Source organism: Pan troglodytes, chromosome 6 (assembly GCF_028858775.2).
Source record: "Pan troglodytes isolate AG18354 chromosome 6, NHGRI_mPanTro3-v2.0_pri, whole genome shotgun sequence".
Lineage (NCBI taxonomy): Eukaryota > Metazoa > Chordata > Mammalia > Primates > Hominidae > Pan > Pan troglodytes.
Window position 1 is genome coordinate 82,895,713 of NC_072404.2, and position 142,136 is coordinate 83,037,848.

The window sequence follows — 142,136 nt, forward strand, 5'->3', positions numbered from 1 at the left end:
AATGGAGTCTCACTATGTTGCCCAGGCTGGTCTTGAACTCCTGGGCTTCAAGTGATCCTCCCACCTCAGCCTCCAGAGTAGCTGGGATTATAGGTGTGAGCCACCATGCCCGACCCAGGTTTCTTGTTATAATATGGATATATAGATGTGTCTTAGGCCCTTGTTACCTTCTCCTGTGCTGTGACCTGTTAACAGCCAACTACAAAATGGAACTTGTTTCTCCATGGGAAATGCCAATTGTAGTTAATATTTATTGTGTTCTTACTATTTGGCATGTGCTGTTCTTAGCTCCTGTGTTTTATTACTTCATCTAGTCCTCATAGCAACTCTCAGAAAACTGGGAGATTGGGTTAGAGTTGTGATGTTTGGGCTAGAGGATGACAAGATGAGCTGCTTTGTCGGTTCCAGATATCTCCAGCCCAGCAGAGATGGCCCTCTGCAGTCTAGCCGTATTTTGCCCTTCCACCATTCTTGGCTGTGACCTGGTCCAGCTGGGCCCTGAATGAATGTTTGCTTCTCAGGCCAGTATTCTCCCCTCCTCACCAAGCCACCTCCACACAGCTCTAAGGAAGCTCCCCCAGGTCCAGGCCTCAGGGGAGCCCTGCCCTCAGGCCGACCCTGCTGCCTTTTCAGAGCCCTCCCTGCCCTCCTCGGAAGTTGCTGATGAACCTCCTACCCTCACCAAGGAAGAACCAGTTCCACTAGAGACACAGGTAAGCAATCACTTTGAGTTTTCCAGTTTTTTGTTTTTTTGGTTTAAGGCAGGGTCTCGCTGTTGCCCAGACTAGAGTGCAGTGGTGCGATCCTGGCTCACTGCAACCTCCACTGCCTCCTGGGTTCAAGCGATTCTCCTGTTTCAGCCTCCTGAGTAGCTGGGATTACAGGCGCCCACTACCACACCTGGCTAATTTTTGTATTTTTAGTAGAGATGGGGTTTCACTATGTTGGCCAGGCTAGTCTCGAACTCCTGAGCCCAAGTGATCCACCCATCTCAGCCTCCCAATGTGCTGGGATTATAGGCGTGAGCCACTGTGCCCGGCCAGGCTTCCCAGTTTCTAAGTCAAAAAACCAGGAAAGACTGTGGATGTGGGGTTGGATCTGCAGCGCCGGAAATGAGTCCCAGGGTTGTAGGCAGGGGAGGATGTTTGATCATCTGCTGGAAGGAGCAGAGTGGACATCCCATTATAATTCGGGTGGGTGGGAAGGTTCTGGTTGGGAGGGGTGGCCCTGTCATTCCATGCTCTGCCTGCTCCTAGGTCGTTGAGGAAGAGGAAGACTCAGGTGCCCCGCCCCTGAAGCGCTTCTGTGTGGACCAACCCACAGTGCCGCAGACGGCGTCAGAAAGCTAGCACCGTCCCGGCCCTCCGCCTCCTGGCCCTGCCTCTATTTATTGCATTCTGGTTCTGGCCGCGCTGCGTTGCTGGGGTAAGGGCAAGCACTGGGGTCAAGAGCCTGCACACATGAGCCTTCCGGGCTGGAAGGCTGGCGTAGGACTTGGGGCTGTAGCATCATCTTCCCGACCCTGGCACCTGTGTCTACTTGCTCCCGAGAAGAGGAGCGCTCATGTCTTTTTTGCACCCCAAGTTGGCTGGAGCATCGGCCACCCCAAGATTCATCTGTGACCTCCAGGCAGCAGTCTCTGCTCCAGAACCTCTGGACGGAGCTGCTGGCAGCTTCTGCGAGAAGAGAGAGATGTGGAAGGCACCCTCTAGAAGAGAGTGTGCCTCAGGTTACTTGAACTTGAATGGAGACTGTAGACTCCCGGACTTTCCCCTAGGACTGGGGGCCCTGTAGGCTGCTGTTGGAGAAGGACTGGGTAGAGACATTGGAGGGAAGGGAAGGGCTTTTCTCCACACAAGGGCAGAGAGTCCGTCTAGATTTCTTGCTGTCCTGCCAGTTCTGCCCATGCCTGAGGTGGTCCTACCTCTCACGGGCACCCTAGCTGCTGACAGCCCTTTGTGGCCGCCGTCCCCATCCCCTGCCCTCAGCACACACGTCCGCACACACGCAGCTTTCTTTGTTCTCACCTCTACCTGTCATTCCAGCATCCCTGCCTCCTGTCACAAACTGCCCCAGCAAGAATTTGAGGTTCTGACAACAGTACCCATCCCCCACAGTACCCCTTCAGCTCAGTTTCTAGAAAGCTCCCTTTTCTTTGAAATCTGCATGTTGAATTGAACTTTGTGATTTTATTTTTTGTTTCAAAAAAGTTTAAGAAAATGGAAATGGGCAACAGTGAGTGAAGACATATTTTAGCACTGAATAGAATATTTTTAAAATTAAACTATTTGAAATATGTCCTGTTGGTATCTGAGTGCTTCCTTCTTGAAGGTTGCGGGCCGGGGTGGGGGTGGTGGCTGAGTGCTTTTGGGGTCACTGTGGGCTGGGCCTGCCCATCCTTTCACTCCCACAGTGTGGACTTCATGACAGTGATTTCTAGCCTCCCTTTGAAGCTGTCACGTAGTTCAAATTATGCTTCTCGCTGGGCGCGGTGGCTCATACTTCTTATCCCAGCACTTTGGGAGGCCGAGGCAGGAGGATCACTTGAGGCTAGGAGTTTGAGACCAGCCTGGGCAACACAGCAAGACCCTATCTCTATCTAAACAATATTTTTAAATTAAAACATAAAAACCAGGCCAGGCGCGGTGGCTCCCGCCTGTAATCTTAGCACTTTGGGAGGCCGAGGTGGGTGGATCACCTGAGCTCAGGAGTTCGAGACCAGCCTGACCAGCAAAATGAGACCCCGTCTCTACTAAAAATACAAAAATTAGCCAGGCATGGTGGCAGGCGCCTTTAGTCCCAGCTACTTCGGAGGCTGAGACGAGCATTGCTCGAACCTGGGAGGTGGAGGTTGCAGTGAGCCAAGACTGCGCCACTGCGCTCCAGCCTGGGTGACGGAGCGAGACTCCATCTCAAAAAACAAAACCAAATTCCATCCCTGTGTACACCAAATGCAGCCCATGGATGTGTTTTCCACAGGTCCATGTAGTTCGGAGGGATTCATGAGTTCTTTTTTTTCCCCCCTTGTGGTAAAATACACGTAACATAAAAGGTCTCTGTTTGTTTGTTTTTTGAGACAGAGTCTCGCTCTGTCACCCAGCAGGCTAGAGTGCAGTGGTGTGTTCTCAACTCACTGCAACCTCTGCCTCCCAAGTAGCTGGGATTACAGACATGCACCACCACGTCTGACTAATTTTTGTAATTTTAGTAGAGGCAGGGTTTCACCATGTTGGCCAGGCTGGTTTCGAACCCCTTAGGCTCCCAAAGTGCTGGGATTACATGTGTGAGCCACTGCACCTGGCCAAGAGTTACTTCTGTCACCATTGTCAAGTGTGCATTTCAGTGGTACTGAGTACTGAGTACATTCACAGTGCTGGGCAGTCCTCACAGTCCAGCTCCGAACTTTTTTATTGTCCCAAATGGAAACCTCATGTCCAGTTAGCATCATTCACCATCTCTTCCCCTCCCCTCGGGCCCTGGCAGCCACAGATCTGTTTATTTCCCAGAGTGATTCCCCTCATTTCTCACAGGGGCTCCAGGTGTCATGGATGAGACTATAATACAAGTTCTACTGTTCTATGTTTTGTTTTGTTTTTTTTTTTGAGACGGAGTCTCACTCTGTCACCCAGGCTGGCAGTGGCGGGATCTCGGCTCACCACAAGCTCCGCCTCCCGGGTTCACACCATTCTCCTGCCTCAGCCTCCCGAGTAGCTGGGACTACAGGCGCCCGCCACCACGCCCAGCTAATTTTTTGTATTTTTAGTAGAGACGGGGTTTCACTGTGTTAGCCAGGATGGTCTCGATCTCCTGACCTCATGATCTGCCCGCCTCGGCCTCCCAAAGTGCTGTGATTACAGGCATGAGCCACCGCACCTGGCCCCTGTTTTATCTTTTCTTACAAAATATAAATAGGGCTGGGGCTGGGCACGGTGGCTCATGCCTGTAATCCCAGCTACTCGGGAGGCTGAGGCAAGAGAATGGTGTGAACCCGGGAGACGGAGCTTGCGGTGAGCTGAGATCGCGCCACTGCACTCCAGCCTGGGCGACAGAGCAAGACTCCATCTCAAAATATATACATATATATAAATATTTTTATATATATAGGGCTGGGCGCAGTGGCCTGTAATCCCAGCACTTTGGAAGGCTAAGGCAGGAAGATTGCCTGAGCCTGGGAGTTAAGACAAGCCTGGGCAACATGGCAAGACCCTGTCTCATTAACAAATACAAAAATGTAGGCCGGGCGTGGTGGCTCACACCTGTAATCCCAGCACTTTGGGAGGCTGAGGCGGGCAGATCACGAGGTCAGGAGTTCGAGATCAGCCTGACCAGCGTGGTGAAACCCCCATCTCTACCAAAGATACAAAAAATTAGCCGGGCGTTCTGGCACATGTCTGTAATCCCAGCTACTTGGGAGGCTGAGGTACAAGAATCACTTGAACCTGGGAGGCAGAGGTTGCAGGGAGCCGAGACTGCGCCATTACACTCCAGCCCGGGCGACAGGGTGAAACTCTGTCTCTAAAAAAATAAGTAATAATCTTTTAAAAATGTAACAGCCAGGTACAGTGGCTCATGCCTGTAATCCCAGCACTTTGGGAGGATCGCTTGAGCCCAGAAGTTCGAGACCAGCCTGGGCAACATGGTGAAACCTCATCTCTAAAACAAAAACAAAAATTAGCTGGGCATGTTGGTGCATGCCTGTAGCATCCCCTGCTTGACGGCTGAGGTGGGCGGATCTCTTGAGCCCAGGAGGTCAAGGCTGTAGTGAGCCGTGATCATGACACTGCACTCTAGCCTGGGTGACAGAGGGAGTCTCAAAAAAAGAGACATATAAAATCAAATTGTCAAATGAATTTTACAGATAATGTAATTGTATGTGGTACACAAAATATGTATTTTTTTTCTGAGACAGAGTGTTCTCTGTCACCCAGGCTAGAGTGCAGTGGCGTGATCTTGGCTCACTGCAACCTCCGCCTCCCAGATTCAAGCAATTCTCCTGCCTCGGCCTCCTGAGTAGCTGGGATAACAGGCGCCTGCCACTGTGCCTGGCTAATTTTTGTATTTTTAGTACAGACGACGTTTCACCACCTTAGCCAGGCTGTTCTCGAACTCCCAATCTCGTGATCCACCCACCTCAGCCTCCCAAAGTGCTGGGATGACAGTCGTGAGCCACTGCGCTTGACCCTTTTTTTTTGTAAAGACAAGGTCTCACTATGTTGCCCAGGCTGGACCCACCTCGGTTTCCATTTCCCAAAGTGCTGGGATTACAGCCGTGAGCCATCATGCCTGGCCAACATAACTGTTTTAATGTGTTTAAACAAAGGAAAGTATAATGGGCTGGGTGCAGTAGCTCATGCCTGTAATCCCAACACTTTGGGAGGCTGAGGAGGAGGACTGCTTGAGTTCAGGAGTTTGAGACCAGCCTCAGCAACAAAGGGAGACTCCATCTCTACAAATAATTTTTTTTTTTTTTTTAGTTAGCTGAGTGTGGTGGTGCACACCTCTGGACCCATGTACTCTGGAGGCTGAAGCAGGAGGATTGCCTGAGCCCTGGAGGTCGAGGCTGCAGTGAGCCATGATTGCACCACTGCGCTCCGGCCTGGGCAACAGAAAGAGACCTTGTCTTATTAAAAAATAAAAATATTGGCCAGGCGTGGTGGCTCATGTCTGTAATCCCAGCACTTTGGGAGACTGAAGCAGATGGATCACTTGAGGCCTGGAGTTCGAGACCAGCCTGGCCAACATGGTGAAACCCCATCTACTAAAAATACAAAAATCAGCTGGGTGTGGTGGCACACACCTGTAATCCCAGCTTGAGCCCCGGAGGTGGAGGTTGCAGTGAGCCGAGATCTTGCCACTGCACTCCAGCCTGGCCTGGGTGACAGAGCAACACTATGTCTCAAAAAAATAAATAAATAAAAATATTTTACAAATACAGTTGTCCCTTGGTATCTGGAGGGGTTGGTTCCAGGACCCTGGTGGATACCAAAACCTGCAGATGCTCAAGTCCCACAGTAGGCCATGTTCTGCATCTCTTGAATCCGGTATTTTTGATCCACTACCAGTTGAATTTGTGGATACTGAGGGACAACTGTATTTGTTGCAAACATAATCTTGGTAGGTTCTTTGTAAAGTATAACTGGTAAACACATGGTCACTGCCTTTAAGGAGCTTATGGTCTGATGCAGCAGAGAAGGTGGAGAAGTAGGAGCCATGAGGGGTCGTGAAGGTGGAATACCATTAGGGTCTGGAGAAGAATCTTGGAGGCTTTGAGATCATAGAAAGTTTATAGAGCTGGGCATGGTGGCTCACGCCTGTAATCCCAACACTTTGGGAGGTCAAGGCACGCAGATCACCTGAGGTGAGGAATTTGAGACCAGCCTGGCAAACATGGCGAAACCCCATCTCTACTAGAAACACAAAAATTAGCCGGGCATGGTGGGCACCTGTAGTCCCAGCTACTCCAGAGGCTGAGGCAGGAGAATCACTTGAACCTGAGATGTGGAGGTTGCAGTGAGCTGAGATCATGCCACTGCACTCCAGCCTGGACGACAGAGTGAGACATCTTAAAAAAAAAAGTTTATAAAATAGGTGGTGTTTGAGTCGGGCCTTGAGAAATTTGGATATGAGATCTTTTTTTTCTTTTTTCCTTTGAGATGGAGTTTCGCTCTTGTCCAGGCTGGAGTACAATGGTGAAATCTTGGCTCACTGCAACCTCCGACTCCCGGGTTCAAGTGATTCTCCTGCCTCAGCCTCCCGTAGCTGGGATTACAGGCATGCGCCACCATGCCTAGCTAATTTGGTATTTTTAGTGGAGACAGGGATTTGCCATGTTGTTCAGCCTGGTCTCGAACTCCTGACCTTAGGTGATTCACCTGCCTCGGCCTCCCAAAGTGCTGGGATTACAGGCGTACACCACCACGTCAGGCCAAAAAAATTTTTCTTTGTAGAGATGAGATCTCACTATTTTGCCCAAGCTGGTCTCAAACTCCTGGGTTCAAGCAATCCTCCCACCTCTGCCTCCCAAAGTGCTGGGATTACAGGCATGAGCCATCGTGCTCGGCCTACAGATATTTCCCCCCACTCCCAGCTTTTTGGCTGAATTACTTGAAAATAGGTTGCAACATTATGACACTGCTATGGTTTGAATGTGTCCTCTCCAAAATTCAGGTGTTGCCACTGTGATCATATTAAGAGGTGGGGCTTTTTTTTTTTTTTTTGAGACGGGTCTCGTTCTGTCGCCCAGGCTGGAGTGCAGTGGCACAATCTTGGCTCACTGCAAGCTCCGCCTCCCAGGTTCACGCCATTCTCTTGCCTCAGCCTCTGGAGTAGCTGGGACTACAGGCGCCCGCCACCATGCCTGGCTAATTTTTCATATTTTTAGTAGGGACAAGGTTTCACCATGTTAGCCAGGATGGTCCTGATCTCCTGACCTCGTGATCCGCCTGCCTCAGCCTCCCAAAGTGCTGAGATTACAGGCGTGAGCCACTGCGCCTGGCCAAAAGGTGGGGCTTTTAAGAGGTGATTAGGCCATGGGGCTTCTCCATCATGAATGGGAGTAAGGCCCTTATAAAAGGTTTCAGCAGTGTTCGGCTCTCTAGCCCTTCTGCCTTCTGCCACGTGAAGATACACGTTCCTCCCCACAAGGAGATTGCAACATCAAGGCACCGTGTTGGAAGCAGAGAGCAGCCCTCACCAGATAATGAAACCAGCACCTTGATCTTGGACTACCCAGTTTCCAGAACTGTGGCCACATAAATTTGTGTTCCTTGTACATTACCCAGTCTCAGGGATTTAGGTAGAGCTGCACAAATGGACTAAGACATTTTACCCCTAAATACTTGAGCTTCTATCTCCCAAGAACAAAGACGTTCCCTAACACAACTAGACTACCAAATCACACCCAAGAAATTTAACGGCCATGCACGGTGTCTCATGCCTGTAATCCCAACACTTTAGGAGACCGAGGTGGGTGGATTGCTTGAGTTCAGGAGTTCGAGACCAGCCTAGACAACATGGCAAAACCCCATCTCTACAAAAAATACAAAAATTAGTCGGGCATGGTGGCACATGCCCGTAATCCCAGCTACTTGGGAGGCTGAGGCAAGAGAATAGCTTGAACCCAGGAGGTGGAGGTTGCAGTGAACCGAGATCATGCCACTGCACTCCAGCCTTGGTGACACGGTGAGACTCTGTCTCTAAATAGATAAATAAAATAAAATAAAATAAAATAAAATAAAATAAATGTCCAAATTGTTCCAGATTGGGCCAGTTAGCGCCTGTGCCCTTTGACATTTCTGCATCATGATTTCAGCAGTGCCTTACTATCAGGTACGAAATGTTCCAGACTCACTTTTTTTTTTTTTTTTGAGACGGAGTCTCACTTTGCCACCCAGGCTCGGCTCACTTCAACCTCCACCTACCGGCTTCAAGCAATTCTCCCGCCTCAGCCTCCCAAGTAGCTGGGATTACAGGCATGCACCACCACACCCAGCTAATTTTTGTATTTTTAGTAGAGACGGGTTTTCACCATGTTGACCAGGCTGGTCTTGAACTCCTGACCTCAGGTGATCCACCCACCTTGGCCTCCCAAAGTGCTGGGATTACACACGTGAGCCACTGCGCCCGGCCCCGGACTTGTCCAGCCCCAGCCCTTTTTCAAGGAGCCCTGGATCTTTTTAGGGGGGAATCTTTTTAATTTTTTTATATTTTGAGACAGGGTCCCACTCTGTCGTCCAGGCTAGAGGGCAGGGGGGCAATCACAGCTCACTGCAGCCTTGACCTCCCAGGCTCAAGTGATCTTCCCACCTCAGCCTCCTGAGTAGCTGGAGCTACAGGTACATGCCACCATGCCTGGGTAAATTTTAAAAATTATTTGTAGAGACAGGATGTTACTATATTGCCCAGGCTGGTATCAAACTTCTGGGCTCATGCAATCCTCCTGCTTCAGCATCCCAAGGTGCTGGGATTACATGCAACAGCCACCATACCTGGCTGGCGTAGTATTTTAAAACCTAGATAGGCCAGTGCAGTGGCTCACAACTGTAATCCCAGCACTTTGGGAGGCCGAGGCGGGCATACTGCCTGAGGTCAGGAGTTGGAGACCATCCTGGCCAACATCGTGAAACCCTGTCTCTACTAAAAAAAAAAAAATACAAAAAATTAGCCGGACATGGTGGCAGGCACCATTAATCCCAGCTACTTGGGAGGCTGAGGCAGGAGAATTGCTTGAACCTGGGAGGCGGAGGTTGCGGTGAGCTGAGATTGGGCCATTGCGCTCCAGCCTCGGCAACAATATGGAAACTCCATCTCAAAAAAAAAGAAAAACAAAAAACAAAAGAAAACAAAAAAACTGGCCAGGCATAGTGGCTCACGCCTGTAATCCCAGCATTTTGGGAGGCCGAGGCAGGCGGATCACCTGAGGTTGGGAGTTCGAGACCAGCCTGACCAACATGGAGGAACCCCATGTCTACTAAAAATACAAAATTAGCTGAGCATAGTGGCGCATGCCTGTAATCCCAGCTACTCTGGAGGCTGAGGCAGGAGAATTGCTTGAACCCAGGAGGCGGAGGTCGTGGTGAGCAGAGGTCGCGCCATTGCACTCCAGCCTGGGCAACAAGAGCGAAACTCCATCTCAAAAAAAAGAAAGAAACAAAAAAACCAGCTGGGTGCAGTGGCTCACGCCTGTAATCCCAGCACTTTGGGAGGCTGAGGTGGGTGGATCACGAGGTCAGGAGTTCAAGACCAGCCTGGCCAAGATGGTGAAACCCCGTCTCTACTAAAAATACAAAAGTAGCTTGGCGTGGTGGCAGGCACCTGCAATCCCAGCTACTTGGGAGGGTGAGGCAGGAGAATCGGTTGAACCTGGGCGGCAGAGGTTGCAAGGTTGCAGTGAGGCAATATTGCGCCACCGCACTCCAGCCTGGGTAATACAGTGAGACTCTGTCGCAAAAAAAAAAAAAAAAAAAAAAAAAAAAAAAAACCTAGATAAATCTAGGTTTTGATAGCATAAGGAGTTTGAGGGAAGAAGTACCAAGATGGTGGATGGATTGTGGAGGGCCTCGAAGGTTAGGCCACAGTTTGGTTTAATTCTGTTTGCTTTAAGGAGCCATCCATTGGAAGCTGTAAACATTAGAGTGCCACGGTGTGCTGGATACCATGGAGAGGAAAGAGAGGGGAGGCAGGGAGACAGATGGGAAGGACAGTGCCTGCCGGATGTGTTTGCATATATTGAGAGAAGAGTTACAGTTCTGTCAGTCTGGGGACAGAGCAGAGATAGGTCCAGAGAAAACGAAGTAAAAACAGACTGAAGTCATCCAGAGACAACAAAAGAAAGGAAATGTAATGAGTTTACCACATGAATAATCTGTGAATAATGCATAATCATAAGTTATACGCTGCATGCTGATTTAGCCAATTGCAATATAATTCTTTTGGGAATATGTTTGCATATGTGCATGGTGTTTGTGGGGCTAAGTTCTCATCTTCCACTGAAGAAAGTCAATAGCTAATATTTATAACTGAAAAACTAGGCCAGGCGCGGTGGCTCACGCCTGTAATCCCAGCACTTTGGAAGGCTGAGGTGGGTGGATTGTTTGAGCTCAGGAGTTCAGGACCAGCCTGGGCAACACAGCGAGCAAGACCCTGTCTCTACAAAAGATACAAAAATTAGGCTGGGTGCGGTGGCTCATGCCTGTAATCCCAGCACTTTGGGAGGCCGAGGCAGGTGGATCACTTGAGGTCAAGAGTTCGAGACCAGCCTGGCCAACATGGTGCAATACTGTCTCTACTAAAAATACAAAAATTAGCCAGGGGTGGCGGCAGGAGCCTGTAATCCCAGCTACTTGGGATGCTGAGGCAGGAGAATCGCTTGAGCCCAGGAGGTGGAGGTTGCAGTGAGCCAAGATTGCACCACTGCACTCCAGTCTGGGCAACAAGAGCAAGACTCCGTCTCAAAAAAAAAAAAAAAAAAAAGATACAAAAATCAACTGGGTGGCACATGCCTGTGGTCCCAGCTACTCTAGAGGCTGAGGCGGGAGGACTGCTTGAGAAAGGGACTTTGAGGCTGCAGTGAGCTTTGATCACACCACTGCACTCCAGCCTGGGTGACACAGCGAGACCCTGTCTCAAAAAAAAAAAAAAAAAGGAAAAAAAAACTGAAACTGAAAATAGCAGTATATGAATTATTAAAAATATAGAGCTAAAGACTAGAGGAAACGTTTAAGGAGTTGGAAATGGATGCCCAAGGGGAGCAGGAAGTGGTTAGAGGAGTGTGGCTGGGCTGCTTTTTGTAGGAGTATTTGATTTTCTTTGGAACTATGTTTTTATGTTTTTTAAAAATCCATCCATCTGCACACTGATATATGTTTCTTTTTGGAACTGTTTTCATTTTACCATGATAATACATAATTTGAATGCAACTGAAAACATTTTTTTAAGCAACAAGTCAGTATCATAGCAATTTTGGGCAGAAATAATAAAGGCCTGAAGCAGGTGCTGTGGAAAGACAGGAAGGGGAAACAGTTCAAGATTTTAGGCTGCTAGAATGGATGTTATCTAGTTGCCCCTGAGGCTGCGGAGCTCAAGAGAGAGGTCAGAGGCTGAGCCTGTGGGCTAAACAGGAAGGCGAAGCCATTAAGAGAAATAAAACCAGGGCCAGGTGCGGTGGCTCATGACTGTAATTCCAGCACTTTGGGAGGCCAGAGTGAGAGGATCATTTGAGCCCAGGAGGCAGGAGTTTGAGAATAGCCCAGGCAATATATAGTGAGACGTGTCTTTATTAAAAAAAAAAAAATATATATATATATATATTTTTAGATGGAGTCTCACTCTATCGCCCAGGCTGGAGTGCAGTGGCGCGATCTCGGCTCATTGCAACCTCCGCCTTCTGGGTTCAAGCGATTCTCCTGCCTCAGTCTCCCGAGTAGCTGGGACTACAGGCACACACCACCACACCCAGCTAAATTTTTATATTTTTAGTAGAGCCAGACAGGGTTTCACCATATTGGCCGGGCTGGTCTCCAACTCCTGACCTCGTGATTTGCCCGCCTCGGCCTCCCAAAGTGCTAGGATTACAGGCATGAGCCACCCCTGCCCGGCCTAAAATAGTTTTTAAAATGTATTTAAAAAAAGAAAGAAAGAAAAAGAGCCAGGAGTGGTGGCTCACGCTTGTAATCCTGGCAGTTTGGGAGGCTTAGGTGGGTGGATCATTTGAGCTCAGGAATTTGAGACCATCCTGGGCAACATGGTGAGACCCTGTCTCTGCCAAAAACACAAAAAAAGAGCTGGGCATGGTGTTGTGTGCCTGTGGTCCCAGCTATTTGGGAGGCTGAGGTGGGAGGATCACTTGAGCCTGGGAGGCGGACGTTGCAGTGAGTTGAGATTGTGCAACTGCACTCCAGCCTGGGCAACAGAGTGAGACCCTATCTCAAAAACAAACTAATAATGTAGTCATTATAAAAACATAATCATAAAATATAGAAAAATATAAAGAAGAAAATCACATCAATTGTAATTCCAGTGAAAAAGGAGGGGTGAAAAAAAAGAAAAGAAAAAAAATTGTAATTCCAGGCCTGGTGCGGTGGCTTATGCCTGTAATTCCAGCACTTTGACAGGCTGAGGAGGGAGGAAACCTTGAGGCCAGGGGCTTGAGGCCAGCCTGGGCAACACAGTGAGACCCCATCCCCGTCACCGTCTCTACAAAAAAGAAAATACTTAGCAGGACATGGTGGTGTGTGCCTGTAGTCCCAGCTACTCTGGAGGCTGAGGATCTTGAGTCCAGGAGGTCGAGGTTGCAGTGAGCTATGATCCCCCACTGCACTCACTCCAGCCTGGGCGACAGTGCAAGATCTTGTCTCAAAATGAGACAAAATGCAAAAACCATAAATCCATTTCCCCGAGGTGAGCACTGTTATTTGGGGTCTCTTCATAAGCTCTATATGGTTCCTGAAGCTCAAGTTTCTGTACTGTGACCACCAAGCCCCACCTCCAGCTCCCACTTCCTCCCTCAGAATTTCCGGCTGTGTTCTGGATGGCTCTTCAGGGTACCTGGAGTTCACATGGCTGAAACCAAGCCCATTACCGATTTTCCCATCTCAGATCCCATCTTCACCAATCCCAGCAATGGATTCTAGCCCACAGCGGACCCAAGCGCTGAAATGATTATGGTGCCCAGTTCACATGTGCAAAGTGAGATGCCGCTCTGAAATATCAAATTGTTTTCTTTTGCTTTTTTTTTTTTTTTTTGAGATGGAATTTCGCTTTATCGCCCAGACTGGGCACCATCTCGGCTCACTGCAACCTCTGCCTCCCGGGTTCAAGCAATTCTCCTGCCTCAGCCTCCCAAGTAGCTGGGATTACAGGTATGCGCCACCACGCCCGGCTGATTTTTGTATTTTTAGCAGAGACGGGGTTTTGCCATGTTGCCTAGACTTGTCTCAAACTCTTGGCCGCAAAGTATCCTCTCACCTCAGCCTCCCAAAGTGCTGAGATTACAGGTGTGAGCCACCATGCCTGGCCCTGTAATTCCCTTCTAAGTAGTCACTCCGATTCAGCCATTACAGACTATATCAGGATGGTCACTTCCTTTACCATTCTCATCTGATATATTCTGCCTCAAATCCTCACATTTTGGGCACACGATCTTGAACTTCCAGCCTTCACTCTGCTGTTCTGTCTAGAATGTTCGTCCCTCCTTTCTCTGTCTAGAGAACTGTTTTCTTTTCGCAATTAACTCAAACGCTATGTGCTCTGGGAAGGCTTCTCCTGCTGTTCTTGGGAGAAAAGTCTACTGCCTCAAGGAAAAGGAACCGAGATCTTTTCTGCTAGGTGATCAGAGGAAACTTCACAGAGGTAGCTTTTGACCTAGATCTCCTAGTGGGGATAGGATATCCTTGAGGTGAGAAGAAAAGGAGATAGAGGTCTGACATTAGGAGGCTGCATTTAGAGACACCTCGCAGTCTAGCCCCGTTGAAGGACAGGCTGGGAAGGTACAGCTGGGAAGGTACAGGCTGGGAAACTTTAAAGTGAAGTTCTTTAAACTAAGGGAGACAGTTTAATAGGGAGATAACTTAATGAGTGTGTTTTTGATTGTACTGGAAAGCCAAACAAATTCTGGATGTGGGTGTTGTCTGCTTGGAGAAGCAACTGAAATGCTCCCCATTTAATAGCATTAAAATAGTTGATGCTATTTTCTTATTCTGCACTTTGTATAGAACTGTGATTATTATTATAATTTTTGAGACGGAGTTTTGCTCTTGTTGCCCAGGCTGGAGCGCAATGGCACAAACTCGGCTCACCGCAACCACCCCCTCTCGGATTCAAGCGATTCTCCTGCCTCAGCCTCCCGAATAGCTGGGATTACAGGCATGCGCCACCACGCCCGGCTAATTTTGTATTTTTAGTAGAGACAGGGTTTCTCCATGGTGCTCAGGCTGGTTTCGAACTCCCGAGCTCAGGTGATGCGCCCGCCTCAGCCTCCCAAAATGCTGGGATTACAGGCGTGAGCCATCGTGCCCGACCAAACGTACCTATTTTTTTCCCCCCACCCCGAGACGGAGTCTCGCTCTGTCGCCCAGGCTGGAGTGCAGTGGCACGATCTCCGCTCACTCCAAGCTCCGCCTCCCGGGTTCACGCCATTCTGCCTCAGCTTCCCAGTAGCTGGGACTACAAGCACCCGCCACCACGCCTGGCTAATTTTTTGTATTTTTAGTAGAGACGGGGTTTCACCGTGTTAGCCAGGATGGTCTCAATCTCCTGACCCCGTGATCCGCCCGCCTCGGCCTCCCAAAATGCTGGGATTACAGGGGTGAGCCACTGCGCCCGGCCCAGACGTACCTATTAAAGAGACATCCTGGCTGGGCACAGTGGGTCACGCCTAATCTCAGCACTTTGGGAGGCAGAGGCGGGACAATTGCTTGAGGCCAAGAGTTCGAGACCAGTCTGGGCAACAAAGTAAGACCCCGTCTCTACAAAAAAAATAAAAAATAAAAGGTAGATCCAATTCATTCAAATAGTATTCACTAGCACCTACAATGTTCCGAGCCAGGTGCTGAGTATCATGGGAGAAAAAAAAAAAAAAGCCAGAGTCACAGTTCTGGCAGGGCGTGGTGGCTCACGCCTGTAATCCCAACACTTTGGGAGGCCGAGGCCGGTGGATCACCTGAGATCAGGAGTCCGAGACCAGCCTGACCAACATGGTGAAACCCTGTCTCTACAAAATACAAAAAATAGCCGGGTGTGGTGGCGCGCACCTGTAGTCCCAGCTACTCGGGAGGCCGAGGCAAGAGAATAGCTTGAACCCGGGAGGGAGAGGTTGCAGTGGGCAGAGACTGCACCACTGCACTCCAGCCTGGGCAACAAGAGTGAAACTCCGTCTCAAAAAAAAAATAGTAATAATTTTGGGAGGCCTAGGCGGTCGGATCACCTGAAGTCGGGAGTTTGAGACCAGCCTGACCAACATGGAGAAGCCCCGTCTCTACTAATAATACAAAATTGGCCGGGCGTGGTGGTGCACGCCAGTAATTCCAGCTACTCGGGAGGCTGAGGCAGGAGAATCTCTTGAACCTAGGAGGCGGAGGTTGCGGTGAGCCGATATCGCGCCATTGCCCTCCAGCCTGGGCGACAGAGCGAGACTCCGTCTCAAAAAAAACAAAAACCAAAAAACAAAAAACTAAGTACGTCTTTTAATCTATTTCTCCAAAGAAGCTTCTATATTCTACTTTCCAGCCAGCCCCTAGAAACAAGCAGTATACTTCTACCCAGATCTCAACCACACTCTCGCCCAGAAGTTAACTCTGGGGTGAGCAAAGCTGGCCCCCACGTTGTCCTTCCGCAGAACCTTTGCTAGGGTAAACTCCCGGGGCCACTTCCCGCCAACCCCTCCCTGCAGCCCAGCCCCACCCGCGCATCCCCGGGCGTGGCCGAGCACGGCGCCTTTAAGAAGGGGGAGGCGCCCAAGAGGAAAGACAAAGCCCCTGGCCGCGCGCTCACCCTCCCCCTCCGGCGCACCACACGGACAGTGGTGCCCGGATGTCGGTGTCGCCGTCGGTGACAGATGGCGCAGTATCTGTATATGCGAGGGGCTTCTCCGGCTTGACCTCTTTGAGTTCTCGTCCTCTCCATCCCCCGCTGTCCCCCACTTTTAACTCTGCCGTCGGAGGCCCGCACGCCTATCACGGGCGCTTACATAACGTGACCTTTCACCTCTTCAGACTGCCCTCTAGTGCGCTGCAACCCAACTACGCGACAGGGGCAGGGGGGCGGGACCCAGGCGCGGAGCGGCAGCTCCTCCGAGCCAATAGGCTGTGAGCGCTGACCAGCTCTCCGCCTATTGGAGCATTCGCCACCGGCGCCACGGGGGAGCAAGTTAGTGTGTGCGTTGGCCGGGCCGGGGGGAGGAGGGGAATCTCCCGCCATTTTTCAATAATTTCCTCCGGTGCTGCTGAGGAGGAGTCGTGACTGCTGGCCGCGGGGACCCGAAGCGGAGGTCGGCGGGGGGCTGCTGGGAGGCGCGGCGGTGTGCGCGGGAGCTCTGCGCCGTGGCGTTCCGCTCCATGACTGTCGCGCGGCCGCGCCGGCGGTGAGGGAGCCGGAGTTCGCGCCGCCCTCTCACCCCTCCCTTCCCCCACCCCACCCCCGGGCGCCTGGCGCTCGCTCCGGGCCGCGGGGCCTAGTGCTGCGCCGCGGGGCCGGCCCCAGCGGCCGCCAGTCCCCACCGCCGCCGCCGCGATGGCGCCGCTCCTGGGCCGCAAGCCCTTCCCGCTGGTGAAGCCGTTGCCCGGAGAGGAGCCGCTCTTCACCATCCCGCACACTCAGGAGGCCTTCCGCACCCGGGAGTATCCTTTTCAAGCCGCGCGAGCCGGGCTGGGCCGGGCTGGGCCGGGGTAGGGCCTGGGGCTCGCGAGACCAGGTCAGCCGCGCATCCCCCGCCCGGGGCAACTGTCAGCGCGCCCCGGCCGCTCGCGGGCCTGGAGGCTGAGTCTCAGCCTGCGCCCGCCGATCCTTCCCGGGGATCCGGCGGGGGGCGCGCACCGGCCCTGGAAGGAGAAGGGCCCGCTTCGGCCGCCCCCGGGGCCCCGCACTTTGTCCCGGGGCCTCGCCGGCGAGGAGCGCATCCCCCATACCCATTACCTCCCCCGGGTTGGCTTTAGGCCTTGAGGACCCGAGAGGGAGGAGGAGGCGTGGGGAGGAGGAGCTAGGTTTTCTCCTTTAATTTTTACAAAATTTTTAAAAAAATTTAAATGAAACCTGCAGCTTAAGTTTTGAAATTGTACTCGAGCGGCCTCGAGTACAATTTTAACAAACGCGGCCTCGTGATGCGGCGTGTGCAAGACTCAACTGCGTCTTACCCCGATCTCTGCGGGGATACTTGGCGTTTTTTTCGTCTCCCGAGGGGACTTTAGGCCGGGGTGAACTGACAGGACCCTGGGGCAGAAAACTAGGAATGAGATTCCCTGCTTAGAGGAAAGGGAGGGAAGGAAACTGCCCGTGGAGGAGCTGATGCCTGCCTTCCCTGGGCAGACACAGGTTTGAAATTTTGAAGGTTTAGAAGGAGATTGGTATTTGTTAAAATTAAACAAACAAAAAAAACCAAGACGTGAAGTTTTTATGTTGTATTTTAGGAACATGAAATTGGATGTTTTACAAAGGAAGCATCCTCTCGTCATGACTAAGATTTCTTGCATAAGCATTATCTTTTAGTGAAAAGTTGTGCAGCTTTTATTTGCCTTTTTTTTTATGGGTGCCAGAAGAATCGTTTTTGAGGCTTATCTGTAAAAAAGACAAAAACGATTTCGGAATCAAGCATTTCTTTGGTGACTGAAAGCTTTAAGAGTGAAGGCTAATGTGTTATGAGTTTTCTCAGCCCCTTCTGTTCGGAAGGACTTCATTTCTCAGTTTCTTGCTTGCTTCTGTATAGGAGGAAGTGTCTCTGAGAGTTATTTCATTTCTCCCTGATCCTCACTTTAACGCAGTACTTTAGAGGATAATCTCATTCTTGTTGGAGTGCAATTTGTGAGTGTCCCTTTGTGGGGAGTATACACACAAAGGGGCCTGGAAAATCAGTCCATGCTGGAGGAAGGCTCTTGGAGAAATAGAGCTGTAGCATCTTGGAGCTGAAGTGGATCTTGGAGGCGGTCGGGTCCTCGGGCTTGGTTTGCTGAGTTGGCCCAGAGAGTGGAGGTTGACTTGTTGAAGGTCAAATGATGAAAGAGGAGTAGAATCCACCGCTCTTCCTACCTCATCCCTGTAAGTCAATCAACAGAAGAAGGTGGAATGTTACTCCTTCACTTTCAATTAATTTAAATATTACCTCACTTTTTTGTCATTATGGTATAAGGTAAGGCACTTTAAAGTGGAGGGGTGGTAATCTGGTTTTTTTCTTGTCCTGTGAAGACTTGGAATGTTTTGGAGAAGTTCCACTAGCTCTACCAAATACTGCATTATGCCGAAGTACCCCACTTTTTTTTTTTTTTTTTGAGACGGAGTTTCCCTCTTGTTAACCCAGGCGGCAGTGCAGTGGCACGATCTGGGCTCACTGCCATCTCCGCCTCCAGGGTTCAGGTGATTCTCCTGCCTCAGCCTCCTGAGTAGCTGGGATTACAGGCGCGTGCCACCACGCCCGGCTAACTTTTTGTGTTTTTAGTAGAGATGGGGTTTTACCATGTTGGCCAGGCTGGTCTCAAACTCCTGACCTCAGGTGATCCGCCCATCTCGGCCTCCCAAAGTACTGGGATTACAGGCGTGAGCCACCGCGCCTGGCCAGTACCCTACTTTTTAATACATTCGAATCGGCAGTGGAGTAGCAACTTGTGAGAATCCGACATGTACTTTTCCAATGTCATTAATGTTTTGAGCCGTTGATGGATGCTCACACTTTCAGATGATACTTTCTCAGGTCTGGTTCTAGCAGAGTATAAGAAACATGCCATAGAGAAAGAGACCATTTCTAAGTATATTTCAGGTACTGAGCTATGTAAAAAATGGTTGTAGGGAGTTAATTTAGGACTGGCAACGCAGGCTTTTTCATATTATTGAATGAATGAAATTGAAATATATATATGAAGAGTTTTGATGGTAACAATTTAAAACTGAAACCGGAAACATTTTAAGTGGTATGTATTTAATAAACATTCTTCATTTTTTAATTTCCCATAACAGCATTTAGAACTGTTTTAACAAAAGAAGTCTTAAAACATATTATATATTGGGGGGAAATTGCTCTTTCGGGAATTTCTGCAAGTGGAAGCACTTTGAGGATGGCTTTTAAACAATTGTACTGTATGGTTGGCGGATTGGCATATTTCTTTATTAGGCTATTAGTGGTTTCATAGAGGAGAACAAATATGTGGTTGGGTAACAACTGCCTTTGAAGTAGTATTCCCAGTTCTCAACTTATATTTACAATTATGTTTTTAATGGGACTTGATATTTTAATTTTCTTTTAATACCTACCTTTTGATTGCATGTATCACATAACTTTGTGTGATATTTTACTGACTTAAAGCTGTATGTTGGTATGTTCTTGGAGTATATTGTGAATCTTCATTAAACTTAGTGGAAGTTGTGAGTAATGCACACATTTAATGACTAGGTGTTATATATTGGTGATTATGTTGATTGTACTGTAGCTTTGTATGGTACTTTACTTCCTAAGGTATTCTCACAGGGAGGACACTAGATCTTGGAAAACATTAACTTTATCAGAATCAGTTCTTGATGTGACACTGACTGTATTTAAGTCAAGATAGGTTTTAGGCAGGAATTGGAGCTACAAGCAGCCTGTTGTAGATGAGTATTTTTGTTGTGTTACTTCAACTGTCATAGTTTCTAAAGCTTAGAAATAACTAGTTCATGACCTTTGTAGCATCATTATGTGAGAATTTATTGAGGGTATGATAATGAGGGGCTTATTCATACTGTTAATCTGGCTCTACACAAGTGTGACTAGAGCATGTTTTTGTTTTGTTTTAAGAGATGGAATCTTGCTGTGTTGCCCAGGCTGGAGTGCAGCAGCTGTTCACAGACGAGGTGGTAGCACAGGGAAGCCTTGAACTGGACTCAAGAGATCCTCCTGCCTCAGCCTCCAGAGTAGCTGGGACTACAGGCACGCACTACTGCGTCTGCCTTAGAGCATGTGTTAAGAGTTGAGTAGCTATAGATGGAGTTAAGTTGTAGTTGTAAGATAGAGTTTTACTGGACATTTGGAATACTGAGCTCTTAACGTTGATTTTTATTTTTATTTTTATTTATTTATTTATTTATTTATTTATTTATTTATTTTTTGAGATGGAGTCTCGCTCTGTCGCCCAGGCTGGAGTGCAGTGGCGCGATCTAGGCTCACTGCAAGCTCCGCCTCCCGGGTTCCCGCCATTTTCCTGCCTCAGCCTCTTGAGTAGCTGGGACTACAGGCGCCCGCCACCACGCCTGGCTAATTTTTTTTTTTTTTTTTTTTTTTTTGGTATTTTTAGTAGAGATGGGGTTTCATTGTGTTCGCCAGGATGGTCTTGATCTCCTGACCTTATGATCCGCCCGCCTCGTCCTCCCATAGTGCTGGGATTACAGACGTGAGCCACCGCGCCCAGCCTGATTTTTATACATTCTTTAAAGTAATACGTTATGCCATATTAGACTTGTTTTTAACTTAAAGACAGTCTGGAGTCTTTAAGAGAAAAAATCGAGTAAGAGAGAAAATCGAGTAAAAAGCACATCTTGAGTTGGCTCACTCTTTGCCATCTTCTGACTTAGAGCACTTAGGTTAGTTACAGTTATGCTTGTTTGACTCTATACTTTTCTGGGCCACGTCTTTTCAGGATATCAAGTACTTAATTGAAAGAAACAATCCCTGCAAGACTGAAGAGAACAAAGCAGCAGCATATTGTGATAAGGAGGTAGCTGATGGCAAAGTAGATGCATAATGAGATAGTCTAGGATTCGAAAATATCTTATCTTTTATAGCTTACACAACCTTTGGAGAATTGCTTTGACATTTTGTCTGCAATTATATGTGCAGCAGTTGCTGGAACATAAAAACCTCAATTGGCATTTGCTCTGAGAGGTTATTTGAGAGTGAGTGACTTATTTTGGTAACCTAAAATCTGAAATAGGATTTAGAGGCAGCTGACTCAATATCCTTCTGATGGGCCTTTTTGCCTTTTCATTTTCATTTTTTTTCTTGCTTTCCCTTTTTTTCTTATTTATTTATTTATTGAGACAGGGTCTCACTCTGTTGCCCAGGCTGGAGTGCAGTAATGTGTGATCATGGCTTACTGCAGCCTCCAACTCCCCAGGCTCAAGTGATTTCTTCCCACTCAGCCTGCTGAGTAGCTATAACCATAGGTGCACACCACCACGCCTAATTTTTGTATGTTTTGTAGAGACGAGACGAGGTCTTGCATAGTTGCCCCGGCTGGTCTTGGATTTCTAGCCTCAAGTGATCCTCCCGCTTCAGCCTCCCAAAGTGCTGGAATTACAGGTATGAGCCGCTGTGTGTGGCCTTACTTTCTCTTTTTTTTTTTTTTGAGCTGGGTTATTGCTGTGTCGCCCAGACTGGAGTGCAGTGGTGCGATCTTGGTTCACTACAACCTCCACCTCCTGGGTTCAAGCAATTCTCCTGCCTCAGACTCCCGAGCAACTGGGATTACAGGCGCCCACTACCATGCCTGGCTAATTTTTTGTATTTTTAGTAGAGATGGGGTTTTACCACGTTGGCCAGGCTGGTCTCGAACTCCTGACCTCAAGTTGATCCACCGGCCTCAGCCTCCCAAAGTGCTGGGATTACAGGCGTGAGCCACCATGCCCAGCCTTGCTTTCTCTTAATATAATTACCAGAACAGTTACACAAACTTAAAATAGCCGTTGTTAGGGGTTGTAGGAAATTCTTTTACAGTTTTTTTTTTTTTTTTGAGACAGTCACAGTCTGTTGCCCAGGCTGGAGTGCAATGGTGCAATCTTGGCTCACTGCAACCTCCGCCTCCCAACTTCGAGCAATTCTCCTGCCTCAGCCTCCCAAGTAGCTGGGATTACAGGCGCCTGCCACCATGCCTGGCTATTTTTTGTATTTTTAGTAGTTTCACCATGTTGGCTAGGCTGGTCTCGAATTCCTGACCTCAGTGATCCACCCCCTCGGCCTCCCACAGTGCTGGGATTACAGACGTGAGCCACCGCGTCCGGCCCCACATTTTATAATCAGTTTGACTAGGCAATTAATTTTAAGTTAATACTGTCAGAGGACATTTTCTGAGATGTATACTTTAGGTTTCAGTGCTGTCCAACAAAAGTATAATGTAAGCCATATGTAATTTAAAATTTTGTAGTACTCTCATATTAAAAAAAGAAAAAAATGGTGGGAAAAAAGAAAACAGCTGGATGCGGTGGTGTGCGCCTGTAGTCCCAGCTACTCAGGAGGCCAAAGCTGGAGGATTCCTTAAACCCAGAAGCTTGAGACCAGACAAGGCAATGTAGTGAGACCACCATCTCCAAAAACATAAATAAATAATAAAAAAGAAAACCACATTTTTCTCTTAACTTTTGAGTGGAGTCTCGCTCTGTAGCCCAGGCTGGAGTACAGTGATGCCATCTCGGCTCACTGCACCCTCCACCTCCTGGGTTCAAGTGATTCTCCTGCCTCAGCCTCCCGAGTAGCTGGGACTACAGGCACGTGCACCACACCTGGGTCCTTTTTTGCACTTTTTAAGTAGAAACGGGGTTTCACCGTGTTGGCCAGGCTAGTCTGGAACACCTGGCCTCAAGTGATCCGTTCCCCTCTGCCTCCCAAAGTGCTGGGATTACAGGCGTGAGCCACCACGCCCTTCCACATTTTTCTCATTTTAAGACCAAGGCTGACACCTGGTATGGTTGTTCATGCCAGTAATCCCAGCACTTTGGGAGGCTGAGGCAGGTGAATTGCTTGAGCCCAGGAATTTGAGATCAGCCTGGACAACAGTGAATGAAACCCTGTCTCTACAAAAAAAAATAGAAAAATTAGCTGGACATGCTGGCGTTTGCCTGTGGTCCCAATTACTTGGGAGGCTGAGGTGGGAGGATCACTTGAGTCCAGGAGGCAAAGGTTGCAGTGAAGCGAGATGGTGCTATTGCACTCCAGCTTGGGTGACAGAGCAAGACCCTGCTTCAAAAAAAAAAAAAAAAAAAAAGGGAACAAGGCTGGAGGGGCAGACCCTGTGTGTGAAGGCTGGAGGGGCAGACCCTGTGTGTGACATGTCTTGCTTGCTAGTGGCACAAAGAAAGAGCTAGAAGACATCATGACTTTAAGCCTCTTCCGGGAAGTGACATATATTACATCTGCTCACATCTATTGGTCGAAACCAGTCACGGGGTCAAGCTTGATGTTAATGGAGAGGGGAGGTACATTCCTCTTCAGGGACCTTGTAGACAAGCCACATGGCAGTGGGTGGAGATGTAAAAATCCCCTCTTATGGAAAGGAGGTGAATAGTTAGAAACTAATACAATCTATCATATTTGAAGGTTCAATGAATGTTTTCTGGGAAAAGTTATTTTTGAGATCTAAAGGATGATTAGAATTTAGACGAATAATAGAGGACTGTATATTCTTAGCAGAGAAGGTGTGATGAGTTCGTCGTGATTGTGTGAGTTTGGAGGTTCTTTTTTTTTTTTTTTTTTTTTTTGAGACGGATTCTCACTCTGTCATCCAGGGTGGAGTACAGCTGTGTGATCTTGGCTCACTGCAACCTCTGCCTTCCTCATTCAAGCAGTTCTCTGCCTCAGCCTCCCGAGTAGCTGGGATTACAGGCGCCCGCCACCACGCGTGGCTAGTTTTTGTATTTTTAGTAGAGACAGGGTTTCACCATCTTGGCCAGGCTGGTCTTGAACTCCTAACCTCGTGATCCACCCACTTCAGCCTCCCAAAGTGCTGGGATTACAGGCGTGACCCACCATGCCCAGGCTAATCTTTTTTTAGACAGTCTCCCTCTGTTGCTCTCCATCACAGCTCACTGCAACCTCCACCTCCTGGGCTCAAGTGATCCTCCCACCTCAGATCCCTGAGTAGCTGGAACTACAGGCCTGTGCCACCACATTCAACTAATTTTTTTTTAATAGAGATGGGGTTTTGCTATGTTGCCCAGGCTGCTCTTGAACTCCTGGGCTTGAGCGATGTTCGTGCCTGGGCCTCATAAACTGCCACTATGCAGTTTTGTTTTTTTTTTTTTTGACACTGAGTTTCACTCTTGTTGCCCAGGCTACAGTGCAATGGCATGATCTCAGCTCACTGCGACCTCCGTCTCCAAGGTTCAAGCAGTTCTCCTGCATCAGCCTCCTGAGTAGCTGGGATTACAGCCGCACGCCACCACGCCTGGCTAATTTTTTGTATTTTTAGTAGAGACGGGGGTTTCACCATGTTGGCCAGGCTGGTCTCGAACTCCTGACCTCAGGTGATCCACCTGCCTTGGCCTCCCAAAATGCCAGGATTATAGGCGTGAGCCACTGTGCCTGGCCGGCCCCTACTTTTTTTTGTTTTGTTTTTTTCTGGCCCCTGCTTTTTAAAGTAACAACTCTAGGTTGAACATCCCAAATCCATAAATCAGAAATGCTCCAAAATCTGAAAGTTTTTGAGCCCCAACATGATCCTCAAAGGAAGAGCTCATTGGAGCATTTTGGATATTTGGATTTGGGATGCTGAACTAGTAAGTATAATGCAAACACTCCAAAATCTGAAAGAAATTCAAAATCCAAAATACTCCTGGTTCTAAGCATTTTGGTTAAGGGATCCTCAACCTATAATAATAAAAACTCACTGTTCTCTCTTTAAGACATATTTGTTAATGTATTTCTCTTACATTCTCTCTGATGACACAGTGAGTTTTTTTTTTTTTCTTTTAATAGTTTTTTGTAAAGTCGCTATGTTCAGGCTGGTTTTGAACCCCTGGGCTCAAGATCCCCCCACTTTGTCCTCCCAAATGCTGGGATTGCATGTGTAAGCTACCATGCCTGCTGGAGCTTCTTAAATATGGCTAAATAATGTGTTAGAATGTTATCAAGCTTTTTGAAAGCTTAAATAAGTCCACTTACTGATTCCTCCTCTGTCCTTATTTTACTACCCATCCCTTCCACTCCCCTAGTGCAGTAGACAAAAATAAGACAAATCCGTCTTGGGATAATGTCCTATGGAAGCCGTTCCGTTGCTCTTCTCTGGGTATAAGTTTGAAAATTTTTCGGTGATTGGATTTACATAGCTGTATATGGAAGTCTGACTCAGGTTTTTACTCAAACATTCTATATATTTTGTTTAATCACTTAGATATTAGCACCACCCCTGTAAGGAAAATAGATTTATTACTCAGTTTTAGCAGATCTGGGGAAAGATCCACAATGAGCAAAGGTGCTTATACTATTGGATAAAGTTACTATTTTGGATTACCTGTGGGTTTGTTCTTGTTTGCGTTTTTGCTGATCATAACCTTGGAAAACCAAGCATCTATATTTATTAAACATGTGGCTGGGCGTGGTGGCTCACACCTGTAATCCCATAACTTTGGGAGATTGAGGCAGGAGGACTGTTTGAGCCCAGGAGTTCAAGACCAACCTGGGAAATGTGGTGAGACCCTGACTCTGCAAAGATAAAAAATGTAGGTGGGCATGGTGGTGTGCACCTGTAGTCCTAGCTACTCAGGAGGCTGAGGCCCAGGATTGCTTGACCCCAGGAGGTCAAGGCTACAGTGAGCCATGATCCCACCACTGCACTTCAGCCTGGGTGACAGAGTGAGACCCTGTGTCAAAAATAAATACATAAATAGATAAAAATGAGCTAGGTGCTGCAGTGTAAGTCTGTAATCCCAGCTATTCAGGAGGCTAAGGTAGGAGGATCTCTTGAGCTCAGGAGATCCAGGCCAGCCTTGTTTCTAAAAACAAAAATTAGAATATGTGTTTATTTGTTAGATAGTATTGTAGAGGAAACTGTTTAAATACTTTTATTTCAACCACTATAAAATGTGTCACTTGGAATATACAGGTATTGTTCACTAACTTTCTACTTGTGTCAGTTGATTTTCTTACATAGCATCTGTTGCTGTGCTTAAAAGTAAATTAGTTACTTGCCGTTTGAATTTGGAAGTGGCCGGCTGATGGTGAATTCCAGTTGGTTTTGTGTGGAAAGTTGCCATATTTACGCTACCAACTTGATGTTTTTCTTTCCCTCGTCTCCCTCACGAAGACTGTCTAAATGGCTAGTAAATGATCTTCTGAATCTCAGTATTATTGGAGACATCATAGAGACTGGATAAATATTATATCAAAAGTACTTTCCGGAATACTTCTAAGTATTTTATGAAATTTATTTTTTAAACCAGGGTAGCCAATCTTTTGGCCATATTGGAAGAAGAATTGTCTCGGGCCACACATAAAATACACTAACACTAAAAACAGTTGATCAGCTAAAAAAAAAAAAAAAATCACACAAAAAACTCATAATGTTTTAAGAAACTTTATGAACTTGTGTTGGGCTGTGTTCAAAGCCGTCCTGGGCCGCAGGTTGGACAAAGGTTGGACAAGCTTGTAAACTCTAAGAAGTAACATGTTTCCAAGGTGGACTGGAGGGCTGTGGGTAAATGGATCATTAATGTATGCTCAAGGTTATTCCAAACTGCCTGTGAGACTGTGGCCTAGTCACCTCATTTTACTGTAGACTGATTCCTTTTTTTTTTTTTTTGAGGTGGAGTTTCGCTCTTATCACCCAGGCTGGAGTGCAATGGTGCCATCTCGGCTCACTGCAATGGCCTCCCAGGTTCAAGTGATTCTCCTGCCTCAGCCTCCTGAGTAGCTGGGATTACAGGCATGTGCCACCAAGCCCGGCTAATTTTTTTTTTTTTTTTTTTTTAGTAGAGATGGGGTTTCTCCATGTTGCTCAGGCTGGTCTCGAACTTCTGACTTCAGGTGATCTGCCTGCCTCGGACTCCCAAAGTGCTGGGATTACAGGCATGAGCCACCACGCCTGGCAGTGGTGGACTGACTCTTAAACTTGTCTGAGTTTTCTGAAAATTTTGCTTACCTTACATTGTTATTTTTTATGACTTGTGTTTTAATGTACCTTTACTTTTTCTTATGAGTTTTTGGTACAGCGTAAGTCTTGTGTAATGAAACTTTGGTGAATTGAGGAAATCACATTTGTACTAAAATATTAATTTTTTTTTGTAAAACATGAAAAACCATTTTTATTATTTTTTATTTTTATTTTTTGTAGAGACGAGGTCTCACCATGTTGCCCAGGCTGGTCTCGAACTCCTGGTCTCAAGTGATTGTCCTGCCGTGGCCTCTCAAAATGCTGAGATTAGAGACGTGATCATCCCAGTCTGTAAATCCCATGCAGGTGCCCAGCCCATGACAATCCATTCTCATTATACTTCAGTCTTAGTCATCTTGCTTTGGGCCCTGATTCCATTTTTTGCATTTTTAAAATTTTTTTTAGTTTTTGAGACGGAGTCGCACTGTCTCCCAGGCTTGAGTGCAGTGGCGTGATCTTGGCTCACTGCAAGCTCCGCCTCCCAGGTTCACGCCATTCTCCTGCCTCAGCCTCCTGAGTAGCTGGGACTACAGGCGCCCACCACCACTCACAGCTAATTTTTTGTATTTTTAGTGGACACGGGGTTTCACCGTGTTAGCCAGGCTGGTCTCGATCTGACCTCATGATCCGCCCGCCTTGGCCTCCCAAGGTGGTGGGATTACAGGCGTGAACCACTGCGCCCGGCCTCCAATTCCATTTTTATCCTCTCATGCTACACATTTTAAAAAGGAGACTAGATTTTTTTCTGTATATAAGTATCTTATGGGTATGGGTTTGTCGTCTCTGTTGCTTGCATATTGTTTTCCTGAACTACTGCCAACAGAGAGTATGAAGCCCGCTTAGAAAGGTACAGTGAGCGCATTTGGACGTGCAAGAGTACTGGAAGCAGTCAGCTAACACACAAGGAAGCCTGGGAGGAAGAACAGGAAGTTGCTGAGCTGTAAGTAATGGAAGTATTGCTCTTTGCCACCATCTTCACATTGTTAGGAAAGGAGGGAATATTAACCCTAAAGCAGTATGTGTATTTAAGTTTATGGGGCACAAATTAGACTATATTACATTAGTGTACTGTATGGGTTTCTGGGTTCCTTTGCCTAATGGCATTTTGCAGTAGCAATATGGAATATTTATTTAGTTATAGGTGCACTTGTTTAGGTATTTACCAGGCCTTTGAGTGTTCCTGCTCCATACTTTGACCTTGTAAGTACTCTGGTAATGTGGTTTATTCTTTTTTGCTTTTTCTTTTTTTGAGACGGAATCTCGCTCTCGCCCAGGCTGGAGTGCAGTGGCACGATCTCGGCTCACTGCAAGCTCCGCCTCCCGGGTTCAAGTGATTCTCCTGCCTCAGCCTCCCAAGTAGCTGGGACTACAGGTGCCCGCCACCAAGCCCGGATAATTTTTTGTAGTTTTAGTAGAGATGGGGTTTCACTATGTTAGCCAGGATGGTCTCAATCTCCTGACCTCGTGATCCTCCCGCCTTGGCCTCCCAAAGTGCTGGGATTACAGGCGTGAGCTACCGCACCTGGCCCTTATTCTTATTTTTATTTTTGAGATGGAGTCTCACTCTGTTGCCCAGGCTGGAATGCAGGGGCACGATTTTGGCCCACTGTAACCTCTATCTCCTGGGTTCAAGCGATTCTCGTGCCTCAGCCTCCTGAGTAGCTGGGTCTACAGGCGCTCACCACCACGCCTGGCTAATTTTTGTGTTTTTAGTAGAGATGGGGTTTCACCATGTTAGCCAGGCTGGTCTCGAACTCCTGACCTCAAGCGACCTGCTCATTTTGGCCTCCCAAAGTGCTGGGATTACAGGCGTGAACCACTGCACCCAACCGGGTATGATAATTAAATTTTTTTTTTTTTCTAGTTTAATAAGTGAAAAGCGTTAAATCATTGCTGTCCTTTTGCAACAGCTCTGGTGTTCAAGTCACGTTTCCAACATGTTAACGCTTCCCGGTTTCCTTTTTTTTAAGAGGCACAGTTTCGCTCTGTTGCCCAGGGTGGAGTGCAGTGGTATGCACATAGCTCCTGGGATCAAGCCAACCTCTTGCCTCAGCCTCTTACGTAGCTGGAACTATAGGTGCATGCCACCTCACCCAGCTAATTATTTTAGTTTTTTATAGAGGCAGGTTCTCACTCTGTTGGCCAGGCTGGTCTCAAACTCCTGGGCTCAAGCAATCCTCCCACCTGTGCCTTTCAAAGTGCTGGGACCCACTGTGTCCAGCAAACTGCATGTTTTTTTTAATCTTTGTATTCCCCAGTGCCTTACGTATATTTGCTAAAGCAGTGTTGTTTTGCTGTGAACCTAAAACTCGTAAAATGTTAAGTGTTTTTTTTTTTTTTTTTTTTTTTTTTTTTGAGACTGAGTCTCTCTCCAGCCCAGGCTGGAGTGCAATGGTGTGATCTTGGCTCACTGCAACCTTCGCTTCCCGTGTTCAAGTGATTCTCCTGCCTCAGCCTCCCGAGTAGCTGGGATTACAGGCATGTGCCACCACACCCGGCTAATTCTTGTATTTTGAGTAGAGACAGGGTTTCGCCATGTTGGCCAGGCTGGCCTTGAACTCCTGACCTCAGGTGATCTGCCCGCCTTGGCCTCCCATAGTGCTAGGATTACAGGTGTGAGCCACCACGCCCAGCCAAAAGTTAAGTCTTTTTTTTTTTTTTTTTTTTTGAGACGGAATCTCGCTCTGTCGCCCAGGCTGGAGTGCAGTGGTGCGATCTCGGCTCACTGCAAGCTCCACTTCCTGGGTTCATGCCATTCTCCTGCCTTAGCCTCCCAAGTAGCTGGGACTATAGGCACCAGCCACCATGGCCGGCTAATTTTTTATATTTTTAGTAGAGATGGGGTTTCACCGTGTTAGCCAGGATGGTCTCGATCTCCTGACCTCGTGATCCACCCGCCTCGGCCTCCCAAAGTGTTGGGAATACAGGCGTGAGCCACCGCGCCCTGCCCGAAAGTTAAGTCTTAAAATGAGGTTAGGTGCAGTGATGCATGCCTGTGGTCCCAGCTACCTGAGAGGTAGGAGGATTGTTCGAGCCCAGGAGGTGGAGGCTAGTGAGCTATGATTGTACCACTGCACTCCAGCCTTGGTCACAGAGCGATAAATGTTTGAAATGTTTGGAAAAGAAAGAAAGAAATGTTTGAATTGACTTGAATTAAATCTCTGGGTAGGTGTTTCTGTGTTTTCTTGATAACTAATTACATTTATTTAGTTTGAAGGAGGAGTTTCCTGCCTGGTATGAGAAGCTTGTTCTGGAAATGGTTCACCATAACACAGCCTCCTTAGAGAAGTTAGTAGATACTGCTTGGTTGGAGATCATGACCAAATATGCTGTGGGAGAAGAGTGTGACTTCGAGGTGAGTGCCTGTTCGTTTCTGATTTGACTTACCATCAGAGTTAGAGCTGTCATCGTAGGTTACAGAACACATTTCTATGTGTGTAAAACTGTGTTATATTTAGTATTATATTTAATGTTAAGTATTAATACTTTACGTTAATACTTGTGTGTTTTCTTGGTTTTGTTTTTTTTGAGATGGAGTCTCACTCTGTCGCCAAGGCTGGAGTGCAGTGCGCAATCTTGGCTCACTGCAACCTCATTCTCCCGTGTTCAAGTGATTCTCCCACCTCAGCCTTCTGAGTAGCTGGGACTACAGGTGTGCACCACCACGCCCGGCTAGTTTTTTGTATTTTTGGTAGAGACAGGGTTTCACCATTTTGGCCAGGCTGGTCTCAAACTCCTGACTTCAGATGATCCACCCACCTTGGCCTCCCATCAAGTATTATAAGGACTAAATTTTATTTTTATTTATTTGTTTAGAGACAGGGTTTTGTTCTGTCACAGAGTCTAGAGTGCAGTGGTGCAGTCATAGCTCACTGTATGTAGCCTTAGACTCCCTGGCTTAAGCCGTCCGCCCACCTCAGCCTTCTGAGTAGCTGGGACTGCAGGCATGTGCCATCACTCTTGGCCTTGAACCAAATTTTAGAACCACATTCATCACTGAGAATGTTTTAGTATTGTAATAATTGCAACACTTTGTTGTACTGGTCTGTCCTTTGTCTTTTTCATCCTTTTTTGATAATTCTGTTATTTTGTCTTTTTGGTTTTGATTTTTCTTTTCTTTTTTTATTTTTCGGAGACAGGGTCTTAGTCTGTCACCCATGCTGGAATAGTGCAGTTTCGCGATCTTGGCTCATTGCAACCTCTACCTCCTGGGCTCAAGCGATCCTCTCATGTCACCCTCCATGTAGCTGGGACCACAGGTGTGCGCCACCACGCCTGACTAATTTTTTGTATGTTTTGTAGAGATGGGATTTCACCATGTTGCTCCAGCTGGTCTCTAACTCCTAAACTATTCTCTTGTCTTGGCCTCCCAAAGTGCTGGGATTACAGGCATGAACCACTGCCCAGCCCATGCAATGGCCATGCTAATCTTCTCCATATTATTCCAGTTTCATTATATGTGCTGACAAAGTGAGCACGTAGTTGTTACTATGTTGAAAAGACTTGCAGGCCGGGCGTGGTGGCTCACACCTGTAATCCCAGCACTCTGGGAGGCTGAGGCAGGTGGATCAGGAGTTCAGGAGATCGAGACCATCCTGGCTAACACGGTGAAACCCCATCTCTACTAAAAATATAAAAAATTAGCCGGCCGTGGTGGTGGGCGCCTGTAGTCCCAGCTACTCGGGAGGCTGAGGCAGGAGAATGGCGTGAATCTGGGAGGCGGAGGTTGCAGTGAGCCGAGATCGTGCCACTGCACTCCAGCCTGGGGGACAGAGCAAGACTCCATCTCAAAAAAAAAAAAAAAAAAGACTTTAAGACTTTTTTTTTTTTTTTTTTTCCCTTTGAGGTGGAGTCTCGCTCTTGTCGCCCAGGCTGGAGTGCAATGGCGTGATCTCGGCTCACTGCAACCTGCGCCTCCCTGGTTCAAGTAATTCTCCTGCCTCAGCCTCCTGAGTAGCTGGGACTACAGGCGCCTGCCACCATGCCCTGCTAATTTTTTATTTTTGGTAGAGACGGGTTCTCTCCATGTTGGTCAGGCTGGTCTTGAACTCTTGACCTCGGGTGATATGCCTACTTCAGCCTCCCAGAGTTGGGATTACAGGTGTGAGTCACTGCGCCCGGCCTCAGACATGTTTAATCCAAGTCCTCGCTGTAATGAGAGTTGGACTTTTTCTACTTAAAATTTTTTTTTTTTTTTTTTTTTTTTAAGATGGAGTCTCGCTCTGTTGCCTAGGCTGGAGTGCAGTGGCATGATCTCAGCTCACTGCAAGATCCGCCTCCCGGGTTCACACCATTCTCCTGCCTCAGCCTCCCGAGTAGCTGGGACTACAGGTGCCCACCACCACGCCCGGCTAATTTTTTTGTATTTTTAATAGAGACGGGGTTTCACTGTGTTAGCCAGGATGGTCTCAATCTCCAGACCTTGTGATCCACCTGTCTCGGCCTCCCAGAGTGCTGGGATTACAGGCATGAGCCAGTGTGCCCGGCCTTATTTGTTTTTTAATTATCCAGTCAAAATAGCTAAAGGATAACTATTACAAAAGTGATACCGAACACTAAAGCAATCCCTATATAATCTTGTAACAGCTGAAAGTAAGATTCAGGAGAAAAAACTAAACAGTTGTTAAATATCTATCTGTATGTACTTGACACTGGGCTAATTGCTTTACATAATGTCTTGCAGAATTTGCACAGAAATCTTGAGGTGGTAGGTAGCCTTGTACATTTAAATGACATGTTGAGGTTGATACATACTAGTTATGAGTGCTTTCAGCCGTTATGTAGCGAAATTGTAATAGTAGTCCGTAGTTCTCAAACTTTGGCGTGATACTTAAGCTACTGAAAATGCGTTCTTGGCTGGGCATGGTGGCTCAGGCCTGTAGTACCAGCACTTTGGGAGACCAAGGTGGGTAGATCACCTGAGGTCAGGAGTTTGAGACCAGCCTGGCCAACATGGCGATACCCTATCTCTCCAAAAAATACAAAAATTAGCCAGATATGGTGGTGCATGCCTGTAGTCCCAGCTACTCGGGAGGCCGAAGTGGGAGAATTGCTTGAACTGTTTTTTTTTTTCCCTCTCAGGACAAATGTTTAATTTGCTTCTCCATCATGCGTGAACTGTTCTTCAGCCCATTCCTTGAGAGTTCAGAAGGTCTAGGATAGACCTAACATTTTTCAATTCTCACAATCTGCAGGGTGGTAGTGATGCTGTTACATGAGGTACAACACTTTTAGTAGTACTGGCTTAAACAAGACAGACGTGATTATCTCATGTAGTAAGTCTTAGATAGTTCCAAGTTTGGTATAGAGGCTGAATACTATTGTCAAGGACCTAGACTTTCTCTGTCTCTCTGTTCTGTTCTTCTCAGTGTGTTGAGTTCTGGTCCTTAGCTTTGCTGTCCCTTGAGTTGTGAAAAAATGTGACTGTATTCAGAGTGAGGGAATACTTATCAAAGCAGGCTAAGAAAATCTTTCCAGAAGCGTATCTGGAAAAATCTTTCTTGAAGCATAAAATAGAAAGCTCCACCCTTTATCTTTACACGTTATTGGCTAGACCTTGGCTTACATAACCACCCAGAGCTGCAGCGGGGGCTGAGAAAGAGAGTATCTTCCTTTGTATTTAAGTCTCAAAAGAGACAGGCTGGCAAGAGAAAAGAGGGAGGGAATAGCTTGGTAGCTAGCTCAGCAGCAGTTTGTGCTACAATAGCCAGTACTTGATGGGGCCAAGATTCACACCTGTCTCTCTGGTTTCAAAGTTCTTGTTCTTTCTATGTTTCAATAATTTACTCTGACTCCTTTCTATCTCCTAGCTAGTTCTTTTTTATTTGTCATGTCTGGCAGTACTAGTGGGGTTTTTGTTTATTTGTTTGTTTTTTATTGAGACAGGGTCTTGCTGTGTCTTCCAGACTGGAGTGCAGTGGTGTGATCATAGCTCACTGCAGCCTCAGCCTCCCAGGCTCAGGCAGTCCTCCCACCTCAGCCTCCCAAGTAGCTGGGACTGTAGACACTCAAAACCATGCCTAGCTAAGTTTTTTTTTCTTTTGAGACAGAGTCTCGCTCTGTCGCCCAGGCTGGAGTCCGGTGGCGCGATCTCGGCTCATTGCAAGCTCCGCCTCCCGGGTTAATACCATTCTCCTGCCTCAGCCTCCCAAGTAGCTGGGACTACAGGCACCTGCCACCACGCCTGGCTGATTTTTTTGTATTTTTAGTAGGGACGGGGTTTCACCGTATTAGCCAGGGTGGTCTCGATCTCCTGACCTCGTGATCTGCCCGCCTCGGCCTCCCAGAGTGCTGGGATTACAGATGTGAGCCACCACGCCTGGCCGCCTAGCTAAGTTTTTTATTTTTTATAGAGAAACGGGGTCTTGCCATGTTGTCCAGGCTGGTTTCAGACTCCTGGACTCGCGTGATGCTCCCACCTTGGCCTGGCAAAATGCTGAGATTACAGGCATGAATCACTGTGGCTGACCATTAGTGGGTTCTAATCACATACTTTATATCAGTCAGTGTCCTGGCAGGAAACAGATGGCATACTCAAATGTAGTTGAATTGAGTTTAATAAAGGGGCTGTTGACAGCAGACAGCAGTCTGATCAGGGTTAAGGAAAACTTAACAAGGAAAGGTTGAGTGCCTCATACCTATCGGCAGTTGGGGAAGACTTTATCATTTCTAAACCCCAAGGAAGCAGAGGGAGGGAGTGGGTACAGGGACTAGAAAAGAGTAGCTGCTGTTGTTGAAGAGTACTATGGTAGTGAGAGAAAACTGTAACTGTAACCATCCTCCTAGGGAGGCATTTGGAAATAAACACCCCAAGGATGCTTTACTTCCATCTCCTGATTTTCTGCTGATGCTCCCTATGAACTGAACTCACCAGAATCTAGAGGGCAATGGGAGTCTTGGTGGAGGCTGTAAAGGTCAGCCTATTTAAGCATAGAGCCAGGTAGAGAAGGATGGAAATGGAATTGACATGGCAAAACGAAAATATTTTGCACACATCTGCAAGGTGAAAGAAGAAATGTTTGAGGAAAGATGGGCTGAACCCAATGGCTCCTGCCTGTAATCCCAGTACTTTGGGAGGCTGAGGCGGGAGGTTGGCTTGAAGCTAGGAGTTTGAGACCAGCCTGGGCAACATAGGGAGACCCTGTTTCTACAAAAAATAATAAAAATTGGCCGTGCATGGTGGTGCATTTCTGTAGTCCCAGCTACTTGGAAGACAGGCAGGAGGATCGCTTGAACTCAGGAGTTCAAGGCTGCAGTGAGCTATGATCGCACCACTGTACTCCAGCCTGGGCAACATAGCAAGACCCTGTCTGAAAAACAAAAAAATGAGGAAAGGGAAGAGATACTAGGGAAGTATGTATGTCCATAAACATGAAAATATGTTTAAACTCATCAATAATGCAGGAAATCTAATCGAAACCATAGTGAGATAATGTATACACATCAGATTAATAAAAAAACTTGCTGCCAAGTTTTGACAGGAATGTGGAATTGCTTATATTGTAAATAGCACATCTATTTTGGAAAGCACTCGGCATTGCTGAATACAATTGGTTATTATACATACCCTTTGACTAAGGATTTTTGCTTGAGTATTTACCCTCAGTTTTGCCGCAGGAAATCTGTGTAAGTATATTAATAGAATTGTTCATAGTAGTCCAATGAGGAGATAACCCAAGTAGCCATCAGTAGTTGAATGGATAAACAAATTGTTAAGCCACACAATACTCTATAGCAGAAAAAATGTGAACTTGAAAGAAGTCACAGAAGAATACAGTATGATTACATTTATAGAAGGCTCAAAGCAGGCAAAACTAACTCAGAATGTTTGTTATCACTGTCAGGAGGAGAGGAGAGAGTTGTTTCCACCTGAGCGTAGGCTTACTGGGAGATTCTGAGGTACTGTTAATATTCTTTTCTTTTTTGAGACAGGGTCTGGCTCTGTCGCCTAGGCTGGAGTGCAGAGGCACAACCTTGGCTTACTGCAACCTCCACTTCCCAGGCTCAAGCCGTCCTCTCACCTCAATCTCCCAAGTAGCTGGGACTGTAGCTATAATGCCTGGCTAATTGTTTTTTTTTTTTTTTTTTTTTCCTCATCCTACAGTCCAAAGGCACTGGCTAATTTTTGTATTTTTTGTAGAGATGGGGTTTCGCCAAGTTGCCAAGGCTGTTCTTGAACTCCTGAGCTCAAGCAGTCCTCCTGCTTTGGCCTCCCAAAGTGTTGGGATTACAGGTGTGAGCCACTGGGTCTGGCCACTATTAATGTTAAGTACTTTAACCTGTATGGTGGGTACACAGGTGTTCATTATTTATAAAAATGTTTTGCACTCTAAGTGTGATTAAAAAAAAAGTAGATATGATGGACATTGGAAGGGTGCCACAAACATTGTCCCAATATAGAGGGGTTATCCCACATATTTATTGATGACCGGCTATGTAGATAGCATGTTTTGGGTGCTGGAAAAACAGTAGTGACCAAAATCCACAGTTGTTTCTGTGTGTTTAGCATTGGTGATGAGGCCAGGTGCGGTGGCTCACACCTGTAATCCCAGCACTTTGGGAGGCCGAGGCAGGCAGATCACGAGGTCAGGAGTTCAAGACCAGCCTGGCCAACATAGTGAAACCCCGTCTCTACTAAAAATACAAAAATTAGCCAGGCATGGTGGCGCGTGTCTGTAGTCCCAGCTACTTGGAAGGCTGAGGCAGGAGAATTGCTTGAACCCAGGCGGTGGAGGTTGTAGTGAGCCAAGATCGCACCACTGCACTCCAGCCTAGGTGACAGAGTGAGATTCCGTCTCCAAAAAAAAAAAAAAAAAAAATCTTGATAAGAACTATGAAAGAAAAGCACAGAGTATTTATTAAAGTTTATAATCAGAGGAATCTAGCTTAGAACCAGAATTGGTGTTGATCCAGTAAAGCTCCTCTGAGGAGGCAACATTTAAGGTGAAGCCTATAGGGTGAGTAGGATATATCCATGGGAGAAGGGGGCATTGAGTATTTCAGGGAGAGAGAACAGGGTGTGTGAAGGCCTTTAGACAAAAGGGAACTTGATGGTCAGGAACGGGGTTTCTCAACGTTGGCATTACAAACTTCAGGACAGATGATTGTAGTAGGTGCTGTCCTGTGCATTGTAGGGTATTTAGCAGCATACCTGGCCTCTATCAACTAGATGCCAATAGCACCCTCTCAGTTGTGAAAATCAGACATTGCCATATGTCTTGGGGAAAGAAAGGAAAAGAGGTATGACAGAATTACCCCTGTACTGTACTGGGAAAACCATTGTACTGGAAGAACAGAGAAAAATCAGTGTGGTTAGACTACAGAAGGAGGGAGGATGGTGGGAATGGTAGTATCAGGTAGCCAAGGGCTAGATCTTGTACAGGTCGTCAAAGGTTAGGTCATGGTTTGAAATCTGTTGTTTTTGTTTTTGTTTGTTTTGTTTTGTTTTGAGGAAGAGTTTCATTCTTGTTACCCAGGCTGGAGTGCAATGGCGCGATCTTGGCTCACCGCAACCTCCGCATCCCAGGTTCAAGCGATTCTCCTGTCTCAGCCTCCCGAGCAGCTGGGATTACAGGCATGCGCCACCACACCCAGCTAATTTTGTATTTTTAGTAGAGATGGGGCTTCTCCATGTTGGTCAGGCTGGTGTCGAACTCCCGACCTCAGGTGATCCGCCTGCCTGGGCCTCCCAAAGCGCTGGGATTACAGGTGTGAGCCACTGCGCCCGGCCTTGAACTCTGTTGTTTTTGGTTTTGGATTTATCATAAGGGTTGCTTTGCAAAAATGGTTTGAACTCTGTTTTTTTTTTTTTTATAAACAGAGTTTTGCTTGTTGCCCAGGCTGGAGTGCAATGGCGCGATCTCGGCTCACTGCAACTTCCACCTCCCGGGTTCAACTGATTCTCCTGCCTCAGCTGCCTGAATAGCTGGGATTACAGGTGCCCGCCACCATGCCCAGCTACTTTTTGTATTTTTAGTAGAGACGAAGTTTCACCATGTTGGACAGGCTGGTCTCAAACTCCTGACTTCAGGTGACCCACCCACTTCAGCCTCCCAAAGTGCTGGGATTACAGGCATGAGCTACTGTGCCCGGCTTGGTTTGAACTCTTAATGAGCATTGGAAAAGCTTTGTAGAGTTTTTTTATTTTTATTTTTATTTTGCGAGATAAGGTCTCGCTGTGTTGCCCAAGCTTGAGTGCGGTGCACAATCATAACTCACTTCATCTTCAACGTCCCAGGCTCAAGTGATCCTCTTACCTCAGCCTCCCTAGTAGCTGGAATCACTGGCATGCACCACATCCTCGCCTGGCAAATTTTTTTTTGTTTTTTGTAGAGATGAGGTTTCACCATGTTACCCAGGCTGGTCTTGAACTCCTGGGCTCAAGCAGTCCACCCACCTTGGCCTCCCAAAGTGCTGGGACTACAGCCATGAGCCACCATGCCTGGCCAGTGTTTTTGTTTTCTTAACAGTATTTTTTGAAGAGCAGTTTTTAGTTTTGTTGAGGCTGAATAGAAAAGCAAATAAACCTTAAATATATCTATAATTATATTAAACATAAGTAGTCTAAACATTTCAGTTAAAGGGTAGACATTGACCAGGTGTGGTGTGTGCCTGTAGTCCCAGCTCCTTAGGAGGCTGAGGCGAGAGAATTGCTTGAGCCCAGAAGTTCAAGGCCAGGCTCGGCAACATAACAAAAGTCTCATTTCTTTAAAACAATAACAGAACAGTAGAAATACTCACTTTGGGCAGAAAAAGCAAGACCAAATGGTATTGCTGTGTATAAGAGAGAAACACATAGAATAAAAGTGAAAGAATGGAAAAATACATGCCATGTTAACATAAGTCAAAAGAAATCTGAAGGGGCTATGTAAGTATCAGAGGATAGATTTCAGATTAAAGAATATAACCAGGGATAAAGAAGTAGCAAGTCATTTTATAATGAAAAAAATGAGTCAGTTTGTCAAGAGGACATAGCAGTGGTTCGCACCCCTCTAATGCCCCAAGATAGGGTCTCACCCTGTCACCCAGGCAGGAGTGTGGTGGCACTGTCATAGCTTACTGCAGCCTCAAAAACCTGGGCTCAAGTGATCTTCCTGCCTCAGCCTCCTCCGTAAAGACTATGGGAATACGCCATCACGCTTGGCTAATTTTATTTTATATTGTAAAGATGGGGTCTCCCTATATTGCCCAGGCTAGCCTCAAATTCCTGGGTCTGGCCAGGCATGGTGGCTCATGCCTGTAATCCTGGCCCTACACAATTGATTTTTGATAGAGGTGGAAAGGTAATTAAGTAGAGAAAGGTGTTATTTCAACAAATGGTTCTGGAACATTTGGATATCCATATACAGTTGATTTCTTTTTTTTTAAATGTAGGCCAGGCACCGTGGCTCACGCCTGTAATCCCAGCCCTTTGGGAGGCTGAGACAAGCAGATCAGTTGAGGTCAGGAGTTTGAGATCAGCCTGGCCAACATGGTGAAACCTGGTCTCTACTAAAAATACAAAAATTAGCCTGGCACGATGGTGCGTGCCTATAGTCCCAGCTACTCCGGAGGCTGAGGCAGGTTAGAATGGCTTGAACCCAGGAAGTGGAGGTTGCAGTGAGCCGAGATCATGCCACTGCACTTCAGCCTGGGTGACAGAGAGAGACTGTGTCTCAAAAAAAAAATAATAATAATAAGTAAATACATACAAAAATGTAAATTCTTGAACTGTATTCACATATTTTAGGCTGGTACAGTGATTGCCCTTTGGCCTTGTATATTGGCATTTTACATGAATCATGAACCTAGATTGTGATCATTTATTTCATTTTTTTAGGCTGTCATATTTCAACCTAGAAGTCTGAGAAAAAAAGTTGAAAACAGTTCATTGTACTTGGATACTTTACTGTTTCAATCACTTTTTGTTAGTTGAGGAGGCATGTATATTGGATGACATATTCTAAACATCTTCAGTTTTCTGGGCGTTTATTATCTCTGATTTTCTCTACTACCTCCTCTATAGGTTGGGAAGGAGAAAATGCTCAAGGTGAAGATTGTGAAGATTCATCCTTTGGAGAAAGTGGATGAAGAGGCCACTGAGAAGAAATCTGATGGTGCCTGTGATTCTCCATCAAGTGACAAAGAGAACTCCAGTCAGATTGCTCAGGACCATCAGAAGAAGGAGACAGTTGTGAAAGAGGATGAAGGAAGGAGAGAGAGTATTAGTATGTTTGATATTAGCTTTCCTTAGTGTTTTATGAGATCCTGTTTATTTTATTATGAACACATCTTTTAGGGTTCTCTAGCAACTAAATGTGTGATTTTTTATGTAGACATGATTTTGTTCATTTGTGATTCATAGAACAACTAAAATGTCCACAACATGAAACACTTGAATATCCCTAAATAATTAAGACCATTGAGAAGTCGTTTCCTCTAGTTGCTTAGAAAGCTCTATGCAGGGCTGGGTGCCGTGGCTCATGCCTGTAATCCCAGCACTTTGGGAGGCTGAGGAGGGTGGATCATCTGAGGTCAAGAGTTCGAGACCAGCCTGGTCAACATGGTGAAACCCTGTCTCTACTAAAAATACCAAAATTAGTGGGTTGTGGTGGTGGATGCCTATAATCCCAGCTACTCGGGAAGCTGAGGCAGGAGAATTGCTTGAACCCAGGAAGTGGAGTTTGCAGTGAACTGAGATCGCACCATTGCACTCTAGCCTGTGCCACAAGAGCAGGGCCACAAAAGCAAAACTGCATCTCAAAAAAAAACAAAACAAAACACAAAAGCTGTGTGCACATTGCTAGCTACTCAAGATGGCAAGGAAAGTCTGCTTTCCTTTCGTCTTGAAGTGGAAATGTGTATTTATGTATTAGAGGGTGATCAAGGTAGGAAGAGCAAATTCTAACCCTGATCTTCACATTATAAGCCAATGTGATGGTTTTAGGTACAGCTCACCCTTGAACAACATAGGTTTGAACTGTACAGGTCCACGTATGAATGGAATTTTTCTTTTTCTTTTTTTTATGGCACTTACCCATCTCTCAATATTTTTTCAATGAATGTATTGGAAAATTCTTTGGAGGCTTGTGACAGTTTGAAGAAACTCAGAGACGAACTGAGTAACCTAGAAATATTGTAAAAAAAGAACAAAGAGTTAGGTATGTCATAAATGCATAAAATACATGTAGATACTAGTCTGTTTTATCATTTGCTACCATAAAATATATACAGAAATCTATTATAAAAAGTTAAAATTTATCAAAACTTACACAGACCATACATGGCACCATTCTCAGTCAAGAAAAATATGAAGATTCAGTATTAAATAATAACAATAAAATGAACTGTAGTACATACTATACTACTGTAATCATTTCCTAATGACCTCCTGTTGCTGTTGAAGTGACCTCAGTAATTTTATGTGATGCTAGTTCATCTCTCTAGTAAAGTGCTAATTGTCCTAGTGTCCTTTTTTGGCTTTTCATAGATATGGTCTTGCTCTGTCACCCAGGCTGGAGTGCAGTGGCACGATCATGGCTCACTGCAGCCTCGACATTCCTGGCTGAAGCGATCCTCCCACCTCAGCTTCCCAAGTAGCTGGGACCGTAGGCATGCACCACCACACCCAGCTAATTTTTGTAGGTTTTTTTTTTTTTTTTGTAGAGGTCAGTTCTCACGATGTTGTTCAGGCTGGTCTTGTACTCGTGAGTTCAAGCGATCCTCCTGCCTTGACCTCTTTTTTTTGAAACAGGGTCTTACTCTGTTGCCCCGAGGCTGGAGTGGAGTGTTGTGATGACAGCTTAGTGCAGCCTGGACCTCCTTGCGGCCTCGGCCTCATGCTGAATTACAGGCATGACGCACTGTGCCTGGCTGTATACACAGGTTTTTGACTGCGAGAGGAGGAGAGGTCAGAGCCCTAACCCCCATGCTGTTCAAGGGTCAGTTGCACTTTTTTCTCTCCATAATCTGTAATCTAAGTCCCTCTCACACGGGAGCAGGTAAAATCCTGAAACTATGATGTCCTAGGGACCTGGAGACTCTAACAATAATGTTTTTAAATTTGAAGAATTGAGATTTGGCTCACTGGGAAGACCGTTCAGCCTCTGAGGCCTTCATTAATAAAGAATTTGACTGGACTTGATTATTGTTGTCTCCAAAAATGTAGGTGCACCAAGTGTTTGGTGTGTATTGGTCTCCCTCCGCATGAGTATTAGAGGATCAAATGTTAGCTCACTGTTTAACTGGTACAAACTTTGCATTAGAATGTGATGTTGTCTGTCTCCCATTCTATTTTGTGTGTCTAGATGTTTTGGATCTGTGCAGATGGTTTTTGAGGTACTTTCTTAATGTAGTTCGAAGCAAACTTCTGAGAGTGTCATTGTAGTTGGTCCATCCCAAGTTGTTGATACTTCAGTTTTGTTTTCTCCTGTATTGTGAATGCTAACATCTGTATTTTCCAGTTTCCCTCTTCTTTTTGATACTGAAGTTTTGTAATAAGGGCATTACTTGCGATTCCTTGAGGTTGAGAAGTGTTTTGGTTAGGAATATTCTCTCTGCTTTCCGAACATCAGTTTTATTGTGGTCTTACTTCTGCCTCTATATTCCTGAAATAGTTCCTATTAAGTTTACAAGTGTCCTCTTAATTGTCAAAAGCAGAGATTTCTTCTTGGGCTGTGTTTGACTTTTCTGTTATATTTATTAATATTTATTTATTTTTTAACGTTTAAGTTCAAGGGTAGAAGTGCAGGGTTGTTGCATAGGTAAACTTATGTCATAGGGCTTGGTTGCATAGATTAATTATTTCATCACCCAAGTGTTAAGCCTAGTACCCATTAGTTGTTTTTCTTTAAAAGGCCTGAGTGTGTGTTGTTCCCCTCTATGTGTCCATGTGTTCTCATCATTTAGCTCCCACTTACAAGTGAGAACATGCAGTATTTGGTTTTCTGTTCCTGTGTTAGTTTGCAAGAATAATAGCCTCCAGCTTCATTCATGTCGCTGCAAAGGACATGATCTCATTCTTTTTTATGGCTGCATAGTATTCCATGGTGTATGTGTACCACATTTTCTTTCTTGTGTCCATTGTTGGCATTTAGGTTGATTCTGTGTCTTTGCTATTGTGAATAGTGCTGTGTCTGTTACATTTAATACTGTTGGTCACTCATATCTCTTAGCTTGATACCACTGTCTCCTAGTGCTCCAGCTATTCCGTTTCTTTACTTCCTTCCTTCCCTGCCATTCCTTTGACTTTTTCCATAGGATTCTATTCTTTGCCTTCTGTTTTTCAGTTTGCATAGTGTAATGTTATATGCTATTCATGGCACAGTTTGAATTCTTAACTGTTTGTAGCCTGGTGATTTCCAAGCCTGGGTCAGACTTTTAACTGTAGACTTGATCTTTACTTGCCTGTCCTATATGCAATTTATTTATTTATTTATTTATTTTTGAGACGGAGTCTCGCTCTGTCACCCAGGCTGGAGTGCAGTGGCACGATCTTGGCTCACTGCAACCTTCGCCTCATGGGTTCAAGCGGTTCTCCTGCTTCAGCCTCCCCAGTAACTGGGACTATGGGAGCACGCTACCACGACCAGCTAATTTTGTATTTTTAGTAGAGACGGGGTTTCACCGTGCTGGCCAGGCTGGTCTCGAACTCTGGACCTCAGGTGATCTGCCCACCTTGGCCTCCCAAAGTGCTGGAATTACAGGCGTGAGTCACCACGCCTGGCCCCTCCTTTATGCAATTTAGATTCAACATGTGTAAAGCTGAATTGACTTCACTCTTCTTGTATCCCAAGGCAGGTAAACAAGAATTGTTCTCTCATTCTTTTACTTGGCTCACCGTCCATCCACCTAGTGTCTAAGGCAGAAAAGTTAAAATACCTTTAACATTCTCACGTCTAGTTGGTCACGAACTGGAAGAACTTTGACTCTCTTTCCTTCTGTATTACAGTTACATTAGTTCAGATGTTTGTTTATTTTTGAGACAGGGTCTTGCTCTGTTGTCTAGGCTGGAGTGCTCATTGCAGCCTCAACCTCCCAGGCTCAAGTGATCCTCCTGCCTCAGCCTCCTGAGTAGCTGGGACCACACGTGTGCATCACAACACCTAATTTTTTTTTTTTTTGTTTAGAGACAGGGTCTTACCATGTGGCTAAGGCTTGATTTAAACTCCTGGGCTCAAGCAGTCTCCCCACCTCAGCCTCCCAGAGTTCTGGGATTACCTGTGTGAGCCTGTGTGCCCAGTCTAATTCAGATGTTTAGCATTGTATCTTCCAATTTCCTTATCTTCAGTATCAACTTTCCATTTTATATTCGTCGTCTTTTTTTTTTTTTTTTGAGACAGAGTCTCGCTCTGTTGCCCAGGCTGGAGTGCAGTGGCATGATCTCGGCTCACTGCAACCTCCACCTCCCGGGTTCAAGCAATTCTTCTGCCTCAGCCTCCCGAGTAGCTGGGATTACAGGCACGTGCCACCATGCCCAGCTAATTTTTTCTATTTTTTGTAGAGACAGGGTTTCACCATGCTGGCCAGGCTGGTCTCGAATTCTTGAGCTCAAGCGATCCTTCTGCCTTGGCTCCTCAAAGTGCTGGGATTACAGGCACGAGCCACTGTGATGGGCCCCGTTTTATATTGATCTTTCCAAAATGCACCGTAGTTAGTTACAGCCACAGTCTGTCATTGGTTCTCTAGTGCTAGCAAGACAAATTCTAATCTCTTTAAATGGTATACAAGGCCCTTTCTAATATGGCCCTGGCTTACCTTTTTGAATTTTTTTCACTCTAGTATACATCATATTTAACCACACCTCATTGCTTGCAATCTCTGAACAGGTCATATCGTATTCTCTCTCTCTCTTTTTTTTTTTTTTTTTTTTTTTTTTTTGAGACAGGGTTTCACTCTGTCTCTTAGCGTGGAGTGCAGTCGCAAGATCAGGGCTCACTGCAGCCCTGACCTCCCAGGCTCAAGCCATCCTACCCTAGCTGCCCAAGTTGCTGTGACTACAGGCATGTGCCACCACACCTGGCTAATTTTTTGTATTTTTTATAGAGACAGGGTTTCATCATGTTGCCCAGGCTGGTCTCGAACTCCTGGACTCAGGGGATCTGCCTGCCTTGGCCTCCCAAAGTGCTGGGATTACAGGCGTGAACTACCACACCTGGCCCAAGTCATATTCTTACTCATCTTTCTACCTACCTTCCAGACTAAGTTAGGTATTCCTTCTCTGTATTCTCATAGTATTTTTCTTTTCTTTTCTTTTCTTTTTTTTTTTTTTTTGAGACGGAGTCTTGCTCTGTTGCCCAGGCTGTAGTGCAATGGCGTGATCTTTGCTCACTGCAACCTCTGCGTCCCGGGTTCAAGTGATTCTCCTACCTCAGCCTCCCGAGTAGCTGGGATTATAGGGATGCACCACCAAGCCCGGCTAATTTTGTATTTTTAGTAGAGATGGAGTTTCTCCATGTTGGTCAGGCTGGTCTCGAACTCCCGACCTCAGGTGATCCGCCCGCCTCAGCCTCCCAAAGTGCTGGGATTACAGGCGTGAGCCACCACGCCCGGCCTCTCATAGTGTTTTTCTTTACCAACTTCTATTACACTGTTTACTACATTGTAGTTATTTATAGTACATTGTAGTTATTTACTTGCTGACTCTCCTCATAGACTTTAGCTCCTTAAAGTTAAGGACATTATGATTCATTTTTGTACTGCATCACCCAGTGCCTAGTGAAGAGCAGACGTTCAGTTAAGACTTGTTAATGAATGAATGAAAAGGATTAAAATAATTACGTTTTTCACTAATTTTCTATGGTTTGACTAGATGACAGAGCACGTAGATCGCCACGAAAACTTCCTACTTCATTAAAAAAAGGAGAAAGGAAATGGGCTCCTCCAAAATTTCTGCCTCACAAATATGATGTGAAACTACAAAATGAAGATAAGGTTAGTTGACACGTTACTTTTTACATGTGATAGATGTTCTTTAAGAAAATATCATAGGGTTGCTTTTGTTGGAGAAAATGTGCTGAAGAAAAATGTAAATGAATGTACAGCAGATTCTGAGTGGTTTTGTAGTTACAGTAATTAATGACTTCAAGTTAATGTAAATTATATTTTCTTTCCTAGAAGATACCATGCTTTTCCTCTTTTTTTATAGGAATTACTAGAGTGTAAGTAATTTACATTTGAGCTTGAAATTCAGTTTGAAAATTAAGAATCTGTTCCCAGCAGTTATGGACTTTCCAAGGAAATCACTCTTCCCAGTTAAAAGTAGAGCAGTCAGGCCGGGCCCGGTGGCTCACGCCTGTAATCCCAGTACTTTGGGAGGCCGAGGTGGGCGGATCATGAGGTCAGGAGATCGAGACCATCCCGGCTAACATGGTGAAACCACATCTCTACTAAAAATACAAAAAATTAGCCAGGCGTGGTGGCGGGCACATGTAGTCCCAGCTACTCAGGAGGCTGAGGCAGGAGAATGGCATGAACCTGGGAGGCAGAGCTTGCAGTGAGTGGAGATCACGCCACTGCACTCCAGCCTGGGCGATAGAGCAAGATGCCTTCTCAAAAAACAAAACAAAAAAAAATTAGCCAGGTGTGGTGGCGCGCGTCTATAATCCCAGCTACTCAGGAGGCTGAGGCAGGAGACTCGCTTGAACCTGGGAGGCGAAGGTTGCAGTGAGTTGAGATTGCGCCCCTGCACTCCAGCCTGGGCAACAGAGAGCGAGACTCCGTCTCAAAAAAAAAAAAAAAGCGTTTTGCTGATTGGAACTAAGATTCTAAGAAATATGGAATGTTACTTTTCAGGTATTCCTACACCACCTGTATGTGCAGAATCTTAGGTGGATTAGGAGACTGGGTGTGGAAGGCAATGCACATTTGTCTTCAGGTATAACCATTTTACAGAAGAAACAGCTAAGACCTGAGAAGTTTAATAACTGTCAAAATTCTTGATTCAGTAAATGAAAATGGGAAGGATTGTAACCCAAATCTTTTGCTTCTTTATTTACATTGTTTTGTTCCTGCCTCAGAATGCTGACAAGTCCGATTCCATTCTGACTGTTGGTGTTATGGTTCGTGATCAGAAGCCTTGGCTGGGTTGTTAGGATTTTTTTTTTCTTTTCTTTTCTTTTTTTGAGATGGAGTTTTGCTCTTGTTGCCCAGGCTGGAGTGCAATGGCGCAATCTCGGCTCACTGCATCCTCTGCCTCCTGGGTTCAAGTGATTCTCCAGCCTCAGCCTCCCAAGTAGCTAGGATTACAGACATGCATCACCATGCCTGACTAATTTTGTGTTTTTTGTAGAGACAGAGTTTCACCACATTGGTCAGGCTGATCTCGAACTCCTGACCTCAGGTGGTCTACCACCCCTTGGCCTCCCAAAGTGCTGGGATTACAAGCGTGATCCACCACGCCCGGCCTAGGTGGTTGTTTTGTTTTTTTGTCTTTTTTGAGACGGAGTCTTGTTCTGTCGCTTAGGCGGGAGTACAATGGCACGGTCTCGGCTCACTGCAGCCTCTGCCTCTCGGATTCAAGCGATTCTCCTGCCTCAGCCTCACAAGTAGCTGGGATTACAGGTGCCCGCCACCGTGCCCGGCTAAGTTTTGTATTTTTAGTAGATACGGGATTTCACTATGTTGGCCAGGCTGGTCTTGAACTCCTGACCTTGTGATCCGCCTGCCTCGGCTTCCCAAAGTACTGGGATTACAGGCATGAGCCACTGCACCTGGCCAGGATTTTTTTATATTTGAATATTGGATATTGTTAAATACAATTTTTCACAGAGTTTCTTCTCATTCAGCAAGGTAGCTGATTAAGACATGCCTAGTTTTAGGCCGGTGGCTCATGCCTGTAATCCCAGCACTTTGGGAGGCCGAGGCAGGCGGATCATGTGAGCTCGGGAGTTCGAGACCAGCCTGACCAACATGGAGAAACCCCATCTCTACTAAAAATACAAAATTAGCCGGGCGTGGTGGCACATGCCTGTAATCCCAGCTACTAGGGAGGCTGAGGCAGGAGAATAGCTTGAACCAGGGAGGCGGAGGTTGCAGTGAGCAGAGATTGCGCCATTGCACTCCAGCCTGGGCAACAAGAGTGAAACTCCATCTCAAAAAAAAAAAAAAAATGCTTAGTTTTAACCACTTCCCTAAGTATCACTTGTATTCTTATTGATGAGTATAAGTATTTTGTTCACAAATAGTAAGTATTGGTTACAGGAAGAAAGAAAATGCAAATAAGAAAGAGATAGTATCTGATGTCATGCTCAGAGATAATTGGTAAATATAGATTTAGTGAATGGTAGGTAGCTCCTAAGTGACTTTTTAAAAAAAATTTTTTTGTATTCCTTCCTTCTCTGTTTCCTGCTATTAAGTGACTTTTAAAAGTAGAACTATTCTGTTTATATTATTTTATAACTTAATTTTTTCATTTATTGTGTGCTAAACATCTGTAATGTCATTAAATTTTCTTCCAAAACAGTGTTCTCAGATTTTAATGTGTGTGATAGTCACCAGGGGAGGTGATTAGATATGTTGATTCCTAACCTCTACTGCCAGAGAGTCATAAGATTCATTAAGTGTGTGGTGAGGCCCAAACATCTGCATTTTAATAGTACCCTAGATGATTCTGATGAATTTTTCTGGATTGAGAAAGTTTTTTCATAGGACTGCAGTGTCCATTATATGTACATAGTTTCATTTAACAAATCCCTTATTGGTGTACCTTTAGGTAATAACTCTCAACCCGTTCCTCACTTTTTTGCTATTACAAGCATTTGATGACAACTTTGTCCATTTACTTCCTAAGATAAATTCTTAACGAGAGGAATTGCTGAAAGGGTATATATATTTTTAGAAAACTTTGATACATATTGACATACTGCCTAAGGATATTTTTAAATTGACATTCTGTCTCTGAAAATTATTCTCCGTTTTCTCTCTCTCAGATAGGGTCTCACTCTGTTGCCCAGGCTAGAGTGCATTGGTGTGACCATAGCTCACTATAGCTTCGAACTCCTGGGTTCAAGTAATTCCCTTGCTTCAGCCTCCCAAATAGCTAGGACTATTGGCGTATTTTGATTTTTGTACACAGAGGGTCTTGTTATATTGCCCAGGTCGATCTCTAACTCCTGGCCTCAAACAATCTTTATACCTTGGCCTCCTGAGTTGATGAGATTACAGGTGTAAGAAACCATCCCTGGCCTATATATTTTTCTTTCTAATTTGTAGCCCTGTTGATATAGATGGAATTTTGATTTTTCTGGAGAGAACGTATATTGCTTGTTCTCATTTGGGTAATTACTTTTTACCCCAGTGGTGAGTTATTTGTTTCTTTTTAACCTAGATCATCAGTAACGTGCCAGCAGACAGCTTGATTCGTACAGAGCGCCCACCAAATAAGGAGATAGTTCGATACTTTATACGGCATAATGCATTACGAGCTGGTACTGGTGAAAATGCACCTTGGGTCGTAGAAGATGAATTGGTGAAGAAATACTCTCTGCCCAGCAAGTTCAGTGACTTTTTACTTGATCCATACAAGGTAAGGTCACTGTTAATTTTTGGACAGCAGGATAAAGCATCATTATTTCTCTGATGGCTCCAGTATATTTATATTTATAGCAGGTTTTGAACTCTAACATCAGATAATGAATTAAAAATTTTTCAGGTATATCTGTTACATACAGGTTGTTATGTGAGGTTGGTAGGGGAGAGGCCACATTTAATATCTTCCCCAGTTCAATTTATTTTTTATTATGCTAGCATAATTTTAAAAGTCTATATACATGTGCTTTTGTGCCTCAGACCCTTTTTGGAATGAGGTATGGTATAAATATAAAAAGTATTTTGTTAACCAGTTACTAAGAATGAAAACTGATTTTGCATGTCGGACAAGATGATCACATACAGTGGCAGCCTTGAAAAGAACCTGGAATGAGGAGCAGTGTGTGTGATAGATTAGTGGAAAACCTAGTATTTTCCTCTTGAAGAGTAAGTTTTTTTTTTTTTTTTTTGAGATGGAGTCTCGCTCTGTCACCCAGGCTGGAGTGCAGTAGTGCGATCTCGGCTCACTGCAACCTCCTTCTCCTTCTTCTCAGCCTCCTGAGTAGCTGGGATTACAGGCACGTGCCACCACACCTGGCTAATTTTTCTATTTTTAGTAGAGATGGGGTTTTGCCATGTTGGCCAGGCTGGTCTTGAGCTCCTGACCTCAAGTGATCCGCCTGCCTCGGCCTCCCAAAGTGCTGGGATTACAGATGTGAGCCACCATGCCTGGCCGAGAAGGAGTAATTTTTAAAATCATCACTTTTGATTTTCCAAATATTTTTATGAAGTTATATGGTACATATATATATTTCATTTTACAGATGGGGAATCTGAGGCCTAGTCTAATCAGAACCAACAGAAAGTGATGACAAGACTTAAGACACTGGCCTAGGATTTCTGATTTTCTTTTCCATTTCAAGCTTTACCTGTTAAGGTGTTTTTTTAATGTAGGTTTTGAAAGTACTTAATGCTTCTTTCATTGGTAAATGTAACGCAGCATACTGGCTGATAATTTTCATCTTGGTCTCTGGGCCAGCGTAGAACCAGAAAAGGGCTCTTGATCCATTAAAACCAGGTCACATTTCCAGGATTTCTTTTTTTCCCATTTCATTTAATTATGAAAATATAAAGACATCTGAAGTCATAACAACTAAATTTGCTCAATTATCTTAAGTTGATTATGGTGACAAAAGCATATTGAAAAATAATTTCATTTCTCCAAAACATTAGTAAAGACCTCCAGTCATGGTTTTAGCACTTAGCAGATTTTCTTATTCTAGACCAGCAAGATAAGTGGTGTCTCCTGTTATGCTCTTTAAATTATTATTATTTGCTTAAAAGGAAAAATTTAGAAAGTAATTGGCTTTTTCTAGATCAGGACTAAATTTTCCATGGAACTATAATTTTTTCTCAGATGTTTGTTTTTGTTTGTTGAGGAGAAATTTGAGTTCACTGTCATTTTGTTGCCACAGAGTTTGGAACCATGATTCAGCTTTCTGTGGTCTTCACATGAGATTCCTATCTTCACTATATGAGAACTCCATGAAACCATCTCTAAATGGGTTTTAGACTAATTCTTGGATTACTTGAGTCCTTAATATTTTCCTCTTTTCTAATCTTACAGCTCTGTTTTATGTATTTTAGTTTAGTGATTCAAGTATGTGAATAATGTGAAAGACTCTTTTTATGGGTAAAAGATTTTTTGAGTTTCCTAAGACATAAAAGCTGATCCACACTTATTTCTTACTTTAGAGACAGGGTCTTGCTCTGTTACCCAGGCTGGAGTGCAGTGGGACAATCACAGTTCACTGTAGCCTGAAATTTCTGGGCTCAAGTGAACCTCCTCCCTCTGTCTCACTAGTAGCTGGGGACTACAGGCACATACCACCACGCCCAGCTGATCCACAATTTTTGTAGGAGAGAGAGACTAGAACTCCAGGAACTTAAAACCTGAAAGGCAATTTCTGAAGAAATAAGCTTCTCCCAGAATTTCTAGTGGGGGCTTAACTTACTAATGTTATGAAATTTGGCTATAATTTAGGTTAAGACTAGGAAATGGAAGCTTGCTTAAAGTGCTGGAAGATGGCAGTGATTTTACTCAGAAAACTTAAGACTCATGTAAAATACTGGTCTACAAAGTTAAAGGCATATACTCAGGTTTATTATTTGTTTTCCCTACCTTAAACAATAATTTCTTATTTCCTAATACTATTTGACATGTCACTGATTGTTTTCTGTATATAAGCTGTGTTTTTCCTATTTATAAAATTAGGACTTTGGCTTCTCAGCCAGGGCAAAACATAGTAACACAGATGATAAGTAGAACCTAAAACATTGCTTTGTTTTCTTTCTTTTTCTAGAAGAAATTTAAAATAATCTGTTGAGGATTAAAGTTGACCACATAGGACCCATCCATCCAAAGGCATGGGATGTTTTCTCTCTCTGTATACTCTTTGGTTTTTGTAGAATGTAATGTTCTGTCAGGCTCTGAGTACATTTACTGTAGAGTGAGACCAGGTGTAAAGAGAGTGAATTCTGAGCAATAGTTTTAGCAGGCCAGGCGCAGTGGCTCACGCCTGTAATCCCAGCACTTTGGGAGGCCGAGTTGGGCGGATCATGAGGTCAGGAGATCGAGACCATCCTGGCTGACATGGTGAAACCCCGTCTCTACTAAAAATACAAAAAATTAGCCGGGCGTGATGGCGGGCACCTGTAGTCCCAGCTACTCGGGAGGCTGAGGCAGGAGAATGGCATGAACCTGGGAGGCTGAGCTTGTAGTGAGCCGAGATCACGCCACTGCACTCCAGCCTGGGCAACAAAGTGAGACTCTGTCTCAAATAAATAAATAAATAAAATAGTTTTACCAAAGGACCCATAGTGAGGGCTTACGTGGGAGAGAGGAAAATTATGTAAAGATACAGGAATTTTGGATTGTTACCTGAGTACCTAATATGATGATGAGGGTGTGTTTGTGGTTTTCTAAAATCTTTGTAGAATATAAATTACTTGAGAATAAGAACTTCCTTGCTTATTTTATATCTTGTAACGTTTAGCATACTATGTTGCATATAATAAGTAACTGGCTATTCATTTCTTGAAGAAGTTCCATTTGTTGGAGAAAAATGCCACTGACATTTGGGCTTTAGGGGCAGCATAATTTTTTGTAGGCCCAATGACTTGGAGGAATGATTTACAAGGCAATTGGGTGATAACTGTCATCTAAGATGAAATCTCTAGCTCATTTTCCTCTTGTAATACATTGCAGCCCTATTTTGTTAGTCTCTCCATCACGTTTGAGCTCTTATTTTAGACTGATAAATCCTAGTAGGGAAGCCTTTGGATTAGAGATGTAAGAAGAAAATAACACTTTAAGGCATTTGGAATCCTGCATGAATTTATCCTTGTTCTTAACACATTTTAATATTTTATTAAATAATTTTATACAGGAGAATTGACAAAACACTACCAAATTTCTGTGTACTCTTTAATTAGATTTCCTCAGATGTTAACATTTATCATATTTGTTTATCATTCTCTCTTTTTTTTTTTTTTTTTTTTTTTTTTTTTGAGGTAGGCCTTATGCTGTCTCCCAGGTTAGAGAGCAGTGGAATGATCATAGCTCACTGTAACCTGGAACTTCTGGCTCAAGCAGTCCTCCACCTCATGCTTCTGACTAGCTAGGATTACCGGTGCTCACCACCATGCCCAACTGATTTTTGTGTTTTTTATTTTTTGTAAAGATGGAATCTCACTCTTGCCCATGCTGGTCTTGAGCTCCTGGTCTCAAGTGATCCTCCTGCCTCAGCCTCCCAAAGTGTTGGGATTACAGGCGTGAGCCACTGCATCTGGCCTAATCTGCTGTCTATATACACATGAATTATTTTTTCCTGAGCCAAGTAATTTTCCAGACAGGATGTCCTTTTACAGAATACTGGAATATGAATTTCTTAAAAACATTGATATTTGCTAGCTCACACCTGTGTAATTCTAGCACTTTGGGAGGCTGAGGTGGGAGGATCACTTGAGTCTAGGAGTTCAGGACCTTCTTGGGCAACATGGCGAGATTCCATCTCTACAAAACAAAACAAAAAAATCAAGGATATTTTCCAACATAACTACAGTACAGTTATCAAAATCAGGAAGTTAACATTGAAATAACTCTATTATCTAATCTATAGTTTTTACTCACATTTTCCCAGTTCTTCAGTAATCTTTTAACCAAAAAAACAATTTTGTTTTGCTTTAATAGGATCCATTGTGCTACCATGTGTCACATGTTCACATTTACTTGTCTCTTTGGTCTCTTCTAATCTGGGACAGTCCCTCAGCTTTTCTTTGTCTTTCAAAACCTTGACGTTTTGAAATAATAGAACCCGGTTATTTTGTAGAATGCTCTTTGATTTTGGTTTATTTCTTCATGATTAGATTCAGGTTATGAATATTTGGACATTAAGAATTGATGTATTCTTAGTGCATCATTTAAGAAGGCAGTGACATAATTTTGTCCATTACTCATAGTATTACATATTTTATTTATTTTTTTATTTTTTGAGACAGGATCTTGCTCTACCCAGGCTGGAGGTGCAGCGGTGTGATCATAGCTCACTGCAGTCTTGACCTCTGGGCTCAAGCAATCCGCCTACCTTAGCCTCCTGAGTAGCCAAGACCACAGGTGTGCACCATGAAGCCCAGCTAATTTTTATTTTTAATTTGTTGAAGAGACAGGGTCTCACCATGTTACCCAGACTGGTCTCAAACTCCTGGGCTCAAGCAATCCTTCCCCGCCTCGACCCCTGAAGTGTTGGGATTACAGGTGTGAGCTATCATGCCTGGCTGATCTATCTATCTATATCTGTCTGTCTGTCTGTCTGTCTGTCTATCTATCTATCTACCTATCTACCTCCCTCCGTCCCTCCCTTCCTTCCTTTGACAGAGTCTCGCTCTGTCACCAGGCTGGAGTGCAGTGGTGCAGTCTTTGCTGACTGCAACCTCTGCCTCCTGGGCTCCAGCGATTCTCCTGCCTCAGCCTCCCAAGTAGCTGGGACTACAGGCACCCACCCACCACCATGCCTGGCTAATTTTTCTATTTTTGGTAGACATGGGGTTTCACCATGTTGGCCAGGATGGTCCCAATCCCTGGACCTTGTGATCCACCAGCCTCGGCCTCCCAAAGTGCTGGGATTACAGGCATGAGCCACCACACCCGGCCTGATTTTTCTTTAAAGTCTCGCTCTTAAAGTTTGTTTGTTGTGTATGGCTGGGCGTAGTGGCTCTTGCTTGTAATTTCAGCAGTGTGGGGGGCTGAGGTGGGAGGATTGCTTGAGCCCATGAGTTTGAGACCAGCCTGGGTAACATGGCGAGACCCTGTTTCTACATACACAAAAAATTAACTGGGTGTGGTGGCGTGTGCCTCTAGTCCAAGCTACTTTGGAGATGGAGGCAGGGTGATCCCTTGAGCCCAGGAGGTCAAGGTTGCAGTGAGCTGTGATCATGCCACTGCACTCCAGCCTGTGTGACAGACAGAGTGAGACCCTGTTTTTGGGGGAGGAAAAAAAACGTTTGTGAGTTAGGGGTTAGAACAGAAGTACTTTAAAAGGTAAATTATATTGTTGAAGGAAGGGTTGCTAGAAGAAAAAAAAAAAGAAAAGTAAGTTATATTATTTTGAGAACACTTTAAATATATTTTATAGTAACAAATTTTGCAAACTTGCTAATAAAGGCATGTGGAAATTGAGAAAAGCCCACTATTTGAGTGTTGTCCTCAGAGTTCTAACATGTTGCCCTGGGTGAATGAGAACAGTGAGATAAGAATCAATATGGATTGCCAAGGTTTGCTAATTCAGGGTTTTGCTGCCTAGATTATATTGCTTATTATTAAGTTGTGTGCAGCATCTGAATGAGCTGCTACAAGTAATTTCTTTAATTTTTATCCTTTTTTTAATCAAGAAACAGGAGTTGCAGACAGATATTTGTGGTTGTGGTGAGTTTCAAGTGACAGGAACAAATGTAAAATTGTGGACGCTGTCTTTTTCTTTCAACCTTCCATGTTGCCGAGACAGTCATAAATATTTTTTTCTGTTTAGCAATTAGGAAGGGCCTTTGGCAAAAATTATACTGCTGGTAATCCAGGTGTCCTTTCTTCTCCCTCCCCATCCGCTAGTCTGGTAGATTAACTGTGCTGAGTGGGGGATAGGGAGCACTGTTAGCACATAAGTGGTTTTATACTTTTTCAGATCCCCCTGAGTCCAGCCATGCCGGCTCCCATTTGGCTGTGACTGCCCAGCATGCCCCATGCTGAGATGATCCAGTTACTGAAGGACTGCTCACGTGGGGAGCCGGCCTATTGGGAGGGGGTTGGGTGAGTTCATTTCTTTCATTTTTAAGAAAAAAACAAACAAAAACATGGTGTGGCTTGGCACAAAAACACACCTTACGAATAAAAATGGGTTGCTAGACCCTCATGGCTAAGCCATCCCACCATTTTCTTGTATCATTTCTTCATACTACTATGCTTCTAAGTGGAAGAAGTTTAAAGAACCTCATGTAAAATGTGAGTGATTTTTCTTTTAAAATAGAACTATAATCAGTAAATAAAGAAGTGTCCCAGTTATTGTAACAGACCCTATTAAAACATACCTATTTAAAATGCTAAAAATGAAAGTCTCCTTTTTAGCGATAAATTTCATTTTAGGATGACTTTAAATATATAATCTGTTGTTCTGAGCATTAGAAAAAATGTCCGCCTGTATGTGTGTACTCTGAAGATTTTCCAAGGCTGACTGAAGAAGGTTGTTAACTTTTTGGGGACACACATTTGTTCTTATTTCCTGCCAGGGTAGTAATGGGTCTTGCTCTGCAATTTGGATGGTCTCTGCCATATTCTCTTTGGAGTACTGATAGTATTACTGTGCATGAAGAGATTGGAGTCTTAAAGAAGTTATCTTGGCTTATTCTTCCTAGCATTTTGAAATACAGTTCTGGGAAACTAGAATGAGGAAATTATGCATCTAGGGAAAGTAATCCCGGAGTCATGGATAGGGTTTATATGTTGTAAAGCTATAAAGCCTCTTTGTCAGCCCATTCTAAGGATGGTTATTGGAGATTGGGGAACAACACATTCCAGTTTCTTTTTGTTTGTTTGTTTGTTTGTTTTTTTGAGACAGAGTCTCGCTCTTTCTCCCAGGCCAGAGTGCAGTGGCGGGATCTCGGCTCACTGCAAGCTCCGCCTCCCGGGTTCACGCCATTCTCCTGCCTCAGCCTCCGGAGTAACTGGGACTACAGGCGCCCGCCACCGCGCCCGGCTAATTTTTTTTGTATTTTTAGTAGAGACGGTGTTTCACTGTGTTAGCCAGGATGGTCTCCATCTCTTGACCTCGTGATCTGCCCGCCTCAGCCTCCCAAAGTGCTGGGATTACAGGCGTGAGCCACCCCGCCCGGCAACACATTACAGTTTTAATCAGGCAACAAAAAGGGCAGAGGAACAATAACCTGCAGTTGCCTGGAACTCTTCAAAGGCCAATTGGCCTTTGAAGTTAGATAGCTTAGCCAAAAGAGGGATTTGTTAAGTATATCCTACTCAGTGTAGGCCATATTTTTTTCCTCTGCGTGTAGCCATGGTTCTGTGGGCTCGTTTCTCTCATTGTATCTTTAATGTTTAAATCTTTTTTTTTTTTTTTTTTTTTTTGAGATGGAGTCTTGCTCTGTTCCCCAGGCTGGAGTGCAGTGGCGCCATCTCGGCTCACTGCTAGCTCCACCTCCCGGGTTCAGGCCATTCTCCTGCCTCAGCCTCCGGAGTAGCTGGGACTACAGGCGCCCGCCACCGCACCTGGCTAAATTTTTTTGTATTTTTACTAGAGATGGGGTTTCACTGTGGTCTCAATCTCCTGACCTCATGATCCTCCTGCCTCGGCCTCCCAGAGTGCTGGGATTACAGGCGTGAACCACCACGCCCAGCCCCTAATGTTTAAATCTTAATTGGGGTCTGGCTGGGTGGCTCATGCCTGTAATCCCAGCACTTTGGGAGGCGGAGGTGGGCGGATCACCTGTTTGAGTTTGAGACCAGGCTGGCCAACATGGTGAAACCCTGTCTCTACTAAAAATACAAAAGTTAGCCAGGTATGGTGGCGCACACCTGTAATCACAGATACTTGGGAGGCTGAGGCAGGAGAGTCGCTTGAGCCTGGGAGGTGGAGGTTGCAGTGAGCCAGGATTGCGCCACTTCACTCTGGACTGGGAGACAGAGCGAGACTCCATCTCAAAAATAAAAAATAAAAAAAAATTTAAATGGCTTTATAGTACAGCTTATTTAATTTTACTAAACCTATTTGCTTTTCTCCTAACAAGAGCATAGGTGTTTTACTGTGTGATCCCTGGGATTTATCTCACCTTAGCCATTTCCCCGTACCCTTTTTTAAGGGGCTCATAATTTCGTTATTCAGTAATCCTTAGCTGTTTTCTTGCCTGTAGTCTCATCTCAAACTAGCCTAACCTATTTGTCTTTAGACTTCTTCTTTACATGTTGCTCTTTTCTGGTTAGTCCCTTCTGTTGAAAAACTGGATGTTCATATCTGTGAGTGCCATTGATGTACTTAGCTGATTTTGGTAATAAAAATCAAGTATTCTAGAGTTGATCTAGTCTTTTCCCTTATCACATAAAGCAACAGTTTTCTTCTGAAATGGGCTGTATTTTGGATTACTTGACTTGGTTATTTCAATTAGTTTGCATTTTAGCTACCAGGCATTTTTCTTCGTAATTATCTTTTTTAAAGCATTCCACTCAACGAGTTTGGTTTTTCTTTTTTTCAATACACATTTAAAAAGAGAAGCAGTGGTATCATGACAAATGGACCGGACTGTAACCTGTTAACTGATTGTATATGATGGAGATGAGGCATGGGAGGTATGAGGAGATGAGATGTGTATCAGGAGAGTGGGAACATGGGTGGACTAAAGGAACATACTGTGTTTGCTAGGTGATGTGGAGGACCCGTTTGAGGTGCCTGGCAATGAATTTAAAGTGAGACTACTCACTTTTTTTTTTTTTTTTGAGGCAGAGTCTTGCTCCATCACCCAAGCTGGAGTGCAGTGGCGTGATCTCGGCTCACTGTAAGCTCCACCTTGTGGGTTCACGCCTCAGTCTCCCAAGTAGCTGGGACTACAGGCGCCCGCCACCATGCCTGGCTAATTTTTTTGATTTTTAGTAGAGACTGGGTTTCACCGTGTTAGCCAGGATGGTCTCGATCTCCTGACCTCGTGATCAGCCTGCCTTGGCCTCCGAAAGTGCTGGGATTACAGATGTGAGCCTCCGCACCCAGCTGAGACCACTCACTTTTATTTATCTTTTATTTTAGCCGTGTTTCAGCTGAACATATGCAGGGCAGGAGTAAATAGAGTGAGTTAATCAGGGTTATGGTTTTTCCAAGTAGATACAATAGAATAAGAGAGACAAGGGAACTATAGGTTTATGTGAGATTAATTATCATGATTGACTAAAATTTAATCTGGGTAAAGCAAGACATGGGGGTTAGGATGGTGAAAAATGTAATAAAATTAATGGATTTAAGGTTCTGGTGAGATTGAAGGATTGTAGAGTTGTGGGACTGGAGGGAGTGGATTTGGAACATAAGAGGGTATGTTCAAAGAGAGGATGGTGTGAAATTAGTTGTGGGAATGAGTTCTTTTTTTTTTTTTTTTTTTTTTTTTTTTTTTTTTTTTTTTTTTTTGAGACGGGGGTCTTGCTCTGTCCTCCAGGCTGGAGTGCAGTGGTGTGATCCTGGCTCACTGCACCCTCCTCCTCCCGGGTTCAAGCGATCTCGAGCCTCAGCCTCCCGAGTAGCTGGGGTGACAGGCATGCGCCACCATGCCTGGCTAATTTTTGCATTTTTAGTAGAGACGGGGTTTCACCATGTTGGCCAGGCTGGTCTCCAACTCCTGACCTCAAGTGATCTGCCTGCCTCGGCCTCCCAAAGTTCTGGGATTGCAGGGGTGAGCCACTGCGCCCGGCCAGAATGAGTTCTTAAAAGTGTTGGGTGAGGACAAAGGGGAGTTTGAGGCCCAGGTCAGGAGGTGTCTTTATCTATGAGCAGTGTTTATGTTGTTCTTCCACTCACTGATGCTTCTATAAGAAAATGTACCTCAGAGTTAAGACAAAAGTACTTTAAACAGTATCATTTCTACTTAAAAGCATAAAATGCCCTGAATAGGAACCAACAGTGAAAGGATGAAAATTCAGTCTTGTTTCAAGAACAGTGCTTTTTAAACTTTTCAGATATTGCCATTTTGTAGATCAGATATCCTTAATCTGGGGTCCATGGATGGATTCTCTGAAATTGTATGCATAGTTTTTGTCTACTATTTCTGCTGGAGGGGTTCACAGATTTTGTTTAAATATTTAAGAATCATTAATATACATAAACAGAGAACTAGTTACATAGCAAAAATGTCTAGTATTAAGTCTGGATGTCAAGGGAATTTTGTGTTGACATGACAAAAACATTAGCTAACATTTATGTCTTTGTTTTTTCAGGGACAAAGTATCTATGAAGAGATATGAATATGTAGCTTTACCTGAATAGCTGGGGAAGAGGGCCTTTAAGATGCTTAAATGTTGCTTAAGTTAGTTTTAGATTTTAAAATTAATTTTGCTCCTATTCTTAAATTCTAGTATATGACTCTCAACCCTTCTACTAAGAGGAAGAATACTGGATCCCCAGACAGGAAGCCCTCAAAGAAATCCAAGACAGACAACTCTTCTCTTAGTTCACCACTAAATCCTAAGTTATGGTGTCACGTACACTTGAAGAAGTCATTGAGTGGCTCGCCACTCAAAGTGAAGAACTCGAAGAATTCCAAATCTCCTGAAGAACATCTAGAAGAAATGATGAAGATGATGTCGCCCAATAAGCTGCACACTAACTTTCACATTCCTAAAAAAGGCCCACCTGCCAAGAAGCCAGGGAAGCACAGTGACAAGCCTTTGAAGGCAAAGGGCAGAAGCAAAGGCATCCTGAATGGACAGAAATCCACAGGGAATTCCAAATCTCCCAAAAAAGGACTGAAGACTCCTAAAACCAAAATGAAGCAGATGACTTTGTTGGATATGGCCAAAGGCACGCAAAAGATGACACGAGCCCCACGGAATTCTGGGGGTACACCTAGGACCTCTAGTAAACCTCATAAACTTCTGCCTCCTGCAGCCCTACACCTCATTGCATACTACAAAGAAAACAAAGACAGGGAGGACAAGAGGAGCGCCCTGTCCTGTGTTATCTCCAAAACAGCTCGTCTTCTCTCTAGTGAAGATAGAGCTCGTCTCCCAGAAGAATTGCGAAGTCTTGTTCAAAAACGCTATGAACTTCTAGAGCACAAAAAGAGGTGGGCTTCTATGTCTGAAGAGCAACGGAAAGAATATTTGAAAAAGAAACGGGAGGAGCTGAAAAAGAAGTTGAAGGAAAAAGCCAAAGAACGAAGAGAGAAAGAAATGCTTGAGAGATTAGAAAAACAGAAGCGGTATGAGGACCAAGAGTTAACTGGCAAAAACCTTCCAGCATTCAGATTGGTGGATACCCCTGAAGGGCTGCCCAACACGCTGTTTGGGGATGTGGCCATGGTGGTGGAATTCTTGAGCTGTTATTCTGGGCTACTTTTACCAGATGCTCAGTATCCTATTACTGCTGTGTCCCTTATGGAAGCCTTGAGTGCAGATAAGGGTGGCTTTTTATACCTTAACAGGGTGTTGGTCATCCTCTTACAGACCCTCCTACAAGATGAGATAGCAGAAGACTATGGTGAATTGGGAATGAAGCTGTCGGAAATCCCCTTGACTCTGCATTCTGTTTCAGAGCTGGTGCGGCTCTGCTTGCGCAGATCTGATGTTCAGGAGGAAAGCGAGGGCTCAGACACAGATGACAATAAAGATTCAGCTGCATTTGAGGATAATGAGGTACAAGATGAGTTCCTAGAAAAGCTGGAGACCTCTGAATTTTTTGAGCTGACGTCAGAGGAGAAGCTACAGATCTTGACAGCACTGTGCCACCGGATCCTCATGACATACTCAGTGCAAGACCACATGGAGACCAGGCAGCAGATGTCTGCAGAGTTGTGGAAGGAACGGCTTGCTGTGTTGAAGGAAGAAAATGATAAGAAGAGAGCAGAGAAACAGAAACGGAAAGAAATGGAAGCCAAAAATAAAGAAAATGGAAAAGTTGAGAATGGGTTAGGCAAAACTGATAGGAAAAAAGAAATTGTGAAGTTTGAGCCCCAAGTAGATACAGAAGCTGAAGACATGATTAGTGCTGTGAAGAGCAGAAGGTTGCTTGCCATTCAAGCTAAGAAGGAACGGGAAATCCAGGAAAGAGAAATGAAAGGTAAAATTTCATGCTGAGAGAAAAGGGGAAGCTCTGTAGAAGATAGTAAAAGAAAGGAAATTACTGAGGTAATGGTAGGGTCTCTGTTTGTTTACTTATTTCTGTATGTAATAACCCAGCACCTATTGGTATGTATTTTATTTTTTATTAGTTCTGTTGATAATTTCATATTTCAGCTGGAGTGTTCAGCCTGGCATTCTGGTTAGTTAATAAGTTAATGTGATGTTGGCATCTTTTCTGGGTTCAGTAAAGGACCAAATCTACAAATAGAAATAGTGGAAACAACATAGGACTTGGGAGTTGACTGACCTGGGTTCAGGTTCTAGCTCTGACTTAGCTGTACAGTGTTCCTTTGGGCAGGTTACTTATCCGTGCCTCACTTTCCTCATATGCTTGATAAGATTGTTGTAAAATTGATTGACAAGGTATTTGAAGCCCCTAGCACAGTCACCAACTCAGATAGTAATCTGTCCTTTAAGATTTAAGAACTTAAAAATTTTGGGCTTTGATGGCTCCATCAAATCTGAACTTTTAAAAAGCAGCTTTATTAAGAAATAATCGACATACAGTATAATTAGTTCACTAATTGTGTATAATTTAGTGTTTTCAGTAGAGTCACAGATAATGTACAACCATTGCCAGTCAATTTTGTAACATTTTTATCATCTCAAAGAAACCTGCTACCCATGAACTGTCATTACCCCATTTGCCCATCCTCCCCAGCCCTGAGCAACCACTAGTCTACTTTGTCTCTATAGATTTGCTATTCTAGGCATTTTCTCTAAATGGAATTGTATAATAAATAGTCTGTTGTGACTTTCACTTAGCATAATGTTTTACATGCTACAACATGAATGAATCTTGAAAACATTATGCTAAGTGAAAGAAGCCAGTCACAAAATAGACCACCTCTATTTAGTTCTAAAACTTTTTTTTTTTTTTTTTTTTTTTTTTTTTGAGATGGAGTCTCGCTCTGTCACCCAGGCTAGAGTGCAATGGTTTGATCTTGGCTCACTGCAACCTCCGCCTTCTGGATTCAAGCGATTCTCCTGCCTCAGCCTCCCGAGTAGCTGGGATTACAGGCATGCGCCATCATGCCTGGCCAATTTTTGTGTTTTTGTAGAGATGGGGTTTCACCGTGTTGGCCAGGCTGGTTTCGAACTCCTGATCCACCCGCCTCAGTCTCCCAAAGTGCCGGGATTACAGGCGTGAGCCACTGCGCCTGGCCAGCCACCATGCCGAGCCAGCCACCATTCCTGGCCCCAAAACATTTTTAAAAGAAAACCCAAAAGTCACTCACTCTTCTCCCTTGTCCACATCCCCCAGCAACCACCAATCTGTTCTCTGCATCTATGGATTTACCTATTCTAGATATTTCATGTAAATGCAATCATATAATATGTAGCCTTTTTATGGCTGGCTTTTTTCACTTAGCATGTTCTCCAGGTTCATCCATGTTGTAGCATGTGTTAGTACTTCATTCCCTTTTATGGCTGGATAATATTCCATTGTTTGGATATACCACGTTTTGTTTCTCATTCATCACTTGATAAACATTTAGATTGTTTTCATCTTTTACCTATTATGAATAATGCTGCCATAAACATTCATGTATGAGTTTTTGAGTAGTCATATACTTTCATTTCTTTAGAGTAAATACCTCAGAATAAGATTGTTGGGTCATATGGTTATGTTTAACCATCTGAGAAACTGCCAGACTGTTTTCCAAAGTGGCTGCACAATTTTACATGCCCACCAGCAGTGAATTAAAGGTTCTGACTTTTCTCCTTCCTCATCAATACTTGTTATTTTCTGACTTTTTGATGATAGTCATACTAGTGGGTGTGAAATGGTATCTCATTGTGGTTTTGATTTGCATTTCTTTGATGGCTAATGATGTTGAACCATCTTTTCATGTGTCTCCTGGCCACCTGTGTATCTTTTGCGAAGTATTAATTCAGATCATTTGCCCATTATTAAATTGAGTTATCTGATTATTATTGAGTTGTAAGAGTTCTGTATATATTCTAGATACAATTCTCTGTCTGATACCTGGTCTACAAATATTTTCATCTATTTTGCGTGTTGTCCTTTCACTTTTTTTGGGGGAGACGGAGTTGCGCTCTTTTTTGTGCCCAGGCTAGTGCAGTGGCGTGATCTCAGCTCCCTGAAACCTCTGCCTCCTGGGTTCAAGTGATTCTCTTGCCTCAGCCTCCCGAGTAGCTGGGATTACAGGCGTGTGCCACCACACCTGGCTAATTTTATATTTTTAGTAGAGATGGGTTTTCACCATGTTGACCAGGCAAGGTCTCGAACTCCTGACCTCAGGTGATCGCCCGCCTTGGCCTCCCAGAGTGCTGGGATTACAGCTGTGAGCCACTGCACCTGGCCTGTCCTTTCACTTTCTTAGTAGTATCATTTGAAGCACAAAAGTTTTTTAAATTTGATGAGGTTCATTTTATCTATTTATTCTTTTGTTACTCATAGATTTGGTGTTAGATTTAAGGATCTTTTGCCAAATCCAGGGTCATGAAGATTTACTCCTGTTTTCTTCCAAATGTCTTAATAGTTTTGCCTCTGAAATTTAGGTCTTTTATTTTCAGCTAATTTTTATAGTGTAAGGTAAAAGTACAGCTTTATTTTTTTTTGCATGTGGCTCTCCAGTTGTCCTAGTGCCGTTTTTTGAAATGACAAACCTTTCCCCATTGAATGGCCTTGACACGCTTGTCAAAAATCATATGACTGTAGGATACATTGGCTTATTTCTGGACTCTGAATTCTATTTCACTGATCTGTATGTCTGTCTTTATGTAAAAGCCACACTGTCTTGATAACTTTGCTTTGTAGTAAGTTTCGGAATAGGGAAGTGTTGATCTTCCAGGTTGTTCTTTTTCAACATTTTCTTTTTTATTTTATTTTGAGACAAGGTCTCATTCTGTCACCCAAGCTGGAGTGCAGCAGTGTGATCTCAGCTCACTGCAGCCTTGACCTCTTGGGCTCAAGTGGTCCTCCCACTTCGGCCTCCCGAGCAGCTGGGACTTACAGGCATGTGTCAGCACGCTTGGCTAATCTTTTTATTATTTGTGGAGGCTGGTATTGAACCCCTAAACTCAAGCAATCTTCCTGCTTCAGCCTCCTAAAGTGTTGGGATTACAGGCCTGAGCCACCAAACCCCGGCTTGAATAGTTCTTTCATTAGAAAATGTATATTCCTTTTAAAACAAATTTTAGTTTACACTACTTAAGGCCATTGAAATATTTTTACATATATATGCATACTGTGCCTGAGTATACATATGTAATGTGTACTTTCCATTTTATTTATATTTTGGATACAGAGCGTCGCTCTGTCACTCAGGCAATGGTGCGATCTGGCTCACTGCAACCTCCACCTCCCAGGTTCAAGCTATTCTCGTGCCTCAGCCTCCTGAGTAGCTGGGATAACAAGGCATCTGCTACCACACCCAGCTAATTTTTGTATTTTTAGTAGAGATGGGGATTCACCATGTTGGTTAGGCTGGTCCCAAAACTCTGACCTCAAATGAACTGCCTGCCTCAACTTGCCAAATTGCTGGGATTAAAGGCATGAGCCACCGCCCCTGGCCATTGTATTTACCATTTTAAAGACATATGAACAGGCCAGGCTCGGTGGCTCACAGCCTGTAATCCTACACTTCGGGAGGCTGAGGCAGGCAGATCACGAGGTCAGGAGATCAAGACCATTCTGGCCAACACGGTGAAACCCTGTCTCTACTAAAAATACAAAAATTAGCCTGGCATGGTGGCGCATGCCTGTAATCCCAGCTACTCAGGATGCTGAGGCAGGAGAATTGCTTGAACCAGGGAGTCTGAGGTTGCAGTGAGCCAAGATCGGCCACCGCACTCCAGCCTGGGGGACAGAGCGAGACTCTGTCTTTTAAAAAAAAAAAAAAAGATCAGCTGGGTGTGGTGGTGCCTGTAGTTCCAGCTACTCGGCCTATAATTCCAGCTACTCGGGAAGCTGAGACAGGATAATCGCTTGAACCAGGGAGTTGGAGGTTGCAGAGAGCAGAGATCACACCACTGCACTCCAGCCTGATGATAGAGCGAGACTCCATCTCTAAATAAATAAATAAATAAATAAATAAATAAATAAATAAATAAATAAGCTGGCTGTGGTGGCACACGCCTGTAATCCCAGCTACTTGGGAGGCTGTGGCAGGAGAATCGCTTGAACCTGGGAGGCAGAGGTTGCAGTGAGCCGAGATCATGCCATTGCACTCCAGACTGGGTGACAGGGTGAGACTCCGTCTCAAAACAAAACAATACCTATCAAGAAAGTATAACTGCGGCCGGGCGCAGTGGCTCAACACCTATAATCCCAGCACTTGGGGAGGCCGAGGTGGGCGGATCACCTGAGGTTGGGAGTTCAAGACCAGCCTGACCAACATGAAGAAACCTTGTCTCTACTAAAAATACAAAATTAGCCAGGCGTGGTGACACATGCCTGTAATCCCAGCTACTCGGTAGACTGAGGCAGGAGAATCACTTGAACCCGGGAGGCGGAGGTTGCGGTGAGGCGAGATCATACCATTGCACTCCAGCCTGGACAACACGAGAGAAACTCTGTCTCAAAAAAAAGAAAAAAAAAAAACTATAACTGTATTCCAGATGAAGCAGAATGTAGGTTAAAACCTTCAGCTCTATTTTATCTGAAACGTAATAATTTCTTCTTGCATTTTTGGACTGCTCCACTGTGTTTTATATTTATCTTAAGAGAAGGAAAAGAAGATGATACTCTGTTATTTGTATGGAAACAAGGGACAGAATATTAGTGTTTTACCAAGATCAGTATTTGGATTAGAGTTCAGGTCTTTGGATAACTAGTTCAGTGCTGTAACCTCTGAGACAGAATTTGGTCTTCCTTTGGTGACTTGTCCTAAGTTGGTTTATGTTTGTTTGTAGTCTTGGGAGACTGAACTTTTCCTTGATTGTAATTGGGCCATCACTCACTGTCTCGCTTTTTTTTTTTTTTTAATCATTTACCTTTGTACTATTTTCTACTATAACCATTGTTACAAATACACAGTTTCATTTGGGCTAGAAAACTGTTTATCAAAGGTAGCAAATTCCATGTTTTAAATAAATGGAATTTATCTTAAGTTTTTGAAGTAACATCTTTAGACAGATGCATTTTCCAGATTTACATCTTATTGTAGATGTTATTGTCAATAGACAATCAGGGTTAAAAATTATTGGGGCTGAGTGCAGTGGCTCACATCTCTAATCCCAGCACTTTGAGAGGCCGAGGCAGGAGGATCGCTTGAGCCCAGAAGTTTGAGACCAGCTTGGGCAAACATAGTAAGACCCTGTCTCTAAAAAAATAATAAACACTTTAAAAATTGTGACATTGTAAATAGTATTGCTCTGTACCCTATGGTGTCAAGGTTTGTGACAATTATGGAAAAACTTAACAAAATTAGCGGGCTGCTTTTGTTGAGGGAAATTTCTAATTGAATAAACCTAATTAATGAATGATCAGAAATAAAATTTTTATCATTAACAGTAACTTGCTGAATAATTAGAAAAATAGGTGTTCAATGTAAAATAATTATTATCCACAAGTGCGCCCCTGCTGTTGCTTTTCAGGTTTTTTTTCTTGTCATCAGGGCTATTAAGCCAAATTACTGTCAGATTCCTCAGGACTGAAATATGTTTTATTTTGAAATAGTTATTTTACTAGTTTGATTTATCGTGATCTTTTTGAGGATCCTGTAGGTGATCCAGAAGATGTTTCAGTTAGTCCTATTTATGGACTGTTAACTGTTTCTTCAGGATTGTTTAAAATATATTAAGAAGTGATATTTTGGCCGGGTGTGGTGGCTCACGCCTATAATCCCAGCACTTTGAGGGGCCGAGATGGGTGGATCAGTTGAGGTCAGGAATTCGAGACCAGCCTGGACAACATGGGGAAACTCCGTCTCTACTAAAAATGCAAAAATTAGCTGGACACGGTGGTGTGTGCCTGTAGTCCAGCGACACAGGAGGCTGAGGCGGGAGAATTGCTTGAACCCAGGAGGCAGAGGTTGCAGTGAGCCGAGATCGCACCACTGCACTCCAGCCTGGGTGACAGAGCAAGACTCTGCCTCAAAACAAAAACAAAAAGAAGTGGTATTTTGGAGATAAAAGGTTTTGCATTGAGTTGAGGGATGAGATGTCACCACAAATTCAAGGAGTGTAGGAGGACTAGATGTTGCTGCCTTACATGTAATTTCTTATAACAGATTAGAATTAGAGAAAGCAAACTAAGATTTGATAACTACTGTACACTAGGCACTTTTTACTCCATATTTTATTTAATTTGTAAGAGTGGGATTTACTAGGAAAATATCTGATTTGAGTCTTTTTATTTTTAACAGTGAAACTGGAACGCCAAGCTGAAGAAGAACGAATACGGAAGCACAAAGCAGCTGCTGAGAAAGCTTTCCAGGAAGGGATTGCCAAGGCCAAACTAGTCATGCGCAGGACTCCTATTGGCACAGATCGAAACCATAATAGGTCAGTTCCTAAACCAAATTTTTGTTTTCTTTAGGACTATTTACATTGCTATTAGTTAGGAAAATTTTCTAAAGTACAAGAATAGACAAGCTTCTCTCTTCAGTTTTCCAATTCTTTTTGGAAACAGAATTGTTGATGATTATTGAATATTAACTGCCAAATGCTAGAGTTGCAAAGTTAAGTAAGACATATTCCTGCCCTTGAATATACCACAAGTAGGAAGCTTACATGATGGTGATTGGTGAAATGTAATCCAAATACAAGTCTTTAAAAATGGCAGTAGGTTTTAAATACATACATTTTGTGAAACCTAAAGGAGAAATAGTAGTAGTTACACAAATTAGGGCTGGGCGTGGTGGTTCACACCTGTAATCCTAACACTTTGGGAGGCTGAGTCGAGAGGATTGCTTGAGGCCAGGAGTTCAAGACCAGCCCGGCCAACATAGCGAGACCCCATTTCAATTTAAAAAAGAAAGAAATTATACAAATTACAGACATTAAGCTAGTCTCCAGTTTCAACATTTCTCATATACTTTGATTTACCTTGCAATTTTTATCTGTCTAGAGTTCTGAAGAGGAAGAATTCTGTAAACTGTGGTTTTGAATGCTCAGTGATACTCTGTATTATCTTCTCCAGCAGTAAAATCATCCTGCAATCCTGATCTATTCATTGTCTTATTAATACTGGTTGTGATTTGTAGATACTGGCTCTTCTCAGATGAAGTTCCAGGATTATTCATTGAAAAAGGCTGGGTACATGACAGCATTGACTACCGATTCAACCATCACTGCAAAGACCACACAGTCTCTGGTGATGAGGATTACTGTCCTCGCAGTGAGTATATCTGTATATCTAAGAGTTATTTCACCCTGCTCAAGTGGGCTCAACATTAAGGACTGCTTTTCCTCTGTCACGTTTTCCATTTGCAGAATTTCTTTATTGTGGTCTTAGATCTATTTGAGTGAAGTAGGTAGATGTGAAATGTGTAGAAAGAAGGAGAGAAACCCACGTTTGATTACCACCTTTGTTCTAAGCATAGTGTGAGAAGATGAAGAGCTTGAATATGAGGATATTTGGGTATTAGCTTTTATAGGAGCAGTTTTCAAACTTTGTCCCTTGGAAGCCTTTGTAGGTGCCTCAAGGGCTGAAATTGAGGTATGGGGGCTAAGAAGGGCAGTGTTAGATGTCTTCTTCTTCTTTTTTTTTTTTTTTTTTGAGACGGAATTTCACTCTTGTTGCCCAGGCTGGAGAGCAATGGCGTGATCTCGGCTCACTGCAACCTCCGCCTCCTGGGTTCAAACACTTCTCCTACTTCAGTCTCCCGAGTAGCTGGGACTACAGGTGTGTGCCACCACATCTGGCTAATTTTTGTATTTTTTGTAGGGACGGGGTTTCGCCATGTTGGCCAAGCTGGTCTCAAACTCCTGACCTCAGGTGATCTGCCCACCTCGGCCTCCCAAAGTGCTGGGGATTACAAGTGTGAGCCACTGCACCTGACCCTCTTCTTCTACTTTTAAAATTAATTTATTCAGTGTTTATGCTGAATCTCTGTCTGTGAAGCAGTTTGTCGTACGCTAGGGGTATAGCAGCAAACAAGACAGATAAGGTTCTTAAAATTCTTGTGAGGAGAAACATGGCAAATACCTAACGAAAAATGAGTGACTGAGAGGGGATCATGTAGGGACACTGGTAATATTCTTTCTCTTGATCTGGGTGCCGGGTATATGTGTTCAGTTTGTAAAAGAAACACACACTGAATAGTTTTCTGAATATATATCCATATTCTTTCTTAAAGTGTATGTATTGAGTATATTTCAAGAAAGAAATAAAACAAATTTTAATTAAAAAAATAAGATGCTTAGGTTAGGTCAGGTTTTCTCAACCTCAATGTTACTGACATTTTGGGCTAGATGAATCTTTTTTTTTTTCCTCCCACCATGACACTGATGAGGAAGATAGTTTTTTGTACTGGGAGCTGTCCTGTGCATTATAGGTTATTCGGGAGCTCCCCTCTACCCACTAGGTGGTAGCAGTGAAAACCAAGTATGTCTCTAAATCCTGCCAGATACATGTGGCAGGCAGCAGTGCTCCCTTTCGAGAACCACTAGGTTAAATGATCCATAAGCTTCTTTCAGCACTGCTGTCTGTAACCTAATGAAAATTGCTTATGTGTTGGTGTCATGTGGGAGATAAAGAAATAAAAGAAGTTGCTTCCTGAGTACTAGGTTATTGTGCTTCTTCGATAAATCTTTATTTTTTTAAAAGTAATTCATTTTAGAGAAATTCCTAACTCAAGCTTGAAACTCACAAAATTGTTAAATAAGAATAATACTGATTTACAAAAATAAACATTCCTTCAAATAAAACTTCAGATTTAAGGTGTTTGCATGTTGAATTATATCGAGCATAGATTATGTCACTTTATAGAAGAATCTAGTTCGTTAGACTTCATAAATACTCAGGTGAGGGCAGTTAGGTTTGAGAGCAGTAACTGTGGAGCCTGGATGTTTAGATTTGGAAGAGATTCCAGTGGGATGAAGGAGTGTTACTTTATAATGTGTCCCCGAGACAGGATTGGGGAGCCAGACCCTTCCCTTCTAGAGCGTCCTGGTGGATGTTGTTTTGTGTTTTCCAGTTCTAGAATGGCAGTTTTTATTTAAAATTACCCAACTGAGGCTGGATGCAGTGGCTCATGCATATAATCCCAGCACTTTGGGAGGCTGAGGCAGGCGGACCACTTGAGCTCAAGAGTTAAAGACCAGCCTGGCCAACATGGCGAAACCCCGTCTCTACAAAAAATACAAAAATTAGCCGGGTGTGGTGGCGGGCACCTGTAATCCCAGCTACTTGGCAGGCTGAGGCAAGAGAATTGTTTAAGCCCAGGAGGCAGGGGTTGCAGTGAGCCAAGATTGCGCCACTGCACTGCAGCCTGGGTGACAGAGCAACATTCTGTCTCAAAAAATTTAAAAAAATAAATAAATTACCCAACTGAAAAGACTAAACAAAGTTATGTGTTAGTATTGCAGAGATGTTTCAGGTTAAAGTGGGGAGAATGGGAAAGAGAAGAGAAACAATCATAGTATGAGGTAAGGCTTCAAATATTGTGGTGACTGGCCGGGCGTGGTAGCTCACACCTGTAATCCCAGCACTTGGGAGGCCAAGGCGGGCGGATCACCTGAGGTCAGGAGTTGGAGACGAGCCTGGCCAACATGGTGAAACCCCATCTCTACTAAAAATAGAAAAATTAGCCAGGTGTGTTGGTGCGTGCCTGTAATCCCAGCCACTCGGGAGTCTGAGGCAGGGAGAATTGCATGAACCCGGGAGGCAGAGGTTTCAGTGAGCCAAGATTATACCACTGCACTCCAGCCTGGGCGACAGAGCGAGACTCTATCTCAAAAAACAAAACGAAACAAAACAAAAAACTAAATATTGTGATGATCTAAGATAGGCTTTGATAAATTGGCTCAAGATATATCTATGTTAAAGTCACGTATCAGTATATAGGAACTGATTTACAAAAAAGTTGTATTATTTGACACTTGAAGCCTCCAAGGCTAAGTCTATAGTATTTATATATTCTCATTACCTCTGCTTCACTACAGATGCCTTTGCTCTTAACATCATGTAAAAGGAGTAAATTCTTTATTTTGCTTTGATATAAAGATATTTAGTCATTCTTCATTCTAAGTTGCAGTACCCCTAAACTTTGGAACTGTGTAACGATTCCACTTCAGAGAGCAAATATCTGAGATAACATGCTGTGTTTAAGATATTTAAGAGAAATTAGCATCTTTTATACATGAAGATATATTTGATATATTTCATAGGAAGTATCTGTGTTGTTACAAATTGTTGAGTTTGGCACTGTGTACTGCTTAGATTTGAAACTAGCAATTGGGTATTTACTAAAGTCAACCTAATGTCTCAATTTTTCTTAGGTAAGAAAGCAAACTTAGGTAAAAATGCAAGCATGAACACACAACATGGACCAGCAACAGAAGTTGCTGTAGAGACAACCACACCCAAACAAGGACAGAACCTATGGTAATGTGAGCATTCATCTGGTTGCTCTTTCTTTTTCCTTTTAATTGTTAAGGAAGAAAGTATTTAGTATAGTGATGCCAGTGAGTTAATAATTATTTGCTCAGGATACTTTGTGTGACTGATATTTTGGATATCAAAACTTCTTGCATTAGCAGACCTGATTTTTTGTTAAGAAGATACTTGTTTTTTTAAGGGTTGGAATTTTGATTTTTCCCCCCTGTAATATAACTTTGTATATTATGTGATAGATCTTATATAGCAGTAGAAATGTAGCTTAAATTTGGTTGGGAATAGAAGTATTTAAGATTTTCCTTAAATTTTATTAATTAACAAATTGTATGCATAGCTATTCGTTTCCTTTATGCGCATTTCTGCTTTTAGGCAGCGAGCTAGGTTTTAGAGGATCCATTCTACGGCTTTAACTGTGATCACCTGTGATTTAATGACCTTTCATTTTTGAATTTTGGGTATAGGTTTACTCTCTGGAGGGAAAGGGACAAGTATGCCAATTAACTATAAAATTTCATATAATATTTTAATAGGAACCATATTGGCTCTGGTGTCCTAGTACAGAATTAACATTAGGCATCATGAAAATAGTAAATTACTTATTCTACTTCTAGATAGTAGATTGTGAACACATTTGGAATTCTGTTCTCCCAAGTCCCACCACCAACTCTAGATCCCTTGCTTAGTGTTTGATTTTGAATTTTTTTTTTTTTTTTTCAGAGTTATCAGGTCTCTTTTGCCCCTACAGGTTTTTATGTGATAGTCAAAAGGAGCTGGATGAGTTGCTAAACTGTCTTCACCCTCAGGGAATAAGAGAAAGTCAACTTAAAGAGAGACTAGAGAAGAGGTAAGAGGTTTTCATCTTACTCCTCACATCTTACTTCTCTTTAGCATTGGATATAAATATCTGAGGGTTTTTTTTCTTATCCATTTAAGTTACTAAAGTAAAATATTTTAAATGTGTAACCGTTTTGTGTTCATATTGCCTGGTATTTTCTTGGCATATTATGTTTATTGGAAAAATATACCTTTGGCCATCTATATATAGAGTAGCAGGATTATTATGTACTAAATAACAGGTGCCAGCACCAAGCTGTGAGCCTCATGGTTGTCAGACAGCTTTGCAGATGCAGGCCCAGATGGGTGGGTGTCCAGAAGTAGTCTATCAATATTCAGAAGAGCCAAAAGGTGGAAACAACGGCAATGACTATCAACTGATGGAATGGATAAATAAAAGTTAGTATATATCCAGGCCTTGTGCGGTGGCTCACACCTGTAATCCCAGCACTTTGAGAGGTAAAGGCAGGCCAGTGTCTTGCATCCAGGAGTTTTGAGACCAGCCTGGGCAACATAGGGAAACTCCGTTTCTACAAAAAAAAAACAAAACAAAAATTATCTTGGGTGTGGTGGTTTGTGTATGTAGTCTTAGCTACTTGGGAGGCTGAGCTGAGTTGATAACTTGAGCCCAGGAGGCGGAGGTTGCATTGAGCCAAGATCATGCCCCTGCACTCTGGCCTGGGTGAGAGAGCGAGACGCTGTCTCATACAAAATGAAACAAAAAACCCCCAAAATTTAGTATATTCAAAATAGTGGAATATTATTTAGCCACAAAAAGAAATGAAGTACTGTTCTGTGCTACAACATGAATGAACCTAGAAAACATGCTAAGCAAAAGAAGTCAGACATCAAAGGCCATGTGGTGTATGATTCCATTCAAATGAAACATCTAGAATAGGCAAATCTATTTCAAACAGAAAGTGGATTAGTGGTTGCCAGAGGATAGGGGAAGGGGAGAATAGGAGTGATGATTGCTAACAGGTAAGAGATTCCTGCTTGGGGTGATGAAAATGTTTTGGAATTACATGTGTGGTTCTACAACAAAAAACTGAAGTACATGCTTCAAGTTGGTGAATTTCATGTCATATGAATTAAAAAGAATCAAAAAACCCTGTTCTGTCTACAAAGTAGCATCAAATTTGCGACTGCCATATTTGTTGTAGACATTATTTCTATCAAAGCCAGGACAAGATTTTGGCTTAATGCCTCCTCTCATTTCTGACTCTGTGCTCAATTTCATGGTTGAATTTAGGTTTGATGGAAGAGAGAAGGAAAATATGATTCAGTACATACTCTACACCATTGCCAGACTTTTGCGAAGGACAATAGGTACATTATATTGATGTTAGCCCACTGCTTAATGTGTAAATTAAGTAAAATTGTATTCAGAATTGTGTTGTCTGAATACAGATGTGTCTAGGCAAATTAAGAAAGACAGAGGAGGGCCGGCCGCGGTGGCTCACGCCTGTAATCCCAGCACTTTGGGAGGCAGAGGCAGGCGGATCACAAGGTCAGGAGTTCGAGACCAGCCTGGCCAACATGGCAAAACCCTGTCTCTACTAAAAGTACAAAAATTAGCCAGGCATGGTGGCGGGTGCCTGTAGTCCCAGCTACTAGGGAGGCTGAGGCAGGAGAATCGCTTGAACCCGGGAGGTGGAGGTTGCAGTGAGCCAAGATCGCACCACTGCACTCCAGTCTGGGCAACAGAGCGACATTCCATCTCAAAAACAAACAAACAAAAAAGACAAAGGAAAATGTCGGTATACAGAGCCACAAAGAAATATAGTTCTATGATGTTCCTTCTCTTTGGGCAGAGCATTTGATAGCTATGTGTGTTGAATTGAAAAGACCTGTTTTGTTCACTAAATATGAAGATCGAATCCTTCCATTAAAAGCTTAGAAGTGGCTGGGTGTGGTGGTGCACACCTGTAATCCTAGCAGTTTGGGAGGCCTAGGGGAGAGGATCGCTTGAATTGAAATCAGGAGTTTGAGACCAGCCTGGGCAACATAGCAAGACCCCATCCCTACAAAAAATTAAAAATTTAGCCAGGTGTGGAGGGGTATTCCTGTAGTCCCAGCTGTAGGCTCAGGTTGGAGGATTGCATGAGTCCAGAAGTTTGAAGGTGCAGTGAGCTGTGATGGCACCTTTGCACTCCAGCCTGTGTGACAGAGCAAGACCCTGTCTCGGGGGAAAAAAAAAAAAAGAAAAAACACCAGGGAGAGGTGAAAGAGATCTAAGTAGGTTTTCTAGAAATAAAACATGTTAAGTAATTGAAATTTGAAGAACATCTTCAAAAGTTTGTTTCTTTCCCCATTCTCTTGTCCCAAATCTTCTAGGTACCAGGACATTATTCACTCTATTCATCTAGCACGGAAGCCAAATTTGGGTCTAAAATCCTGTGATGGCAACCAGGAGCTTTTAAACTTCCTTCGTAGTGATCTCATTGAAGTTGCAACAAGGTTACAAAAAGGAGGACTTGGATATGTGGAAGAAACATCAGAATTTGAAGCCCGGGTAGGAATATAAGAAAATCCCCCTTAGATTACTCATGGCAACTCAATCTGAAGTTCTTCCCTGGTGCTGTTCTTGACTTCCCAACATGACCCTCCTGGAAATCAGATGTTTGGATTTGTCTTGGAAGACATGTATGGAACCAAAAATACCTTATGTATATGTATTTTTTCCTTGTTATCTTTTGCTGCTATCCAGAAAAACTTAGTAATTGGCTTACAACCTTGGTATGAAAAGAGCTTCACTACTAAGGTGAATGAAAACTGGTTGTAGAGGCTCCAGTCGTATAGCATCATTTAACATCTTTACCTTGTGATGCCTGTGCTTTCAGGTGTGAAACATGCTTGCATATCCTGCACTTGCCCATTCTTCACACTCAGCTCAGATTTCTATTTATGTTGGGCATCACTCATGTTGTCCAGTGCGCTGTCATTACAGTCCTGTCCTTTATTGCTCAGAGGGACCCTTAAGTGGTATAGGTGAAACTTTTCAAAAGATCCCATACCCTGTAACAGGTAGGTTTAGGTATCAAAGATTGGTGAATAGTATCCGTCAATTACTATTGTAAACCGTTTTTTACTGATTTTAAATCAATAAGTCCACATAATTCTAGACATATTAATATTTGTGGGTCTTTTCAAATTCCTCATGCACTATGATGTTTTGTCTTTTTTTTTCTTTTTAAAGAAACGAAGTCCCCTCTGTTACCCAGGCTGAAGTACAGTGGCACAGTCATTGCTCACTGCAGCCTCAAATTCCTGGGCTTAAGTGATTCTCCCATCTCAGGTTTCCAAGTAGTTGGGACTACAGGTACAAGCAATCATGCCTGGCTGATTTTTAGAATTTTTTTGTAGAGACGGGGCATGTTGGCTCACGCCTATAATCCCAGCACTTTGGGAGGCTAAGGCAGGAGGATTGCTTGAGCCCAGCAGTTCGAGACCAGCCTGGGCAACATAGCAAGACCCTGTTTGACACACAAACACATGGAAAATTTTGTAGAGACAAAATCTCACTATGTTGCCCTGGCTGATCTCAAACTCCAGGCTTCATAAGATCCTCCTACCTCAGCCTCTCAAAATGCTAGGATTATAGGCATGAGCCACCTCACCCAGCCAACATATGTGCTCTTATAGTTTTGTGATTTTTATGAACAGTTTCATTTGCATTCCCCCATGCCATTTTTCCTAATTTATAAGTACTTTTCAACTATTTTAGCTTGTTTTTCTTTGCTATTGGAATAAGCAAATAATATGTGTATCTTACATATGCACATTTTTTCTTTTTAATTAATCTTGTGATGAATTCTTGGTACATTTCCTGGGGAAAAGGATTTAAACATCTTTATGGTTCTTAATGATTTTTTTAAAAAGAATTATTGAACCCAAAGGATCTTGCAGGTTTCAGATGTTACATGTTTACTTTTTTGTGTAGCAAATGTTCATTAATTGCCTACTTTGTGCCAAATTCAGGCCTATATCTTGCTGACGTTAGGTTGTCATTTTTCTTAGTTTTCTTTGTGACTATTAAAATGTTATCTTCTAATTGGCATGTCTTGTGTGATTGACAAGATAGTGTTTAAGGACATTTTTTATTTCTTTTCTTTTTATTTTTAAATTAATTGATCTTTTAAGAGATAGGTCTTGTTCATGCGGGCGCGGTGACTTACGCCTGTAATCCCAGCACTTTAGGAGGCCAAGGTGGGCAGATCACTTGAGGTTGGGAGTTCGAGACCAGTCTGACCAGCATAGAGAAACCCCGTCTCTACTAAAAATACAAAAATTAGCTGGGTATGGTGGCACATGCCTAATCCCAGCTACTCGGGAGGCTGAGGCAGAAGAATCGCTTAAACCCGGGAGGCGGAGGTTGCAGTGAGCTGAGATCGCGCCATTGCACTCCAGCCTGGGCGACAAGAGCAAAACTCCGTCTCAAAAAACAACAACAACAACAACAAAAAAAAAAAAAAAAAAAAGAGAGAGAGGTCTTGTTATATTGCCCAGTCTGAAGTGCAGTGGCTATTCACAGATCATAGCTGACAGCAGCCTCAAACTCCTTCTGCCTCAGTCTCCCAAGTAGCTGGGACTACTGGCATGTGCCACCACACCTGGCTGGGTGCATGATTTTGATGAAGTGATTTAACTTCTGTTTCCTCATCTATCAGGTAGATGTGAAGCTTAAAAAGAGATCAGTGAAGCAGGAGGATCGCTTCAGGCCAGGAGTTTGAGACCAGCCTGCGCAACATAGTGAGACCCTGTCTCTAAAAAGAATTTAAAAAATTAGCCAGGCGTGATGCCATATACCTGTGGTCCCAGCTAATGGGGAGGCTGAGGCAGGAGGATCACTTGAGCCTGGGAGTTCAAGGCTGCAGTGAGTTGTGATTGCTGCCCTTCTGCCTGGGTGACCCAGTGAGACCTAGCTCTTTAAAAATAAAAAAAAGGAGATCAAGTTTGTAAAACATACTACCTTACATATAGTTAGTTACATGCTGGAAGCAAGTTACAAATAAGAAAAAAATTTTTAAAAACATTAAGATGGAAAGTCAGTAAATTTTTATTTTACTTTCTTAGTGTGTCTTTGCGTTAAAATTGTATTTTACACATAGTAGGCATTCAGTCATTATTGAATGAATCAACTATGTAACTCCTTTATGTGGGGGGGCTTCTGCCATTTAGTGGATCCCTTAGCTGGGAAAAGGGAGGTAGTCAAGTACTTTTTTTTTTTTTTTTTTTTTTTCCTGAGACGGAGTCTCGCTGTGTCACCCAGACTGGAGTACAGTAGCACGATCTTGGCTCACTGCGACCTCCTCCTCCCGGGTTCAAGTGATTCTCCTGCTTCCTGAGTAGCTGGGATTACAGGCACGTGCCACCACGCCTGGCTAATTTTTGTATTTTTAGTAGAGATGGGGTTTTGCCATGTTGGCCAAAGTGGTCTTGAACTCCTGACCTCAGGTGATTCGCCCGCCTTGGCCCCCCAAAATGCTGGGATTACAGGCGTGAGCCACTGCGCCCGGCCAGTCAAGTACTTTAAAATGCATGAGCCATGCAGTGAACTGAGGAGCACAGTTAAATTAATGGTATGTGGCTCTCGATTTTGTTTAATGAATGTTATGTGGCATTTGAGTCTAGATTTATTTGAATTTGAGGTTGGATTCCTTTCGTCTTCCTCTTGGCCTTTTCTCAGTCTGGTTTTAAAATCCTTTCCTATAGGTCATTTCATTAGAGAAATTGAAGGATTTTGGCGAGTGTGTGATTGCCCTTCAGGCCAGTGTCATAAAGAAATTTCTCCAAGGCTTCATGGCTCCCAAGCAAAAGAGAAGAAAACTCCAAAGTGAAGATTCAGCAAAAACTGAGGAAGTGGATGAAGAGAAGAAAATGGTAGAGGAAGCAAAGGTATTTTGTTGTTATAAGTTGTAGTTTATGATTCCGTAGATGAGTTGATTTGGTTTTAAAATAATCTAACCCTATGCATTTTAGCTGCTATAGGCACTGTGCCCTGAGTGAGTGTTTTTTTGTGTGTGTGTGTTTTTTTTTTTTTAATCACTTTCTACCCCTTCTGTGGTTTTCACACTGGCCTGTGGAGTGCAGCCCTGCTTCTTGGTCACTGGGTGGTGGTCACAGTGGATGTGGCCTTCCCACCTTTACCAGAGTTCACTTTCTTTTTTTGTTTTTTTTTTTGAGATGGAGTCTCGCTCTGTCACCAGGCTGGAGGGCAGTGGTGCAATCTCAGCTCACTACAACCTCCGCCTCCCAGGTTCAAGCGATTCTCCTGCCTCAGCCTCCCGAGTAGCTGGGACTACAGGTGCGTGCCACCACGCCCAGCTAATTTTTGTATTTTTTAGTAGAGACGGGGTTTCACCATGTTGGCCAGAGTGGTCTCGATCTCTTGACCTTGTGATCTACCCGCTTCGGCCTCCCAATGTGCTGGGATTACAGGCGTGAGCCACCACTCCTGGTCTACCAGTTTACTTTCTTTTTTAAAAAGGTGGTGGTGACTTTTAAACACATTAACAATTTGTTTATTTAATTTTTAGATACAGGGTTTTGCTCTTGTGTAAGCTGGTATGCGGTGATTTGCTTATAACTCACTGTAACCTTGAACTTCTGGCCTCAAGCTATCCTCCCACCTTGGCCTCTCAAAGTTTGATTATAAGCGTGAGCCACTGCGCCCAGCCATGCTTGCTCTAGATATTTTTTAAATTTTGGTAAAAATATGCATAACATACAAATTTACTTTTTTTTTTTTTTTTTTTTTGGAGAAAGAGTCCCACTCTTGCCTAGGCTGGAGTGTAGTGGCATAATCTCAGCTCACTGCAACCTCTACCTCCCAGGTTCAAGCAATTCCCCTGCCTCAGCCTCCCAAGTAGCTGGAATTGCAGGTGCATGCCACCATGCCTGGCTGATTTTTGTATTTTTTGTAGAGACGGGGTTTCACCATGTTGGCTAGGTTGGTCTCGAACTCCTGACTTCAGGTCATCTGCCCACCTCAGCCTCCCAAAGTACTGGGATTACAGGTGTGAACCACCACGTCCAGCCCAAATTTACCATTTTTATGTGTTCGATTCTGTGGCATTAAGTATATTCACGTTGTTTTGCAACCATCACCACCATCAGCCTTCAAAACTTTTTCATACACTTCTGACACCAAATACATGGGTTTTTACCACACTAAGCAACTCTCTAGTTCTCTGCTGATACCAACTACTCTTAAAATTCAGTTTAATTCTGACTCTTTCTACTTGGAGTTTGTGTCAGATCCTGCAAGTTAAAGTGCTCAGTCCCACAAGACTATTCTCACTTCAGATGCCAGTTGCAAGCCCCACCGTTGCCACCTGTACCATCTATATATTGAGGATTCTCATGACCCTCTCCTTAAGTATGATAATTTGCTAGAATGCCTGACAGAACCCGGGAAAGCATTTTACTTAGGTTAACCGGGCCATTTTGAAGGATACTACTCAGGAACAGCCAGATGGATGAGACGTGTGGAACAAGGAAGGTGGCGGAGCAGGGGTACGTGGGTCTTTCATGTGTTCTCTGAACACTCCTTCCTTCCAGCTTCTGAGTGTGTTACCTGAAGCTGATCAGATCTTGTTCCAGTATCTTCGTAGAGCTTAATCTCCGAAGTCTCCCCTCCTCTTGCCTTTCAGGAGCTTGTGGGTAGGGCTGAACATTCCAGTCTTCTAATCATCTGGTCTTTCTGGTGGCCAGCCCCATAACTAGAGGTCTCACCGAAAGCCTCGTTAGCATAAATTTAGGTGTGATCCAAAGGGGCTCCTCTGAATAACGAAAGACACTCCTATTAAGGTTTTAGTCTGTGGAGAAGGACCAAATATATTTATTATATCATGTCTCTATGTACCACATTTTGTTGATCCACTCACTTGGGTTGCTTCCGTCTTTTGGCTATTGGGAATAATGTTGCTATGAACATGAATGTACAAATGAGTCCCGGCCGGGCATGGTGGCTCACGCCTGTAATTTCAGCACTTTGGGAGGCTGAGGTGGGCAGATCATCTGAGGTCAGGAGTTTGAGACCAGCCTGGCCAACATGGTGACACCTCATCTCTACTAAAAATACAAAAATTAGCCAGGCGTGGTGGCGCACACCTGTATTCCCAGCTACTAGGGAGGCTGAGGCAGGAGAATTGCTTGAACTCAGGAGGCTGATGCTACAGTGAGCAGAGATGGAGCCACTGCACTCTACCCTGGGCAACAGAGCAAAACTCCATCTCAAAAAAACAAGAAAAACAACCAAAAAAGCCAAATATTTGAGTCCCTGCTTCTAATTTTTTTTCAGTGTATACCCAGTAGTGGGATTGCTGGATCATATGGTAATTCAGTGTTTAACTTTTTGAGGAACCACTGTATGGTTTCCTGTAGTGACTGTACGATTTTACATTCTCTCCAGCAACTCATGAGGGTTCTGGTTTTTCCACATTCTCACCAATACTTTTTTTTTTTTTTTTTTTTGAGACAGAGTCTCTGTCGCCGAGGCCGGAGTACAGTGGTGTGATCTTGGCTCACTGCAAACTCCCCTGGGTTCAAGCGATTCTCCTGCCTCAGCTTCCCAAGTAGCTGAGACTACAGGCGTGCACCACCACTCCTGGCTAATTTTTTTTTGTAGTTTTAGTAGAGACGTGGTTTCACCATGTTGGCCAGACTGGTCTCAAACTCCTGACCTCAGGTGGTCCGCCGGCCTTGGCCTCCCAAAGTGCTGGCATTACAGGCCTCAGCCACCACGCTCAGCCTTTGCCAATACTAATGTCCTGTTTCTTTAATAGTACCCATCCTAATGGATATGAAGTTGTATCTCATTGTGGTTTTGATTTGTTTTTCTCTAATGATTTATGATGTTGAGCATCTTTTCATGTGCTTATTGTCCATTTGTCTACCTTATTTGGAGAAATATATATTCAAGTCCTTTGCCCATTTTTAAATTGGATTTTTTGTTGTTGAGTTGTAGGAGTTCTTTATATGTCCTTGATAATAACCCTTTTTCAGATGCATGATTTGCAAATATATTCTCCAGTTCCATGGGTAGCCTTTTCCTTCTGTTGATAGTGTCCTTTGCATACAAGCATTTCATTTGCATGGGGTCTAACTTAACCTATTTTTTTCCATTGTTGCCTCCACTTTTGGTGTCATGTCCAAGAAATCATTGCCAGATTCAGTGTCATGAACGTTTCTTTCTCTTGTATTTTTCTAGATATTTTATAGTTTAACTTTTACATTTAGGTCTTTGATCATTTGAGTTAATTTTTGTCAGTGGTAGAAGGTAAGGCTTCAGCTTCATTTTTTTCTTATTAGATACCCAGTTTCCTCACTTTTTATTTTTAAATGTAGCATGCTTTATTATTGTAAGTAAATAAAATGAGAGGTAAGTAAAATATATAACTCCCACCCTAGTTTCACTGCCCAAGGATGTCACTTTTTTAATAGTTTGGTGTCCTTTTTATGTATATACAAAGATTTGTTGGATTTATTAAAAGTGGAAACTTGTACTGGGCACAATAGTCTTCAGTTTCTCACTTACCAGTATATTCTAAACATCTGTCCCCTCCGTCCCGTTAGTCCACACAGATCTACCTCATGTCATATTTGCTCTTTTCTGATTTTATTGCGTTTCTTTAGAAACGGGTCTCTACTGTCCATGCTGGAGTGCAGTGGTGCAGTCATGGCTCGCTGCAGCCTCAAACTCCTGGGCTCAGGCGATCCTCCCACCTTAGCCTGCCCTGAGTACCTGGGATTATAGGCGAGTGTCACCATGCCCAGCTAATTTTTAAATTTTTTATAGAGACGGGGCCTTGCTGTGTTGGCCAGGCTGGTCTTGAACTCCTGGGCTGAAGTGATCCACCCACCCTGGCCTCCCAAAGTGCTGGGATTACAGGCATGAGCCACCTCGCCCAGCCACATTTGGTCTTTTAATTTTGTATTACTTATTAATAAATATGAAACTTAATAGAATAACTAGCAGCTCCATTTTTGTCTGTTTGTGTATTAGATTTCTGCTTAAGATTACTTGTGAAGAAAAGAATTTGAGAACACTACATTATGGGAGAGGTCCTAACCATTATTTAGTGCGGAATATTGTCCCTAATTTTAGATTTGCCTCTCCCTGCCTTCTTTCCTTTTTTTTTCACAAAGATCTGGTAAAGCCCTGCTTGTGCCAGTCGCTAGTAAGTTTGGAGGTTTTATAGAGATGAGTAAAAAAGCCTTAAGTTCAGGACCAGGTGCGGGTGGCTCACGCCTGTAATCCCAGCACTTTGGGAGGCTGAGGCTAGCGGATCTTGAGGTCAGGAGTTCGAGACCAGCCTGGCCAACATGGTGAAAACCGGTCTCTTCTAAAAAAAAAAAAAATACACACACACACACACACACACACACTACCTGAGTGTGGTGGCGCGAGCCTGTAGTCCCAGCTACTCAGGAGGCTGAGGCATGAGAATCACTTGAGCCCGGGAGGTAGAGGTTGCAGTGAGCCGAGATCGCACCAGTGCGCTCCAGCCTGGCAACAGAGCGAGACTCCGTCTCAAAAAAAAAAAAGCCTTAAGTTCTTGCCTTCAGGGAACTCAATTTGAGTGTGAGAGACCGGCAGGGGACGCTTACTGTGGTGTGACCAGTAATGATGAGAAACAGCAGTACTCAGGCTCACTGTGAGGGATACCCAGGGCACACTAGAGAAAACTTACCAGAGGGAAGAGAGGATGGGTTTTGAAGAATGTGTAGGAGTGGATCAGGTCATGGGAGGGGCAGCATAGGCCTTTTCAGATTGAACTGAAATTGGACTCTTTGTCACTGACAGCTGGTTCTTGTTTGTCCTCCCCATTTACATAGAGTGAGTCTGCTGTCCTTTCCAAAGCTTATCAAATGTTTATACATAGTTGTCATGTTCCCCCTACATTTCTTCCTGAGGCGGAGGATGATATGTGATATGGGGGAGATAATTTTGGATAAGAGGTAAGCAGGGTGGAGAAAGAAAATTCAGTTTAGATAAAGATTTAATTCATGACTTAAGCTGAGACACTTACTATGTGGTGTGTCATTATCTTGCTGGGATTTAGTTTTCACCTTCCTGTGTTTCTTTTATTTTTAAAAATGTCTTTACTTTTTGAGATGGGGTCTCACTGTGTTGCCCAGGCTCTCTGCAGCCTCAGACTCCAGGCTTGTGATCTCCCACCTCACTTTCCCGAGTAGCTGGAACTACAGGTGCCTGCCACCATTCCTGGCTAATTTTTAAATTTTTATTTATTTATTTATTTATTTATTTATTTATTTATTTATTTATTTATAGAGAAGGGGTTTCCCTACATTGCCCAGGCTGATCTTGAACTCCTGGGCTCCAGTGCTCCTCCCATCTTGGCCTCCAAAAGTGCTGGGATTATAGGCATGAGCCACCATGCCCAGCCTATGCTTGTTTTATTTTATTTGTGAATGAATGAATGAATAACAGGGTCTCACTCTGTCACTCAGGCTGGTGGGTGCAGTGGTGTGATCTTGGCTCACTACAGCCTCAAACTCTTGGGCTCAGGTGTCCTTCTACTTCAGCCTCCCAAGTAACTGGGACCACAGGCATGTGCCACCATACCCGGCTTTTTCTGTATTTTTCTGTAGAGGCAAGGTTTCACCATGTTGCTGGTCTTGAACTCCTGGGCTCAAGTGATCCACCTGCCTTGGCCTCCCAGAGTGCTAGGATTACAGGCAGGAGCCACCGCATCTGGCCCTGTGTTCCTTTTAAATGACTGTGTATAGCACCTAGGTAACCTTTTAGATATCTAAGATATTAAACAGTTAACTAGTCTCCTTAGCTAAATCTCTTCTCATTAGGCTTAAGTTTTAGTCTTACTACTACATAGGTTTTGTTTTTAACTCAAGTTCAATACAGAAGAGTCTCTTTCTTGATGTGATCTGTCCAAGAGTCACGTCTGTCCTTTCCATTTCTTTTCCTGCAACAGTGCTTCCTTCATTGAGAACTCACCCATCACTGTAGGGTTCTCATTAACTTCTGGAGTACTGTGTTCCACAGTGAAGTAAACTCATTTTAGTTTGTCAGATGAGACTTGTTCTTAGCTTAGTTGGGGAGGAAAATGTGAGAACTTTGCAGGTCCAGACACAGTACATAAATGGAAAGCATGGAAGAGTTTCTTGGAAAATCAACTAGGTTGCCTACTAAGTAGTTCAGCAGTGTTCTGCATTAAAATGGCATTATGCCTCGTGGTTCCCCACCAGAGGTCAACTCAGCCACAGCTTTGAAATTTTCCACTGCTCTTTGCTTTGAAGGTTTCCACTTAGCAAGGGCCAAAGTTTTTTCAACTGGCACTAGGCTGTTGCATGAGCTTTTATCAGTCTCTAATCTAGGATTCAGCTTCCTTATTTATAAAAATGGATTGTCTCTCAAATCTCTTTTTGTAATAGTGGTTGATTTCGGTTTTTAATGCTTATTTTGTTTTATTGAATTAAATAGAAAAGACTGATATATTGTTTGGCAAAATCCTGGGTTTTGTTTGATTGTTTACTTTGGTGGCGTTTGTCCGGACATCCTGATTACAGATGCTCCTGAATTTAGGATGGGGCTATGTCCCAATAAACCCATTGTTTGACTTACAGTATTTATAATTTATGATGGTTTTATCTGGGTTTAACCCTATCATAAGTCAAGGAGCCTGCTGAATGTGTATCACTTTTTTTTTTTTTTTTTTTTTGAGATGAAGTCTTGCTCTGTCACCCAGGCTGGAGTGCAGTGGTGCAATCTCGGCTCACTGCAGCCTCCGCCTCCCGGGTTCAAGCAATTCTCCTGCCTCAGTCTCCCGAGTAGCTGGGACTACAGGCACACATCACCACACCCGCCTAATTTTTGTATTTTTAGTAGAGACCAGGTTTCACCATATTGGCCAGGCTGGTCTCGAACTCCTGACCTTGTGATCCGCCCGCCTCGGCCTCCCAAAGTGCTGGGATTACAGGCATGAGCCACCACGCCCGGCCGAACGTGTATCACTTTTGCACCATTGTGAAGTCATAGGTTTGACCCATCGTAAGATGGGGTGATTCTGAATAACCAAAATACGGAAGCAGCCCAGGTATCTGTCAGCTGATGAATGGATAAACAGCATGTGCAATGTCTATTCAATGAGATATTGTTCAGCAGTAAAACTGATGAAAGTACTGTTACATGCTTTGCGAATGAACCTAGAAACATGCTCAGTGAAAGAAGCCAGTTACAAGGGCTACCTATTATTGTATGATACTATTTAAAATCTGTTTTTTAAAAAAACGAGGTTAAATAAGCCTATTCCCAAAACACCTTCAAATTTAAAAAAAGTTTTAATGAGGTCAGATGAGCTATTGGATGCTCAGATTTTATAATTCATAGGAAATAGTAAAAAGCAGGACTGCCCATGACTGTTTTCTTCCATACTGTGTGCACTACATGTGAATGTCCACTAGAGGACAGCAAAGCCCATTGGTAGTCATTCCCTGCCAGTTCTCAAGCACTTTTAAAGAACCGAACCTGAAATTCTTACATTGATATTCCATTGAAAAGATTTGGGTTATCCTCTCAAGAAGAGAATCTGCAGTAGTGTCTGTCAGCTCTCTTTTTATCAGGGGAGAAGACAGCAAGGCAGCTGTGATTGTGGACCTCAATTTACTGAGGAGCTCTGCAAAAGTAAGGAAGGAGATTGCTGTTTTTCAAAGCAGATGTTGAAATATCTACAACAGAGTCAGTCAGTTTCCAGTTGAACTTTAGCAGCTTCTTAAATGTAGATTTTTGTGTGTGTGTTTATATTACTTATCCTTGTTATTCATAAATTTATACACACAAGGCTCCCTGTGATTCTGTTTCTATAGGAAAGAGAAAAAGCAGCCCTGTTCCCCTCATCCCTCTCCCCAGTCTGTGTAGTACCCCACTTCGGAACAGAATCAACTATCTTTGTTCCTTGGCACCTGTATTTTAAAGCCCATGACCTTCCAGGATAACTGGCTGTTTTCCTTTAGGAGATTCATTATTTCACAAGGACTTCTTTGCTTCGGGCAGGGCATTGAAATCCAGCTGTGGTATTGGATTGGTGGTGGTGTGGTAGGTTATTGATTATCTTTTAAATCGGAGTTTTATTAGCTGTCTAAAATTGTTGCATTATAGCATTTACAGCATACAGGTGATCCTATTTTTAAATTATACTGAGTTGTTAGGTGGATTTCCCTAGAAGATGCTTGTCCCCAGTCATCCACCCACTCCACTGCATCTCTGTGTGACCTTTGGCAAGTTTTTTTCCCCCTTTGGAGCCTTTTATAAGAATAAATGGTTTAGATTAGTGAAGTTCTAGGAGGCAAGTGTCCTCAGAATTCTCTCATACTGTCCCCTGTTCCTAGTTCTCTCTCAGTGTCTTTGGTCAGTATAGTAATGCTGGCCTGGTTTGGTCTCTGTTTAGGTTGCATCTGCACTGGAGAAATGGAAGACAGCAATCCGGGAAGCTCAGACTTTCTCCAGGATGCACGTGCTGCTTGGGATGCTTGATGCCTGTATCAAGTGGGATATGTCCGCAGAAAATGCTAGGTGCAAAGTTTGTCGAAAGAAAGGTATATTTAAATCAAATTTGCTTATGTGGGTATATTAGGGAGTAGGATTTCTATTCCCAAGATCTTCATTTCTACCCAAAAGAATTTTGTGTACACAGAATATAAGTGTGGTATAGATTTTACTCTCCTGCAGGTCTGTAACATGCCAGTCTTTGAAATGTTGTGCCAGGGAATCAGAGCAGGCCCTTTGTTCCTCAGTTTAGAGCATAACATAAAAGCAATTGATCTCTTCAATCTTCTGATTTTCTACAGAAAACAAAATTAGTTAATCCTTATAACTATTTTAGTTAGTTTAGTTTTAAATCCTTTGATTGGCTCAGAACTTTAGTCATCTGTGAAGTAAGATATGTGCTTTCAGCAGGAGGCAGTCCGGGTACAGAGGGTGGCATGCAGTCTCATATGTGCAAAAGGAACTTCATGGTTAGAAGCCCCTTACTGATTGGCTTTTCAGTGGCTAGAGTTATTTTCTGAGTTAGGTTAGAGATGAAAAGATCTACGTAAAATCATTCAGTTGCTGTAAAGCGTTCAATCGCTCTAGAATGAAGGTTGGAAGGAGAGATGACCATATTAAGTTGACTCAGCACAACACTTTTTCAAATGTAAGAAACCACATGGTTTAAGGGAACCCATCAGGGGCCGGGCGCGGTGGCTCACGCCTGTAATCCCAGCACTTTGGGAGGCTGAAGCAGGAGAATCACTTGAACCCAGGAGGCGGAGGTTGCAGTGAGCCGAGATCACGCCACTGCACTCCAGCCTGGGTGACAGAGCAAGACTCTGTCTCCAAAAAAAAAAAGAGAGAGAGAGAACACTCATCAGGCATAAGTTGAGAAACGTTTGGGGAGGTCGAAAAAGCAGCAAAATTTCCTACTCTCACTTGGGTTTTTTGTGCCTCTTAGTAATCGTTAACTGTTCTGTCATAGCCATGGGTAAGTTTTGGGATATAAATTAGGAGACCTGATTCCCAAATTATCTGTAATCTAAGTTATGCTACATTTCTTTTTAGAAAATGCCTGCATTTACAAAGCAACAACTGGGTAGCATTCTATGGAACATGTCTCCTCGTGTGCCTTGAATTGTAGGGTGATTGCCTCTTCCTTACAGCTCATTGACTGCTGCTGTGCTCCCAACAATGCTATTCACATTTATCTCTCTGCAGGTGAGGATGACAAATTGATCTTGTGTGATGAGTGTAATAAAGCCTTCCACCTGTTTTGTCTGAGGCCGGCCCTCTATGAAGTACCAGATGGTGAGTGGCAGTGCCCAGCTTGCCAGCCCGCTACTGCCAGGCGCAACTCCCGTGGCAGGTGAGAATCTTTTCTTTTAAAAATAATTGAATGAATAAATATGAATAGCTGTTATAATTAAGCTTGAGTTATTCAAACAGAATGAATCTAAGGAGCTTTAAGTTCATCTTTTGGGTACAGAGCCTGATCATTTACAGTACTTCAATAGGAGCTCAAAGGACTCTGAGCTAATTTTAGCTGAATGTTGACATTTCTAGTTTTCACTGCCAGCCACATTCTCTGTCTTCTTGATCATACCTTCTTCTCAAGTAATGAAATCTCTCTCTCTGCCTTTAGCCTCCTGTTGCCCACTTCCTGTGTCTTCATGATTACTTCTGCTATCACCCACTGCTAAAAATCTCACACTCATTACCTTCCTTACCGATACATAATGTTTTCTTCCCTATCATGAGTAGAACTTGGGTGTCAACTTGGAAATGAACATCTCTCCCTCATCCTACAAACCCATTAATTTGCCACAATATCAATCCAATGCCCAGATGTTTGATGATCCAGTTTCTTGCTCTCCATTCTCCGTGGTCTCCGCTGTCATTTGTCCCTTCTACATCTGTCACCTGGGCTCCTTTGGTGGCTTCTCAACTCCTCTTATATCACGTCTTCTCCCCTCTTATCCACCCAACTATTGCAACACCAGAATGCTGTACACAAGGCAAAGATCTGCTCACATTCCTGATCACAAACTTCTAGTCTTCCCATTGCCTCTAGAATAACGTCCCAATTCCTGGCCTCACTTCTGAGACTCTTACACAATACCAGCTTGGGTTTTTATTAGCTTTAGATCCCATATTTGTGTACTTGTTACAGACCGTTTATTGTTCATCCTTGCCTCTTGTGCCTTTCTCCCAGCTGGGAACATTCTCTGCCCAGAATTCCCAGTGGGTAAACTGCCCATGGCTTCGCTAAAATTTCACTGCGCTTTTGAAAAGTGCTTGCATCCTTAGGCTTCATGGTTTCTCCTCTGTGTTCCAGCTGAACCTCCATTCTCTGAAGTAGTATTTTGGTGCATGGATCTTGTCTCTGGTTTTATACATGTCTGTCTCCCATGAGATTATGAATGCCCTGAGAGTAGAGGTGGTGCTTTGTTTTTTACTTGAATCTCAATAAGGCCAAATACCGGGCCTTGTAAAGAGGGAGACACCTTGTATTTGCCAAGATAATACTGTTGTTTTCCACACTGAAATTTGGGGTTGTAAAATGTGCAGCTTATAGGTACTCTGGCTTGGGCTTCTTTTTTGAGATGGAGTTTCGCTCTTGTTGCCCAGGCTGGAGTACGATGGCGCGCCACCACACCCAGCTCATTTTGTATTTTTAGTAGAGATGGGGTTTCTCCATGTTGGTCAGGCTAGTCTCGAACTCCCGACCTTAGGTGATCCGCCTGCCTCAGCCTCCCAAAGTGCTGGGATTACAGGCGTGAGCCACGGTGCCCGGCCTGGGCTTCCTTCTAAGGGGCAGAGCTGTTTGATCCTGACCCCACCTTAACAGTATTAGCAGGTTCTTTTGCACTCCATCCCAGCTGCACTTAAGAGATGAGACATGTTGCTCTGAAATGGTGGGGCTTTGGACCAGCTGTTCCGAGCTGGGATTACCACTGCTTTGATATTATGGTCATCTGCAAGCTGTTTCAGCTCCTGGAAGGGGGCCATCAAGGTGAAGTCACACCTGTCTGGGCTCTGTTTATTCTTTCAGTCTACCTCAGAGGTGGGGACAGCTTTTAGTAACTGATGTATTACATTATCTGGCTCTTTTTGTGAGACAAAAGAAACAGTGTTTTGTATTGCTTTGTGTGGGGAAGGGTAGGATTGCATTTTGGTCTTAATTTCTGTTGCCTTTGGTATCTTGTCCAAACTGTCTGTGGCCTGGCAGAAGGAGGCATGAGGCATGCTGTTGAAAACTTGGTTTTTCATTTTTATGAAAAACTCTCCTGGCTTACATTCAGGTTCCCTCCCTGTATTATCATACGTTATACATATGTAGTCTGTGAAGAGAAGTTTCCTGATCCCTGTGGGATTTGAGCCCTCCTTAGGACCACTTTGGGCTAAAACTGTGTTCCCTACATTATTTTTTCTACCCACAGGAACTATACTGAAGAGTCTGCTTCTGAGGACAGTGAAGATGATGAGAGTGATGAAGAGGAAGAGGAGGAAGAAGAGGAAGAGGAGGAGGAGGAAGATTATGAGGTGGCTGGTTTGCGATGTAAGTATTTTGTCTGCCTTTGTAGTTGATTTCACAGTCTTCTAAGCTTGGAACGCTTGGAAAGGCTGGCTTGGCAGTAGGTAGTGTGGCCGGCTTGCCCTCTTCTTTTCTCTTGTGTTGTGACTGTGGCGTAACTTAGCTGCCATGGGTTTAAATGGGTTTCCAAGATGGCGTTTAACTTCCTGCCTGGTGGGAGAGAAGGTGGCTTGATCTCAGTAACATCAACCCACTTGCTCTAAGATTTAGTAGAATTCATGGTCCCAAGTATATTTATGCCAAGGCTGCTGATTCTCAGCTCCTCGGCATATGGGGACAATGGGGAAGGAAGATCTCAGCCCATTGCCATCTCCTGACAGTTCTTTTGGCTGTTGTTTTATCACTGCTTTCAGAGAGTGACTTTTTCTGTCTGGTTACAGTGATTTTCTCCTCCCTGCAGTGTGCAGGGTTATAGCTTTGCTGGTTTGAAAAGAGACGACTGATTATTTGAAGGCTTAGGTGGAAGGATGTTAGGAAGATTCAGATCTGTTCTCACTAGATGCCAGTAGGAAAAAAGGCATCATCTTTTGTGTTCACCGCATTGACTCTCATTCTCTCATGTTCATTTCTCATGAGTGTTGGAGAGTCTGGTGTTTGTGGCTAATGTCCTCCAGTCTAGCCTTTCTTTTAGCAGCCTCCCTCTTTCCAAAATACACTTTTTTTTTTTTTGAGATGGTCTCACTGTCGCCTGGGCTGGAGTGCAGTGGTATGACCTCAGATTACCTCAGTCTCTGCCTCAGCCTCCCGAGTATACAGACACCCGCCACCACACCTAGCTGATTTTTGTATTTTTAGTAGAGATGGAGTTTCACCATGTTGGCCAGGCTGGTCTTGAACTCCTGAGCTCAAGTGATCTGCCTGCCTTGGCCTCCCAAAGTGCTGGGATTATAGGCATAAGCCACTATGCCCGGCCAATACACTTTTCTTTACAGGTTCGTAGAAAACAGACCACAGATCAAAATTCTAATGAGCTTTTGAAGCAGTGGTACAGTTCCCAAGATCATAGCAGCTCTGAATGGTCATACTTGGCATAAGGAGTGAGAGAGAGGATGCCTGGTATGACTAGTCTCTTACTGTAGTGAGACTGCCAAAACCTAATGATTTGGGCTTGCCCGTCTTCTCCTGTCCTCCCACTTTCCCCCCTATACTCCAGAGGTGTGATGTGGGACACCTTAAGCTCTCACATACGTATGGGCTCTTTTTGTTTGTTCACTACGCCTGATTTTTCAGGTATCCTAGGGTAAGTGAACAAATGGCCCATCAGTCCTGCATTCAGGGATATCGTCTTCTGTTGGTCAGAGTCAGTGACTTGGGCACACCTTTGTTTGGGAACATATTTTTTGGGGGGGGGGCGGGGATGGGAATCTTTCTCTGTTGCCCAGGCTAGAGTGCACTGGTATGATCACTGCTCACTGTATCCTCGATCTCTCAGGCTCAAGCAATCCTCCTTACCTCAGCCTCCTGAGTAGCTGGGACTACAGGCACGTGCCACCATGCCCGGCTTTTTTGTAGAGATAGGGTCTTGCCATGTTTCCCAGGCTGGTCTTGAACTCTTGGGTTCAAGTGATCCTCCTGCCTTGGCCTCCCGAAGTGCTGGGATTACAAGTGTGAGCCACTGCGCCTGATCTCTCTGAGGGCAGATCCTGAATATGGTAGTATACTGATTCTGTTTATTTGTAAGCTAGTGATTGCTTTCCACTTCTACGTTGTAGCTCTCTTTCCAAGGAATTGCTTTTCTAAGTTTCTACGGCCTCGACTTGCCAAAAGGATCTGGGAAGTATTTGGTACTTCAGAGCTTTTTGTCAACTCTATCTTTCAGACCACCAAAGATGTGGTTCCCCAGTGCAGCTCAAGGTTCTAGCACCTGAGCATCAGATTCTTACCCTTTCTTACTAGCCTGGGCTTGAGCTAGAGACCCTAAAGTAGCCAAGAAAGGGTTATCGTGATCCAGAAATAGAATAGAAAGTAGTGTTTCTCGATTCTTCGTGTCACTGCCTTCCTAGACCTCTGTGTCCAGTGTCATCTCCCCACTCCCCAAGGGAAGGTGGTGGAGAGCCTGGAGCTAATCCTCATGGCATTGTTTCCCAGGGCTCACTGAGGAATGCCGGTTGGCTTGATGCTGAGCACCTGTTGTAAACCTGAGACACAAGTAGTCTCAGTGCCTTTGTGTGTGTGTGTTTTTTTTTTTTTTTTCTTTTGTGAGATGGAGTTACACCCTTGTTTCCCAGGCTGGAGTGCAGTGGCGTGATCTCGGCTCACTGCAACCTCCGCCTCCCAGGTTCAAGCGATTTTCCTGCCTCAGCCTCCTGAGTAGCTGGGATTACCAGCATGTGCCACCACACCCTGCTAATTTTGTATTTTTAGTAGAGACGGGGTTTCACCATGTTGGTCAGGCTGGTCTTGAACTCCCAACCTCAGGTGATCCACCTGCCTCAGCCTCCTAAAGTGGTGGGATTACAGGTGTGAGCCACCACGCCCGGCCTATATTCTTTATTCTCTCATTGGGGATCCTGGGCAGGGCTTTTATGGAGGGGACTAGCCCTAAATTGTATTTAATGAGGAGCCTTGTGGCCCTTCGTGGAAGTACCAGCTTTTCTCTGGAAAGATTCTGATGGTAAGTGTAGAATAACTCTGGGAATTACAACACAGGGTTTGTTTTACAATCCAGTTCCATCTTACATGTAAATACATCCACTCGCTCAGGCTGAGCTTGGGCTGTGGGAAATCCAGGCTGACCTATTAGCAAATGGCTTCTCATGAGTGAGAGTTTACAGTTGATTCCTGCAGGGGCCTTATGGCTGGGAGTAACTGCAGGATGGGGCAGGACAGAAGTACTGAAGGACCTAGCCCTCTGAAGGGCTTTGGCAGTGGATGAAAGGCACCCATTCTTCATCTGCTGCCACTGCCTTTTAGTGTCCTGTTAGGTAAGGCAAGATAAAATAGCAAGAGCACCTTAAAACCAAAGGAGGCCACTGCTTTCCTTGTCCAGGAAAAGGATTCTCCCTGCATCCCTTTCCCCCATTTCGAAGATGCTCCTCCCTTCACCTTCTGTTGTTCTCTGCTGAATCCATAGTTTTTCTTTCAGTGAGACCTCGAAAGACCATCCGGGGCAAGCACAGCGTCATCCCCCCTGCAGCAAGGTCAGGCCGGCGCCCGGGTAAGAAGCCACACTCTACCAGGAGGTCTCAGCCCAAGGCACCACCTGTGGATGATGCTGAGGTGGATGAGCTGGTGAGAATTATTTATCATCCCTTCTCTAACCTTTCTGTTTCTTATTCCCTACCCCAGCAATTAGGAATTCATCAGGCAACAGGTGGGAGGGGAGCCTCCCCCCTCCTCCTTCTTACCAAACTTGGGAGGCTGGGGAGGCAGATGGGTGAGCCTGTACGCAGACAGAAGCAGCAGGGCCTCCAGGAACAGCTATGTCCGGCATTCCCCTGCTGTAGCCTGCAAACTAGTTAGCGGGCAGCCTGCAACTTATTAAGGATTTAAAAATAGTATCCATGTGTCTCCAGTGGGCTCAGAGGGGCTGGGTCTTCATTGTGGGAATGTCAGCAATGCTGGAGCCTCACTTACTGTTGAGTCGACAGTTGTTATGGGAGGGACATTACCCTCCCCTCTGCTCCTTAACCAATGTAATTTTAGTAGTTTTTAGATCTCACTTGAGCTTTAAAGAACAAAAAAGAAACTCTTGAAAAGGTGCTTGTTTTGACAGATCAAATTGGAGTTAGGGGCTTAAGGCAGGCTATTCGGGAGATCATAAGGCATTAGAAGATGCTCGGTTTGCCACAGCCTTGGGCTCTGTGGCCTCTGCTGTGAATCACAGCTTTGTTATGGCTACCTGGAATGGAGGCCCCGCCCCTTTTCTCTTTAGCCACTTAACCCTCACATGTCTACGGTGGAAGAGCCCAGGAAGGGAATTGGACCTCTTGCTTTTCTTACCAGAGGCACCCCACCCCCACAGAATTGGCTGCTGGTGGCCCAGATAGCCTGTTTTGCTTTCTGCAGTGGCTTGTTGATGCCCTTCCATGGTGTCACTGTAACCCCAGGTCCACCTGTTCTCTGAGAGCTAGTTTCCTGTTGACAGTAGCCCCCTTCAGCCGACCTCCAGCAGGACTGCTGGTAAAGGTGGCCCCCGCTGCCTGCTCTTTGCTGCTTTGATTGCTGTGGCCCCGGGGGAGGCGAGTGAGTGGACTACTGGGAAGATGCCTGCCACCTGGGCCGAGGGTGCTCCCTGACTTGAATATCAGAAGGTTTCAGCACCTCTGCGCCAAGGAAATAGTTGAACTCTCTTCCTTTTTTGAGCAGATACACTTATTTTCTGCCCTGTCCACTCTTCCTCCTGTCTCGAATCTGTAATAACATTGTTCTTTCTTTCCTGCCAGGTGCTTCAGACCAAGCGGAGCTCCCGGAGGCAAAGCCTGGAGCTGCAGAAGTGTGAAGAGATCCTCCACAAGATCGTGAAGTACCGCTTCAGCTGGCCCTTCAGGTGAGCGCTGTGTTCTCAGGTGCAGGGGAGAGGAGTGGCCTGCCTGGTTCTAAAAGCTTCCAGAGCCCCTGAGGGGCTCTCAGCCAAGCCCTTGCTTTTCAGGACGTGTCTCAGTGGCAGGGGCACTGCCGTCAAGGCTGTGCAGATTCTGCATTTGTTTTTTTTCCACAGGGAGCCTGTGACCAGAGATGAGGCCGAGGACTACTATGATGTGATCACGCACCCCATGGACTTTCAGACAGTGCAGAACAAATGTTCCTGTGGGAGCTACCGCTCTGTGCAGGAGTTTCTTACTGACATGAAGCAAGTGTTTACCAATGCTGAGGTTTACAACTGCCGTGGCAGCCATGTGCTAAGCTGCATGGCGAAGACAGAACAGTGTCTAGTGGCTCTGTTGCATAAACACCTTCCTGGCCACCCATATGTCCGCAGGAAGCGCAAGAAGTTTCCTGATAGGCTTGCTGAAGATGAAGGGGACAGTGAGCCAGAGGCCGTTGGACAGTCCAGGGGACGAAGACAGAAGAAGTAGAGAGGCAGGGCCGTGGTAAGGGAGCTGAGGTGGGGGGACAGCTAGGGAGGGTGGGAGGGAGGCGAGCGAGGAAGACCAAGAACCTGGAAGAGATCGCAGGGAGTCCAGAAACGCCTGTCATCCCAAGCTTATGCTGTTTTTCTAAAAGCTCTTTATGGGGCTTGATATTGGGTTGGTCTTTGTCCAGAAATATTAAGGGACAAAGAGGGCCATAACCCTCCCTTCTGAGAGTTTCCAGGAGGAGTCCGAGGGTCTAGCTTTTCTGGTGAAGCCAGTTCCTGTTCCTGCCTTCTTTCCTAAGGGCCTGCTCGCTCTGGCTTCCACCACAATGCCAAGTCCCTCTGGTCTCCAGGGGAGGGATTGCTGTGTTACATAGCAGAATCGGGGTAATCAGGCCAATAGGGGAGATGGTGGCGATTTTTCTTTTTTAATCTGTATTTATTATACAGTCTTGTTTCTTTAAGCCCATACTCTGTCTCTTCCCCCGTCTTCCTCTCAGGTGACAGTATCAGTGAGTGCCATACAGAATTCTGTATTCACCAGCATCATGAAACAGTTGTGGTCTTTTGAGTTGATCTTGGCAGAGTAAAGGGACGTGTCCTGGAGCCATTCCTGAATCTCCCCTTCTTTGTGACAGCTCCCCCCCACCCCCCAAAAAAATAAAAAAACACAAAAAACAAAAAAACAAAACTAAGGCACTTCACTTAGAGACTGGAGTCCTGCTTATAATCATGCATATAACCTTTACTTTGATGGATCTGGCCAGAGGGGTGTTGGAGCCCAGCCCACCCACATACCAGTCAAGCTCTTAGGGGAGCAGAAGAAAAGCAGGAAGAATTTAAATGTTTAATTTTTTTTTTAATTGACTTTTCTAGTTATTAAAAGTTGCTTGTTTCAGCAGTGATATTGTATAAAGAACATCTTGTAAGATACTCCTGACATCTCGCTTTGGCACATGTACAGTACAGTTTCTATGATAATGTGTTTGCTCTAACTTCCCTGGCTTCTCCCTCAGCCCATCCACTCTCCTGCAGAGCAGCTGGGTTGGAGGCTCATTGAGGCAAGCAGCAACATTGGAGGGGGAGCAGGGCAGTGCTGTGTCTGCTGCCTCCCATGCCCGTTCTGACCTCAGACTTGGAACTCCTCAAGAACCTGAAGATTCCAGTGGTCAGTGTCGGTGGGGGGTGGGAGGAGAGAGCAGCAGAGAAGCTCTGAGAGCCCCTTCCCCCACAACAAATCTAGCTCTAGTTGTTATATTTAGGCAAAACTTTGTAGTCTTCTTTCCCTTTTATGATGGATTTTGATAAAAGTACAAAACAGGGTTTTCCTTTTTTATCACCTTTGAATTTGGAAATTTTGAGCACCCAAGCTCTTCTGTACCTATTTAAAGTCCACCAAGGGGACTGCAGCTCCTAGAACATGAGAATCAAGCCTCTTAATATTAAACTGCGGAATGTGGCCTCTGCTTCCTCCGTCCTCCTGCCCAAGGACGACGAGGATTGCTCCAGGGCTGCTGGGTAGTTTACCGTCCCTTCTATAGGCATGGAGTTGGCACTGACATCACAGCTTCATAACCCCACCACCGCCAGCTTCCCCTGCCTCCTACATCCAGTCTGTTCTTGTTCATAGTGAGAATCCTGTGTTCCCACTTCAGTGACACCTGAATTGTTTGTTGTTTTTTTTTTTTTATTGTCTTTAAAGAGGAAGGGCCCCATTAAAGGGTGAACTTGTAATAAATTGGAATTTCAAATAAACCTCATGTACTTGTGTTTATAAAGAAGAAACCACTCTGGTGGCTGTTTGTGCTCTTTCTTGGTGGGTGGGGGTGGGTAGTGCTGTCCCGAGTGCTGCTTTCTCACTGACCCTTGGAGCCGGGTCCTCTGAAGGCTTGGCCTCCAGAGTCAGAGGGCCTCTCAGTGTTCTTAACCACAGAAAGAAGTACTCCCTCCAAGCCTCTCCTGGCCCTGTCTCCATCTAAAACCCTGAAAAACTTCATTTGAAACTAGGAATTACGGTGAAAATAGGTTTTTAAGCCTTCACTATGGGGAAACTTCTGCCATTTTAAAACCTTTCTCAGGGAAAAAAAAATTTTGGGGAGGGGGGCGGTGGGGACGGAGTCTCACTCCATCACCCAGGCTGGAATGCAGTGGCGTGGTCTCAGCTCGCTGCAACCTCCATCTCCTGGGTTCAAGCAATTCTCCTGCCTCAGCCTCCCGAGTAATTGGGGTTACAGGGACATGCCACCACGCCTGGCTAAGTTTTTGTATTTGTAGTAGAGCCAGGTTTTCACCATGTTGTCCGGGCTGGTCTCGAACTCCTGACCTCAGATGATCCACCCGCCTTGGCCTCCCAAAGTGCTGGGATTACAGGTGTGAGCCACCGCGCCCAGCCTCAAGGAAAATTTCAAACACACAAACAGTGGAAAAGTATAATGAATTCCCATGCACTCGGCTTTGACGGTTCTACCACATGTCTAATCTTGTTTTATTTATGCCTTCATTTATCTTTTAAAGTCTGACTGGCTGATATGCGTAGGGTGCTGCTAGGCAGCCACCCGCCAATGGAATACAGAGATTTTGCTGAGCCACTGCTGTGGGCCCAATTACTGAGAAATTAAACTGCCAATTCCTGACCAGCTGAACGAGGTGAAGCTGGTGTAATGGGAAGAGCCTTTGAGGCCTGAGCCTTGGGTGCAGGTTCTGCTGCTGAGCAGCTTTGCGGCCTTGGTAAGCACGGGCGAGCTAGGGCCTACACAGAGCACTTGGGGAATTTTTGTCCTGCCTGGAGGAAGCGGGCTTGCCCCAACAGCAGATTGAATTTTCCTGCTCATCCGCTCCAGCCTCCAGCTCTGGAGAAGAGAACCATGCTCCCTCTGGACATTTTCTGCATGGCAACAGTGACACTCGGGGCTCCCAGCCTTCCTCTATGAAGTCCTGCTCCTCCAGTAATTTTCCCAGGCACACACTAGGATACTGCCTTGGGGTGGTCACTTCTGGTCGTGTCCTGGTCTCAGCACACTCTTAGCCACTGCCTGCCTTACCAGGCTGTGACCTTGTGGGGCAGCCACTTTGATGACTGCAAATGGGGGCATGGGAACTCCATCTCTGAGGACAGGGGCCTGAGTCATGACCTGGGAGTCAGCTGAGGCCTGTCCTTGTCCTGCACACTCTTCTCAAATTTTGTCTCTGGGGAGGGGACATGGTCAGTAGACTTGGTTGATAGGTGGCATCTGGATTCCAACAGAGCCACTCAGAGGGGGCACCTCTTCCTGCTGGCCAGGGGCCAGGGTGTCTCTGGAGGACACCGAGGAACTCACCTCCCATTAACTGCGCTCTCCTAACCCCAGCCCTGGGCCTCCTGGCTTTTCAACACCTGGGACTGCTGTGTTTAGGAGCTGCTTCCTTGAGCGGGCAACTTCCTGGGAGCAGGAGGATCTTGGGCTCACCACACACAAGCGCAAACCCACAGGGACAGGCTCAGCCTCCCAAGAGGCTTGCGGGCGTGTGATGCCGCACTCTGAAGACCCAAATGCTGGGCACTAGGACCACTAAGGGGAAGGCCCGGGCCTGGGCACGCGATGCACATGCCAGCACGTGTGGGTTTCCGAGGTATTTTTGTTTGGCCCTGGAGGGTTCTTTAATGGGCGTGGGGAGAGGTCTGGCAGTGGTAGGGGTGTTTGTCTCCTCCCCAGCCGCTTTGCCCAGTTTCTGGGGACATAACCTTGCCAAGGCATACACCCTGCCTTTCCCCACCAGGACCTAATCGGATCCCTGGTGTGGAACGCACAAAAGTTCTGGAGGCAGGCTTGGGTTCAACTCCCAGCTTGGCCTCAAACTGCGTGGCTATGTGCTGCAGCGGCCAACCCATCTAAACACTTCCCGTCCGAAACGTGAGGCAAGCAGATCACATGAGAGGGCTGTGTTTCCTTTTTCCCTTTCCTCCAGGGCCTAGGACTTATTTCCATAGCATCTTCCAGGTCTGAGAAAGCTGGCAGGGCCCTGCCCTCCCTCCCAGGTCCTGGCCTCAAAGCACAGCCCCCGGGGCCTGTCCTGACCCTGCACTGCCCCTCTCTGCGCTCCCATCCGGGCTGCCCTGAAAACCAGCAGCAGGCTGGTGTCTGCTGAGCAGGACATGGTCACTGACAGCAAGGAAGAAGGGGCAGGTGGGTGCCCTTGGATGCTCATCGTCCCCCTGCCTTTCCCACACCCCGCCTGCCTTGCTCTTCCCAAGTCTGTGGAATCCTCTCCATTCGCTCCAGCTGCCCCCACCCTGGTATAGGCCCTTCCCATCTTCCCTTCCACTGCCTGTGAGCCCAGCTCCCTGAAGCCTCTGCCCCTCCCACGCCCAGTGTGGGCACTTTACTGCCTCTAACGAGCTCATTCTGTTTCCCACTCAAAGACCCTCGCATGGCCAGGTGCAGTGGCTCACGCCTATAATCCCAGCACTTTGGGAAGCCAAGGTGGGTGGATCACTTGAGGCCAGGAGTTCAAGACCAGCCTGGGTAACATGGTGAAACCCCGTCTCTATAAAAAAATACAAAAATGAGCCAGGCATGGTGGCGGATGCCACCCAGGCGGCTGAGGCAGCAGAATTGCTTGAACCTGGGAGGCAGAGATTGCAGTGAGCTGAGATCATGCCACTGCACTCCAGTCTGGGCAACAGAGTGAGACTCTGCCTTAAATTAAAACAAAAACAAAAACAAAAAAACAAAAAACCCTCATGTGCAGCATTACAAGGAGGTAGGGTCACTTGGCTTTGTTGGTCAGAGGCACATGGGGACTTACTTAATGTGTGCTCTGCGCAAAGGGAAGGATTTAGATGGAGAGGGCGTTCCCCGTGCAATAAACGGCCTAAGAACAGGTGTGAGGGCTGTAAGCTTCCCTGGGGCACCACTGCGCCTTGTGGTGAGGAATACCCCTTAACCCCCTCAGCCCGCCATGGTCTTGTCTCCTGGGAGCGTGACCCAACCTGTTTGATTCTCACTGGACTTTTCTTGTCCCTGTGGGATTGGTGGTTGGGGTAGGGCACAGGGCTCCAGCCCGAGAGGCCCTAGGTTTGGGGCTCCGCCTCACCATTCATCCTCAGCACCTGAGCGTCTCCCCTCCTGGAGCCTCCCCGTGGCTCTAAAGTGAGGCTGGCAGCAGGGCTGGACCGCTGGGATCTCCTGGCACTGACACCAAATGCCGGCCGTGTATAGTAGGCACCCAGGGACACTAGTAACTAATACTCTCACCTGGCTGGAGTCACAGCAGCCAAGATGGGGCCCTGGGGTCTGACCCCAAGCCAATAGGGGTCTCCAGATGGCCACACGTGCCCAGCTACCCAGTCCGCAGAAACAGGGCAGGCCCTAGCAGCCCTGAGCTACCCCAGCACACAGATGGACATGGGACCTTTCCCCATACCTGCCCCAGTGTGGAGCTCTGCACAGCCACCTGAGCTGCCTCATTCCCACCGCTGCCATTAGCAACTCAAATCTGACAAGCTTAGGAGCTAGGGGCCCAATTCCCACTCTACTCAAGGGCTTCCCAGCTCCACGTGCATGTCTGTGCTACCCAGAGGCCCACAGACCAGAACAACTTCTTCACCCCACCTGGAGACGCCAGGGAGCAGGCTGGGGCTGCCCTGGTGGGGGCTGCCCTGGTGGGGGCCCCGAGGAGCCAGGCAGACGCACCAGCAATTTTCCAAGGCCCCAGGGAGGGGGTCCTCGTGACAACATTGACACAGGCTGACACCTTTACTTTCCATGCCAATAAGGAGAGCAAGTTCCCAGAGAAGGAAAACTCATCCATAGCCTCAAACTGGACTCCCTGGGGCCAGAGGTGGCAGTGTCACCCTGGGGAATTCCCTGAACATCCACAGGCGTCCCTGTCTCCATTTGGAAGCACAGAGACGGGCGGGAGGGGAAAACACGCACACATGGTGTCTGGGACTCCTGCAATGCACAGCTGTTCCGGGGGGACTTCCTCCTGATTGGGGGGTGCCAGCACCCACTGCCAGCTCTGCTTACAAGAAAGACTCCTGCAGGGCCCTCACCCTCCTACCTTCCCCCCTTCCCAGCCAGAGAGGACTCAGCAGTGCCACGCGGGGGTTTATTCCAGTCACAGCTTCCAGAGGAACGCAACAATAAATTACATCATTAAATAAACTCCGGCTGGACCCCTCTGCCCCGCCCCTCCACATCCTCCACTAGGACCCTGTGGGGACTCAGCCTGGTCCAGCCCCCGCATTAGGGGAGGCCCCCATCTCCCCTAATGAGCCTCACGGGGTCCCCGCCCTGATCCTCAGCCCCCGGTGCTCACTTGCCTGACCTTGACAGCTGGGCAGCTGCTAGTCAGCTGTCTCTAGGGGGTGCAGGGGGCAGGGCGTGGAGGGCAAGGAGGGGGCAGCAGCCACCCCGCGCCAGGCCTGTGTGGCTAGAGGTGTGTGGGGTTCTCCAGAGAGGGGTCCGTCTTAGTCATGTGCAAGACCACGGTGGGAGCCTTATAGTGGCAGTGCGTGCCACGTCCGTAGCTCCCGGGGGCGCGGCAGGCCTTGGCCCGGGCCCGGCCAGCTGCTATCTTGCGGTAGCACAGGCTCTGCCAGGTCTGGAAAGTCTTGGAGCTCCACACCCAGACGCCGCTGGTGATCCCCACCACCAGCGACATGAAAATTTTGAGCATGAAGACCGCCACGGTGGGCACCGAGCCCCCTGGCAGCGAGCAGTCCCTCCGGCCTCCGGGCCCCGCGGCCGCTGCGCATGGCTGCTCTGTGGCCCGAAGGCGCCAGAAGTCCATGTTGAGGCGTTCGTAGACATAGCAAACGATGACGCAGGTGGCGGGCACCGTGTAGAGGATGGAGAAGACCCCGATCTTGACCATGAGCTTCTCCAGCTTCTCTGTGTTGGTGCCGCCCGTCTTCATGATCTTGCGGATGTGGAAGAGGGCCACGAAGCCGGTCAGGAGGAAACTACTGCCCAGCACCAGGTAGCCGGAGAGGGGCACCAGCACGAAGCCCGTGAGCGCTGCTGCATCCGTGCTGGCCACGTAGCAAAGCCCGGTCAGCTCATCACCCGCCACCTTGCGCAGGGTCAGGATGACGATGGTCTTGAGCGCGGGCAGGCCCCAGGCAGCCATGTGGAAATAGCTGCCGTGGGCCTCGATGGCCTCGTGGCCCCATTTCTTCCCGGCAGCCAGGAACCAGGTGAGCGTCAGGACCACCCACCAGAGCGAGCTGGCCATGCCGAAGTAGTAGAGCAGTAGGAAGACCAGCGTGCAGCCCGTGTTCTCCAGGCCCTCCTGGATCACGTAGAGCGCGCCCGCCTCCTGGTCACAGGCCACGCTCTGCGCTCCGGCCACCGCACGGATCAGGAAGGCCAGCGAGTAGACGTTGTAGCACATGGAGAGGAAGATGATGGGGCGCTCGGGGTACTGGAAGCGGTGGGGCTCCAGCAAGAAGGTGAGCACAGTGAAGGCGGTGGAGAAGAAGCACAGCGCCGACCACACGGCCATCCAGACCAGCGCGAAGTCCTTGTCGCGCCGGGACCAGAACACCTCGACGCCGGGCCCGCAGCGCGGTGCGCACGAGCGGCTCTTCTCCACGTACTGGAACTTCTCGGGGTTCTCGCAGGTGCCACTGCCGCCCGCGCCCGGGCCCAGGTCTCCGGGAGGGCGCGCGGGCCGCGGCGCCACAGGCAGCATGCCCAGGCCCTTGTGGGGCTCCGCGGGGCCGGCCGTGGCGTTCTCGGGCGCCTCCATGCACAGCGCGTGCGGGTCGTTGCGCGTGGGCAGCCGGGCGCAGTCGAGCGAGTCCGGCCAGCCGAAGTTGAACTGCTCCATGATGGGCGCGCAGCGCAGGCGCGCCTGCTCGCACATGGGCCGGCAGGCGGGAATGGGCGTCGAGACCTGGTCGGTGCACATGGGAGCGTAGAGCGAGCACAGGAAGAAGCGCAGGTGGCTGTGGCAGCCGTACTGCACCAGCGGCGCGAACTCCGCTAGCTCGGCAGCCGCCTCGCCCTGCGACGTGTGGCCCAGCAGGTTGGGCATGCGGGTCAGGTTGTAGCCGATGCCGCGGCACATGGGGATCTCCACCGCCTGGCACGGCGCAGCCCCGCGCCCGCGCTCCGGGTCGAAGCGGCCTATCTCCAGTGCCGCGCCGCCCGCCGCCAGCAGCTGCCACAGCAGCAGCGCCCCCCGCAGAGGCGCCACGGCCATCCCGGGCGGCCCGGGCCGAAGGCGGGAGCGCGGCCCCGGCTCACTCGGGCTCAGCGGTCCCGCGCCCCGGTGCCTGCCCGCCACGTCGCGGGGCGCGGGCCATCGCCGAGCCGCCCACGTGTGTCCGGGCGCCCTGGGCAGCGAGCGGGCAGCCGCCCGAGGGACAGGAGCCGCCGAGCCCGCCTAGCCGCCACCGCCGCTGCCACCGGAGCCGCCGCTGAGCCAGAGCCGGCGCAACCTCCCGGGGCCGAGGCTACCAGCCCCCGGGGCGGGGCTCCGGGAGGACACGCCCAGGGACACGCCTCCCACTGGGCTTTAAAGGCGCCGCGTCTCCCGGCCACGCGGAGCACGGGGTGGGGCCGGGCCTGGTGGGTGTCCGCCCGCTTGCCCTCCGCTTACACTCGGTTTCTTCCCTTCCCTTGCTGCCTGGGAGAGGCTGCAGGAAGTCCCCGTACCCACACTTTCAGACTGGGTCGCCTCATTTTACTCTAGGAGGGAGACTTTTTTTTTTTTTTTTTTTTTTTGAGACGGAGTTTTGCTCTTGTCGCCCAGGCTGGAGTGCAGTGGCGCGATATCGGCTCACTGCAACCTCCGCCTCCCGGGTTCCAGCGATTATCCTGCCTCAGCCTCCCGAGTAGCTGGGATTACAGGCTCCTGCCACCACGCCCCTCTAATTTTTTGTATTTTTAGTAGAGACGGGGTTTCACCATTTTGGCCAGGCTGGTCTCGAACTCCTGACCTCAGGTGATTCACCTGCCTCGGCCTCCCAAAGTGCTGGGATTAGAGGCGTGAACCACCGCGCCCAGCTGGAAGACTTTTTATTTTTATTTTTAATTGTTATTTCTTTTTAGAGACAGGGTCTCTCTGTGTCGCCCAGGCTGGAGTCCAGTGGAACGACCATAGCTCACTGCAGCCTCCATCTCCCGGGCTCAAGCGACCTTCCCGCCTCAGCCACCAGAGTAGCTGGGATTACAGGTGGGCACCACCACTCCCGGCTAATTTTAAAATGTTTTTGTAGAGACAGGGTCTCACTATGTTACCCAGGCTGGTCTTGAACTCCTGGGCTCAAGGGATGCTCCCGCTTCTGCCTCCCAAAGTGCCGGGATTACAGGCGTGCTCCACCCCATACCCATTTCACAAGGCCACCGTGCTCCTCTGGGGAGTGTCGCCATCACCTTCTCACCTCTCTCTAGGCTGCCCCCTTGAGATCCCTGGGACCCGCTTAGAAACTGCCATGGTTCCTGGGTAGCCCGGCCAGGGGAGACCATTTCTAAGGCTTCCCACGCGTGGAAGTCTCTGCCTTGTACTCAGTGGCAGCTCAAATACAGCGTCTGCCTCTCCCCTCAGTGTATGTGACTTGGGGCTCCTCTCTGAGCCTCAGCTTGCTTTTCCGTAATGCAGGCAGATAATCCTACTGTTAAAATCAACAGTTCTGCCAGGCGCAGTGGCTCACCCCCACCCCCATCTTGCCCCATCAGCCTGGGCAACATAGTGAGACCTCGTCTCTAATAAAGAAAAAAAAATAGCTTTTTTTTTTTTGAGATGGAGTTTCGCTCTTGTCGCCCAGGCTCATCTCATCGCCCAAGAGTGCAATGGTGCAATCTTGGCTCACTGCAACCTCTGCCTCCCGGGTTCAAGCAATTCTCCTACCTCAACCTTCCAAGTAGCTGGCATTACAGGCGCTCACCATCACTCCCGGGTAATTTTTGTACTTTTAGTAGAGACAGGGGTTTCACCATGTTGGCCAGGCTGGTCTCGAACTCCTGACCTCAGGTGATCCATCCACCTCGGCCTCCCAAAGTGTTGGGATTACAGGCATGAGCCACGGTGCCTGGCCTGAAAAAAAAAAAAAAGGAAAAAAAAAAAAAGAAAATCAACAACACGTGTTGGGCACCCGAATCTGATCGATCACACTTCATACTTGCCCTTATTGTATCTTCTCAGCAATCCAAGAATGCTACGTTATCCTTATTTCCCAGGTGGGGAAACTGAGTCTCAGAGAGGAATGACATACCCAAGGGCATAGAGCTACTAAGTGTTCCATTTGTGATTGTCTGTTCCGGACCCCATACCCATTTCACAAGGCCACCGTGCTCCTCTGGGGAGTGTCGCCATCACCCTCTCACCTCTCTCTAGGCTGCCCCCTTGAGATCCCTGGGACCCGCTTAGAAACTGCCATGGTTCCTGGGTAGCTCTGTGGGTGAAATCCAAGTGCCACCGGCAGGCCACACAAGGGGCAAGGGGCCCTGATCTGGGACTCTTTAGAGAAGGCCATCCCCCTTTCACCCAACTGTTCCTATTCTCTTGGCCTGGAAACACCTGGAGGACTCAGAATGTTTCACATGAGCACTTAGTACTGTTTCATGTGAGCACTTAGCATCGTTTCATGTGAGCACTTAGTACTGTTTCACGTGAGCACTTAGCATCGTTTCACGTGAGCACTTAGTACTGTTTCACGTGAGCACTTAGCACTGTTTCACATGAGCACTTAGTACTGTTTGACGTGAGCACTTAGTACTGTTTCACGTGAGCATTTAGCACTGTTTCATACGAGCACTTAGCACAGGGCTAGGCACCCTGGCTGAGCCCAGGGATGGTGAGTGAATGAACAAGTGAGTAACCTAGAACTTCAGGGAGGCACAGAAACTGACCGAGGACCTGTTGTGAGCCTCCTGGGCTCTGGGCCAGGGATTTTACAGTGATCATTTGTTCACCCTCATCACAGTGCTACAAGGAATCCCGTACCCATATACAGATGAGAAATTGAGGCTTAGCAAACTCAAATATTTGCCCAGGATTATGCAGCTCGTAAGGGTCAAGATTGGCATCCAGGCTCCTCCATTGCAAGAGGCTGCCTGTTAACACCATCAGAGGCAGGACACCAGCCCAGCCGGCCCAGCTCAGCCACACCTGCCTGCACTAGAGCCTGGCCTGTGGTAGGGACTTGGGAAGGAGTCAGCAGTGGTGGTGGCAATGGTGAGAAAATGGGGCCATCATTTCCCACACATCCCTGTAATTAGTACTCTGCTACCCTTACAGCTGTGCTGGAGCAGGGAGGGGACCAGGCAGGGGACATGCCATCTCGGGCATACACTCAGCCCCTCGCTCCTCAAGAGGACCGGGAGATGGGGCACCAAGGAGACGCAGCCAGCCCTGTGTCCAGCACAGGATAGTACTCAGCCACATGTGGGCCATGAGACGTCCTGAAGTTCCCAAAGAGGTAAGGCAGGAGTGTGGTACCTGTGACCCTGGGGGACCCAGGTGAGGCACCGTGGCTCAAGCCTGTAATCCTAGCACTTTGGGAAGCCAAGGTGGGAGAATCGCTTGAGCCCAGGAGTTTGAGACCAGCCTGGGCAAAATAGCAAGACCCCACCATCTCTAAAACAAAAATAAACAAAAAAGTCAGGGATGGTGGTATGCACCTGTAGTCTCAGCTACTCAAGAGGCTGAGGCTGGAGAATCACTTGAGCCTGAGAGGCTGCAGTGAGCCATGATCACACCACTGCACTCCAGCCTGGGCAACAGAGTGAGACCCTATCTCTAGAAAAAAAATAAAAAGAAAGACAGGGAGAAGGGGAGGAGAGGGAGGGGGAGGGGGAGGGGGGAGGAGGGGAAGGGGAGGGAGGGGAGGAGGGGAAGGGGAGGGAGGGGGAGGGGTTAGAGGGAGGGAGGCGGAGGGGGAGGGGAGCGGTGGGGGGAAGGAAGGGCAGGGCAGGGCAGGGCACGGCAGGGAAGGGAAGGGAAGGGACCCAGCTTTGATCACCTGGGCATTGATAATGGAGGGTCCCAAAACTTCAGCAGCAGCTGCCCAGAATAAAGTGCATGCTCTCAGGGATGGCAGTGGAAGTTCCTCCAAGCAGAGACCCCACCTCACCTCTTCATTTCCTGTCACACCCGACACCCCACTCTTACTCCTCCCCAGAAACACCCTGCAAAGCCATGCTTCCAGGCCTTTGCCTGGCTTGTTTCCCCAGCTCTGAAGGTCTTCCTCCTCTTCTGTTCCATCTGGCACCCCAGATTGAAGCATCACCTCCCAGGGCCAGCCCAGCAGAGCTGGGCTGGGGCTGGAGGCTCTGCTCTGTGGATCCAGGGTCCAGGCCAGCCCATCTGTCCAGCACACTGTGGCCTCTGCATCCGTGCCCTCCCTCGGCCCCATGCCAGCCACTGTTCAAGGGCCATGGAATAACATCAAGAAATAACATATTGGCCGGGTGCAATGACTCACACCTGCAATCCTAGTACTTTGGGAGGCCAAGGTGGGAGGATTGCTTGAGCCCAGAGTTCAAGACCAGCCTGGGCAACACAGCAAGACTCCCTCTCTCCACAAAAAAACCCACAAAAAAACAACCATATTATTTGTCTGTATCTGGCCCCAAGGAGGCCTAGGTGCACAGATGATAGTGATGTGTGGCCCCAACTCCTGAGCCCCCAGCTGTCAGGGTGCCAGGAGGTGGGGCTCCCCTCCCACAGACTTGGGAGGTTCAGGCTGCTAGAAACCTCCCACTGCTGGGGCTGGCCTAAGAGCCAGGTTTTGTGGGCCCCCACCCCCATCTTGCCAGGGTGGAGAAGCGTCAGGGGGCCCTTCCTCTGGCAGCTTCGGTGGGCAGGGCGCCCCAGGGGCCGTGGGATGCCAGGCCTGTCACCATGGCAACAGCCGCGCCTGGGAAGCCAGAGGAGGGGAGTGGATGAGCTCCGCCCCCACACAGATGCGGCCTGGGAGAGAAGAGGCCTCTGGCCTCCTGCCCACCCACCCGGCTTTGTCACCCGATCTCCCTCTTTACAAAGGTGGAACAATGCTCCTGGAGCTCACTGAAAGGGAGACTATGCGGAGGACCGGAGGACCGGAGGGGCCGGGAGGAGGGAGGTCACTATCAATGCCCATCTCCGGCACCCCTCCCTGGGCCGAGGGGCCACTCTAACTCCTCCTCCCCCTGGGGAGAAGCCGTCCCTCCTGGGACCCCTGGCTGGGGCCAGTAGTTGTCCTGCATATGTGGGAAGGGACGCCCTCCTGACCTGTGTCCCTGCATCCCCAACCCTCCCCTCCCCTAACACATGTCAACCCCTAGAGGGTACACCCTCTCCTTCCTTTCCTGCCTCCTCCAGGATGACCCCCACTCAGCGCCCTGCGGACCCTCGTGCCCACCTCTGTGCCTTGCAGCCCCCATGCTGCACCTGTGCCTTCATCCCCATGAGCCTGGGGACGTCAGGGCCCTGGCTGTGCTCTGCAGCGTCTCAGAGCCTGCCCTGGAGTGGGCCCCCATAAATATCTGTTGTGTCTAAAGAAGGTCAGAATGAGAAGAGGAGCAGAGATCCTTCTGGAATGGCTGAACTCTTGTGGGGCCTAAGGCTGGGGAAGGGGTATTGATTGGATTCTGGGGGAGAGAGGTGGCGGTGTGAGTAAGCAGGGACCAGAAAGGGGAATATCCTGCGCCTCCTTCAGGTGCCTGGGCTGCCCTACAGGAGAGGCTGTCCGTGGTCTCGGGGTACCCAGCAGGTTCACCCGACACACCTGCTCCCTGGGGCAGGATGGGCAGGAGCACCAGTGTGTTCCTGCGGAGGCAGGTGCCAGTTAGTGTGTGTGTGTTGGGTGGGGGGCTGTGTGTCTGTCTGTGTGTGTGTGTCTGTGTGTGTCTCTGTGTGTGTCTGTGTCTCTGTGTGTGTCTCTGTGTGTGTGTCTGTGTGTCTCTGTGTGTGTGTGTCTCTGAGTGTGTCTGTGTCTCTGTGTGTGTGTCTCTGTGTGTCTCTGTATATGTGTCTCTGTGTGTGTGTCTGTGTGTGTGGGGGTTCTGTGTGTGTGTCTGTGTGTGTGTCTGTGTGTGTGTCTCTGTGTGTATCTCTGTGTGTGTATGTCTCTGTGTGTCTCTATGTGTGTATGTGTGTGTATCTCTGTGTGTGTGTCTGTGTGTGTGTGCATCTGTGTGTCTGTGTGTGTCTCTGTGTGTGTGTGTCTCTGTGTGTGTCTTTGTGTGTGTGGTTCTGTGTGTGTGTCTCCGTGTGTGTGTCTGTGTGTGTCTCTGTGTGTGTCTGTGTGTGTGTGGCTCTGTATGTGTGTCTCTATGTGTGTGTGTGTCTCTGTGTGTATGTGTCTGTGTCTGTGTGTCTGTGTGTGCGCGTCTGTGTGTGTCTGTGTGTGTGTGTGTCTGTGTGTGTGTGTGTGTGTCTCTGTGTGTGTAGGTTAGGTGTACACACAGGGTCCATGCAGGTGCCTGTTTACTCCTGTGTGTGCACCTGTGCCCAGGTACACAGGCTGTGCACAGGGGCGGGGCTGGGAAGACCCCGGGTGTGGCTCAGGGAATATTTTCCCTTCTGTAGCTTGAGCCCTGGTTCTAACCCAGTTTCCCTTTATGAGCTATCAAGGGCTATACTAGACTGTCTGTTCCATTTTTTCTTTTTTCTTTTTTTTTTCGAGACCAAGTCTCACTCTGTTGCCTAGGCTGGAGTGCAGTGGCATGATCTCGGCTCACTGCAACCTCCGCCTCCTGGGTTCAAGCGATTCTTCTGCCTCAGCCTCCAGAGTAGCTGGGATGACAGGCGTGCGCCACCACACCTGGCTAGTTTTTGTATTTTTAATAGAGACGGGGTTTCACCATGTTGATCGGACTGTTCTCGAACTCCTGACTTCAGGTGATCCACCCTCCACGGCCTCCCAGAGTGCTGGGATTACAGGTGTGAGCCATTGCACCTGTCCCAATTTGATGATTTTTGACCTATGGATTATATGTATGCAGTCTTCATCAGGATTGGTCCACATAATGAACATATTCCAGTTAAAATGCAAATATCTTACTGGAAAGTAGCACATTAAAATGTTAATAACTGGCCAGTCTTGGTGGTTCACGCCTGTAATCCCAGCACTTTGGGAGGCCGATGTGGGAAGATCGTTTGAGCCTGGGGGTTTGAGAGTAGACTGGGCAACATAGCGAGACCCCATCTCTACCAAAAATTTAAAAATTAGGCAGGTGTAATGGTGTGCAACTGTGGCCCTAACTACTCGGGAGTCTGAGGCAGGAGGATTGGTTGAGCTGGGAGGTCGAGGCTGCAGTAAGCTGTGATCTTGCCACTGCACTCCAGCCTGGGCAGCAAAGTGAGACCCCATGTCTACAAAAAAAAGAAAAAAATTAACCGAGTATGGTAGCACACACCTGTAGTCCCAGCTACTTGGGAGGCTGAGGCAGGAGGATCACTTGGGCCCAGGAGGTCGAGGCTGCAGTGAACTATGGTTGCAATCACCACTGCACTCCAGCCTGGGCACAGAGACCCTGTCCAAAAAAAAATTAATAACTAGTACATACTACAGTATAGTGTGAAAGGAGCTTAATCATAACTACCATTTATTAAATATTAATTTGTATGTCATTTAATCCTGACAATACCTTATGAGGTGATTATTTATTTATTTTTGTTGAGACGGAGTCTCACTTTGTCACCCAGGCTGGAGTGCAGTGGCGTGATCTTAGTTCACTGCAACCTCTGTCTCCCAGGTTCAAGTGATTCTCCGGCCTCAGCCTCCTGAGTAGCTGGGATTACAGGCATGCGCCACTACGCCCAGCTAAATTTTTTGTATTTTTAGTAGAGACGGAGTTTCACCATGTTGACCCGGCTGGTCTCTCCATGTTGGCCTCTCCTGACCTCAAGTGATCCACCCACCTCAGCCTCCCAAAGTGTTGGGATTACGGACATAAGTCACTGCACCTGGCTGGTGGTTATTTTTTATTCTCATTTTTAGATGAGGACATTGATATTTAGAGAGAATTGAAGCAACTTGGGCAAGTGATAATGCCAGGATTTTTTTTTTTTAAGACAATGACTGGGCATGGTGGCACGTGCCTGTAGTCCTAGCTACTCCAGAGGCTGAGGCGGGAGAATTGCTTGAAGCCAGGAGGTGGAGGTTGCAGTGAGCCAAGATCGCACCACTACACTCCAGTCTGGGCGACGGAGTGAGACTCTGCCTCAAAAAAAAAAAAGACAGTGAGTATATTTATCACCCCAGAAGTTTTCTTGTGCCCTCCCTCCCTTCCTTGCATCTATAGTCAGGCAGCCAATCACTGCACTGCATTTTGTCATGACAGATTAGTTTGCATTTGTTATATAGAATATAATGTTATGATTTTATGTCACTGTTTTTTTTTTTGAGACAGAGTCTTGCTCTGTCACCCAGGATGGAGTGCAGTGGCGCGATCTCGGCTCACTATAACCTCTGCCTGATTTTATGTCACTTTTTAATAGGGGACATTAAGTAAGCACTTACTCCATGCCAGGCAATGGCCCTTTTGTGCCTCTGCAGCACACAGCACAGACTAGACTGGGTTCTGGGGACACAAGATGAGCCAAATTTGGGACCGGGCACAGTGGCTCATGCCTGAATCCCAGTGCTTTGGGAGGCCAAGGTGGGAGGATCACTTGAGGCCAGGAGTTTGAGACTAGCCTGGGCAACATAGTGAGACCCTATCTCTACATTTTTTTTTTTTTTTTAATTAGCAGGGCATGGTGGCACATGCCTGGAGTCCCAGCTACTCGGGAGGCTGAGGCGGTAGGATGGCTTGGGCCCAGGAGGTTGAGGCTACTGTGAACTGTGATCACGCCACTGCACTCCAGCCTGGGCATGGAGCAAGACCCCATCTCTCTCAAAAACAAAAAAAGATTCAGCTCCTGCCCTAGGGTGGCTCAAGATCAGCTGGAGTCACAGACAGAGCAGGGACCACTCTGGTGTCAGCTGATGCCCATGATTAGAGAGAGAAGCTGTGGGGGCTGGAGTCAGCAAAAACAATGCAGGAGCTGAATCTCAAAACCCAGTGGGAGCAAGGTAGAAGAGAGGGAAGGGTGTTGTTGACAGAGGGACCAGCCTCTGCAAAAGCACTGGCGAGGAACAGGAAGTAGCCCACTTCATGCTGCGGGTCTGGAAAGCCAGGATCTTCCCTCGGGCAATGAGGAGCCTTAGAAGGTTTTTCTTGTTTGTTTTATTTTGTTTTGTTTTTGGTTTTTTAGACGGAGTCTCGCTCTGTTGCCCAGGCTGGAGTGCAATAGTGCGATCTTGGCTCACTGCGATGGCACGATCTTAGCTCACTGCAACCTCTGCCTCCTGGGTTCAAGTGATTCTCCTGCCTCAGCCTCCGGAGTAGCTGGGATTGCGCCACCATGCCCGGCTAATTTTTGTATTTTTAGTAGAGATGGAGTTTCACCATGTTGGTCAGGCTGGTCTCGAACTCCTGACCTCGTGATCCGCCGGCCTCTGTCTCCCAAAGTGCTGGGATTACAGGCATGAGCCACCGCGCCTGGCGGAGCCACAGGTTTTAAGGGAGGGAGTCCTTAATAGGGTCTGCACAGAGTGCTGTGGGGGCAAATGGCAAGCATGGGTTCTGCAGGGAGCAGGTGGGGACCAGAAGAGAGGACAGAAGAGGACACAAACCCAGTGGCTCACAGCTGTAGTCCCAGCTACTCGGGAGGCTGAGGCGGGAGGATCGCTTGAACCGGGAGGTAGAGGCTGCAGTGAGCTGTGATTGTACCACTGCACTCCAGCCTGGGAGACAGAGCGAGACCTCATCTCTTAAAAAACAATTTAAATTAAAAATAAAAATGAAAAAGAGAAGTGGACAAGCGCCGGAGCCCTGGAGGCCTCTGAGGCCGTGATCGCAGCGTCGGCCAAGGGCAGTCCCGCTCTCTGCGCTGCTCGGGGAGCCCCGGCCACGGGACAGGCCCGGAGGCGCCGCCGCTGCTGAAAGCCGCTTTTGTGCGGCCCAGCGAGCTCCTGTTTCGTTGACGTTGGACTCTGCTGCTTATTTATCCAACTCGGAGGGAAATTCTGCAGCGGCGAGGGGGAAAAAATAACCTCAACTGCCGCCGGGCGACCAGGAAAGAGGCCCCAGCATCCCCCACCCCCCACCCTCCTTCCCGCCGGCCTGTCCGGCCCACAGAGGGGCCAGGGAACCTGGAAGGACCCGGGGTCCCAGCTCCCTGCAGCCTGGGCCTCAGACGGCGCAGAGCCCTGCCCCAGCCCCGGGCCGGGCCGGGAGCCCACCTTCTCGGAGGCTGTGCTGGTCCCAGGGGGGTCCCCAGGGAATGTCACCTGACTCCTGGGCCAGCCCCTGAGGCCAGCAAGCTGCACTGTGCCCGGCCCCTGCCTGGGTGAGGCTCTGGGAGAGATGGTCCCCAAGGTGTTCTGGGGACTTTCTTGACCCTGCTTGGCTGGCCCAGCCACAGGCGGACCACTGCAGCCAACGCAGGACCCTGGCTCCCGGCCCACCCGCCTCTCCAGGTATGAGGGGCAAAGCCCAGCACGGCGGGGCAGGTGGGGCTGTGACCTTCAGCCTCCGCAGACCACGTCCTCTCTCAGCCTGGGACATGTGTGCAGGACAGGAGTGGGCCTCCCCGCCCCCCACTGGCACAGCCTCTTCCTCCCTACTGTCTCCCTTCAGTCCCCCCAGGTAGCAGTCAGTCCCTGGTCCAAGGGGCAGGTAGCACTTGGCCCAGCCCCTCACCTTGCCCCAGTGATGTGTGCCGGGGCGGGGACAAGGGTACCTGTCTCCACTACCCTTGCTCTTGCAGGACATCTTTAGGGTGGGGGGTGCCACTCCCTGCCCCCAGCCCTACACCAAGTTCTTCCCAGCCTCCTATGAGTGCTTAGTGGCCCCACCTGGTCACAGCAGGAGCTTTATTTTATTTTGAGACAGGGTCTCACTCTGTCGCCCAGGCTGGAGTTCAGAGGCACGATCTTGGCTCACAGCAACCTCTGTCTCCTGGACTCACAAACCATCCTCCCACCTCAGCCTCCCAAGTAGCTGGGACCACAGGCTCAAGCTACCACATCCAGCTAATTTTTGTATTAAATATTTTTTGTAGAAATGGGGTTTTGCCATGTTGCCCAAGCTGGTCTCAAACTCCTGGGCTCAAGCAATCCTCCTGCCTTGGCCTCCCAAAGTGCTGGGATTACAGATGTGAGCCCCTGTGCCCAGCCCAGCAGGAACTTTAAAAGAGCTGCACCTGGGCCAGGCGTGGTGGCTCACACCTGTAATCCCAGCACTTTGAGAGGCCGAGGCGCATGGATCACAAGGTCAGGAGTAGGGGATCAGCCTAGTGAAACCCCCATCTCTACTAAAAATACAAAAATTAGCTGGGTATGGTGGCGGGCGCCTGTAATCCCAGCTACTCAGGAGGCTGAGGCAGGAGAATCGCTTGAATCTGGGAGACAGAGGTTGCAGTTAGCCAAGATCACGCCAGTGCACTCTAGACTGAGTGACAGAGCAAGACTCCATCTCAAAAAAAAAAAAAATCTGCAACTGGCCAGGTGCGGTGGCTCAAGTCTGTAATCTCAGCACTTTGGGAGACTGAGGTGGGTGGATTGCTTGAGGTTAGGAGTTAGAGACCAGCCTGGCCATCATGGGGGAACCCTGTCTCCACTAAAAATACAAAAATTAGCCAAGTCTGGTGGTGCACACCTGTAGTCCCAGCTACTTGGGAGGCTGAGACAGGATAATTGCTTGAACTGGGGAGGTGGAGGATGCAGTGAGCGGAGATTGCACCACTGCACTCCAGGCTGGGCGACAGAGCAAGACTCCGTCTCAAAAAAAAAAAAAAAAGAAGAAGAGTTGCACCCTATCGCCAGGTCACCCGGGGACCCCTGCTTGACTTGTAAGCAGCAGCCCTTGGTCCTCCTTACACCAGCACATGGCAGATCTGGCCTCTCGGGGGTTCCCCACGGCACATCCCACACCCAGTCTTTAACTGTACTCCAGTCCCACTGACTGCGGGCAGGACCCAAAGTCTGCCGTTCACTCCTCAAGAGGCCCCTGCACCTGGTATGCCCGAGCTGTACCTAACCTAGTTCAAGCTAACTCAGTCGTAGGACTTGACTTGGTCATCACCCCCTCCAGGGCATACCCACCTAACCTGCCTTGTCATCTCCCACCCCGTTGTCCCCCAGGCTGGGTCCAATTCATTGCCGTGCCCTCAGCACAGTGCTCAGTACGTATCTGTTGAATGAAGTCCTCTAGAAATGAGAGTTGGACACCCCAAGGAGGAGACACTCACCTGGGTCCTCGATCTGCTAACTTCATGGCCATTTGGGGTTCTGTTGTCCCCCCACTGTATTATCCTGGAGCTCCGGGCCTCCTCCTCCCTCTATTCCTCTTTGTCCCTTCTCCTGCCTGCCATGTGCCATGATCTGTGGAACCAGGGCCTGGGTGTGGGCCTGGGGGTGGGGCCAGGCCTGCAAGGAGGCCCCTGACATCCCCGCAGAAACAGGTGCTTTTTTCTTTTTTCAGACAGGGTCTCACTCTGTTGCCCAGGCTGGAGTGCGGTGGTGCAGTCATGGCTCACTGCAGTCTCGATCTCCCAGGTTCAAATGATCCTCCCACCTCAGCCTCCCAAGTAGCTGGGACTACAGAGCCCGAGCCCACCACCACGCCTGGCTAAGTGGTTTTTGTTTTTTGTTTTTTGTGTTTTTTTTTTTGAGATGGAGTCTTGCTCTGTCGCCCAGGCTGGAGTGCAGTGGTGCCATCTCTTCTCACTGCAACCTCCACCTCCCGGGTTCAAGTGATTCTCGTACCTCAGCCTTCGGAGTAGCTGGGACTACAGGCATGTGCCACGAGGCCTGGCTAATTTTTGTATTTTTTAGTAGAGATGGGGTTTCATCATTTTGGCCAGGCTGGTCTCGAAATGCTGACCTCAAGAGATCTGCCCGCCTTGGTCTCCCAAAGTGCTGGTATTACAGGCGTGAACCACCGTGCCCGGCCCTGGATAATTTTTTATTTTTTGTAGAGATGGTGTCTTGAGACGTTGCCTAGGCTGGTCTCGAACTCCTGGCCTCAATGGATCCTCCTGCCTCGGCCTCCCAGAGTGCCAGGATTATATGCATGAGCTGCCACACCCAGCCCCTTTTCAGTCAATTCTTTTTTTTTTTTTTTTGGCTGGAGTGCAGTGGCACAATCTCAGTTCACTGCAGACTGCCTCCCGGGTTCAAGTGATTCTCCAGCCTCAGCATCCTGAGTAGCTCCTACTATAAGCGCCCGCCACCATGCCCGGCTAATTTTTAATTTTTTCTAGAGATAGTGTCTTGAGATGTTGCCTAGGCTGGTCTTGAACTTCTGGCTTCATGTGATCCTCCTGCCTCGGTCTCCCAACGTGCTGGGATTACAGGCATGAGCTATAATACCCGGCCCCTTTTCAGTCAGTTCTATCACCATTTCCTTGGGCACCCATGCAAGGAAAAACCTCAGGTGCTACTTTGGGGTTCAGGCCCTGGGAAGCAATGTCACAGAAGGGCTGAGTCAGCTTGTAGAGTCAGATGCCCAGATTCAAATCATGCCCCACGACTGTGTCACGTCAGATAATTTTTTTTTTTTTTTTTTTGAGACAGGATCTCACTCTGTCACCCAGGCTGGAGTGCAGTGGTGTGATCTCGGTTCACTGCAACCTCCACCTCCTGGATTCAAGCGACTCTCGTGCCTCAGCCTCCCGAGTAGCTGGGATTACAGGTGACTGCCACTACGCCTGGCTAATTTCTGTAGTTTTAGTAGAGACAGGGTTTCAACCATGTTAGCCAGGCTGGTCTCAAACTTCTGACTTCAGATAATCCACCTGCCTCAGCTTCCTAAAGTGCTGGGATTACAGGCGTGAGCCACTGCGCCCAGCATGTTAGACAATTTTTAATTCATCCTCTCTGTGCTGTTGTTTTCTCAGCTGTGAAAGGAATATTCTGGTGGGGACAAGGTTACAGAGTTGCTGAGAGGGTCTCATGACATGAAGGTACTGGCCTTGGCACAGTGCCTGGCGGGGCGGGGACTCCGCACATGCCTGTGATGTCACAGTTACTGTCAGTTCACAGCGAACCTTCCCTCCTTTTCCTGTTGACTTTCCCACACTCCTGTAACCCTCCCTCCCTCCCTTCTTCCTCTCTCTCTCACTCACACACACGCACACGCGCGCGCGCACACACACACACACACACTCCATTCACTGTCTCCATGACTCTGGAGTAAACTAACGTCTCGAGTTGCCATTGGAAGCCCCATTGTCCTCATTTTGTTTTGTTTTGTTTGTTTGAGACGGGGTCTCGCTCTGTCCCCCAGGCTGGAGTGCAGTGGTGCGATCTCAGCCCACTGCAGCCTCCGCCTCCTAGGTTCAAGCGATTCTCCTGCCTCACCCTCCTGAGTAGCTGTGATCATAGGTGCCCGCCACCACACCCGACTAATTTTTGTGTTTTTTAGTAGAGACAGGGTTTCACTATGTTGGCCAGGCTGGTCTCGAACTCCTGACCTCAGGTGATCCGCCCACCTTGGCCTCCCAAAGTGCTGGGATTACAGGAGTGAGCCACCACGCCCAGCCTCCGTTGTCCTCATTTAGACTTTCATGGGTTGTAGGCACTTTTGACTTCCTGGGTTCCTTCTTCCGTTAAAAAAAAAAAAAAATTAGAAAATTAGGCCGGGCGCGGTGGCACATGCCTGTAATCCCAGCACTTTATGAGGCCAAGGTGGGAGGATCACCTGAGGTCAGGAGTTCAAGACCAGCCTGACCAATGTGGAGAAACCCCGTCTCTACTAAAAATAGAAAATTATTTGGGTGTGGTGGTGCATGCCTGTAATCCCAGCTACTCAGGAGGCTGAGGCAGGAGAATCGCTTGAACCCGGGAGGTGGAGGTTGCGGTCAGCCGAGATCGTGCCACTGCACTCCAGCCTAGGCAACAAGAGTGAAACTCTGTCTTAAAAAAAAAAAAATTAAAAATTATATTCGGGCCGGGCTTGGTGGCTCAATCCTATAATACCAGCACCTTAGGAGGCCAAGGCAGGAGGATCACTTGAGGCCAGGAGTTCAAGACCAGCCTGGGCAACATAATGAGAACCCATCTTTACCAAAAAAATAAAATTACATTAAAAATTAGCCGGGCACGGTGACGTCTGCCTGAGGTCACATTCAAGAAGCTGATGTGGGAGGATTGCTTGAGCCCAGGAATTGGAGGCTGCAGTGAGCTAAGATCGTACCATTGCACTTCAGCCTGGGCGTCAGAGTGAGACCCTGTTTCTAAAATAATAATAATTTTTAAAAATGATATTTATGGTTGCATTGGGAAAAGATGAATCTATTAATATACATGAAGACATTTTTGGCCTAAAAGTTATATATATTTTTTCCTTCTGATTTTAAAAGAAATGGGGCCAGGCATGATAGCTCATACCTGTAATCCCAGCACTTTGGGAGGCCCAGGTAGGTGGATCACCTGAGGTCAGGAGTTCGAGACCAGCCTGGCCAACATGGTGAAACCCCGTCGCTACTAAAAAATATAAAAATTAGCCGGGCGTGGTGGTGGGCACCTGTAATCCCAGCTATTCAGAGGCTGAGGCAGGAGAATTGCTTGAACTTGGGAGGTGGAGGTTGCAGTGAGCTGAGACCGCACTATTGCACTTCAGCCTGGGCAGCAGAGCGAGACTCTGTCTGAAAGAAAGAGAGAGAGAGAGAGAGAGAGGAAGAGGAAGAAGGAAGAGGAGGAGGAGGAGGGAGGGAGGGAGGAAGGAAGGAAGGGAAAGAAAGAGAAGAAAAGAAGGAAGGAAGAAAGAGAGAGAGAGAAAGGAAGGGAGGAAGGAAGGAAGGAAAGAAAGGAAGGAAGGAAAGAAAGGAAGGAAGAAAGAAAGAGCAAGCCAGACTTTGGGGGCCCCTGAGCGCGTGGTGGGCTCTGGGCATGGTGTCCCCTGTGCCTGCTGGGTAGGCAGCCCTGGCTGCCTGGTGGAGCCTCATTCCCTCTGCACAGAGGTTTGCTTCCCCCAAGTGGGCGGACACACTGACCGGAGTTTCTGTCTTGTTTGGAATTCCCTTCCTTCTTCCCTGCACCTGGGTAAAGAATGCTTCCTCCTATAAAAGTGGGAGGTTTGGCCCACGAGAGCCCTGCAGTCCTTCCCACATCCTCAGCCGAGGAGAAATCTCCAGTATTCTGGGCTCAGGCTACCCTTTCCCTCCCGGGTGGCTGAGCCAGCCGGGGGTGCCTTGGCTACAGCCCCCTCCCCTGTGTCTCAACCCCAGCCACCCAGTAGGAGAGGTCAGGTCTTTCTGATGCCCGACATCACCTCTACCCCGCTCCAAAGCCTTCACTGGCTCTCATCTTCTTAGTGTCATACCCACACGGGTCAGCCTGGTGATCAGGGCTTGCTGGGCCTTAGTGACCTGCCATTGCTCTCCCAGCCCCACTCATAGAGCCTGGGTTCCCAACACCTGTGTCTCTCACCCAGCCCAGACACACCAGCAAGCCCAGTGCTTGGCTCACACCTTTGCCCAAGACAGTCCCTCTGCTGGCTATACCCTTCTTGACTGTGGCTTTGTGCTTACTTTTCTTAAGGACAAAGAAATATCATACATCTCACTTATAATCACCTTTTTTTTTTTTTTTTTTTGAGACAGAGTCTTGTTCTGTCACTCAGGCTGAAGTGCAGTGGTGTGATCTCGGCTCACTGCAAACTCTGCCCCCTGAGTTCAAGCAATTCTCCTGCCTTAGCCTCCCAAGTAGCTGGAATTACAGCTGTAAGCCACCATGCCCAGCTAATTTTTGTATTTTTAGTAGAAATGTGGTTTCACTGTATTGCCCAGGCTGGTCTGGAACTCCTGGCCTCAATTGATCTGCCCGCCTCAGCCTCTCAAAGTGCTGGGATTCCAGGTGTGAGCCATTGTTCCCAGCCTATAATCACATATTTAAAAATAACAAGCATAATGTTTTGTGCAAACTTTAAATTACAGTATATATGCATTTAAACAATAAAGTCTGGGCGCGTGGCTCACACCTATAATCCCAGCACCTTGGGAGGCCAAGGCAGGTGGATCACCTAAGGTTGGGAGTTCAAGGCCAGCCTGACCAACATGGAGAAACCCCCACTCTACTAAAAATACAAAAATTAGCCAGGCGTGGTGGCGCATGCCTGTAATCCCAGCTACTCGGGAGGCTGAGGCAGGAGAATCGCTTGAACCTGTGAGGCCGAGGTTGCGGTGAGCCAAGATCGCATCATTGCACTCCAGCCTGGGCAACAAGAGCAAAACTGTGTCTCAAAAAAAAAAACAAAACAACAACAACAAAAAAACGATAAAAAGTGAGCTACCATGCCCGGCACGTGCTGGGCATGGTAGCTCACCTGTAATCCCAGCACTTTGGGAGGCTGAGGCAGGTGGATCACCTGAGGTCAGGAGTTCGAGACCAGTCTGGTCAACATGGTGAAACCCCGTCTCTACTAAAAATACAAAAATTACCCGGGCGTGGTGTCACACGCCTCTAATCCCAGCTACTCAGGAGACTAAGGCAGGAGAATTGCTTGAACCCAGGAAGCGAAGGTTGCAGTGAGCCCAGATCATGTCATTGTACTCCAGCCTGGGCGACAAGAACAAAACTCTGTCTCCAAAACAATAACAACAACAAAACAAATGAATAAAACTCATTCTATTCATTTGCTTTTATTTATTTATATTTAACTTTATTATTATTATTATTTTGAGACAGAGTCTCATTCTGTCACCCAGGCTGGAGTGCAATGATGCGATCTCGCCTCGTGCAACCTCCATCTCCCGGGTTCAAGCGATTCTCCTGTCTCAGCCTCCCAGGTAGCTGGGGTTACAGGTGTGCAGCACCACACCTGGCTAATTTTTTTATTTTTAGTGGAGATTGGGTTTCATCATGTTGGCCAGGCTGGTCTCGAACGCCTGACCTCAAGTGATCCGCCCACCTTAGCCTCCCAAAGTGTGGGGAGCCACTGTCCCGGCGTATTATTACTTTTAGAGACGAGGTCTTGCTTTGTTTTCCAGGCTGGAGTACAGTGGCTCAATCATAGCTCACTGCAGCCTCAAACTCCTGGCCTCAAGCAATCCTCCTACTTCAGCCTCCCAAAGTGCTGAGATTATAGGTATGAGCCACTGCACCCGGCCTCTCTATTCTCTACTTCCTCTTTCTGGAATTTCTATTAGGCGGATGTTGAATCTCCTGAATTAATCTCTAATTTTCTTCCCTTCCCATTCCCTTCCCATTCCCTTCCCTTTCCCTTCCCCTTCCCTTCCCTTCTCCTTCCCTTCCCCTCCCCTCCCCTCTCCTCCCTTCCCCTCTCCTCCCCTCCCTTCCCTTCCCTCCTTCCTTTCTCTCTCTCTTTCTCTCTCTCGTTCTTTCTTTCCTTTTTCGTCTCATTCTGTCACCCAGGCTGGAGTGCAGTGGCAGTTCTCAGCTCACGGAAACCTCTGCCTCCCAGGCTCAAGCAATTCTCATGTCTCAGCCTCCCAAGTAGCTGAGATTACGGGCGCACACCACCACACCTGGCTAATTTTTGTATTCTTTTCGTAGAGACAGGGTTTTGCCGTGTTGGCCGGGCTGGTCTTGAACTCCTGACCTCGGGTGATCCACCCACCTCAGCCTCCCAAAGTGCTGGGATTACAGGTGTGAGCCACCGTGCCCAGCCTTAACTACCATATTTTAAATTTACTGGAGGACTTTTTTGTTCTCTTTTTTCTTTTTTTAATAGCATCCCGCTCTTATTTCAGAATAAAAAAATTTTTAAGGTATGTTGAGTAAGAATCTATAGAGCAATGAAAATGCAAGAGCAATAGCTATGGGCACCAAATGGTCAATCTTCTTATAATGTTGAGTGGAAGAAGCCAGGTCCACCAGACACATGCTGCTCATTTATGCAAAGTTTGGACACAGGCAAAACAAAACTAGTTTGATCATGATGGGAAACATTACAGAAATGCAAAGACATGACCATCATAATTGTCAGGAGAAGGCATTGGTTAGGATTGGGAAGCAGCAAGCAGAAGCATCTAGGGATTGGCTGGCAATGTTTTACTTCTCGGCTGAGTGAGGGTTGCATCGGTGTTTATTTGATAACACGTTCTAGGGGCTGGGCAAGATGGCTCATGTTTGTAGTCCCAGTACTTTGGGAGGCCAAAGATGGGAGGATTACTTGAGCCCGTGAGTTTGAGACCAGCCTGGGTGACATAGCGAGACCCTGTTTCTAAAAAAATTAAAAAGAAAAGAAAAAAAAACTAGTTGCACGTGGTGGCACAGCCTCAAACTCCTGGGCTCAACCGATCCTCCCTTGGCCTTCCAGCCACTCAGGAGGCTGGGGTGGGAGGATCGCTTGAACCCAGGAGTTTGAGGCTGCAGTGAGCTATGAATGAGCCACTGCACTCCAGCCTGGGCAACAGGGCAAGACCCTGTCTCAAAAAAAAAAAAATAATTTGAACACTTCTGTTTTGTGCAGTTTTCTCTGTTATATTTTACTTTTTAAAAAGAAAAAGCGGCCGGGCACGGTGGCTCACGCCTGTAATCCCAGCACTTTGGGAGGCCAAGGTGGGAGGATTGCTTGAGGCCAGGAGTTAAAGATCAGTCTGGGCACCATAGCAAGATCCCATCTCTACAAAAAATAAATTTTAGAAAATTGAAGGGCTATTTGTTCTTCCCCTCCCTAGCATTCTGTTCTTGTGCAATGGAAAAGAAAGTATTGAATACAGCCGGGCACAGTGGCTCACGCCTGTAATCCCAGCACTTTGGGGGGCCAAGGTGGGCGGATCACCTGAGATTGGGAGTTCAAGGCCAGCCTGACCAACATAGAGAAACCCTGTCTCTACTAAAAACACAAAAAATTAGCCGGGCGTGGTGGCACATGCCTGTAATCCCAGCTACTCGGGAGGCTGAGGCAGGAGAATCGATTGAACCTAGGAGGCAGAGGTTGCAGTGAGCTGAGATCGCACCACTGCACCCCAGCCTGGGCAACAGGAGTGAAACTCCATCTCAAAAAAAAAAAAAAAAAAAGGTACATGAAACATATGAAGCAAAAAGTGAAAGTCCCCATTCTTTTCCTTTTTCCAGAGGTGATTTTTGTGGCCAATCTGGTTTCATTTCCTCCCAGACACTTTTCTAGGCATCTATGCGCCTCTATTCACATATAAACAAAATAGGAGTTTTCCTGTGCTTCCTTAAATGGCATATGTATCTTTCACTCTATTTTTTCACCTAGTGGATCTTTAATACCTTAAAAGCTCAACCTGGGCTTGGTGCGGTGGCTCATACCTGTAATCCCAGGCCTTTGGGAGGCCAAGGTGGGAGGATCACTTGAGCTCAGGAGTTCCAGACCATTCCAAAGCAAAAACAAAAGGATTTTGAGATCAGTGTGGGCAACTTAGCAAAACACCATCTCTTAAAAAAAAAAAAAAAAAAAAAAAATTAGCCAAGCTTGGTGGTATAAGCCTGTAGTCCCAGCTACTTGAGAGGCTGAGGTGGGAGGATTGTTTGAACCCAGGAGGTTGAGGCTACAGTGAGCTATGATTGTGCCACTGCACTCCAGGTTGGGTAATGCAGCGAGACTGCGTCTCAAAAAATAAATAAAATGAAAAATAAATAAAAGCTCCACCTGTCTTCCTTTTAGATGTTGCATAGCATTTCACACAGTATTGATGTATTACAGCTCAACTAAATTAATCCCAGTATCTAGCACATGGGGTGGTGGGAAGGATTAAGGGAGATAATATAAGCCAAGTGCCCAGAACAAGGGCTTGGCACACCAGGCTCGCCTTGAACAATTTGTTTTTTTGTTGTTTTGTGTGTGTGTGTGTGTTTTTTTTTTTTTGAGACAGCATCTCATTGCATCACCGAGGTTGTAGTGCAGTGGTGCAATCGTAGCTCACTACTGTCTCAAACACCTGGGATCAAGCGATCCTCCCACCTCAGCCTCCGGAGTAGCTGGGACTACACATGCATCACCACACCCCACTAATTTTTAAATTTTTTGTAGAGACAGAGTCTCATTATGTTGCCTAGGCTGGTCTCAAACTCCTGACCTCAATTAATCCTCCTCCCTTGGCCTCCCAAAGTGCTGGGATTACAGGGATGAGCCACTGTACCTGGCAGCCTTGAGCGATTTCTCATCTCCTCATTGGCCCAGTTTCCTTATCTGTAAATGATAGTAGCTGTAAAATACGGTCAATGTTAGGACCAAATGGGTCAATTAGGGAAAAACAGTGTCTCTGCCAGCATCCGGCCCCCACCCCCTTTTTTTTTTTTGAGACAGAGTCTCACTCCGCTGCCCAGGCTGGAGTGCAGTGGTGCGATCTTGGCTTACTGCAACCTCCACCTCCCAGGTTCAAGCAATTCTCCTGCCTCAGCCTCCTGAGTAGCTGGGACTACAGGTGCCTGCCACCACGCCAGGCTAATTTTTGTATTTTTAGTAGAGATGTGGTGTCACCATGTTGGCCTGGCTGGTTTGCAACACCTGAACTCAGGTGATCTGCCCGCCTCGGCCTCCCAAAGGGCTGGGATTACAGGTGTAATGGTTAAGGAGAGAAACCTTAAATAAAGGCCGGGTGCAGTGGCTCACGCCTGTAATCCCAGCTACTCAGGAGGCTGAGGCAGGAGAATTGCTTGAACCCGGGATTGCAGTGAGCCAAGATTGTGCCACTACACTTCAGCCTGGGTGACAGAATGAGACTCCGTCTTAAAAAAAAAAAAAAAAAATTTAAATAAAATGCATGCAATGTGGTCCGGGCATGGTGGTGCATGCCTGTAACCCCAGCACTTTGGGAGGTAGAGGCAGGTGGATCCCTTGAGCTTAGGAGTTTGAGACCAGGCTGGGCAACATAGTGAGACCTCATCTCTAAAATTAAAAAAATAAAAGCCACCAGAAAAAAACCTAAAAACATGCCAGGTGACATCAGTCTTTGATGAAGATGGCAGCAGGAGAGTGATGCCATGGGTGGGGGTGGGAAATGCTATTTCAGCAGAGAGGGAGCTGTCATGGAAGAAACCACGTGGCCGGGCACAGTGGCTCACACCTGTAATCCCAACAGGTTGGGAGGCCAAGGTGGGCAGATCACTTGAGGTCAGGAGTTCAAGACCAGCCTGGCCAACATGGCAAAACCCTATCTCTACTAAAATCCAAAAATTAGTCGGGCATGGCAGCACACGCCTGTAATCCCAGATACTCGGAAGGCTAAGGCAGGAGAATCACTTGAACCTGGGAAGTGGAGGTTGCAGTGAGCCAAGATCGTGTCACTGCACTCTAGCCTAGGTGATACAGCGAGACTCAGTCTCAAAAAATAAAGGAAAAAAAAGAAACCAGGTGACTGTTGTGCCCGTCTCTTGTCCCCGATCTTTCTCCCAATCCTGAGGTCCATCAGATGGAAGGACACATCCATCCGGAGGCCTCCCCGAGTGTGGGTGGGAGAAATCCATCCCCTCTCTGACACTCCCCCCGCCTTTCCCTCCCGACACCCAGTCCCCGGGAGATCAAAATCTAACCTGGTGTTATCTAGGCTGGAGCCTGAAGAGCCCGGTGGGAAGTGGAGGATGGAGAGGAGGGGCATGGACCCAGAAAGTAGCAGGAAGTCTTCAGAAACCCTTATTTTTAAATTATTTATTTTTGTTTGTTTTGTTTTTTGTTTTTTTGTTTCCCTCTTGTTGCCCAGGCTGGAGTGCAGTGGTGTGATCTCGGCTCACTGCAACCTCTACCTCCCAGGTTCAAGTGATTCTCCTGCCTCAGCCTCCTGAGTAGCTGGGATTACAGGCGCCCACCACCAAGTCCGGCTAATTTTTGTGTTTTTAGTAGAGACGGAGTTTCACCTTGTTGGCCAGGCTGGTCTTGAACTCCTGACCTCAGGTGATCCACCCATCTCGGCCTCCCAAAGTGCTAGGATTATAGGCTTGAGCCACCGCGCCTGGCCCTTCAGAGACCTTTGGAGCCAGAGGTGACATATCGATCTACATTTAACCCTCTGGGAACCAAGGAATGAAGGATTAGAGGAAACGGGGCCGGAAGTGGAGAGAAGGGGAGTGTGCGTCGAACAGACAGGGAGTGTGTTAAATAAATGAATGAGTGAATGAATGATCCATCCATATGGACACTAGCCTGTTAATAAAGAAGAGTCTAGGGTCAGGGAGAGCTCAGCCCTCCTCAAGCCGCCCCCATGATGACATCAGCCCCAGTGCCAGCCTGGGCTTGGGCATGGAGGGGAGGGCTCTGACCACAGGGCTCTCCAGCCCCCAGCCTTGGGCTAGGGGCAGTCTGAGGTCAGGCCAGCTGCCGGGCGGGAGTTGAGACCCCAGAAGGGAGGCCGAGGGCGGGAACATTCCCCAGCCACAGGGTGGGATCTCAGCCCAAGGAGATGGGGTTCCCAGGCCAGGGTCTGCCTTGGGCAGGCAGATTGGTGCCAGGTGGGCCCTGGGTCAAGACCGGGGTCCAGCCCCAGCCCAGCGTCTGCCTCTCCCACTGCCCAGCCTCTGTTCATTCCCAGGTGGGACGGGGAGCCACAGCCCCCATCCCACCCCCTGCACAGAAGCCTTTTCACACGCTGGCTGGTTGGGAGCACTGGCAGCCCCTCAGCCCCACAACCCCACGCCTCCTTTCCGCCCGGTCCCTGTGCAGACCCCCCTCTCTGGGCTCCCGGCAGGCCCGGGTGGGGAGCCACCGCCTGAGCACAATGTAGCTCCTTGTTCGCCGGCCCGGCCTCCTGGAATTGGCCCATTTCCTGCCTGGGCCATGGGGCCTTTTCCAAGGTAAATAAACAAATACAGAGAAGTTGGGGCCTGGGGTGGAAAGGGGGACGCTGGGCTTTTCCTCCCTGCATCCCCACCCCATAGCAATAGCTGCTATGTGACCACAGGGGCCGGGACACCAAGGCTGAGCCCCCACACCCTGGGCTTCATTGATCCCTGGGAGAAGAGAACGGGATCCACTGGAGGGTTTGTGCCACTCTGCCTCAGGGGCTGTGGTTCCCCATCCAGGACGCCCAGGGGCCACCGATTCCTGCAGGAATTGCCTGAGTGCAGGGCTGGGACAGCCGCTGAGAGACAGAAGGGGCTCCAGGGTGGATGACAATTCCCTAGGCTCCCGTCCTGGCTGTGCCACCTTGGAGCACTATGACATCAGGAAGGAAATGAACCTCCAGCTGCAGAATGGCTCCAGAGGTGCTGCCTGCTTAGGGGGTGCATGGCCCTCGCCTCCAGTGTCATAAATGGGCCATTGCCTTCTCCCAAGTCGGTAGTGAGAGTGACAGCAGGTGCCTAGCAGGACCCCTGAGTTTGGGAGCCGGCCTGGCCAGGGCTTCTTCGGCTTCCCAGGGGCTGGGGAGAAGCCTCTCCCTGTGACTCAGGCTTTCTTTCTTTCTTTCTTTTTTTTTTTTTTTTTTTTGAGACAGGGTCTCACTCTGTCACCCAGGCTGGAGTGCAGTGGCATGACCCTGACTCACTGCAATCTCCACCTCCTGGATTCAAGCGATTCTTCTGCCTCAGCCTCCCGAGTAGCTGTGATTACAGGCGTGTGCCACTATGCCCAGCTAATTTTTGAATTTTTAGTAGAGACAGGGTTTCACCATGTTGGCCAGGCAGGTCTGGAACTCCTGGCCTCAAGTGATCGGCCTGCCTCAGCTTCCCAAGGTATTGAGATTACAGGCATGAGCCACCGTGCCTGGCCAGGTTTCTTGTTTTTAAAAGGAGGAAAGAGCTGGGTGCAGTGGCTCATACCTGTAATCACAGCACTTTGGGAGGCCGAGGTGAAAGGATTTCCTGAGCCCAGGAGTTCAAGACCAGCCTGGGCAACATAGTGAGACCCTATCTCTATAAAACTAATAAAGACAAGAATAAGTTAAAATAAGGAAAGAGAGCAAGATAAAGCCCTAGCTCCAGCTCCCTCCAGGGCTAAAGTTTCAGACTGACCTCTGCCCAGACCATTCCACCCTCCAAACCCAGCCCTGCCTGCCCTGGGCTGCGGGTATGAGAGAGCTCAGGGCAGACAAAATGCCCCTCACACTTCTCCCTTTCCTTCTTCCACCTCCCTGTCCTCTATCCCTTAGAACAGTGGTCCCCAGTTTATTTTTTTTTCTTTTTTTTTTTTAGATGGAGTCTTGCTGTCTTGCCTAGGCTGGAGTGCAGTGGTGCAGTCTCAAGTAACTGCAACCTCTGCCTCTGAGGTTCAAGTGATTCTCCTGCCTCAGCCTCCTGAGTAGCCGGAATTACAGGCATGTGCCACCACGCCCAGCTAATTTTATTATTATTATTATTATTTTTTATTTTGAGACGGAGTCTTGCTGTCTCCCAGGCTGGAGTGCAGTGGCGCGATCTCGGCTCACTGCAAGCTCCGCCTCCCGGGTTCACGCCATTCTCCTGCCTCAGCCTCCCGAGTAGCTGGGACTACAGGCCCACGCCACGACGCCTGGCTAATTTTTTGTATTTTCAGTAGAGACAGGGCTTCACCGTGTTAGCCAGGATGGTCTCGATCTCCTGACCTCGTGATCCGCCTGCCTCGGCCTCCCAAAGTGCTGGGATTACAAGCGTGAGCCACCGCGCCCGGCCAATTTTTGTATTTTTAGTAGAGACAGGGTTTCGCCATATTGGCCAGGCTAATCTTGAACTCCTGACCTCAAGTGATCTACCCACCTCAGCCTCCCAAAGTGCTGGGATTACAGGCGTGAGCCACTGCGCCCAGCCACCCCAACCTTTTTGACACCAGGGACCAGTTTCAAAAAAGACAATTTTTCAACGAATGGGGGTGGGGTTGGGGGTAGGAGTTAGCCAGATGGTCTGGGGATGAAACTGTTCCATGTCAGATCATCAGGCATTAGATTCTCATTAGGAACATGCAACCTAGATCCCTCACGTGCGCAGTTCACAATAGAGTTCACGCTCCCGTGAGAATCTAATGCCACCGCTGATCTGACAAGAGACGGAGCTCCGGCGGTAATGCTCCCTCACCTGCCACTCACCTCCTGCTGCACAACCCGATTCCTAACAAGTCACGGACCAGCTGGGGACCATGGACCCCTGCCTTGGAGATTCCTCCACTCCACTGTGGGAAGGGGCACCTTCTGAACTAACGTTTTGCATGTGTCTTCATCCCCTGCTTGCACTCCAGATCTTTCCTTCCTTCACTTAATCACCTGTTAGCATTTACCAAGTGCTTGCTCTGTCCTGGACGTTACACAATGAGGTGGTCCTGGACCCTGGGGTCTTGCTGTGTGTGGGCGGGAGTGATTTCCCAGGGATGGCTGTCAAAACAGGGATGTGAAAATGCATTTGGAGAGATCTTCAAATTCCTTGAGGATTTGAAATTTTCATTTTTATTTCAACAATAACTTGTTCAGCCAGGCGCGGTGGCTCATGCCTGTAATCCCAGCAGTTTGAGAGGCCGAGGCAGGTGGATCTCCTGAGGTCAGGAGTTCGAGACCAGCCTGGCTAACATGGTGAACCCCCCGCCAACCCCCCCACTGCCCACCCCGCTGCTCCTTTTGCTTTTCTTTCATTATATATATATGTGTGTATATATGTGTGTGTGTATATATATATATATATATTTTTTTTTTTTTTTTTTTTTTTTGAGACAGAGTCTCGCTCTGTCGCCAGGCTGGAGTGCAGTGGCATAATCTCGGCTCACTGCAACATCTGCCTCCCAGGTTCAAGTGATTCTCCTGCCTCAGCCTCCGAGGTAGCTGGGATTACAGGTACTGGCCACCACGCCCAGCTAATTTTTGTATTTTTAGTAGAGAGGGGGTTTCACCATGTCGGTCAGGCTGGTCTCGAATTCCTGACCTCAAGTGACCCGCCCACCTCGGCCTCCAAAAGTGCTGAGATTACAGGCGTAAGCCACTGCGCCCGGCCTCCTTTCCTTTTTCTTTTCTCCCACTCTGTCATCTTTTATCAATGATAACTTTTAAAGATCCCATGATTGGTCACAGTGAGAACTCTCTTTTGCAGTAATCCTTTGCAATGATAATATATGCCTGTAAACTAAGGCTTTAATTTTTTTTTTTTTTTTTTTTTTTTGAGATGAGGTCTCACTCTGTTGCCCAGTCTGGAGTGCAGCAGTTTAGTCATAGCTCACTGCAGCTCGAACTTCTGGGCTCAAGCGATCCTCCTTCCATGCCTGAGTAGCTGGGACTACAGGCATGTGCCATCATGCCTAGCTAGTTTATCGTTATTATTTTTTGTAGAGACAGGGTCTCACTATGTTGCCCAGGCTGGTCTCAGACTCTTGGCCTCAAGGGATTCTCCCTCGTCAGCCTCCCAAAGTGCTGGGATTATAAGCATGAGCCACCAAGCCAGGCCTATTTATGGTTTCTGATCATTTTTATTTCTTTAAAAGAAGTGTACGGCTGGGCACAGTGGCTCACGCCTGTAATCCCAGCACTTTGGGAGGCCAAGGCAGGTGGATCATTTGAGGTCAGGAGTTTGAGACCAGCCTGACCAACATGGTGAAACGCCATCTCTACTAAAAATACAAAAAGTTAGCCGAGCATGGTGGTGGACGCCTGTAATCCCTCCTGCTACTCGGGAGGCTGAGGCAGGAGAACCACTTGAACCTGGGTGGCAGAGGTGGCAGTGAGATGAGATTGTGCCACTGCACTCAAGCCTGGGCGACAGAGCCAGGCTCTGTCTCAAAAAAAAAAAAAAGAAAAAGAAAAAAGAAGTGTACACTACAGCAAAGCATGTCTGATGCCAGTGGGCTATGTTGGGGTGGGGGTAAGGGTGATCAATTTGACCTGGGGGTTCTGGAAGTCTCAGGAAAGGCAGATGGGGGAAGGCCCGAGGCATCCACAGCTTTGAGTGTCCTGGTGTCTAAGCAGGAGCCATGGAGAAGGTGGGAGGTGTGAGTTAGGATCAGCTGGAGGTCGGTGCTCTTTCGTCCAAGAGAATGAAGTTGTCTTCAGGTATGATTTGGTTTGGAAACAAGATAAAAGAGATTGGCCGGGTGCGGTGGCTCACGCCTGTAATCCCAGCACTTTAGGAGGCCAAGGCGGGTGGATCACGAGGTCAAGAGATCAAGACCATTCTGGCCAGCATGGTGAAACCCCGTCTCTACTAAAAGTACAAAAATTAGTTGGGTGTGGTGGCGCATGCCTTTAGTCCCAGCTACTCGGGAGGCTGAGGCAGGAGAATTGCTTGAACCCGGGAGGTGGAGGTTGCAGTGAGCCGAGATCGTGCCACTGTACTCCAGCCTGGCGACAGAGCAAGACTCTGTCTCAAAAAAAAGAAAAGAAAAGAAAAGAAAAAGGTGGCCAGGTGCGGTGGCTCACACCTGTAATCCCAGCACTTTGGGAGGCCGAGGCAGGCAGATCGCCAGAGGTCGGGAGTTCGCAACCAGCCTGACCAACATGGTGAAACCCTGTCTCTACTAAAAATACAAAATTAGTCAGGCATGGTAGCGCATGCCTGTCATCCCAGCTACTTGGGAGGCTGAAGCAGGAGAATCGCTTGAACCCGGGAGGCAGAGGTTGCGGTGACTGGAGATCACGCCATTGCACTCCAGCCTGGGCAACAAAAGCAAAACTTCGTCTCCAAAAAAAAAAACCAAAAAACAAAAATTAGCTGGGCGTGGTGGTGCATGCCTGTAATCTCAGCTACTCAGGGAGGCTGAGGCAGAAGAATCGCCTGAACCCGGGAGGTGGAGGTTGCAGTGAGCCCAGATTGTGCCACTGCGCTCCAGCCTGGGCGACAGAGCGAGACTCCGTTTCAAAAACAAACAAACAAACAAACAAACAAACCGAAATTTTAGGGACAGATGGATTTTTTCTCTGGAATATTGACTTCAACCCAGCCACATGTGGATATGCTTAGAACAGCAGGGCTCAGTCTGAAGTTGGGACATATCTGTTCTCAAAACATGTGGATCCCTGAGGCCAGACACCAGGTGCCCACCATTGGTGTCAGGGCCCTGCTCCTCTCCCTGCAGTGCAAGGGGCCAGTCCTCAAGGCAGGGGTTCCTCCTCTCTGGACACACAGAGAAAGAGGAGGCGGGGAAACAGCAAGTACCCAGGAAGGGTGAGGCCCCAGGGACTTGAAGCCAGCCCTCTGATAGCATCGCTGTTTCAGAGGAACACTAGCTACGAAGGGGGCTCCTTTGCCAGTCAGTGCTCAGAGAGATGAGCTTACCTAGCAGGTCCTTCCTACAGCTGCAGCAATGATGCCTGGACTGTGTCTGCCCAGGGGTGGGCGGTGGAAGGTTCTAGGGAGAGGAGTTGGCACTTCCCTGGTGCAGCCCTTCCCTCTCCTCCCCAGCCCTGACACCACCACAGCCCCTTGGTCTTCTCTGTCCAGAACCTCTTCCCAGAGGCTCCCTAAGGAGACCGCGGAGGCTCCGCCTGGGGCTCTCACAGCCCCACACCATGTCTGGCACAGCCTAGGGTGTGACCCCCTTGCCTGCCCTGCGTTTGCTTGGCTGGAGGGACAGGCCTTTCAATGACTCTGACAATGGAGTAGGGGACCCACAATGGGGAGCAGCTAGCTCTGTCTATGAGACTTTGGAGGGGGGGCCTTGCAGAAAAGATGTCTGATGAGTTTTTTTTTTAATTATTTTTGTTTTGAGACAGAGTTTCGCTCTTTCGCCCAGGCTGGAGTGCAGTGGCTGGATCTCTGCTCACAGCAACCTCGGCCTTCCAGTTTCAAGCAATTCTCCTGCCTCAGCCTCCCAAGTAGCTGGGATTACAGGCGCCTGCCACCACACCTGGCTAATTTTTGTATTTTTAGTAGAGACGGGGTTTCACCGTGTTGGCCAGGCTGGTCTTGAACTCCTGACCTCGTGATCCACCTGACTCGGCCTCCCAAAGTGCTGGGATTACAGGCGTGAGCCACCGCACCCAGCTAGGTCTGATGAGTTTTTAAGGTGAAATGGGAGTTTTTCAGGCTGTTGGGAAGTGGTGTCCCCGCTGTAAGCATGCTGGCCCCACATCTGCTTTGATGCTTCTCAGCCCAGGATGGTGCAGCAGCCTGCATGGGTCTCCTCCATGGGTCCCCAGGGCAGCAGGGCCAGAGAATCCTGCCCCTCTTAAGAGAACAACTGGCTAGGTGCAGTGGCTCACGCCTGTAATTCCAGCATTTTGGGAGGCCAAGGCAGGTGGATCACTTAAGGTCAGGAGTTCGAGACCAGCCTCGTCAACATGGTGAAACCCCGTCTCTATTAAAAATACAAACATTAGCCGGGCGTGGTGGTGGGCACCTGTAGTCCCAGCTACCCGGGAGGCTGAGGCAGGAGAATCGCTTGAACATGGGAGGCGGAGGTTGCAGTGAGTTGAGATCATGCCACTGCACTCCAGCCTGGGTGACAGAGCAAAAAAACTCCGTCTAAAAAAGAAAAAAAGAACAACCGCCCCTTCTAGCAGCAGCCCAGATGGAGACACCCATAGCAGGGTGCCGGATCCAATCTCTTCCTCTCCTCCCTCGGCCTTCTTCTCCCCACAGACCCCAGGGTCTAGAAAGTAGAAGGTTCTCCCCTCTTCTCTCCTTCCTCATAATGAACTACATGGAGCTGGCCCGAGTGCAGCGGTGGTTACAGTTAATTGATCACAACCAGTTACAGATTTTTTTGTTCCTTCTCCACTCCCACTGCTTCACTGGACGAGCCGAACACAAATAAATAAATAAATAGGCAAGTCACAGTGGCTCATGCCTCTAGTCCCAGTGCTGTAGGAGGCCAAGGTGGACGGATCACTCGAGCCCAGGAGTTCGAGACCAGCCTGGGCAATATGGTGAAATCCCATCTCTACCAAAAAAAAAAAAAAAGAAGCAAAAATTAGCCAGGCATGGAGGTACATGCCTGTAGTCCCAGCTACTTGGGAGGCTGAGGTAGGAGGATCTCTTGAGCCTGGAAAGTTGTTTTTTGGTTTTTGGTGGTTTTTTTTTTTTTTGGTTTTTTTTGTTTGTTTGTCTGTTTTTTGTTTGTTTTTTTAAACGGAGTTTTGCTTTTGTTGCCCAGGCTGGAGTGCAATGGTGAGATCTCAGCTTACCACAACCTCCTCCTCCCGGGTTCAGGCGATTCTCCTGCTTCAGCCCCCCGAGTAGCTGGGATTACAGGCATGTGCCACCGTGCCCAGCTAATTTTGTATTTTTAGTAGAGACAGGGTTTCTCCATGTTGGTCAGGCTGGTCTCGAACTCCTGACCTTAGGTGATCCTCCCACCTTGGCCTCTCAAAGTGCTGGGATTATAGGCATGAGCCACCGCACCTGGCCTGAGCCTGGAAGGTTGAGGCTGCAGTGAGCCAAGATCACGCCACTGCACTCTAGCCTGGGTGACAAAGTGACTAAATAAACAAACAAATAAATAAATAAATAAACTGTATGGAAAACCCTATGGTCTACTCCAGTTCATGAAGCCTGGACATGAGTCAAAGTGGTAGATACCGGCCCAGGCACAGTGGCTCATGCCTGTAAGCCTAGCACTTTGGGAGGCTGAGGCAGGAGGATCGCTTGAGGCCAGGAGTCTGAGACCAGCCTGGGTAACATAGCGAGACCCTGTCTTTATGAACGAATTTAAAAAGGAAAAGAAAAAAAGTGGGAGATATTGGCATTAAGTCCATTCTTTATCAAGGAGGCGAAATTGTACATTTGAATGTCAGAAATCCACGATTGTCTCTTTCTCTTTGTGTTCCCTCTGTAGCAAATCGCAGTCTTCTCCAGGCTGACAAGGCGAAGGGCATGGCTTCGAAGTGCAAAACAGTCATCGTGAAACGTCATGAATCATGAATCATTAGGCGTCTTCCCTTCGCTCCCCACTTTTTTTTTTTTTTTTTTTTTTTTTTGAGACTGAGTCTCGCTCTGTTGCCCAGGCTGGAGTACAGTGGTGCAATCTTGGCTCACTGCAACCTCTGCCTCCTGGGTTCAAGCAATTCTCCTGCCGTAGCCTCCTGAGTAGCTGGGATTACAGGTCCCCGCCACCACACCCGGCTAATTTTCTTATTTTTATTTTATTTTTTTAGTAGAGATGGGGTTTTGCCATGTTGGCCAGGCTGGTCTTGAACTCCTGACCTCAAGTGATCCACCTGCTTTGGCCTCCCAAAGTGCTGGGATAACAGCTGTAAGCCATTGCACCCAACCCATGCCCCACCTTAAAAACAAAAGTGCCCTGGCTCTTGATGGAGACATCAAGCCCTCCCTGCTCCTTCTCCCTCCCCTTTCAGAGAATCTCCAGGAATTTCTGCCATTGTGCAGGGAGCAATTGAAAAATCAGTTAGTTCAGCTGGGTGCAGTGGCTCACGTCTGTAATCCCAGCACTTTGGGAGGCCGAGGCAGGCAGATCACCTGAGGCCAGGAGGTGGAGACCAGCCTGGCCGGCACGGTGAAACCCCATCTCTACTAAAAATACAAAAAATTAGCCAGGCGTGGTGATGGGCACCTGTAATCCCAGCTACTCCGGAGGCTGAGGCAGGAGAATGGCGTGAACCTGGGAGGCGGAGCTCACAGTGAGCCGAGACTGTGGCATTGCACTCCAGCCTGCGCAACAAGAGTGAAACTGTCTCAAAAAACAAAACAAAACAAAACAAAACAAAAGAAAACACAAAAAGAAAGAAAAAAGGAAAAATCAGTTAGTTTGATTATTAGAAGACTAGATTATTGCTCAGCAGTAACCACTCCTTTCCCACAAACTCCCCTCTCTAGGAGGAATGTACCTCCCCACCCATTCCTGTTAGGCTTGGCCAGGTGAATCGCTTTGGCCAACGGAATGTAACTGACAAGGTGAGCAGAGATTTGCAGTGGGCTTGTGCTTGGTGCTGGTCCTCCGGGGCTCCTGCCTTTAGCCAGAGAAAGCACACACCCCAGCCCCTCCTTAGCCCTCTGGCCCTGGGGAGAATGAGAGGCACGTGGCACAGTCCTGGACCCAGCCGTGGCTGGGAGCAAGCCTGGAAGCTTGAGCGAGAGATAAATGCTTGGTTTTTGTTTGTTTGTTTGTTTGTTTTTGTTTGTTTGTTTGTTTTTTGAGACTAAGTCTCGCTCTATTGCCCAGGCTGGAGTGCAGTGTGGCACGATCTCAGCTCACTGCAACCTCCACCTCCCAGGTTCAAGCAATTCTCCTGCTTCAGCCTCCCAAGTAGCTGGGACTACAGGTGTGCACCATCACAACCAGGTAATTTTTGTATTTTTAGTAGAGATGAGGTTTCACCACATTGGCCAGGCTGGTCTCAAACTGCTGACCTCAAGTGATCCACCCGGCTCGGCCTCCCAAAGTGCTGGGATTACAGGCATGAGCCAATTCGCCCGGTGATAAATGCTTGTTTTAAGCTTCTGGGTTTTGGGGTGGTGTGTTAGGCACCCTCACTGGGGCAGTGGCTGAGGGGTACAATCAAATGAACCCTGAGGCCCCTGGAAGCTTCAAGTGTCTACGAGGGACCTTTCCCGGCCTTTGGTCAGCCAAGTTGGAAGACCCACTTCTCTGGACTGGATGCTGCATTGAATTGAGCAAAGGAACTGAGTGCCCTGGGAGCTCAATGGGAAGCAGCCCAGCCTTCCTTCTGGGGCAGAGCAGTGGTGGGGACCTGTTTCCAGCTGCTTGTGCCCCCACTTCACGGAGGAGGGACCAGGGATCCTCAGAGGAGAGGGTGATGTCCGACAGTAGCTGCCTGCCCTGAAAATCGCCCTTGTCTGTCCAGCCTGGCCTGAATTTCACCCACATCAACCCACATGGGATACTTTATTTATTTATTTATTTATTTATTTATTTATTTATTTATTTATTTTAGAGCCAGGGTCTCACCCTGTGGCCCAGGCTGGAGTGCCGTGGTGCTATCATAGCTCACTGCAGCCTCAAACTCCTGGGCTCAAGCGATCCTCCCACCTCAGCCTCCAGAGTAGCTGGGACTACAGGAACACACCACTGTGCCTGGCTTATTTTTCTTTTTTTTTTTTGGTAGAGGTGGGGGTCTCGCTATGTTGCCCAGGCTGGTCTCAAACTCCTGGCCTCAAGTGATCCTCCTGCCTCAGCCTCCCAAAGTGCTGGGATTACAGGTGTACCATTATGCCCAGCTAAACCTGTTCCTTGAAGAAAGTGTGAACCTCAAATTCAAAGCCCTTCTCTTTCTCTTCCCTCATCAGAATCGGCTCCCAGACACCTGCCACTCGTGAATGCATCTGATAAACTCACTCACACTGAGGCCTTGGGGACTGAGGTGAGCTGGGCCCAGCAGTGGGGAGATATATGGGGGAAGTGTTAGTGGTGGTGAATCCGTATGGATTCACCTCAATCCTTGCCTCCTCAGAAGAAAGAATTCCACGAAGGGGCATGAGGCAGAGTGAGGGACTGAGGCAAGTTTTAGAGCAGGAGTGAATGTTTATTAAAAAGTTTTGGGGCAGGTGCTGGGCACGGTAGCTCACGCCTGTAATCCCAGCACTTTGGGAGGCCGAGGCGGGTGGATCCCTTGAGGTCAGGAGTTTGAGACCAGCCTGGCCAACATGGCCAAACCCTGTCTCTACTAAAAATACAAAAATTAGCCAGGCATAGTGGCACACGCCTATAATCCCAGCTACTGGGGAGGCTGAGGTGGGAGAATTGCTTGAACCCGGGAGGTGGAGGTTGCAGTGAGCCGAGATCACACCACTGCACTCCAGCCTGGGCAACAGAGCAAGACTCCATCTCAAAACAAAAACAAAACCAACCAACCAAACAAAAGGTTTTAGGGCAGTAAGGAAAGGAGGTAAAGTACACTTGGAAGAGGGTCAAACAGGTGACTTGAGAGAGTCAAGTGCACTGTTTGACCTTGGACTTGGGGTTTGATACGTTGGCATCCTTCCGGGGCTTGCGTTAACTTTCCCCGATTCTTCCCTTGGGGTGGTCTGTCCGCATGCGCAGTGGCCTGCTAGCGCTCGGGAGGGGCCGCATGCGCAGCGTGTTTACTGAAGTGCGCATGCTCACTTGAGGCAGTCTTCCTTTACCAGTCAAATGCTCCCAGGTCATATGCCAGTTAAACTCCACCATGTTGCCTCTTAGTGCACATGCTTGAGCCCACTCGCCCACCTCCTGAGATCTTATCGGGAAGCTGCTGATCACCAGTTCCAGGTGCTTTCTATCTATTGGGAAACTGCCTTTCCCTGGTGTTGGTTGCAACCAATTATTATTTTAGAGAGACAGTTACCAACCACCTGACTGCTGGGTGAGGTGGCTCATGCCTGTAATCCCAGCACTTTAGGAGGCTGAGGTGGGTGGATTACCTGAAGTCAGGAGTTTGAGACCAGCCTGGCTAACATGGTGAAACCCCAGCTCTACTAAAAATACTAAATAAATAAATAAATAAATAAATAAGCTGGGTGTGGTGGTGGAGGCTGTAGTCCCAGCTACTCAGGAGGCTGAGGTGGGAGGATCACTTGAGCTGGGGAGACGGAGGCTGCAGTGAGTTGAGATGGCTCCACTGCACTCCAGCCTGGGCGACAGAGCAAGACTCTGTGTCAAACAACAACAGGCCGGGTGCGGTGGCTCACGCCTGTAATCCTAGCACTTTGGGAGGCCGAGGTGGGCAATCACCTGAGGTCAGGAGTTCGAGACCAGCCTGGCCAACATGGTGAAACTCCGTCTCTACTAAAAATACAAAAATTAGCAGGGTGTGGTGGTGGGCGCCTGTAATCCCAACTACTCAGGAGGCTGAGGCAGGAGAATCGCTTGAACCTGGGAGGCAGAGAATGCAGTAGCCAAGATCACACCATTGCACTCCAGCCTGGGCAACAGAGCAAGCCTCCATCTCAAAAACAAAAAACAGGCCGGGCGTGGTGGCTCATGCCTGTAATCCCAGCACTTTGGGAGGCTGAGGCAGGCGGATCACCTGAGGTCGGGAATTCGAGACCAGCCTGACCAACATGGAGAAACCCTGTCTCCACTAAAAATACAAAATGAGCCAGGCGTGATGGCACATGCCTGTAATCCCAGCTACTTGGGAGGCTGAGGCAGGAGAACGGCTTGAACCCGGGAGGCGGAAGTTGCTGTGAGCGGAGATCGCGCCATTGTACTCCAGCCTGGGCAACAAGAGAGAAACTCCGTCTCAAAAACAAAAAAACAAAAAGCAACAACAAAAACTCAACCATCTGACCATCACCTGGTGGCTGCCTGACATTCCTGGTTGTGGGGGTCCTGCCCTGCTCCTGTGTGACTAGCTCCCTACTGTAACAGAAGGCCTTCTCAACAAGGCTGCATAGCAGGGTGAGGCAGGGAGGGAGGCCAGAGAGAGGCTGTGCAGGCCAGGACCTGAGTTCTCTGTCCAAGTGAACATGAGTGTGGGGCCAGGTGTATTTATAACACAGGCCCGAACAAATGGGACCATGCCTCACATAAATCAGGCTATTTCCTTGGCAGGGGTAAAAATAGCCACATGGCATCCTGCACGTGGCTGTGCGTGGAGCAGAGATGGCCCAGCCAACCCTGCACCCGCACCCCATCCCCAACAAGGCCCCACCCACTGGTCAAGCCCCATTTGCCCATCTGGACCAGGTTTCTTCTCCTCTCTTCTCCTCCCCCTTCTCCTCTTCCCCCTCCCCCTCCCCCCGCCTCCTCCTCACTCTTCCCCTCCCCTTTCCCCTACTCCTCCTCCCTCTCCCACTCCCCTTCTCCTCCTCCCTCTCCCCTCCTCCTCCCCCTTCTCCTTCTCCTCCCCCTTCTCCTTCTCCTCCCCCTTCTCCTTCTCCTCCCCCTTCTCCTTCTCCTCCCCCTTCTCCTTTTCTTCCCCCTTCTCTTCCTCCAGCACCAGGCTTACTGCCTGCCCTGCGTCTCCCAAGACGGGTGCTGCCTCCCAAACTGAGCTGCTGTAGAAGAGGGGCCCGGTAGTGACGGCTGACTTGGGCTGGCTCAGGCCAGCTGCAGAGGAGACAGGACAGATCCCTGGGCAAAGTCAAGGTGGAGAAACAGTCAGAGGCGGCAGCGGGTGCGGACTGTGAGGCGGAGAGACTTCAGCTGAAAGCCCCTAAAAAGCATCCGAGTGCGCTATTCGCTCCTCTGTGATCTGACAGCAGGTGAAACTGAGGCGGAAGGGAAGGGAGGAGCTCAGGGTGACCTGGAACCAGGGTTGAGCTGGGAGGAGACCCCTCTGCCAGTGTAGCCTGGGGTCTGCAGCAGGGTCATTTGGGGGGGGGCTCCTTATGATAAAGGCTCCAGGGCCTGCTTTGAGCCCCCCAAGACATAGACTCTCTGGGGTTGGGGCCAGAGCTACATTTTATTTTTTTAATTGATCATTTTATATTTATTTGTATTTTTTAAGAGACAGGGTCTTGCTCTGTTGCCCAGGCTGGAGTGCAGTGGTGTGATCATGGCTCACTGCAGCCTCAACCTCCTGGGCTCAAGCGATTCACCCACCTCAGCCTCCGCGGTAGCTGGGCCCACAGGTGCACATGCTGCCATGTTTAGCTAATTTTTAATTTTTTTGTAGAGACAGAGTCTTGCTATATTGCCCAGGCTGGTCTTGAACTCCTGGCCTCAAGCAATCCTCCTGCCTCAGCCTCCTGAGTAGCTGGGATTACAGGCATGAGCCACTGCATCTGGTGCAGAGCTGCATTTTTTTTTTTTTTTTTTAGACAGAGTTTTGCTCTTGTTGCCCATGCTGGAGTGCAATGGCATGATCTTGGCTCACTGCAACCTCTGCCTCCCGGGTTCAAGCAATTCTCCTGCCTCAGCCTCCTGAGTAGCTGGGGCTACAGGCATGTGCCACCATGCCTGGCTAATTTTTTTGTATTTTTAGTAAAGACGGGGTTTCACCATGTTGGCCAGGCTGGTCTTGAACTCCCAATCTCAGGTGATCCACCCGCCTCGGCCTC

At 47.1% G+C, this 142,136-nt stretch overlaps 3 protein-coding genes across 5 annotated transcripts in view; 2 read left to right on the forward strand and 1 right to left on the reverse strand.

Annotated features, from left to right (window-relative positions):
• BCL7B (BAF chromatin remodeling complex subunit BCL7B) overlaps positions 1-2,298 on the forward strand; it is a 21,398-nt gene extending 19,100 nt beyond the window's left edge. For both annotated transcript variants that reach the window (XM_003318671.5, XM_003318672.4), the window contains 2 exons: positions 634-713; positions 1,257-2,298. In XM_003318671.5, the coding sequence (XP_003318719.1) occupies positions 634-713; positions 1,257-1,349 (173 nt within the window). In that variant the 3' untranslated portion in view covers positions 1,350-2,298. The remainder of the gene's footprint in view (positions 1-633; positions 714-1,256) is intronic.
• A 13,662-nt stretch (positions 2,299-15,960) lies between these two features.
• BAZ1B (bromodomain adjacent to zinc finger domain 1B) lies at positions 15,961-98,242 on the forward strand. 2 transcript variants are annotated; one of them, XM_003318675.6, is made up of 20 exons: positions 15,961-16,832; positions 27,853-27,969; positions 30,240-30,384; positions 40,033-40,234; positions 45,817-45,938; positions 49,333-49,530; positions 60,199-61,900; positions 68,298-68,436; positions 69,138-69,271; positions 72,376-72,481; positions 73,239-73,337; positions 75,665-75,842; positions 79,043-79,225; positions 87,760-87,907; positions 89,064-89,211; positions 91,286-91,404; positions 94,526-94,671; positions 95,826-95,929; positions 96,101-96,473; positions 96,958-98,242. In XM_003318675.6, exons 1-19 carry the CDS (start codon positions 16,726-16,728, stop codon positions 96,456-96,458), a joined length of 4,455 nt encoding a protein of 1,484 aa, XP_003318723.1. In that variant the 5' UTR covers positions 15,961-16,725; the 3' UTR covers positions 96,459-96,473; positions 96,958-98,242. The 2 variants fall into 2 exon arrangements, with proteins under 2 accessions (XP_003318723.1, XP_009451582.1); XM_009453307.5 differs by having other exon boundaries at positions 96,101-98,242.
• A 4,291-nt stretch (positions 98,243-102,533) lies between these two features.
• On the reverse strand, positions 102,534-104,877 carry FZD9 (frizzled class receptor 9). Its single transcript, XM_527779.8, has one exon. It carries the CDS (start codon positions 104,645-104,647, stop codon positions 102,872-102,874), a length of 1,776 nt encoding a protein of 591 aa, XP_527779.3. The 5' UTR covers positions 104,648-104,877; the 3' UTR covers positions 102,534-102,871.
• Positions 104,878-142,136: the final 37,259 nt, after the last annotated feature.

What these genes read in the sequence shown, in the direction of transcription:
- BAZ1B (XM_009453307.5), top strand. Translation starts at nt 16,726, where the DNA reads ATGGCGCCGCTCCTGGGCCGCAAGCCCTTCCCGCTGGTGAAGCCGTTG. An exon ending in ATGCTGAGGTGGATGAGCTG is followed by an intron (nt 94,672 to 95,825) that starts GTGAGAATTATT and finishes CTTTCCTGCCAG; the next exon opens with GTGCTTCAGACCAAGCGGAG. An exon ending in CGCTTCAGCTGGCCCTTCAG is followed by an intron (nt 95,930 to 96,100) that starts GTGAGCGCTGTG and finishes TTTTTTCCACAG; the next exon opens with GGAGCCTGTGACCAGAGATG.
- FZD9 (XM_527779.8), bottom strand. Translation starts at nt 104,647, where the DNA reads ATGGCCGTGGCGCCTCTGCGGGGGGCGCTGCTGCTGTGGCAGCTGCTG.